At 32.6% G+C, this 104,064-nt stretch overlaps 8 protein-coding genes across 14 annotated transcripts; 5 read left to right on the top strand and 3 right to left on the bottom strand.

Annotated features, from left to right (window-relative positions):
• Positions 1–2,696: 2,696 nt before the first annotated feature.
• LOC148622261 (DNA repair protein complementing XP-A cells-like) lies at positions 2,697–14,328 on the top strand. Of its 3 annotated transcripts, none has more exons than XM_088571976.1 (7): positions 2,697–2,834; positions 6,140–6,260; positions 6,552–6,664; positions 9,201–9,306; positions 9,773–9,851; positions 11,390–11,507; positions 13,224–14,328. In XM_088571976.1, the coding sequence occupies exons 1-7, from the start codon at positions 2,807–2,809 to the stop codon at positions 13,373–13,375; spliced, it is 717 nt and encodes a 238-aa protein (XP_088428102.1). In that variant the 5' UTR covers positions 2,697–2,806; the 3' UTR covers positions 13,376–14,328. The 3 variants fall into 3 exon arrangements, with proteins under 3 accessions (XP_088428102.1, XP_088428101.1, XP_088428103.1); XM_088571975.1 differs by having other exon boundaries at positions 9,773–9,938; XM_088571977.1 differs by lacking the exon at positions 2,697–2,834 and adding an exon at positions 3,347–3,769 and having other exon boundaries at positions 9,773–9,938.
• Positions 14,329–14,943: 615 nt separating this feature from the next.
• LOC148622260 (uncharacterized) lies at positions 14,944–15,758 on the bottom strand. The gene is made up of 2 exons (XM_088571978.1): positions 15,542–15,758; positions 14,944–15,125 (listed from the first exon to the last, which is right to left on the bottom strand). The coding sequence occupies exons 1-2, from the start codon at positions 15,695–15,697 to the stop codon at positions 14,961–14,963; spliced, it is 321 nt and encodes a 106-aa protein (XP_088428104.1). The 5' UTR covers positions 15,698–15,758; the 3' UTR covers positions 14,944–14,960.
• A 1,271-nt stretch (positions 15,759–17,029) lies between these two features.
• LOC148622259 (uncharacterized) lies at positions 17,030–35,283 on the bottom strand. Of its 2 annotated transcripts, none has more exons than XM_088571967.1 (15): positions 35,152–35,283; positions 29,464–29,675; positions 28,901–29,064; positions 26,297–27,514; positions 25,844–25,880; positions 25,348–25,433; positions 24,878–25,001; positions 22,863–22,939; positions 21,899–21,997; positions 21,100–21,209; positions 19,704–19,878; positions 18,847–18,944; positions 18,279–18,433; positions 17,939–18,068; positions 17,030–17,366 (listed from the first exon to the last, which is right to left on the bottom strand). In XM_088571967.1, exons 2-15 carry the CDS (start codon positions 29,661–29,663, stop codon positions 17,340–17,342), a joined length of 2,700 nt encoding a protein of 899 aa, XP_088428093.1. In that variant the 5' UTR covers positions 29,664–29,675; positions 35,152–35,283; the 3' UTR covers positions 17,030–17,339. The 2 variants fall into 2 exon arrangements, with proteins under 2 accessions (XP_088428093.1, XP_088428094.1); XM_088571968.1 differs by lacking the exon at positions 35,152–35,283 and adding an exon at positions 34,921–35,008.
• On the top strand, positions 35,223–56,622 carry LOC148622258 (survival motor neuron protein-like). 2 transcript variants are annotated; one of them, XM_088571969.1, is made up of 8 exons: positions 35,223–35,348; positions 47,855–47,932; positions 48,821–48,934; positions 49,969–50,172; positions 51,110–51,241; positions 53,297–53,344; positions 55,174–55,299; positions 56,085–56,622. In XM_088571969.1, exons 1-8 carry the CDS (start codon positions 35,307–35,309, stop codon positions 56,142–56,144), a joined length of 804 nt encoding a protein of 267 aa, XP_088428095.1. In that variant the 5' UTR covers positions 35,223–35,306; the 3' UTR covers positions 56,145–56,622. The 2 variants fall into 2 exon arrangements, with proteins under 2 accessions (XP_088428095.1, XP_088428096.1); XM_088571970.1 differs by lacking the exon at positions 53,297–53,344.
• Positions 56,623–56,853: 231 nt separating this feature from the next.
• On the bottom strand, positions 56,854–80,424 carry LOC148622255 (sugar transporter SWEET1-like). Of its 2 annotated transcripts, none has more exons than XM_088571972.1 (6): positions 80,176–80,424; positions 64,072–64,149; positions 61,699–61,822; positions 59,444–59,605; positions 57,902–58,021; positions 56,854–57,325 (listed from the first exon to the last, which is right to left on the bottom strand). In XM_088571972.1, exons 2-6 carry the CDS (start codon positions 64,131–64,133, stop codon positions 57,239–57,241), a joined length of 555 nt encoding a protein of 184 aa, XP_088428098.1. In that variant the 5' UTR covers positions 64,134–64,149; positions 80,176–80,424; the 3' UTR covers positions 56,854–57,238. The 2 variants fall into 2 exon arrangements, with proteins under 2 accessions (XP_088428098.1, XP_088428097.1); XM_088571971.1 differs by lacking the exon at positions 80,176–80,424 and adding an exon at positions 64,666–64,803.
• LOC148622257 (transmembrane 6 superfamily member 1-like) lies at positions 65,123–73,511 on the top strand. The gene is made up of 8 exons (XM_088571966.1): positions 65,123–65,394; positions 67,155–67,356; positions 67,671–67,753; positions 68,678–68,769; positions 69,042–69,158; positions 70,448–70,540; positions 70,903–71,025; positions 71,460–73,511. The coding sequence occupies exons 1-8, from the start codon at positions 65,196–65,198 to the stop codon at positions 71,724–71,726; spliced, it is 1,176 nt and encodes a 391-aa protein (XP_088428092.1). The 5' UTR covers positions 65,123–65,195; the 3' UTR covers positions 71,727–73,511.
• LOC148622256 (uncharacterized) lies at positions 78,269–80,004 on the top strand. Its single transcript, XM_088571973.1, has 4 exons — positions 78,269–78,481; positions 78,637–78,684; positions 78,942–78,992; positions 79,491–80,004. Exons 1-4 carry the CDS (start codon positions 78,431–78,433, stop codon positions 79,968–79,970), a joined length of 630 nt encoding a protein of 209 aa, XP_088428099.1. The 5' UTR covers positions 78,269–78,430; the 3' UTR covers positions 79,971–80,004.
• A 5,425-nt stretch (positions 80,425–85,849) lies between the features above and the next one.
• Positions 85,850–88,552, top strand: LOC148622254 (ninjurin-2-like). 2 transcript variants are annotated; one of them, XM_088571963.1, is made up of 4 exons: positions 85,850–85,956; positions 86,085–86,132; positions 86,385–86,435; positions 86,830–88,552. In XM_088571963.1, the coding sequence occupies exons 1-4, from the start codon at positions 85,918–85,920 to the stop codon at positions 87,289–87,291; spliced, it is 600 nt and encodes a 199-aa protein (XP_088428089.1). In that variant the 5' UTR covers positions 85,850–85,917; the 3' UTR covers positions 87,292–88,552. The 2 variants fall into 2 exon arrangements, with proteins under 2 accessions (XP_088428089.1, XP_088428090.1); XM_088571964.1 differs by having other exon boundaries at positions 85,863–85,956; positions 86,403–86,435.
• The last annotated feature ends 15,512 nt before the right edge of the window (positions 88,553–104,064 follow it).

Genomic DNA, 104,064 nt, shown 5'->3' with positions numbered 1-104,064 from the left:
GTACAGTCTCAAGTATGTGGTTATGCAGTTTATATTGAAATGAATTTGGTTTAGCTTTTTCAGAAATATTTATGATATAGCATTTTTCTGGATAAAATTTCATTTGCCATTCTGATCCCCACAGTTCAAGATTTATGAGATCCGTTTGTAATTCATTAGATTCACTTATTTTATTTGTTATCCTGTGTAATAAACAGTCGTCAGCAAAAATACGAGCTCTACTGGATATATGCTCTGGCAGATGATCGTTAATAAATAATAAAAATAGGGTAGAGCCCTATACGGTACCCTGTGGGACACCTGAATCTACAGACAATTTAGAAGATTGCATGTCATTTAAGGTGGCCTGTTGTTGTCTGTTTGATAAAAAATCTTTTATCCAATTAACATTATTATTTCTAATTCCATAATAGTTTAGTTTGTTTATCAATCTTTCATGTGGCACTTTATCGAAAGGCCTTTGAGAAATCTAAAAGAACTGCATCCACTTGGCTGCCTTCTGATAATGATTTGGCTATGTCCTGAACACAAGTTATTAGTTGCGTTTCGCACGAGCGTTTACTTCTAAAGCCATGTTGACAATCACTTAAAATATTATTTATGTCTAAATGTTTCCTGGTATTACTTGTTAATACATGTTCAAGGGTCTTACAACAAATAGCTGTTGAGGATACAGGCCTGTAGTTTATAGCGTTATGTTTATCACTCTTTTTGAAAATTTGTACTACACTAGCCTGTTTCCAGTCTTCTGGAATTTTTACATCATTTATAGATTTTTGAAAGAAGAATTGAAGAAATGGGGATAACTCTTCTGAAAATTTATTAAAACACATGGCTGGAATATTATCCGGGCCTGTAGCTTTATGGGGATTTATGTTTTCTAAGAGTTTGGTTTTGCCATTAGTATTAATACATATATTAGGCATGGTAGTGTATGGGCTATTGCCTTTAGATGGAATTGAAGTTTTATCTTCTTAGTAAAACACTCTTAAATTGTTTATTCAGGATATTTGCCTGAGTCAGTGGGTCACTGTAGAGAAGGCCATCATTGCCTCTCGATGGGGATATACCAATAGTCTTTCGGTCTTTTTACCTTTAATATATTGCCAAAAGGATTTATCATCCAATTTGGGGCTGATTACTTCATCCAAATAATTACGCAGAGCTCTTCTGATTTCTCTCTGGGCTGTGGCTTTTAGTTTTTATATTTATTTTTATGCTCTTTCTTTCCTGCTTTTTTTTTGCTTTGTTAAATGCTCTCCTTTGTTTTTTACATAATTTATCAATTTTACTATTAGCCCAAGGATTAGTATATTTATTCTTTGATTCTTTGACATTTTACTAGGGATATTATCATTGATGATTTTACAAATACCACTTCTAAATTTACTCCACCGTTGATCAATAGTAAGCTCTGTTGTTTGACTAAAAAGGTCTGAAATATATGACTTAATAATTTCTTTAATTTTATTTAAGTCTATATTTTTCCATAAATATATTTTGTGTAGACATTGTTTTGCCCTTATGGGTTTACATATTGCATTTGCTAAGAATATGTTATGGTCTGAGATACCAGGGATGGATTTAATTTTACTTACCAAAGATGGTTCATTGGTACAAAATAAATCTAAAGTATTACCTTTCCTGGTTGGAAAATCGACCATCTGGTCTAAGTCAAGATCGTTTCCAGATACATTTCATTGAATTCTTTTGCATTTGTTTTAAATAATTTATGTCAGAACTTGGTGGGCGATAAGCTGAGACAATAATCAGTGATTAATCCTCTGATACGCTTATTTTTGCCGCTATTAGTTCTATACTTTTGCTGCCGTATACTTGTTGACATATGATACCTTTTTTAATTGCTATGACAACACCTCCGCCTTCTTTATCCAGGGGGTCCCGACGGAATACGTCCTCGAACAAGGAAGTAGGAAATATCTCAGAGGATAGGACATCATTCTTTAACCATGTCTCATTACCAATTATTATATCTGGGTTTGATAATGATATTAAGTTTTCAATCTGTGCCACATTATTTTTACAACTTCTAAAGTTTATGTTTATGTTTGCCTATTTATTCTCTTATTTGTTTTATTGACAGTTGTTTAAGGTTTAGGTGATGATGTTAATGCCTGTTTTGGATTTGGAGATGATGTGCTACTGGATCACCAATACTCTCTGAAGTTTCATGTAGGCTAATTGAATAAGCTGAGCTATCAGAATCGGATAGACCGCAAAATGAATTATTTGCCAAAATGGAATTCCCTGATGAATAACAGGATTGAAAAATAGTTTTTGAATGGTTTGGCGTGTCACATACGGGACATATCCATAATACTGAAGAACCTCCATACCTCTCGTACGTAGAATGGGACATATAGACACAACCTACATGACACCAATTGCCACGGTTATCGCACACAATGGCATCAGATTCCCAAGTGCACTCATTGGAGCAGATTGTGCAAGGATAGCTAGATTCATCTAAATTTGTTGTCCCGAGTTGGTTTCTACTTGGTTACTAAGCAAGAAATTTATTGATAAGTGTACATGCATTTCTGGATTGTACATTGTTTTAAGGAAATTTAATGACAGGTCTATGCTTACATCCTGTTTACGAAATAATGTACAGCCATTTTACTTCCATCCGAATTTCTATTCGGTTGAATTTTTAGGGACGAATTGACTGTGGAAACTATTTAGACTCTCACCGTACACGTAGTTCCACTCCCCCGCCCAATAACCCCCTTCTGTGATTGCCTAACTTTTTATAAAATTCTTAAAAGTGAGAAGAGGAATTTCAATGGCAGAGAATTCGAAGCTTGATGAAGGTATCTTATTATATGAATGTCAATTACAGTTTAGATGAAAAAAATCAATATGAATAATGCCGTAATTCCTTTTGTGATTCGGCGCTGGAGATATTTCAAAACAAAAAATATCTCCAGCGCCGAATCCCAAAAGGGAATAAATAAGGCCTTTGATAAGTTTGATGTTCCCTGGTTATAAAGAATTAGTTGTGAACGGTTATATAATTTCAATTTTCTTGTCAATCATGATTAATATGAGGCAGGTGTAACCTGTAACTGTAAGAGGATGAAGTTAAATAGTATGTATATAAAAAAACTTCTTGTTGCTTTTTGCCCCTCTTGTCATTTTATCTAGACATCTTGATGGCTTTGGTCACTTCTCGACATATCTTACTGCTAATTAGTTAGACCATAGCTTAGTGTTTGTACTTTCCGTCTTTTTGGCCAGAGCCTGCAAGGCCTATTCTTATGGCATGTCTGGGTGCAAAAAAAAATATCTGAATTAAATAATAATTGAAGACTATAATAAACGTTTTTTTATGTTGTCTTTTTTTTTTTAAAGTGCGGTAGTATTTGCATCCGACATAAGATATTTTAGAATCATCTGTTATTTTCAGCACTGTGTAAAGACATGAAATAAAACTTAAATGTACATTGCATATGAATAAAGGAAATAATTGAATCCAAATAGCATGCCTGAGATTTAATTAAAAAAGAAACTCCCCAGCTTTTAAGAATTATCAAAAATAAAAATCCCTTTAGACTCTTAATCTTATACATTTATCAGGAGCATACGTTCCTGGCATAATTATAAATGTATTTCATTTATTAAAAAATGCTGTTTTCTCCATTGCCACCCTTGTAGAAACAGAAATACATCTAGCACAGTGTAGAATATAGAACTGCCTTAACATGCATCAGTGCTACAGTGGACAGATGTGAATATTTTCAAATAGGTATTTCCCTATTGTTACCTCATGAGATTCTATTTTTAGCAAAATTTTCAACTGTACATTTGGGATCCAGACCAAGTTAATGATAAATTGATGTCATTATTTTTCAGTAAATAAATTTACTATTGGTCTCTCAGAATTTCATTGGTGACACGGTGACAAAATTGCCCACAATTTGTTTAAACTCATGTCTGGTGTACAAAAATAAATGATAAATAACTTTTTATGTCGTAATCGTTACTGGCATTTGAACTTTCATGCTTGAGTGGTCAAGAGATCGACATTTATTCCACGTGCATGATTAGTGTAATTAGTGATTGTTTACACAAAATTTTGACACCTGTTGAGAGTTATAATTAGGTTGGGAGTAATAGAATTGTCACTTTTGCCATTTGAATAAATGTTGGGCTTACAACTCTTAATATTTTTTTTGTGCTTTCAAAGATTTCAAGTGACGAAATGAGACTGGATTATTTTTGTCATTTTGAAAAGTCTTTCATCATTTACGAAAATGATGAGCGCTAGAAAAATCACAGGATGCTCCGAAAGACATGACTTCCTGTCTGACTGAGTCAGGCTCTCAGTGCTCCCAAGCTATGAATTTTTTTTTCACCTTCAATACCATTTTGAGGACTTAGTCCTCTATCATGGTCTATATCAAATTCTTATATGACCACAATTTTTTTGTGTTCATATAATTTGTATGGCACTGTCATTTTAGTTGTCATGTTGTCTGTAGACACTTAGGTTTTGTATAATAGTATGAATATTATTTTGTTGATCCTACAACATTATGAATATTATTTGGTTAATCCATAGATCTGTAATTGAAGAGATTAGCAACACATTGAAATCATGCTTTATCACGTGGCTGGAGATGAAACTTGATTACGTACGAGATTCATGTATGTAATAAAAGTTACTTCCAAGTACTTTTAACAGGGACTTTAATATACACCCCTGCATTCAAGGATCACTAAAACTGTCTGTTACATGTCAATGTCCCATTTTAAAACTGTCTTAATGCCATTTCAAACATTAATTCTGAAGTTTCTTTAATAGTTGAAAAAGTTTTATTGGACACAAGATATGGTGTTAAAATATCAATCATTATATCTCAATATTTAAGGATCATAGACCATGTAATAAGAGTATAATTTATTTTGATATGAAATACTTCAATTCCTATTTTTTCCTTTCTGTCAGCAAGTTGAAACATAAAAATTTCTTTTGGAGCAATTCTTTGACCACTTATGACAAACATAAGATTAAATGTGGAGTTCAAACCCATTATTTCCTGTTTTCAAGCTTGTCTATAACATTTTAAAACCTCAAAAAGTTAATTTTGACCCCCGAGACTAAATAATGATACTGGAAGAAACTACATTCTGCTGAACTTGAGTATCATAGCCAAAGCTCAAAAACCTTAACATGTTTGGTTAGCTCAAAATCTGAATTGCTTTTGACAAAATTCATGCCAAATAGTACCAATCTGAATATCAATACCTAAAACACCTGACAAATTTCACACCCGAGCAAACATGAACTGCCTGATTGAATCTACTCCAAGTACAAATATACCTTGAATAAATAAAATAAGACACTACAATACAAGTATAATCTATACTGAAATATGAAATAATTAATACAAAGAAAATGTACAAGTGAACCTATAAATATATATACATATCAAAATACCACCTTACCACAGTAACAACAATTTCTTGTCAAGTATGTGAGATGTGAAATGAAAACTCTATGCTTTAGAGCATCTGGAGTGTTACCACATAGAAATAAATACTTAACTATTGGAAAATCGAAGTTGTCAAGTTTCTGGTAGAGTTCTTAAATTTCTTCCATTGTCTTTTTTGAGATGAAGGTCAAGATATGAGGATATCTGTAGTGTCTTTAGTTTCAAACTTCTTGCGATAGATGAGTTGAAGATAATCAGCAAATGGAAAATTGGTCAGTTAAAAAATGTAATCTTTATTGTGAAAACTAAAATTAGAATGCTGGGCTAACTTGCATTTGTTTTTTTTGCAGTAAACTCTGGATGCAGTTGGTCATGTAGGAATGTGGAAATGAATTAGCCAAATGATTTGCTTGTTTTTTATTCATTGGTTGTCTGAACAAATATATCTCTAGTCTTTGATATCAGTTGTATTTGGTTAAACTGCATGGTTACAAAAGTATTAAGTCTCCATTTTCTTTTTACATATTTGTTACCTTTGATTATTAAAGTGAGCTTAACTCATCCAGCAAGTTGTTTCCTTTGTGTCATGCAGTCAATAAAAATATGCCAGGAAGCATTATCAGGTTCAACTGAAATGGCCACATATTGAAAAATAAAATGATTTATTTCATCCTTCCTAGTTGAAGAAAAGCTCAAGCCTGTCCAGCTGGCCAGAATAGAAAGAAACAGACAGAAAGCTTTGCTGCTACGCCAATCAAGACTAATGAATAAACCTTATTCTAAAGACAAATGTGACGTTGGGTAAAGTTGACACATGTTTCAGGGCATACATTGTCATTGCAATATGATGCAGGCATTAGCTATGTAAACACTTTATCTGTTTAATTTAACATTTCATGATATGATATGGTGAAAAGTTATTACATATGCATATACAGTTTTAATTTTTTTTTATGTTTTAAAACATAACATCATTTTTTAGACTCAACAGTACATGTAGCATGCAGAATGTAACACAAAAACTTGAAGCAGTTCGATATTTAGTAGAACATATGAATTACAAGATTTGACCCAAGTTTTTGATCTTTTTAGACATAAAGTGAAAGGACCATCCCAGGTTATTGACACAGGTGCAGGATTCTTTTTAGAGGATGAGGATGAAGATGATGCTCTTTTGGCAAATGTACCTATAAAGCATGCACCTGGTGAGATATATATACACGTGCACTTGGTTATTCTTGATAAACATATGGTATGGCTTAGCATGAATTTGATCTTCAAAAAGTAGGATAATATGAACTTAGGCTTTGTAATACCTGGACTGACCCACTTTTCATATTGGAAATGTATGTACCAATTCAGGACCATTGCGGTTGTTTCCAATGTTGTGGTTTTTATACAATAGCGAAAAAAGATTGGGGTTGTATTTTGGTATGATGCTGTCATTGTCTGTATACACTTGGTTTCTTGTGATGACTTTAGTTGTAGTTGACCAGTTGTTATTAATTTTGACATGATTTTACTAACCATTAAAGGAAGGTTCCTATTTAATTTGGAGTTTGTGGCCCCTACCAAATTACTTTAAGAAACCAAAAAGGGTAAAAATAGTTGTTTTATGAAAACCCATGTAGAATGTTTGTTTTTCTTCAGATTTTTATAATTCCTTTTTATTGTGTTCCTTATTTAATTTTGATATCTGTAATTGTATCTAGCAGATTTGATGCTTTTTGCATTGTTTTCAAGTTATAAGGAGTCAAAAGGGGCCACACCTAAAAAAAAATCTTTATTTTTAGTCCAATTTCAAAATTTGTTTTTATTGGATTCTTTATGAAAATCCCTGCATTTTTCAGTTAGATTTCAGTTATCTCTTCAGGCTTTCGAGTTATAAGGGTCAAATGGCTCACACCTCCAAAAAACAGCTTTTTAGCTCACCTGGCTGAAGGCTATGTGAGCTGTTGCCATCACTAGGCATCCGTCGTTGTTGTCGTCGTACGTTAACAATTTCTCCTCTAAAACTACTGTGAGGAATTATATGAAACTTTGCTCAGATGTTCCTTAGGGTATCTTGCACGAAAGTTGTGTTTAGATTTTTAATCCCACAAAAAACATGGCAGCCGTTTCTAAAAATAGAACATAGGGGTCAGACTGTAGATTTTTGCTTATATCTCCAAAACCGTTAAGTTAAGCCAAATCCTGACGTGGGTGAAAGTGTTTATCATGATGAGATCTATCTGTGGTCAAATTTTCATTTTAATCTGTCTAGCAGTTTAGGAGTTATTGTCCTTTTTCAAGGTTTTTTGGCTATTTTTAATGTTATTTCTTTCAAAAATCTTCTCTGACACTATTTTACCAACTGGAACCAAACATTGTATGAATGTCCTTGGGGTATTTTGCACAAAAGTTATGTTTAGATTTTTGATCCGTCAAAAAACATGGCCATCATTACTAAAAATAGAACAGGGGTCAGACTAGTTTTTCACATATATCTCCAAAACCGTTAGTTTTAGCCAAATTCTGACTCAGGTAAAAGTGTTCAGCATGATTAGATCTATCTGTGGTCAAATTTTCATTTTTATCTGTTAAGCCATGTATTGGTCCTTATAAGTCCTACCAAAGTCTTCTTGGGTCAAAATAATTAGTAAACTTCTTGTTAAATTTATTGCTATTGAAAGACAAAATTCAACCAGGTGAGCGATTCAGGCTCCTGGGAGCCTCTAGTTTATTTTTTTGTCTGATTTATAAAAAAGAATGTTCATTGGAACCCTTAAGAAAATCCCTGCTTGCTTTTTTCAGTCAGATTTCAGATATCTCTAATGGTTTTCGAGTTATAAGGGGTCAAAGGGGTCATACCTCAAAATAATCGACTTGTTTATTTGTAGTCTGATTTCAAAACAATTTTTTTTATTGGATTCCTTATGTACATTTGTGCTTGCATTTTACAATCAGATTTCAGATATCTTGTATGGTTTCCGAGTTAACGGGTCAAAGGGGCCACATCCTAAAAAATTGACTTTTTTATTTTTGGTTTGATTTTGAAAATTTTTATTTGAATTTCAAATTTTGTGCAATTTAGTGTCCAAACCAGTTGCTGTGTCCATAATGAATTGTAAGTCCCTTTGCTTAAGTGTGTCAAAAACTGATATTGTGTCCTCACTTGCCCAAACTGTTCAGGTTTCGACCACAGCTATCATATCATGCTGCACTCTGCAAAGCTTTTTATTACCCATTATTGCCATTTGTTATAAAGACTTTCCTTTTGACTATTGGTTTGATTTTATCAGTGCAGTATTTGTTATCATCCTTTATTGGCTATATGGAGCAGAGCTATTTGTAATTAATTAACAACTTATTTGAGAATACACCCCCCGTGTCCTTATAAAAGATGTCTTGACCAATAGAGATGTGCAAGACTTCCAAGAACTACTGCTCTGCATTTGCCTTAAAAGTTAAAAACAATCACTTTCTGTTTTATTTACAGTATATGAATGATCAATTAAATCATTACCTGAAGAGTTATATCCAAAACCTGTCACAATATCAAATATGTGCTATTGAATTTTTTTTAAAAAGTAACCCCTGCCCCCACCCCACCCCCCAAAAAAAGCATATCAGTGTGTGTCATTTTATTGCCTTTTCATCAATAATATAACCCTTATCATTGATTTATGGCTGCTCTGTAGTTGTTCTGTGGGGTCAAACTAGAATATGATATTTGACATTGAATGTGCTTTCACTTTGTAGGTCCTGTTTTGACAGATGATAAAGTTTTTTGTGAAGACTGTGGTAAAGAAATGGTAGAATCATATTTGAAGACTCATTTCAATATTGATGTTTGTGATGTATGTAGGTAAGATATTCTAAAGAGAAATTTATTTAAGAAGATTTACTTTCTTCATATCGAAAATTAATTCTCTCGCTCTCTAGAAATTAGCTCACAAGATAAATTTGAAAATTTTGTTTGATACAAAGGTAGTATTTCATTAACATATGAGCAGTAATGATTGTTTAGCGAGGAAACATGTATACTTTTGATACTGGTTGACTGTCAGATTGATAAACAATACAACAACTTGTAGTGAGTAGACTGTCAAGGTTCATTCCCAACTACCTTTTGTAGGTTGACTTTGAGATGGTTGGCATATAGTAACATTACATGAACTCTCTGTAACCAATACTTTTTAATGAGTTTTAACCCCACTTGGCAAGGGACTACCATGATTTGCATTATCTTAAAAAGCTTGTTAATTATATGTATCTGTGAGTAAATAGCTTTAAATCATATTGGCATATAACTTTTTTCTTTATCTTTTTAGGCAAAATGAAGAGAAGCATAATTTAATAACCAAAACAGATGCAAAGACAAAGTATTTATTACGTGATGCAGATTTTGATGTAAGAGAACCCCCATTAAAATTTATCTCCAGAAAAAATCCACATCACAAGTCATGGGGAGAAATGAAACTCTTTTATGAACCTCAGGTCAGTCTTTGTACCAATTTATAGCAGTTGTTATAGACCCTTGGTTTACAAGTAGTTAATATTGATCCTAGTGTACACCTGTCCGTTCGTCAGTCCATAAATATTTTGTTATAGTTTTCTCTGAAACTACTTATCACAATCACTTGATATTGTACAGGTATGCCATATTGTGGTATTCCATTTCGGACTAAGGTGACATCAACTTCCTGTTTGATGACTTTGTTTATATTTTGACCATATGGTTACAGGGTGGGGAGAAGGGATATCTTTTAGTGAGCTTTGCTTATTTTATATTGGTATGCCATATGGTGGAATTCCATTTCAGACGGAAGCAACATCAACTTCCTGTTTGACGACTTTGTTTATATTTTGACCATATTGTCTTTGGGGTGGGAAGCATTGGGTATAACTTTTAAAAGAGTTTTGTTAACTTTTCTAGTTCAACTAAAAATATGGCATACTGATGCCTTTGCCATTGGACAATTTTGAGCCTATAAGGTAAATAATTTCTAGTCTGTAGAATTTCCTACATTTCCTCAGAATGTATTTTGATGAACATACTTCAAAATATAACAAAGACAAAAGTAGGTCAAAAAACTTAATTTCTAGATAATTGGGCCTTAATGTTATAAAAAATAATAAGATTTTTATAGATTTTATGGAGAATTATCTATATTTTCAAACAATTGAAAAACTGGTCTATGAAAGTATGTATTGAATAGAACATTTATCTGATATGTTTTAGATTCTTAAAGGAAAGCTTGTGATCACTAAACTTTTTTTGTTATCGATACATTATTTCAAATATCAAAATATCATTTAATTTCCATAGAACTTCCTGCTAATTATTCCCCCTGGAAAAGTGTTTTTTTAAATAAATGAATGTTGTTCTGTCACATATAGCTAAATTTTTATTAAAGTCATTTAAAAGCAAAGTGTTTATATCACATCAAGCACTACATGTATATGCTACCTGAAAATAGATATTTCTTTACAATTGTATTCACAGTGAACCACATTTTTTGCCAGTAGTTTATTTTGCAAATTTTGCAAGCAAATAAAATGTGAAAATAAATTACCACAAATAAGTCTCTCTGTAAAAGAAAACTTCTTTGAGAGAGTGTTAGATGTGAAATTAAACAGCTGTGTAATTAGATTGACAAAACAAAAATAAGAATCTGCAAAAATATATTGGTTACAGTAATAGGTATGATTGACCAAAAACCCAGACAGAAGATGTTATGTTCTTAAAAGGAGGCACACTTTAATAATTTTTAAAATTTTGACACAGTAGAAAATTACATTTGAATATATATTATATCAATTTACAAATCAAAATCATCTGTAATTTATCTACCAGTTATAGAGAGTAACACAAGACATGTTTGTCATCATTTATCTACAAAGAGAAGCAGTGATATATGAAATGAAAATTACATCTTTTCTTACAGGTTTACAAAAGAGCTATGGAAGTCTGGAAATCTGAAGAAAAGATTGAAGAAGCAAGGGAAAAGAGAGAAGAAAATAAAGAAAGAACCAAGAGAAAAAAATTTGACAAGAAGGTCAAAGGTGAAATAACATTGTTTATAGAATTCAGCATGAGTGAAAGTTGAATATCACAAAATATTAACTCCTTCATTTTAACTTCATAGCAAACAAGCCTTATGGAGTTCATTAACATTAAAAAAATTAAAGGGCTAGTTGATATTTCGTTTTATTCAAGTTTCACGAGTTGTAAAACTTTTATTTCTATGATTTTTTTAGAATTTTTGGCTGTTTGACATTCGGCAATTGTCATGGTGGGAATCCAAGAGATTGCATGGCACCAGTTGTTAAGGAGAACATTGCAAGAAATGTTAAATGTAGCTTTGGATCAGCAGTGTGACACAATCACACAAAAACCCATTGCAGAGGCTTAGTTTTTATATCTGTTGTTCATATCACATAGTCAATGATGCAGTATTGCAAATATATAACCATTTAAAAAGTAAATAAAACAACCAAACCATAGAGAGATTAAATTCCTAAGCATCTTATCATGGTGAACATGCCATACACTTTGTCATTGAAAATATAGATACACTTTCTTATCTAGATTCTAATACAATTTGCTACAGTTTTTGGTTAAAATTCTTTTCTAATATCATGATCAATATCATAAGCAATCAACATTATAACTAGCTCATCATAGATCAATGGTTGCTTCATTATGTGATTACCATATTTTCCGGACTATAAGTTGATATTTTTTTTCAAGAAATGGCCAGCCTCAACTTATCGTCCACTTCGACTTATATACGGATTTTTCAAGAGAAAATGTTCATTTTCAATACATTCCACTTGATTTGTTTAGTTCACTTTTGATTGCTTTAATTCAAAATTTTGGGTAAACTGCAATCAATGAAAGCTGTCACTCAAACAGTCAAACCGGTGATCGAACTCGAAGATTATTGATCAGTGCCGATATCCTTTATGAATGAATACGAAGAAGTTGATAAAAACGTTAAAATTTATAAACAAACTCCAGAAGATATGTTAACAAAACTAATATGTACACTGGTAAAGTTAAGACATTATTGAGTGTTCTGGAGTTATCAGTTCTTTCATATGGAAATTTATACCCATTTACGGTATGTTGTTACACATTTGCAAGTGGCTCAAATTATAATCAGTTAAAGTGTTATCTAAATGGCTAATTGCAACCAAATTTAAAGGTAACAATTTTCTTTATTGTATTTTAAAATACCAGGTAATACTGTTAATTGATTACGGCTCGTAATTAAGACCTATTTATCAAACTAATTTCCCACCAATTTCACTCCTGGGTGCCCAGGCTTGACATGTTAATGGTTTTGAACATCTGATGATCTAAGGCTTCAGAGCAATTCTATAAAAATTATTGACATGCGGACAAAGTACACTTTAACAAAAATACAAATATTAATTTGATTCAGAAATACTATACAAAGTAACATTGCTGGATAAAAAACAAATCTTTTTCTGCTGACACCTATGATAAAAATGCACACATCTGACCCTCGACTTGTGTATGTTTTTTTTCGTCGATTTTGGTCAAAATTAGGCGATTCGACTTATACTCCACATTGACTTGTAGCTTGGAAAATACGATAATCATGTTGAACATTTCAGTCTGCATTTATTAAAAGTACGAATAGTATCCTTTTAGAATGGAAACAATTCAATATAATACGTTACTTTCAGCTGAAATGTCTGATAAATTCCATTTTATGTTTCATTTGGAGGTATATCAATGATATTTTTCAGAACTGAGATTAGCAGTGAGAGGGAGCTTGATGAGAAAGGACAGGGGACCACATCAACATGAGTATGGTGCTGAAAGTTATGATGAGGATGAAGACGAATACAGCAGAACATGTCAAACTTGTGGCCATATGGATACTTATGAGAAAATGTGATTGAATGGTTCAACCCCATGCATACATTGGATAAAATAAAATGTTTACTGTATAATACCATATGGCAGGTTATTTTAGCAGTTGTAATATTTGATTATAAGGCAAAAATGTATTCGAAAAATTTTGGCATTTCCAAGTTCGGCTGACGCCAAGCAGTAAATTAAGTACTTTAACCTAGAGTTAATATTTTGCATTAATAATTTTGTGTTTTTAGACAGACCACTTAGAAAATGTCAAAATTAGCACCCTGTGAAAATTACCTGCTGCATGGTATGTATGAAGATAAATTACATGTGCTAAAATATTTATATATAACTTAAGAAGTACCTTTATTTTTAGTTGAATTGTTTTTCCTTAGTTATTTATACAATGATGTATTACAATGAGGGGCCTGATGGGTTATTTTCGTTTTTCGTGATCGGCGCATTTCACTATCATGATCCGTTTTTTCTACAAATTTATTTTTCATGAATGGTGACTAAAGCATTGTTCGTGAATTGTTTTCATTGGAGTTTTATGTTTGTTCTTCGTGATCCATTGAGTTGTCTTTCTTGGCTTAAAAAGTTGAAGTGGCACGATTTAATTTAAAATCTGGGAGAATTCAACATGTAAACAAGTAATGAGCCAGTAATGTATTTCATTGTAGCTTAATTGAACCAATCTACAACACAAACAACCAGGTTCTGAATCTCTATTATCGAGATTGATTGGGGATACTCTTTTTATATTTTTGTGATCCGTGATCATGGAAATTTACTTTCTGTAAATTGTGATTGACAAAAAAAATCAACTGGTGAATCATAATGAGACTGCCCCCTCCAAATCAGGCCCCTCTACTATGGATCAGGGATTATACAAGAGTTTTTTTTTTCAAATACAATGTTGAATTACTCTTTTACAAAGTAGTTGTCATATTATGGATCAATTCTTGCAATTAAAATAATAGAAAATATCGTTTTATACAGAATGTGTTATCCTGGAAATATGGAAAATTTATTCAATGCAATCGAGGCAATAAACAGACCAAATGTTATTTTTTTACACCAGTCTTTCTAGATAGGACATGTTGTGCCAACCTGACTATCAGCTGTTTACTCTAGAGAGCCTTAATTGCTTACCTGAAGAATTTGAAATCATGGGAATTTTCTATACTCACTCATTCCTGCCAACCACTAAGCCATACAAAAAGTGGACAGTTTGAAGAGGCTTTGAGGTCATTAATCCTATCAAGGTTCAAAATATATGCATCTGTAGTTTATTTTTGAAATTCAAAAGCTTAAATAGCCACAGGCAGCTATCTAATTTAATCAAGCAGAACATTAAAATGCATTGTAACATGAATCTTCTTTTTTCCTTTGATCTTTTTATAGAATAACATAGAGACGACAAGCATGTACCAAAATGTATGCTCTAAATTGAAGCAACCAAATAATATTGCATGAAAGGTCACATGGGCCTATATAATGCAATGAGGAAACAGCCATGAAATAACCAAAACACTAAAACCAATATTGCATGGGTAAGCTCCGCCTCTTTGGGAAAAGATTACGCCTACAAAAAAGCACACATACAAATGTCAATTTTATTAGGTTTCATATAATAAAATACAAATCTTTAAATCCACAGCTTGCGAAACACTCATGTCATAAAATGGTTCAATATTTTGATGAATTTGCGACAATCTAATATTCTCCTCTATTGTTGCCGACGCATCTGCTAATGATATATCTTCCTCGACATCTTGAAGAACCTGCAAAACAGTAAACAATCGTTTTAAAAAAATGAAATATCTATATTTCCAAAAATTAAGGGCCAATATAGGGCATATAAATGACATCACATCGGAGAAAAATTTTACCGATTTCCGATCAAAAGCACAGGTATTTCGGGCATGGACCCCCCCCCCTTTTTGGGTCCCAAGGTAAAACAATAAAATCTTTTCACTTGCGGATTGTGTGGATAGTAGAAAAGGTATTGTAATCGACTGGTTATGGAGTTTTGAGACTTGTTATATGCCTACATATTGTAGAAAATTGTAAATATGGAAAAATAAATTTTACATTTGGGCCAAAAAAGGGGGTCCATGCCCCGAATAGTTGAAGTGTTTAAAAGCCTTCAAAAAGACAATTAGCGTAAATCAGTCTAATTCAATTAAAAAATACACACCTGAGAGAGAACCAAATCATCGCTTTCTACATTTTCAATGTCAAGCCAATCTGGTAGAGAGAATGTGTCTGCCATACTGCCTACTGTGCGGGTTATTAGATTTTCCCGCCAAACGTTATTTTTTTCTGCACGGACTGTCATGGGCGTGTCATTCATGTTACAAATCTTTTACAGCAACGCCTTCCTCGTTAGCCAAATAAACTTCTCACGCTGCACGTTCGAAAGTTTATTTGTCTAACTCGGAATACTATGCTATAAATATAACAAAAATTGTTGAAAAAGGGCAATAACTTAAGTTTGGTTAACATAGTATTTGAGATGTTTGAAAAAGTATACAGCTATGATGGATGTAAAGTGATGACAATAGCTCACAAGGCCTTAAGGCCAGATGAGCTAAAACTTGATTTTCACAAAACATCAGTGATTTGTCTGTTTCTATTGATATGAGCTCTTTTCTGATTTGTTATTTGTTACGGGATTAATTTTGTGATTATTCGAGCTTGAGAGAAGTCAACACCCTTGCCTCAACTGATTAGGGTGTAACCTGTGGTTGTGTTGAGCACCACACAACAGCACTTTATTTTGATCTATGGTCAATTTTCCGGCAACTCTTTATTTTATTATCTTTTTCAATGTAACCATTCAAGTACATTTGCCTTCCAAGTTCAGGCTTAATAAACATTCATTAAAAGCAGAATTCCACTTTTCCAAATGTGTGTTTTACGTTTACAATTCTATTTTGATAGCCCCACTTATTTGAGTGGGGCTATACATGTATTGCAATCACCTTCTCTGTCTGTTACATTTTTTGAAACAAATTCTCAGCTTCTATTGGAGGAATGCTTAAATATTTGGTATATTGCTTTCAAATGACAACTTGTACTGTGTCTCCCATCTCATCTACTTTCTGTTTACTGATCAACTTAGTAATTTTTCAGGTGGTACATAATGGAAATTATTGTAACAGATTTCTCAGCTTCAGTTGGGGGGAATGCTTAGATATTTGGTATATTACTTTTGCATATGGACTGTATCACCCTTTTCAGGTTCCTCACTTATCCACTTCCTGTTTACTGATCAACTATGTATTTTTTCAGGTGGTACATAATGGAAATTTTTGTAACAGATTTCTCAGCTTCAATTACAGGAAATGCTATTATATTTGGTATATTGCTTTTGCATGATGACTTGTACTGTGTCTCCCTTTTCCAGCTTCGACTGAGTAGGGGTATTCCTAACAAGATGTAGCATGCAACATCTTATTTATTTTTACTGTATATCAACTTCTGATTTTGTCCGTTTTCATTTTGTTAGTAGACCCAATAACATCTGCTTTTTACTTTGAACTATCATGAAAAAAGAGAAATAAATAAAAATAGCTCTTTAAATTATCTTGAGAATTTTTTTCTGGATAGGTTGCCGCAAATTAGACAATATATTTTCTCGATAAGTGCTGCATTGGTAGACAAAAATGTAAATACAAAGATATGTAAATCATAAATGATTTATTAAGTATATCCACACCTTAATCAGTACCATGATTCAATCCAAAATACATAAAAAAATCAATATCTCAGTAATGCCACACAATTTGAATATCTGTCTGTCTAGATCTTTAGTACTACAGAACGTAACTCACATCAGTTAGAGAGCTTCAGTTACTGCAAGTTATTCACACAGTGACCAAGACTGTTAACAAGAAATATAATCGTCCATTCCAAGGAAAGAATAGTAACAGAGTTATGTCTAAATTACAAAATGCTGATTTCACATGATGGTCAGTTTTTCTGTATTAGCACTAGTAGTATGGTCTTCTTGGATTATTCTGAAACAAAAACAATATCGTACAATTTGCTATACAATATTTTTTTTCACAAAATAGATATCATAGTGAAACTTGAAACTAAAATGACACTGTATTTAATTTTTTCACTTTTCTTGGTTCTATGTCTATAACTTTTCACAACATTTAAAATATTAAAGTTTTTTTGTATTCACCTTGATCCATTTAAATGATCTGCTTCCAAAAAAAGAGGATCCTCAACCTCATGTTGATTTGAAATTGACTTGATACTTGTACAGTAAATCTGTGACGTAAGAATAAAAAAAAACAACCAAAAAACAAAAAGCAAACAAAAAACAAAAAAACAAAAAAAAAACCCAAAAACACATACATAAAAAATGCAAACATAAATGGAATTAATTCTTTCTTTAACTCATGTTTGTAAATTCATGTTTTTGACACTACATCCCAATAATTGCTCAGGACAAGTACAAGTTTAAAATGACTTGAATGCTGTACCATCTAAAATGAACATAGTACTGAGAAAATATTAACACATACCAGAGGATTAGGTCTAAATCTAAATATAGTACTGAGAAAATATTAATACATACCAGAGGATTTGGTCTAAATCTGTAAGCTAACATCATTCTTTTCCTGTAGGCATCAAACTCATCATCTTCAGCATCAAGCTGGGATGGTCTCTCAATACCTAAACCTCGGCCTTCGACTGACACATTTCCTCTACAATGTATAAGCAAAGTTCATTATATTAATGGCTTGAACTAATGTCATTTTTATCAAACTAACAAACTGAACACTGAGCTATAATATGTACACATATGTATATATGTATTACACAGGAAAATTCACAAAATTGCTCTTTTTTAGGACATCCCTACAATACACTTATATTTGCAAACTTATAAGTTTCCCTGCTAATACATAACTTACTTATTTACAGGGGCTGTGATACCCTGTCCTTCCTGTCCAAGGCCTTCTCCTTCTTTCCAGCCCAACTTTTCTAACATTTTGTATCCTACATTCTCACATGTCAATTTAAATTCTTTGTAGTCTGAAAAATCTGGTTGTCTGCCTTCCTTTAATGCCTGAAATTTTAGAGCTTAAAATGAATCAGTTGATGAGCCAGGACAATTATTTGCATATTTAGGATGATATATTTAAACAAAAATTAAAACGAAATAAAATAATGCATAACAGCTAAGAATATTACAATGGCAGCTATAAATAAATAGAAACTGGAAGTAACAAGCTAATTCCTGTAAAAATTACAACCTAAGATTCGAAATAATTAAAAATTATTTTGGAAGGAAATATTGTAATGTGAAACAGATGTGACACTTGAATGTCCAGACAAATGTAGACACAGATTGAAAATGAAAAAACTACCCCCCCCCCCAAAAAAAAAAAAATTGTGGCATAAACATAACCTATAATTTCATTTTATTTTCTTTCAGGAAAGTAGATACTGATAACCTAAGTCAATTTAATAGTATTATACCTTGTAAGTTTCCATGAATCTTTCAAGTTCATCAGGTGGTAGGAAGTCGCCTATGAAATGTTTGCCTTTATTTGACTCTGTCAATTTATCTGCCCATTCTGTAAATAAAAACCAGTATATGGTATAGTAAGACATTCAGTTATCAAATGTAACATTTCCATGATTGTGTTAATGTTACTTGTTAAGGAATTTCTTTTGGTAAAGCAGATGTCCACTTTTACTTTTGGTAAAGCTGATTACCACTTTTACTTTTGGTAAAGCAGATTTCCACTTTTACTTTTGGTAAAGCAGATTACCTCTTTTACTTATAAAGTTCAATGAGTTTTGGTAAAGCAGATTACCACTTTAACATTTAAAGTTCAATGATACAATGAAAAGTAAAAACTCAACTGAATTTATTGTATTTCTAAATCAGCCACAAAAAAAACAAAAAAACAAAACACAAAAAAAAAGCAAACATACCAAAATGAAGCACTCTTAATGTGAACCTATTGTAACAGATGCCTTCATGAGGGTAGATGTAAAAACTACTCCAATAGCTGTGCTAGTTAAGTTTTTCTTTAGCTTAGTAAAGAGAGCATCAGCTTACAGTGCCAGATATCATTGGTGTAAAGTCAAGCTAGGCTGGTACTGTTGTGAATTTAGTTTTATGGGTACTTTTTTTTAATATTTGTTATATTCAGGCAAACTATAAATTACATCTTCTCTATCACTGATTAATAGGTCATAATACAAACTTCATCAAATTATAAAATTCACCAACAAAAATAGAAACAAAATAACAAAAACAAGGAAAAAAGCAATAAATATTCATAGAATCCCCACAAAGTTTCCATGACAATAATAATTTCACATACCTTTAGTAGCTGTCATTTCATTGGTTCTTTGTTTATGTTCCCATGTTCCGCCATCGACATCTTCATCAGAATCATACTCATATTTCTGTGAAGCTTTTAACCCTGGTAAAGACTGCATCATTGCAGCCTCTTGGGCTTTCTTCTGTGCCATGATCAATTGGTACATCATGTTCATCTACAATAAGTGGACATTAGACCTAAACTAATTGGCTTAGGAATTAAAAGATTCTCTTTAAATTGTGCATTATTTAATCTAATGCAAAAAATCAGCATAAAAAAAAAGTAAATATTTCAAATATATAGAAATCCAAAGAACAGTGAAACTTCTCCAAACAGGACCCTAAAAAACCGGTCTTCCCTTCAACTAACTATTTTCAGAAGTCCCTGCCAATATACCTTACAGCCTGTGTGTTTAGTCTTCAGTAGACCGGACACCCCACAAAACCGTTCATCGGCCGTTTTTTTCATAGTTTTAGTTACATAATTCAAGTAAAAGTAACCTCTCAATTCCAGCCAACCGGTTATGGTTCACCTGTCATAAATATGTCGGCAAAACAATTTATGATTAAGTAATTGTTAATTTTTTCACTGGCCGATTTGCATTTCTTCAGTGGAAACAAGCTAACTGAAGTAAAATTATTACTTTGTTGAAAAGTAGTTTACCAAATCAGAATGAATAATGAATTACCATCAATAACCCTTTGATCTTTAATACACATTCTTTCTAAACAGTGAACATTATTTTTTGGCCGTTTGATTTCAATCAAACCATTAACATATGATGCAAGCTTTAAAATGTAATAAAAAGGCCCAAAGTTTTGAATTGGCATCAAACATGTATCCACCAGCAAACTGATGACCTGAAGGGTTATAAATCACATAAATGGAGACATCTCTTTGTATGCATTGCCATTTTTCACGAAACCGGCCATTTCCTCTTGTCCCAGCAATGTCCAGTTTGGAGAAGTTTCACTGTATTAAAAAGTAATAAAAAAAAGAAAAATGTTTTTTTTAAAAAAAAAAACAAACTTTTTTTTAAATTGAAATTGGTCAGTATTTCTGCTAGGTTAGATTTCTCACATCACACTAACCTTACCTTTCTATAGTATTTCTATACATAATTATATTTATAACTGATTTCTTGGTGTATAAAACAGTATGTAATTAACTTATGACCTATTTTTATTTGTGAGAGAAAGCATTTGAGGTTTGCAAAGTGCCTGTTCCTTCTGATACGTGAGTTATGTATATGTATATAAGCAGGTCATTTGCAAACCTTGTCCAATACAATAAGAATACTTTATATAAAGCAAAAAGAAGTCCTATTACTCCACTTCCTTGACATATGTGACTTCTAATTGCAGCACTTAAAGAATATGTAATGTTCAAATTTTACCTCTTGTTGCTGTCTGATTTGCTTAAGCTGTTCTTCTGAAAGTTCAGAGCTTCCAACCATCTTCATGGCAAAGTCTTCCAAAGTTACCTTAGGTGCATGTTGGGTAGGAACTAAAACAATTATCAGTACATTTAATAAAGTAATTAAAAATCACCTAATGTTTTCAAAGTCCAGGATCTATTACACCATGAACACTACACATTACAAATATCATTTTACAAGAAATAACTGTTTTAGTAAGAGTGAAGCATCAGTGATGTCCTACATATGTAGATCCTCTGACAAAACATGAAGAACTCAAATTCTTACTGTCAGAAGTGACGTATGCAGTTAGCATGTGATTGTTTGAACTTATAATACAGACACACATCATATGTTATCGGAAGTCTTGCATATTTCTGTTGGTCAAGACATCAGCGACATACATGTAACAAGCTACAGCTAGTTGAAATAGATCAGTTCCAATTTAAATACAAATCAAGCTAGACTAGTGAGTAATTTAGCTTTCTAGGTAGAAATCAGCCCTACATTAAACTAATGTGTTTCTACCACTGAACACTGGTGTGATCTTTTGGACACTGTCTTTTAATTTTGAATAGCTGTCAATTATGATGACCATAACCTTTCAATTTGTCATCCATCATCATCAATTGTACTATAGATAGACTCACAATCTGCAGAGTGTAATTTGCTGTCAAAATTTGTAGAAAATATTGAGAATCCATAAAAGTAAACATACTGGTATATTGATGAGCAAAAAGGAGAAACTGGTTTGGTTAAATTGTTCAGAAACACTGACCTCCTGTTAAAACTGGAGGAAGTTTTTCATCTTCAGGGCCCCATCTGCTCTTTCTTTTCTTGCCTCTTGCTTCCTGTTGACTATCTTCCAGTTGGTCGCCTAAAATACAAAGTACATCTATGTGTCAAGATCAAGTTGTAAATCTGCAGTAAATTTATACCAACATTGCCAAAAGATGATAAATATTCTCAACAAGAAGCATCAACAAAACAAACATTTAGTAGCACTCCAGCTAAGAATCATGCAAAATGTAATTCATGGGTAAAAAGCCTATATATTTTTTTTTGATATTTTGTTTGAAATGTCATAGTAAACAGAAATTAACATGTGGTTTTTCATATAACCCGTGCTCTTAGGAGATAAAAATTGTATAGAATGCACTGTAGATTTCAAAATTAAGGGAGATAACTCTGTAAAATGACGCTCAAATACAATAGAATCTATTGAATTTTCAATGTTGATTATCTCCTAAGAAAAGGTAGATTTGAATGAATAATTTCACATTTCATAGTACAGACCCATAAAACAACTTAATTGCAAAAATAAAAATATGTAGCCTTTTCTGGGGTGTATCACATTTTTCAGATTTTGCATGATTCTTACAAAGACAGTTACTTGATTTGTAATTCTATCTCATGAAAAGGGAACTTGAAATTTGACAGCATTTGAAATTCACTACATGTGTCATATACCAAATTTGAAATCCAGCCATCCATAGTAAGTAGAGATAACTGCCATGAAGTTTGGACAAAATGAGGGAATGATGATTTCTATATACATGTACCACCGACTCTTTGAAATGCAGTAAAAATAGTCCAATAAATTGAAATACAAGTACAAAAGTACCAAAGAATACCAGCAATAAATTAAAGAATAAATTAAGCATAGAAAGGTTAACCTTTATAGCTGCGGACAACTTAAGAAAAAAAGATTGATTTATTTCTAAAGAATACCATGTTCTTACCACTATATTGTCCTGATAGCTGCATGACTCTGTATCTGTAATATTTGTATGCATCACTTTTTTGTTCATACAAGAACCTGAAATGTAAGAATATATATAGCATTACAATAAACCAAAATCAATTTTATAACCAACTATTATGGTTAACTGCTAACACTTATAATTTCCAATTTTTCTACACAGTAGAGCGGTTATTACTCACTTATAAAAATAATTGAAGTTTTGAGAAAAAAAAATACCCTAGCATTTTCTCCCTATATCCTTGGTTCCTAGAATTTTCTCCCAATACCCTATGTTTCTAGCATTTTCTCCCTTTACCCTAAGTTCCTAATATTTTCTCCCTATACCCTAGGTTCCTGGCATTTTCACCCTATACCCTGGGTTCCTGGCATTTTCTCCCTGCACCCTTGGTTTCTAACATTTTCTCTCTGTACCCTAGGTTCCTAGCATTCTCCCTATACCCTAGGTTCCTGGAATTTTCTCCCTATACCCTAGGTTCCAAGCATTTTCTCCCTATAATTGTGTAACAAACAATACATTAATTTGGTCTTTGAAATCAAAATGAATTGTGTATGCTAATGCAAAAATGCAAAATATATACAAATAATTGGTGTGGCTGTCTAAAGATGATACATAATAAAATCTTTTGTTAAAAGATATTCTAACAACAAACAGATAGAGCTAGTAATTGTATTTGTGGAATATAAGTGTTAGGAGGACGCCTCATTTCTTGTTTTTTCATCTCCTATTCAGCTTAAATACTAATACATATTGAGCCACATACTGATTGTGGGAGCAAGTCCTTTAACCTTTTAATAAATTTGTTTCCTATACAATATCTGCAGTGTGTCTTTTTCTGTGCTGTATAGGAAATATATTTCAAAGCAAGTAGTGATTAACTCAATCTACAGGGCATACTTAATATATTTAAGGTGAAATAATGGTGATGATATTGCATTTTCTTGGCTTCTAAAACAACCAATATAAATTATTGATTGATTGAATATGGTTTAGCATTCTATGGCAGATATTTCATGTATTTCAGGACAAGAACAACTCACTAACTGAACAGAAGCAACAGCCAACAGGACACATTATTCTAACTTAGAGTCAACCAGTTGTTACTCAGTGTCTTTAATAACTGCATGCTTAGGAAAGAAGTGATTACCAACTTCATGATTGTTGGTGTCACTTAGCTCAGGATCCAACCCATGACCTTGCACACTCAAGGCAAGCACATACCATGAGAGGGAGGATGGGTGATGCAGTTCTCCATTTGAGGAATCTGGACACTGTTCAGTATTGTTTGATTGTAGAATTATCCAGTTCTTTTTTAACATTGTACAATAGTATGTCTTTCCACCCACTTTTTCAATTGAACAAAACCATATTTTTGGGATATCTCTCTGAGATTCCTTTTCTTAATTATATTATCATTATTGTAAAAAAATATATTTACCAATGTAAGCTACTGGAGAAACTTCCTAACATTATTGAATTGAAGTCAAAGCTCAAATATTCACATGATATTATTGCACTGAGGAATAATCAGATGTTAATTTTTGAGAGAAGATGGACACCTTTCGGACACATATTTCCATAAATTGTATCCCTTTGTATTTATGTGTTGCTGTAAAAATAACTTCCATAGGCAGAAAACTAATTCCTGAATTATTTAACCTTAAAAGAATGTTAGAGATCTGTAAGAGTGTTTATGAAAGTAGTTTTTTTCCCTTTTCTATGTTATATTGAAAAATTACTATACTAATTAAAAAGAGTCTTCAATAGTCTTCATTTATCTCTACTTTGTGTGAATCTTTAAGGATACCCCATACATTGTGATCAAATGATGATGGCAGGTTTTCTTTTTTTTAAATTCTCACAGAAAAAATAAATAAAATATAAACTATCCAATCTTCAAAATTTTCCAGTACACCTTTTCATGGACTTTATTTCACTTGTCATGGGAAACAGACACTACCAGCCCATACCAACCATGCCTAACTAACACCTACCAGTAGTCTGGATTCTTGCGGCTAGTACAAAAGACTCTAGCCTCTACCTCAGCACCTCCAACTGCAACATCAGCTGCTAACTTCTCTATGTTGGCAGTGGTCACTGGATCCTGTGGTGGAAAAACTAGAAGCAGCCTATCAGAATTGATTGTTCTTGGGGTCTAACTAGCATTTAAATATAAACAATTGTAAATTGTTCTTTTTGCTAAATGATCTTTAGTTTTAGGTTATGATCTTGGCAGGAATTTTTGGAGGTGTTCATCCAATTTAAGATATTTTTTTGTATTATTGTACACTGCAATCAACTAACTCAATGAAGATGATGAGCATTTCGTACAGGTACTACACATCTATCCTTCCTTTGTGCAGTATTACACATTATACATTAGAAATCAGTATTAAAGCAACATGTTCTGAGATTTCACCACTAATCTTAGGGGTAATGTAAATACCAAACTTTAGATACATACCTTCTACAGATGGTTGTCTTTCTCCTTCCATTGAATCAAAAACATTAGACATCACTGGTTTATATCCATCTTTCTCTTCTTTAACACTGTTAGAAATAATAAACCATGAACTGTTTATTTCTCAATAAAAAATGACAAATAACACACTTTGAACTTTGAACATTGTAATTCATTTTATACACAACCAGCTTTCTAAATCAGGCAAAAATAAAAGCATTACATGTATTACATCTCTGTGAAAACAAGACCCAGAAAAAGTAACTTGATGGTAAACCATAATAAACTAAATTGTTCATTTCACCACTTCAACAGAAATGATGCAAGAATTTAAATACTTCAAGTAATAAGTGACTTTTTATTATCTTATGGTCACATGAAGGTCATCACTAATTTTAATGTTGCTTTTTGAAATAAATTACAACAAAATTGAATTAAAATTTTATAATAGTAATTTTATTTTAATAAAAGTTGCAACTAATATCCTGCATGATCTTACCCCATCTCTTTTTTCACATGGAAAGACAGTGTCTTATCTGTAAAATAATATACAGACAAATGAAACCTAATATACATCAATTCTCACAATGTTTTAAAAGCTTAGCACAAGACTGTTTCTGAAGATCTATAAACCTCTAATGGACATAGCTTCCTTTCATGATGACATCACTGGATTAAAAAATAATTTTATATAACACCACAATATTTTCCCATGAAACTTCAGAGATTTACTATACAGCATTTCGATCAACAACTCTACAAAGATAAATTTATTCTTAATTGATAGAAAAAGGAAAATGGGACAGTTATTTCATTTCCAGGCATTTATGAAAAAAATATGAAAAATGAAAACTGAAGGCTATCATTGATGGAGTAAAGTATTGTGACATAGTCAACTAAGAGAAAATATAGAAAGAGATATTTGTTAAATAAATATGGGCACATAGCTAACCTGGAGAATCTGCTTCAGTAGGTACTGACGGATCATATTCATCAGCATCAGCCTTTACATTCATAAGGTTGCCATAATCATGAAAAGCCTGCTTCTTTATTGGATTACCATAATCATCAAAGTCTATGGGCTCACTTTTTATTGGGTTTCCATAATCGTCAAATAACTGATCTGATTCACTATCAATAGGATTTCCATATTCATTAAAGTTTCCACGTCTCTCCTCTTTAAACACAGCACCATTAGAGTTTCTTTTAGAATGAGAAAACCGTGAATTTCTTTCAAGAGTGGGTGATGTGGGTTCAGAGGGATCATACTCTTCAGGTCTATTCTTTTGCTGCTCAATGACATGAGGAGGAATGAAACGTGTTGGTGGCATGTTTTGCATCATTGGCGGTGCTCCAGGAGGTGGAGGAGGTGATGTAAACATTGGACGAGGAGGAAATCCAGGAGGCTGTGTTCCAGGAGGAAAAGAGTCTGGTGTAAACTGTGACTGTCCATGAAATGCTGAAGGGGGAGGTGGAGGGGGTCTTGTCTGCAACCCTAAGAGAGTCGGTGGTCCTTCCTGGGCTGGAGGAGGTGCACCTGGTACTATTGTAGAGTGTGGCTGAAGACCTGGTGGCAATAAATGAGGTGGTACTTGCACTACACTAGGTGATATTTGAGGAGGTCCATCTGAGCTAGGAGGAAGTATCTGTGGCATGCCTGGAGGTTGTGGTATCACATGTCCAGGTGGAATCACAGTTCCAGCTGGTTGAGGGGGAGGAAACCTATGCCCTGGAGGAAGAGCAATTAATGGTACAGGCTGTGAGTTGGATGTTGGTTGTTGCTGGAAAGCTTCAGAAAGTGGTAATTGTTGCACAATTTGTGGCTCAGGGCTTGAAACCGGTGGTTCAACAGTCTGTTGCATTAAAGGTCTAGGTGGCAGGCTCATTCTTTGCTGCTGACCTGGTGGGTGTATGTTTTGTGCCATGAGAGGGGGTGGCTGACTTGGAATTTGTCCTGGGGGCCTTGGTGGTGGAGGCCGTGGCATTGGTGTTAGTTGATGCTGATTTTGTGGTAGCATAGGTCTTGGTGACTGGCTTTGAGATGAGAACTGATTTATATGTTGTTCCTCAATGATCACATTTTTATCATCAGCCAGTTTTGGCTGTTCTATTTCTTGTTGTTTTTTAGGTTCTTTTTTCTCTTCTTTGTCAGATGGCTGTGTCTTATTAGCTAAAAATGTAATTCATAAACTTAATTGACATTTTGTGAAAAAAATGTAAATTTTGTTTCTATTTTCCTAGCATTCAGGATACTATATGACTACTTGGTAATTCAGTCATACCATGATTTTAATAAATAAAATTAAATGGAACAGTTACATGTCTGGACTTCTGTCACCATTAAATATTTTTCATGACAAAGTATTAGTCAATTTAAAAAAAAAGCGTAGGTAAAAATTTTCAATATTACAATAAGAAAATTTTGTCAAGTATTGGTTCACTTTGTTCGGAGTTCCAGATTAAATAAAGTATGCACAACTAAAAATAAATCTGTTAAACATGCAAAAATCCAAAATTATACATCAGAAAAAAAAAAGCTTTAACAAGCTAATCATCACCAAAAAAACTTTAGAATATTATGATTTAATACAGTATGGGTTACAGACCTCTCAGACTAACTGACAGATGGACAGACCTCTTGTGGTTACAAAATATGATTTGTTATTATATAGATAGCAGTGTTTTATTGAATGTTCCCAGCGTAATAAATTTTGATAATTCACACTGTCAACTAAATTTGGTAATTTCACTCCCGCACTTTCTCCCGCCAAAACGTCACAACTTTGATATCAATCTGCCATTCATAGAATTTAAAATTCATATTGAAAATATTGATAAATCATGAAGAAAATCTATACAATAAATGGGATAATCAATTAGTTATTGTGAATTACCAAAATATTATTACTTGTGCCAAGAATGCTTGAGGGTTTAACTCGTGCGCGGAACAAGTTCCCCATATTTGTTAAATCTTGGTGTTCTTCGGCACTTGTGATAATATTTTGGTTATTCACTGTTTCCAATTAATTATCCTATTAATCTCTGGTGATGCAGGTCAAATTTGAAAAAAAATCTGAAGCCTGCAATGTCTCAGTGATGGAAAGAACCAAAGGCAGAAATAATCAAATCAAACTAGAATAAAAACCAACAGATATACAGGTACTGTATGGTGTAAAACAAATAAAAACCAACAGATATACATGTACTGTATGGTGTAAAATGAATAAAAACCAACAGATATACATGTATGGTATGGTAGGTTATTTTAGCAGGTGTAAAATTTGGTGACTATAAAGGAAAAAGTAAACAAAATTTTTTAGCATTTCTAATTTTAGCTGATGATAAGTGGTGTACTAAGTACTTATCTAAATATTTAGCGAAATATATTTTTATGTATTACAGAAAGATCACTAAAATATGCCAAAATTACCTTCTATATGGTAACTTAAAAAAGATAAATCTGAAAAATATTTGATTCTAAATTGAAAATGATCTTGCATTGAACTGAAAGTTCTGGAATTTCTATAAAAAACAGTAAACCTGGACTGATGCAAACCTAAAGCTAAACCTTGCATCTGTTTAAACCTCTCCATAAAATTTCCATCATTGACAAAAAATGTAGATGGGCCTGAAGATGCTGGCTTGGAAGCTTCTTTCTTTGGTTCTGTTACTGCCACTCCAAACTTAGTCTTCTTTGCAGGAAACCCAGGTTTCCTCCCACTGCAAATAAAACAAAAGTTCATTTCAACAGCAAAAATGTTAAGGCAATTGAAGCAAGGTACATGAATGATTTTGAAAATAAAAAATAGGCTATGACAGAGGCAAGGAAGAAAAACAATGTACATGTTTGCATTTTATAATCAAAAGGTGTCAATAGATACCTGTATTACAGTAATATCAATGGGAATATAATAAGTCAAAAGTGTTGCATCCCTTCAGTATTCAAAACAATTTTCAGAACCCTTAAGACTAAGTACATGTACATGTACCAAGTTTGATCAAAATCCATTGAAAGATACTGATTCTAAAATGTTTATTTGAGTATGATGAAAAAAGGGATGAATAATAGTTTTGCTATATCTTTTGTTAGAGGATGTAAAATGTACTACAGTGTCTTACACTGTTGGAGTGCTTGAGTGTGCTGCTGAATGTTGTGTGACTGCGGCTAGTTCATCTGCTTTCATCTTTTCAAGAATTTTCCTTTTCTTTTCTTCTATAATCTTTTCTTGTTCACTCATCTGAGACATCTTTTCTTTATAGCTAGTATTTGTGTAACCCAGAGTATTGGGTGTTTGTGGTTGTTTCTGTTTATTAGCCATCTTGAATTACACCTACAATTGTAACAATATACTATACAAGATAGTATGGGTTGAAATTTCTTTTGGGAAGACCCGAGCCCTGGACTTTTTATCTTTTGTACACTAAGCCCGAACAATGTTTTGTCAAGTCTCAATCGTAAGATATATAAAAGCAATTTTGTTATCTGATATTCTTATTTCTAATATTTCAAACAGTATAAGTTGGTACAACCCCACCTTTAGCACCTACGCACTGTCTCTTTTCTTCGCTGTCACTTCGAGACAATATACTCATTAACAAAAGTTTACCCAATGATTTAACGGCTGAGATGTTATCTAATTGAAATCAATTATATAAATAATAAAGACACACATTTAACACATACGATGACATCAATATACAAATTTAATCCAACTTCCATACGGGGGAGGTTAAACAAAACAGCCTTTATTTTGGCGACGCATAGGGAAATTCTTGCCACATATTAGAAAAGAAATAATTCCTTCCAGAGGTAGATTTGTACACATTTTAAAATGGGTTTGGCATGTGTATTTTCATTTAACATCTCACTGTCGCTCGGTGTTAAATAATCAAATATAAATGCCGTACCCATGTTAAAATGAGTACAAATCTACTACCTCCATGAATTATTTCTAAAGTACATTTCTATGTTTGCAGGGAAGAAGACACAGTGTCAATAGATTCCGTCTCCCGGTCTGATGCCTTGTCATCAGCTTTCTGTTTCTGTGCTTTTTTAACCAAGAAATTGTAATTGAGCAACAATATTTTCCTCAAAAATTTATCAACGAAATTTGATCTTTATCATTCCAGTGCTTGATTAATAAAATTTGTAGTATATCAAACAAGTACTATCTTTAAAAAAAAAAATAGCCGACGCAGTAAAATTTTGTTCTTTTTTACTTCTAAGTTTCTACATTTCTTTCAATAAAATAACACATGGCACGCAATTTTTAAGGTTCCGATTAAGTTTTTTTCGATCGCAATTCCAAATTTTCGATACAGATTTTTCGAAGCCACTAAATTGTCAGTATTTGGCCAATCCGGAAAAAGAACTGCGATCAGGTGACTTGCATTTTCATAGAAGAAAGTCCTTAAGATCAAAAGGTAAAAAGCAAAGCTATACTGACTGCGTCGGGAAAATGCATATGATCAAGCGCAGGTGCAATTCAGACTTGAGAATGACTAATCAATAGATCAATCTAGTGAATACTTATTATAAAAATAAAATTATAACTATAGATCAGGGAATAGATCGAGAAACGTGGTCCAAATAATGACAACAAAATCTTTTATATTTTTTTAGATTTGCCATGCACAACAGACTTCTTTCATTTAAAAACGGCAAGTCTAAAGTTCAATTTTTTTAGTCCCTGGCATCGGGCTTAGGAAATTTTCAACCCCTGGATAGATATTAGGTGTTAGTGGCTAAAATCCCAACTATTCAAAACAATTTTATGAGTAAACATGTCTATAATAAAGGTGAGCTCTTCTTTTTTTTATTTTGACATGGTGGTGGTCAAAATAAGGACAAAATACTTTACATATATGTTTCAAGTGATCATAACTGTCAAAATGAGTATCTAAATTTTAGGGCTTTGTTTACCTTCAAATGTCATATTCTAATCTCCAGTTTTGAAAAAAAAATACACTGCAAAAGTCAGTTAATTTCCATTTTTAAAATTCAATTCATATATTTATATCACATATTAGTATGCAACACTTAACCACTAGATGCAGATTTCTGTGTAGTCTCAATGAATTTTATGGCAAAATTTAGCCCAAAATGGTCAAAAGGTAAGATGACCCTTAAAATCTGTTAAAATGTTTGTAAACATTGGCCTAAATGTATTTTCAATTTTCAGCATCTACTTAAAAAAAAAGGCACTTCCTCTCCATTAACATTAATTAATTCATTTGAAGCAGTAGAGCATGATGCACTTAACATAATTCACTAGCACAGCAAATGGAACATGGTATTTAAATCTATCTGTGAAAAGAAACCACTACTTCATTTCCCCCTTACAACACATCGACAACATCCAACAGAGAAGTTACAATCCATCACAATCTTTTCTGTTTTAGGTCATAAAAAATAATACTGAACATATGTTTACTGTTACATTCTAAAAAAAAAAAACAAAAAAAAACAGGCTTGGTAGGTCAGCTTTTTTATTTATTTTTTCTTACTCAGGTTTCACTTTTAGGCCAAATGAAATTATACCTCTGTTTCTTGTTACACGTCAGAGTTTTTGATTTTTGCAAAAATTGTAGAATGAACAAAATTTCAAAGATTACATGATGAAAAATAAAATTGAGATCATACATAAATTTGCATTTTTCATATTTATACACACAAATATAAATTCGTTCCATTTCACTTTCTTCCTAAATTTTTAAAACTGTCCAAAAGTTAATTTGCATTAACATTAAAAAAAACTATAGCACAGATTATTTATTATACTCAACTAAAATCAATTTCAGCTTATTTTCCTTGATGAAAAAGATTTAAAAAGACTTGACACTTTTATCAATTTGAATTTTCCCACCAATTTTACTTTTATTTGTGGAATATGAAAACAAAATTGTCAACCATTTGTAGAAACCGAAAAGTGACTGCCATCTGTAAAATATTGAGTTGTCTGGTGGTACTTTTTGTTGTTTGTTAACTTCAAAATAAGTCAGTCGGGTAACAGGAAACAGAGGTATAATTTTATTTGGCCTTACTTCAAGTAAATCATTGGTCTTGAAGTAAAATTTAATGTTCCACTACCCTGTTTCTAAATAAATTCTAGTTTATTATAAGTCTGTTAGAAACTGCTGTAATAACAGAAGTTCTGTCCATAAGACAACATTTATTATTTCAGCACTGTAATGCTTAACAACATGGCCTGTGTCATGCTGACTTTTATGATTGGGTGGCCAATACACTTTGACCTACATGAAATGCCCAGTTAACTCAAATGCTAGGGTTCACAATGAGCTGTTTTACCATGACGAACCGCCATGGTTAAAGAATCAGCACCACGGTTAACTGTCTTTGGCCATGATTAACTTTTACCACATAAATCAACCTTAATTATTTAATGTTTGAATCCTGTGAATAACTGACTCCAAATATATAAATCAATTATTTGGGGCAAATTTATGACTGAAGCAAGGGTCCGGCAAGGGTAAAAAATGTGGTCGTTGACCGACAAATTTTGCAAATGACCGATGACCATTTTCCAATATCGGACATTAAAATTGCCAATCCTTATAAATTACAATCTGCGTGGTTTTATTAGTGTATAAATATCCTGTCCACCAGTCTCCTAATTGTTTAATGGAAATTAATTGACAGGTGTGTGTCAATTTTAGCCAATGTGCAGTCACCTGTGACTCTGATTTACCTGTAACTGATTAGTTGATTGCAGAATTGATTTAATGGTACGTGTGCAGCCCCATTGCGTATACGAATTAATTGAAGTAACTCGACGAATTTTCATACATTTAATAGCGGATTAATTAAGAAAGAAGATCGACATGTTCACCATTTTACCATCTTTCAGAGGTAACGAAATCACATGGAACTGAAACAACGAATCAGTCGTAGTTTGTAATTATTAATTCATTGATTGAATCATTTTAACACAGAAGTCATCAGATCACTAAAATCAATATACAAAATGTGTTTGCGATTTTCTTTTATATATAATCAACATTTTTTTTCATCACTCGTAAGTTTTCAGCTGTTTGCCTATGTGATGAACAAGTCCGAGAGATACAGTGTTTTGTTTACATGTTGGAACATCCATGCGTGGTTGAAACTGAACTCGTTCACACGCTCTGATATTTTGCAAGACAGAGCATGTGATGAAATATCACAATTTCCAATATTTATCTTAAAATAACTACATAAAAATGTTTTTTTCAAGTTTATTTTTGATCTGAGCATGTAAAAGACAGACACAAATGTCTGCTGAAGTTTGATAAAAATGTCCGGCATGGGCTGTCAAAATTTCCTGACCCTTGGACTGAAGCCAATCTAAAGTTAATTATGTACATGCTGATAATAAGTTATACCACAAATTAATTCTAAAAGATATGTCAATCAATCATAAATTAATTCTGAAAGAAATGTAAATCAGATGAAAATATCCACAGTGAGCCAATCAAAACTAACAAGTGGCTATTTTTATAGTTACGTTAAGTCGAAAGAAGGTGGAATATTATAACACTTTCAAAAAACAAAATTCATTAAATGAAAACTAAGTTACAATGTACAAAATATATGTTTTTACAGAAGTCACATTCTTTACACTTACATGGGGAATTTTGGAATTTAGGTATGAAATAACCGAGAAATAAACTATACATTTTATGTATAAATTTATGCTGATAAATTGGTATACACAAAAACAGCTGAACTCGATTTTGGAAAGAACTTGTGCTGAACATGGCAGAATTGTTGAAAAGTACACACACACTAGAGAGAACCCAGTAATCAATAATTCAAATAAATTTACACAGTTTTCTTAATTTGATCTTTGCTTAAAGTTTTTTACAAAAGAAAATGTGTTGCAGTTTATCAATACAGTTTTTTTTCTGACATCCTTGAATGCAGGACAGTTAACTCCTGATTTAAAGAAATTCTTCTGCAATTTTACTGCAACAGAGGGGGCAATTTCCTTTTTTTATCCCTTGGAGGTATTACTAACTTCTGCTCTAGATGGGTGATTTATGGTTGATCCTTAGGACTTTTGCTATGCGGCCATTTTTCACAGTCGACCTGTAGCACATGTTATCTATGTTTAGACATGCTGTTCACATGTAACACAATTTAACCAAACAACATGGTGAATAATGGATTAGCAATTTGGGATCCTTTTTATGTTATTAGAAAGAAAATTCAAAAAGTTACTTCTAAGGCAGCTTATAAAGAAAAATACTTTATTTTTATTGCATCAGCATACAATATTTCAATATTTTCAATATTTTTATTTGTTCTAACACAGTAAACGGTCACAACACAAATAATAGAAACAAAGTATGTAAATTCTGACAGTTTGAGTAACATAGGAACTTGCGGCGGTGGTGACTCAATGGTGTCAAAGAAAAAAAATCCAGTAACTATTATATGGCTGAAGACAGTGAAGTTGTAGTGTGGCTGAAGCCTGAATGATCTGCATCAATTTATCATTTAAGGGATTGTTGAGCACTAAATAGTGATATATTTGATTTTGTTTGAAAAAAATATGAAGCGAAGCACTCCAAAACCTGAGATCACCCTTTCCGTGGTTAAATACTAGTGGGGCTGCAGATTTGTGGAGAGAAGTCCCACTCCCAGTGTATAGATTGACTGTTATATGCAGCACTATGGTCATGGCCATGTCATACGTCAATCTAGTAAATGTTCTGATAATCGATAATGCTAATATGACAAGAGCATGTACGTTGTGCACGAAGGGAAGTTATGTGTGTGTGTATACAACTAAAAAAAAAGTATACCTTGATCCGTGTTTTACATATAGTACTTTTTGTCCCTCAAAGCCAGAAGAGCTTGCACATGTTGCAATTGACCAAAATCGTATTTGATTGGATAGAAACTTTACGAAACCCAATCAGAGTTCCTGTAACACAACGAATTAGGCTAATTGTCAAATATGGCCTCTGCTCCTGGGACTGTACTTTTTCAGCGTGGTCAGGTACAAACGGTTGTATAAACGTAAACCAAAGACCTGTAAATAATTACGGGTCTAGTTGTATATTAAGTATTATAATGAAGGTCACTTATGGCTAACATCTAGCTTTCATATAAATTTGAAAATAAGTCATTTGTTTAAATGGAAACGTAAGGAGTGCGTCGACAAAAGTTGTATCAGTCAACGCAAATGTAAAATATTTCACAGGGCATTAGGTCGATGAAGCCGGAATTCACCAGACTACAGGCTAAAAACCACTAATTCCACTTTCCATAGGCTTCTATGCTAATTTCACAATATTCAATGGCTTCTCTGGACTTTACCTTAACTTTAACCTGCAGAGGACTATATATCAGCATGATTCTACATATGTCAGCTCACAATCCTCAGAATGGCATGTGGGGTTAGCAGACTTGCAGTGCAGTACTGGTCACCGGAAGTGAAGGGTCTATAAATAGCATGGGAAATCCTAGTGTTTTCACAAGATAGGGGTATATTTAAAAATCATTATGGAGATTAGGCTTCACATCACAAGAAGCAAAATGCACCTATAAAATGTACAGAAATGTTTTTCCTTTCAGAAACTGTTTAAATTTTTAAAATAAGATGAGAACTTTTTTCACAGCACTATGAGGAACAGGGGTAATTTCTGCGTAGGACTATTTTTGCGTACGTTCCAAATGCTCATTGGATGAATTGGTGGTCTGTAACCTAAAGAGTCACTTTTTGTCTTAGAAAAAATAAATCACTATACAGGTATCTTCCTACACACATACTAAATGCATTTGCAAAGTTTCAGTGAAATGTGACAAGCACTTTTTTAAATATTTGATTTTTAAATATAGGGTAACCAAGTTGTGCGAGCAAAAAAGTGACAATATTCTACCATACTTAAATGCATTAAATATTTGCAAAGAACTTTTTCTGACTTTTCAAATAAAAAATATCAATCACAACTTGTTTTTTAACAATATTTAATGAAGAAATAGTTTTAAAAGTAATCATTTTCTGAGAAATTGGTCTATTTTTAAAAATTTATTTCTTACATGCCTCCCCCTTTTTCTTGATCACATGTCAAAAATCCTAAATCTTTAAATTTTCACAAAAGGTGATATATTTGGCTTTAAATTTGTAAATACAGTGTTTTCACATTAAAACATGACCAGTAAAGGGCACCTAAAGCAAAAAAAGTACTCAATAATGGATTTTCCATGTTGCCATAGGGGAATGCTGATATGGCCTTAACTGCAGTAATGAAAGTGAGTTTTTCCTCATTTCTAACCTAATTGTTGCTCAAATCTACACAAAACCTGATTTCAAGTGCTTATTACCACCATATTTAGGTAAATATAGCCCTCAAAGTTTAATATTTGATATTTTTACTAAATTTTCTACACTTTTTACAAGATAGGACATAAAAATCAGCCAAAAAGACCAATTTTCCATAATTTGGACCTATAACTTAAAAAAATGCATATTTTGAAGGATTTTTGTAGTGTATTCCTCTCATGGCAAAGTTAACAAGATCTTCAAGTAGTTTAAAGCTATTTCAAGAAACTTTTCATTTTGCCATGGCTTCTTTTTAAGGCTAAAAACCACTAATTCCACTTTCCATAGGCTTCTATGCTAATTTCACAATATTCAATGGCTTCTCTGGACTTTACCTTAACTTTAACCTGCAGAGGACTATATATCAGCATGATTCTACATATGTCAGCTCACAATCCTCAGAATGGCATGTGGGGTTAGCAGACTTGCAGTGCAGTACTGGTCACCGGAAGTGAAGGGTCTATAAATAGCATGGGAAATCCTAGTGTTTTCACAAGATAGGGGTATATTTAAAAATCATTATGGAGATTAGGCTTCACATCACAAGAAGCAAAATGCACCTATAAAATGTACAGAAATGTTTTTCCTTTCAGAAACTGTTTAAATTTTTAAAATAAGATGAGAACTTTTTTCACAGCACTATGAGGAACAGGGGTAATTTCTGCGTAGGACTATTTTTGCGTACGTTCCAAATGCTCATTGGATGAATTGGTGGTCTGTAACCTACAGCAATTTATACCAGACAGAACATAAAAGTCATGATTATTTTTTTTAGTTGTGTGACAGGAGGGGTTTCGAACGATTGGATAGCATGCTGTCAAGGCATATATTTTCATCTGTATAATTTTAATCTCTTCAAAGTGTCTTCTTCAATGGCTACAGTAATGTGTAGCCCCCCTGTACATAATAGACATATTTATACTTTTGAATGAAAATAATACATTTTTCTATTGTTTTCATAGGAGAGTTCTTCGTGATGTCATCACTTACCTGTGATTTGGTTTTGGTTGGCAAAAAATCCATTGAGTTGGATGGGGCATCAAATTTAAATCAACATAACTTTTTCATTTTTTAAGATAATTGAAAAATTCTTTTGGTTCCCAAAATTGCAAATAAATTTCTTTTTATCCATTTTAATTTTTAAATACAAATACAAATATTTTATTGGCTCAAACTCAGATATAAGAAATGGTTAAGGCCCATTATATGCAAAGATATATATATGACATTATCAATATACATATATAATGTTTAGACTATAACAATAATTTGGCAATTACACTGGAATATGAAATAATTATAATAAAGTTTTCCTTAGATCAAGGCATTTAGATATGAAGGAGGAAGACATTTTAAGAACAGGAACAGAGTTGCTATTTAAAATTAGGTTTACTTTTACGGTTACATCTTTGTTATTAAAATTTTTGTAGTAGTTGCAAATTTTATTTTGAAATATACTTCTTTGTGTATTATATGCACTACAACTAAATAAAAGTGTATTTCATCTTCAATCTACCGCTTTCCGAACTTTATACTGTAAACAAACTTTGGATGCCATTTTTTTTTATTTACTGAAGGAAAAACCCAAGGGGATCGAATAACGACATTTCCGGTTGATCTCAGGTAGACAGGTGATCATGTTAATTAGGGTCATAAACAGTAATTTAGAGCTTTAGTGGTTATCAACGAGACGTAATTTAAAAGGTGTGATGATTATATAACAGCAGGAGATGATTGACAATTATGCTAAGTTTAAGTTGCACACGCTTAAATGATTAAATGATTTATTACCGATAATTGGGACCCATTGTGTGAATATTGATGCAGGTCATTTGATCTTTTGATGGTTATGGAAACATTGACCATGCATCCACTGAAACTTACATTGACTCAAAGTATGGCTTGTTTTTTTTTTTTATCCAAGTCAATGGAGGAACTATGTGAATTTTTCAATTTGGAGCACTCTCATCAACCGTCAAAATGCCAAAATGTAATATTTCAACTTCAGCACCTCCTGCCAAGAAAGCAAAGTACTATTCCAAATTCAATGCTGCATGGAAGTCAAAGTTAAAGTGGTGCCAAGCCAGTAATGACTATTTTAAATGAAATCATTTTGATGCATTTTATGCAATAGTAGCAATTGTATTGACAATTTTAAATGAAAATTATTTAATTAATAGTAGCTATAAAGTAATGATGACACTTTTAAATTGAAAATTATTTATGTTTATGCTGTTCTTGTTATGTAAATATTGTCATTAGTAAATAAAATCGTTAGAATGTTCAAGTGTTAATCCATCAAAAGGGTCATTCCAACTATTCAAATTGAGTATTCAGCATTTTTTTCTCATGGAAACGGACTTAATGCAAGATTTTTCTTAGGTTTCACACATATTTAACTTGTTACACCATGAAAAAAACGCTGATAAAAAACCTCCAGTTTTGAAGGAATGACTTTATCACATGTATGGAGAAGACTATATTATTGTGCAGTTCATAAATAGTGAAACTCATCTGTTAAATGTACATGAAAATTAAATAGAAGCAAGACAATTTCCTTTTTTTTTTAACTAATTAATCACGTCTTATAATTAGGGAATTTGTATTTCCTGCAATATTGGCGCCACCATGATTTGCTGAACTGTGATGTCCCTAGGTCGGTTTGTAAAGTGAAAGTGAATAGGTAATTAATTACTATGTCTGAAGAAAGGGCAAATTTGGGAATTTTCCCCTACAACTTAAACTCAAAATAAACAGAAGAGGCACAACGTGTAAACAAATTTCAGACAACATTTATGAACAATGGGATTTGCAGCCAGAAGACTAGTATGTCTGAGGAAAATCTATTGGCTACTTCCAAAGAATGTTTTTGTTGCCTAAAAAAAAAACTTGATTATTTCCATTTGTCATTTGTGCAAAGACAGCATGTTTCGGTGATTAGATAAACAGGATTGTAGAAATAGTTACGAAATATTGTTTACAAATTGATATGCTGTACTTGTATCAGTACCAAACTGATGTCACGAGCCAATTAGAAGCCATCAGTAAAAATCAATAAATTCTACTTATGATCTTCCTTCAGAAAGGAGAGTTCTGCTAGTTTGCTATCCACATATATTTCAAAGATCTCGAATTTTGCATAGCCTTGAGCATTTTGCAGGAAAGCACATTTTGCTTTAAAGGTTATTTATTTTTGTTTACGTGGGTATAATTTTCCATAAGAGTATAACTTAATGCAAAGGTGGTCTTCACCTTTAAAGATTAATGACATCACTATTTAATATTACATTGTTTCATTGATGTCAAGAAGTTATTTGGAGACAAATCTAGGGTCATTCAGAGCAGAATGACAAGTGTGAATTCAAGTATTACAAATTTTGCATTGAAATATTTTCATTAAAATTATTGAAGCTCATCAACGTCAACTTCGGGGTGAAATTCAAGATGGACCAATGCAAAAAAAAATCCCTCTGTGTTTGTTCAGGTCCTGTATATTTCATATTTTTTATGATTGGCTTGAACCACATGTGGTGACCATGGTGTTTTGGGTGGACACAATTTCGAACGAACCGTAAAACTGTCAATATGATCACAATTACTTATTTGATACTAAGAACAGATACATCTGTAACTATAATTCTCCTCTGACAACTTTTTCAGTAAAAAGGTACCAGCCTACTGTTAAAATGCTTTAAAAAAAACACATTTTCCAATGTAAACAAATCCACAGTAGCGGTAAAAATTTAAGGTGGTGAAGAAAGGAATGATTTCATTTTTTCTATAAATTCCTCCCATAAAAGGAGCACCACATCTCCCAAGAGTAATATTTTGTGTCATGTACTTTGAGCAAGTTTTTAGCTCACCTGGCCTAAAGGCTGACAAATGCTTTTTTGCAATTATTTTTTCCTCAAGTAAAGAAGAATAATGAAGATGAAAGATACTCTGAAAGGATATTCTGAGTTGACTGGCACATTAATTTTTTTTTAGATGGCCGTTTTCACCAGTTGTTAGATTCCAATGATTTTTGTTTGTTTCTGTAGGTATCATGGCATTCTAAGTAGAATGGTGATGATAAAAGTTTGTTCTGGATGGCAATTTTCTAAATGGCTGTCTTTATCCCGTTAATTTGTATACAATGTACATGTACTTGTTTTGAATTAAACGATATTACATGAGGTTTATATAGTAACTATGGTCTCCTGAGTTGAATGGTGATGGTAAAAATTTTGTATAGCCATGATATAACTTCATTTTATGTTCTTTCGCAGCAAATGAATAGCGATCTAATGTCCCCCCTTGACCTAATGGGATAACAGGGCATAGGGTAACCTAATTTTTTTACAGAGATTTTAAAAACACTTTGAAGGTACATTTTACAGTGCCTTAGGTACTCAGTTGAACTTACAGCATTCATCAAAATATGCTCTTTTTCAGCATTTTTTTTGGTCAAACATGGTAACCAGCATGATAACTTTACTTTGTTAATAAGGCATGGTTTGCCAGGTGAACGATTCAGGTTCTTCAAGAGCCTCTTGATTTTACTTTCTAAGTTTTCAGGAATTTTCTATAAAATCAATATTTTTTTCACTGATTGGAATTGGGTAACCAGAGTAAAGTTTCAACATTTATTAAAATTTAAAAAGTAGCTTTGAAAATAGCAGTGCAAAATGAAACAATTTCAAAGGTGTCTGTAAAAGACATGTATGGAATTAGTATGTTTGAAGAGGCATATCATATGTAAAGTGAAAGAGTAATCAAGGGAACCAAGATTATAGCGGTAATCAAAAGAATGTAATCCAGGGACAAAAACCAGACATGGAAAACAGACATGCACAACAAAGAACATAAAGTAACTAAAATCATACATACAAAGTAACAAAAGTAAATGATCAACTCGGACTCCACTAAAAACTGGGAGCATGGACCAGGTGCACCGGTAGGGTAAGCGTCCTCTGCTTTCCTAGAAACACCCGCCGAGTTGCTCATAAAATAGGCAAGGTCTGTAAGGAAAATAAGCTGGAAAGACTGTGTTATGTATTTGATTGATTATGGGTCAGTAAATGGTAATTAGCTAGATCAGGATTAAGATTAATGTTATGTGCACAGAATTTCTCATGACTATTAATCACAGGATAAAGACCTAGAGTTTTATTGTGATAATGTTATATGACACTATTCCCTGTTGAACATTACACTGATTTAATTAATTGCTTTTTACAAGTAAATATTTTGGTTCGATTGAACTTTAGAAAGTTAGCCAGTGGTTAGAGTTGGAATTTTTAATGTTTTATTTATAATTTGAGGGAGGAGTTTTTGGTGTGTTATATTTGGTACACGTTTCCTATCTATAAATAGCTTACCGTCATGCTCCATTCTTGTAACATTGATCTTTACTTATGTTAATTGTAAAATGTTGTACCATCTATATAACATCATGATAAACAGTATATTAAGAAAATAGATTAAATATTTAAAATAGTGGAATGCTCAGCTCCTATTAGTTATCTGGTTGAAGTTAGTTGGCTTTTGTAGTAAAAGCACTGCATCTGTGTCTGTCCAGACTGATAGCTGATAAGAGTGGCTCTTGATAAAAGGCACTGTATCACAAACGAATTTTACTCTTCCGTAGATGTACTTCCAAGGAAGAGTGGGGAAACCGTAGATGTACTTCAAAGACCGTGAGGAAACGGTTCCAGACCCACCTTGGGTCTAGGGGCAGGCCAGAGCTTCTACACAGCAGCCCAGCAGCTAGTAGGACATACTCTGACTGAATTCTTTTGTCAGGTATCCTGAAGGCTGGGCTGTGCTACTAGACACCAAATGTTTTTACTAACCCACTAACATCGACTGTGAGAGACCTGTATTGGTACTCAAAGTCATTAAAAACCCCCAATCATCAAATGAATTTTCAGCTGCAAATACTTTTATTTGTTAATCAAATCGCCCATTGGTGAGCATTATAATTGCAGTGAACATTGAGCATATTTTGTGAATATAAATGATGGTTGTAATTTTTAAGAGTTTAAATCCATTCCAACTCAAGTTAACAGCATTTCTAAAACTTTGTGTTTGTGGTATATATGAATTTGACATAACTTCAGATCAGTGTGAATATATCAAATGGTATCCTGCCATATTTTAAATCGCAAAATTATCATAAATACAACATAAAATAGTATTAAAAACATCAAAACATATTAAAATACTGTATATATATAAATCTATATCACAACTGATATGTCCATAATTTTCACATATATTGCTCATATGAATAGTTCACAACCACAAAGGCAGGCAACTCTGTCTAGCTGTAGGCCTTCATTATCAGCAGTTATAAGATACAGGTTGGGAACAACACCAGAAAGAAGGTACACTTTGCTGTGGCCTTGAAATATAGTATTATTTTACTTAGGTCTGTAAACTTTTGAAATAATGAAAATGCTTCTTTTGCTCTCAATTACACAAATATTTCCACTTTAATTTTTTACAATATTTCATATAAATAATTCTTGACACAACTTCTTATATGTTCGGATGTTATGTAATGATATTGCAGCAGGGTGTTCATTAAGTTTTTGAATAGAATGAAAATTTTTAGGAATAGGTAGAAAATAAACTGTAGGCATGAGAAAATCAGAATTAGAATAGCCAGAAGTATTACGCCAATAACTGGTGATTTTTGCCAGCTTCAACTCTTAATGAAAACATTGTATTGTCAAAGCCAGAATCCCTGAAGCAGCAATCTTGCAGGATTTCTTTGGGGCCAGTTGATATGTTGTATCAGGTCCTTAAATTTCATTTTAATATTTGGGACTTCACCAGAATGAAATTCCCTTCGGGCATTGTTGGGAGGAGGAATTTATTATTCTAATACATGTACCTTCTAATAGGGTTTAAGTTGTTCTTATATACACTTTTAATTTTCATAATACACTGTTGGAATTCTCATAGTCTGAAATGCCATTGAGCCAAAATTATCAGGTGTTTGTCAAGAATTATGAGTAACATTAAAATAACAATTTTGAAAATTATTTTGGCAATATATTTTTTTAATGTTATCCCTCTTTTTAGCTCACCTGGCCAAAAGGCCATGTTAGCTATTGCCGTCATTATGTATCTGTCGTCGTTGTCTATAAACTTTTTCAAACATCTTGTTCTCTGAAACTACTGTATAGATTGTAACCAAATTTGCATGAATGTTCATTAGGATATTTTTGACAATTCAGTTTTGGGATTTTTGATATGGCAAAAAAAGAATGACTGCTGTTACTAAAAATAGACTATAGGGGTCAAATTGTAGAATTATGCAAATAACTAAAAAAACAGTTGGGTTTAGCTAAAATCTGGTGAGGTAAAATTGTTCAGCATGAAGGGATGGAGCTATGCCAAAATTTTCAGAAAGATCCGTTGACGAATAAATGAGTTATGGATCCTGAAATGGATTTTTTTCCTGAATTTTACATTTCCAATATTTAAAATCTTCTCCTCTAAAACTACTGGATGGATTGAAACAAAACCTTGTATGAATATTATGTAGAATATGTTTAACAATGCGTTTGTGGGGATATCTGATCTTGTGAAAAATTACTAAAAATAGACCATATGGGTCAAATTGAAGAATTATATAGCTAAAATCTAGTAGTGGGTAAAATTGTTCAGCATGATGGGATGGACCTATGACAACATTTTCAGAAATATCCATTGACGAATGAATGAGTTATGGGTCTTGAAATGGATTTTTTCTCAGAAATTTACATTTCCAACTTTGAAAATCTTCTCCTCTGAAACTTCTGGATGGATTAAAACAAAACTTTGCATGAATATTATGTAGAATATGTTCAGCAATTTATGCATGTGCATATTTAATCTTGTGAAAAACATGACCACTGTTTCTAAAAATAGACCATAGGGGTCAAATTGAAGAATTCTACATATAACTCAAAAACAGTTGGATTTACCTAAAATCTATCAGGGATTAAAATTGTTCAGCATGATGGGATTACCTCTATGTACATGAATGCTAAAATATTCTTAAAGATGTGTTGACAAATGAATGAGTTATGGGTCCTGAAATGGACTTTGTTTTAAATCTTCTCTTAGACAACTTCTGGAATGGATTGTAACCAAACATTGTAAGGTCAAGAGTCCAGCTTAAAAAGCTATAAAGACTATTTTGGACCAGGTGAGCGATTCAGGATCTCTAGAGCCTCTAGTTGAATTTCTCTACCATTAAGCTCCATACAGGAGCATGTAAGGGCATCTGCAGATATGGTACTATTACCATTAATCCATGTGAGTAAAAGTGTTTGGATCTCTATAAAGTTTCACTATTTTCTATACCATAGAATTCTGGTTTGCAATATTTTTTAATCTGACCTTTGCTCTTTTTGAATTAGGAGTCCAAAACAAACGTAATTTGCTTCCATGTTTTAGTAGAAATATGGATCTTTATGAAATTATACCAAAAAGTTCCATACTACAGAAACAAGGTTATCATTGATTTTTGGGTAATGACCATAACATTTGGAAATTGGTGGCCAATAACTTAGTAAACTTGTACGAATCTATGAAATATTACATGTACACCATAAGGTTCCTTACTGTTGGATTCATTTTTCAGATGTCTAACAAGATATTGACTTGATATTTGGTATTAAGTTACATCTTAATGAGACCAATTACATGTACAGTGTTCTAGGATTCCTATTTCCCGTTAACCGGGGCAAGTGAAATTTGGGTCAGGGAAAGTTAGGTACTTAGTTACACTTTCCCGTGGCAAGTTGTAAACTTCATATGCTGTAATGATTTGTTTTGTTAGTCATTGACTGTTGGAAAGTTGATATGGATATTTTCCGAGGAAACCTCAATTTCTGAAAAATCCTAAAAACTGCATGCAGCAAAATATACTGGTAATTACAGCTTTTTAAGTTCTTTGACCACTTTCTTTTTGTGTCAAAAACCTACACCATAGAACATTTTTATTGTTTTGGGGATTTTGATGTATCAAAATACCTTATGGCACCAGTTCATGCCTTGAACTTCCCTACTGTTTCCGAACGTTGTCATAACACAAAAATATAGTCCCATTGTAAAATCTTTTATATCCTGTAAATATGTTTCTGGCAATTATTCATCTCAATAATATTATATAACATTATATTATTTCTGCAAATAAGATAAAGAACTAGTCTTCAAATGAATTGAAGATTTGATGGACTGCTTTTTGGGTGTTTAGTAATAAATTAGCATTTAGGGAATGAAGTTTTTGCTGTAATGTGCCAAGAAGTATCTAATGTGCTAAGCAGGTTCCATTTAATACAATTATTAGTCCATCCTTTCATCAGTATTTTATGAATAATAAACAGGAAGTGAAAAGCAGTGATTTTAAGCAAGTAAAATTTATAAAAAGTGTCTGATTTAGAAAAAATTAATGCAGATGTATATTGATCAAGGAAATTATTGCCTTAAGGTAAAATTAGTTTCATTTGAGTATGATTACAGTGTAGGTCAATGCTTTGTTGAAATACTTTTGAATGTGATTGCAAATTAACTTTTGAACAGGTTAAAAAAATTGAAAAAAGGTGAAACAAAACAAAATTTGTGTGTGAAGTTGGATACTGTTTAACTATTGATTACAGTTTTTACTTTAGAAATTGGTAATTGGTTGATATTCAGTTTTTACATATATAGAAAACAGTTCTAAACATAATGCTAAATGATATGGGAACTGCAAATGTATGATTATAGTTTTATTTTACATCATGTAATCTTTTAAATTTTGTCCATGCTACAGTTTTCACAAGAATAAAAATAAACCCCAGTGCTAACAGCACTTTGATTAAATCCATCACAATGTCCACCAATTTCAGAGTAGTTTGTGATTTCATACATGTTAAATATTATTTATCAGTCATATTTTTTGTCCCTCATCATAAGGTGACATTGGGACTTACAAATGCTCTAGTTATCAGTGTGTGTGTCTGTCTGTCTCAACTTGTAAGCTCACCTGGCTGAAGGCCATTTGAGTTATTGCCATCATTTGGTATCTGTTGTTGTAAACAATTTTTCAAACCTCATCTCCTGTAACACTACATGGCCTATTGGAACCAAACTTGGTATAATGTTCCTTGGTACATGTATATCCTGCATAGAACTGATGTGGGGATTTTTGATCTGTCAAAAAACATGGCTGCTTTTACTAAAAATAGAACATAGGAGTCAGACAGTAGTTTTTTGCATTTATCTTAAAAAAAACCTTCAGGTTTAGCCAAATTCTGACGGGGTTAAAGTGTTCAGCATGATGAGATCTATCTGTTATCATATTTTTGTTTTATCTATTAAGCTACAAATTTATGTTGCCCTTTTCAATATTATTTCTTCCAAAAATCTCCTCTTCAAACACTACTTGACCAATTGAAACCAAACTGGGTATGAATGTTCCTTGGGGTATCCTGTATAGAATTGATGTGGGGATTTTTGATCCGCCAAAAAACATGGCAGCTGTAACTGAAAATAGAACATAGGGGTCAGACAGTAGTTTTTTGCATATATCTCCAAAACCATTATGTTTAGCCAATTTTTTTCTTGTGCTGAAATGATTCTTATTATAAGCCTACAAAAGTCTCTAGGGATCAAATTTATTAGACGACTCCTTGAAAGAATTTATGCACTTGAAAGGTGAAAAATGAAATTTGTTGGTTTTTTTTTCACAGTTTTCAGCCAATATCTTGAAAACTATGATAAATAGAAACTTTCAATTGCTGAAATGATCCTTATGATAAGTCCTACCAAAGTCTTTTTGAGTTAAAAGTGTTGGACAACTCCTTGAAAGAATTTATGCACTTGAAAGGTGAAAAATGAAATTTGTTGGGTTTTTTTTCACAGTTTTCAGCCAATATCTTGAAAACTATGATAAATAGAAACTTTCAATTGCTGAAATGATCCTTATGATAAGTCCTACCAAAGTCTTTTTGAGTTAAAAGTGTTGGACAATTCCTTGTTAAATTCATTGTCCTTGAATGGCAAAATTTAAGCAGATGAGTGGTTTAGGTTCCTGGGAGCCTCTTGTTCTTTGTGTGTTAACACATAGATGAACTTCCCTCAAAAAACTCATTAGCTTATCTATACAATGAGGCAAATTTTTGTGCACTAGCTTATGTTGATTCAATTATGTTTTTCAGAATGCAGAAAGTGATAGTGATTTATGGGATGACACAGCTCTTATAAAAGCCTATGATAATGCCATACATTTAATGAAGGTACATGTAGAATAGATATTAAAACTTTTCTTTTTAATATACGGGAAGGCTTAATTTTATCCAATTAGTTTATTTACTTAAGTTATCTCAGTACTAAGTCTTTAAATTTTTCAACATATATTAAGGTATTAGCTTAAAATATATATAGGTAAATGGAGTCAATATTTGCACAATAACCCTAAAATGCTTGCCCTAATTCATATAAAGCTTTGAGGAAGTGTATACATGTATATCCTTAGTGGACAGCTGTAAAATTCCAAATTTTTGTTTTGGAGTTTGGGGAATATATTCATAATAAAGGAGGAGGGGTCCAGTTTTTGAACAAAAATTTAAAAATGCTTGCACCAATTCAAGTGAAACTTTGGGAAATTGTATATTTGATATCCACAGTGGGTAGCTTCCTTTAATATATTCTTTTATTCCATTTTTTTCGTTTGAAAATACTTGCAGCAACTTGTGTAATATGTTGGAATTTTGGTGATGATTGATACAAATCAAAATGGTGAAACCAATCCTATATTTAAAGTATAAGACTTTAAAAAATATTTTCATCTACATGTGTTCTTCTTCATGTTTGTGGAGGATTGATAAAAAATCTACTTAGCATATCTGTGAAAAGTTGCTTATTTATTGTGTTGCCTAAGTGTCATTAGACGAATCATTCATGTACAGGGACACTACTTGTGTGTCCCAAACACAAATATGTTTTTAGGGTAGTCTAACTTTGAGTATTTTAGCTGAACAGTTGTGTTCATGTGGCATGTGGGGATATCTTTTTGTTTTGTTAGGATTTTGATTTTTTGAGGTATCTAACATGCTAAGGTATCATTTAATATACTATTTAGATGACAATTAGATTCATGGTATTAATGATATTTTTTTTTGCAGGCCAAAGTGAATGGCACAACAGAGAATGCAAATGATAATGAATCTCAGTGTTCTAACAAACCTGACAAGAAAAGGAAAAGAAAAAGAAAGAGAAAGCATAAAATTAAAAAGAAGGTAAAACATATAGTAACTTCTTTCAAGTTTTATTGAAGTAATTGTGAATATCCCAGTCCTAACGTTGTCATTGTATGTTTGAATAATGTCCCCTTCTGGCCCCAGCACTACAAAACTTGGAAATAACTTAATTAAGAGAATATTTTAAATTTTTTTGTGACATCATGGACTCAACACATTTGAGGTACCATGGAAGATAAAATAATCTCCAAATTTAAATATTTTAAGTTCTGTGGCACTCAGGTCTGTTCTTTTAAAACTTATTATCGATATATGTATTGTCCCATTTGTTAACTTAGGTTTGATCTTTCTGGGTGATTATCCCATATTCTGTACATCACAAAGAAACAACACCTCATATAGTTATAATTTCAAATGTTGTGATTTCCCAAACATTTCTGCTTTGTATTAAGTAGTAGTCTTTGTAAGAATCATGCAATTTCTATAAAATGTGATACACCTAAAAAAAGGCTACATATTTTTATATTTGTTATGAAGTTACATCATGGGTCTATTTTATGAAATGTGTAATTATTCATAGGAGATAATCAACATTGAAAATCTAATAGATTCTATTGTATTTGAGTGTCATTTACAGAGTTATCTCCCTTAATTTTGAAATAGACAGTGCATTTTATATAATTTTTATCTTCTAAGAACATGAAAAACTGAATGTTAATATCTGTTTACTATGGCAATTCAAACAAAATATCAAAAATAGAAATATGTAGGCTTTTCATTCATGAAATACATTTTGCGTGATTCTTAACTGGAGTACTACTTAAAAACATTATTTTTATTTCACTAGCTATGTAATTGTTATGAAAAAGTATGAATTCAGGATGAAGAAGGAAAATAGATTGACTTTCATCCTTAATAATTAAGTACTATATGTTTAAGATCATTATGTTATATTTACTAAATGAAAGTAAAGCTTTGTACTTATATGATTTTTTAATGGATTGGTAATACATGTTACTGTTTTTACAGTTGTTTACACTAGTCAAAGAATTTCTTATTTTATGTTATGACAGTGTCCATGGAAAATAGGTGACCAATGTCGGGCAGTATATTCAGAAGACAATCTAAGGTATGATGCTGAGATAGTTGAATTAGATGAAGAGACAGAAACATGTGTGATAAGATACAGAGGTTATGGCAATGAGGAGGAAAAAAATATTTCTGAATTAATGAGACCAACAAAGAATCAAAAGCCACGGATTAAATCTGATGTAGAGGTATGGTTTGACTCTTACCTGTATGTATGCATTACTGCAATTATTTATTCCATGGACCAAAAGGTCAGTGAACTATACTGGTTGAGGAGTATTTCTTACCAACTAGTTTTTTGTCCTCTCCTGTGATACAAGTTTATGCCAGAAATTTAAGACAAAACGTCTGAAAGATTGCAATTTTGGTGAGCAGATTGGTGAGAATTGCTTCTGTCATGAACATGGAGGGATCTACTCTGTGACTAGTAGAGTTGTAATTGTAGTTGTAAGTGACAGTATAAGTGAAAAGATCAATTGCCTCTAAGTCAGTAAAAAATGACAGGTTTGATTACATCCTTTAATTACAGTTCTATTCCAACTTCAAAGATTTGTATTTATAGATATAAGTTTCAAGGCTACTTTAGTATGAAAAAAGATAATGTAAATTCAGGTTTTAAGGCTATTTAATCTTCTTGTATAGTTTTCTCCAAACGTATTTAATAATTAATCTCAAGCCACGGATCTCAACCATTTTGAGTCATTTGAAGCTCTTGTTTTTATTTTCAGGGTTTTAGTAAACAAGAAGATATTCATGGATAACACATAAATTTATGTACACTTCTCATTCTATACAAATCTAAGGGTTTTGACGATTTTTTATTGGAATATTGGGCATCATATGAAGATGTGCATTAAGGAATATTGTAACTGTTGGAAGGATTGCAAAAGGAGAAAGTTGAATGTACTGGTTATACATTCAACTGCATTTGAAGGGGGGGGTATACTCTTTGTGAGCTTGCTCACAGTATTTCTAGTTTAAAAAGTTTATTCTTTTCTTTTCTTCCACACAAATATTCCAGAGTAAACTACATTTGAAAAGTATAATAAAGCAAATAGTTCATGATCCTTTGGTCAGACTGCAATATATGGTTTTGTTTAACACATATCATTTTGTTCTTTGTAGTCAGACAGTATGGACTGGAGTGCCAGACAGAGCCCAGCACCAGAACGGGGCAATAAGAAGCATTCTCAAAGCAGTTATCCTCCATTCATGCAAGGAATGCCATTTATGCCCCCTTTTCCTGGAATTTCGATGGTAAATAGTTTGTATGAAAAATAGAGAGTAATGATAAATGAAATGGTTTTGATAAATCATTTAACTTTCATTTATTTGACTTGGTTTAATTTATTGACTTTGGTTAGAGTAGGTATTATTTTTACAGGGTCTGTGTAACTAATTGAGGTTATAACTTTTAGTGTTTCTCTTGAACTTTTCACAAGTTTTATTAGGCTCCTCAGTATTACTTTGTTAGCAAAAAATGTTCTAAATTTTGTAGTGAAAATATGTATGTATATAGACAGAACATAATGCATGATAGCCTAAAAATAATTCATAACAGACCCAAATAATTTAGGTCAGGTGATTGACATATGAATGCATGTATTACATATATAGGTAAAGAAATGTTGTGTTGATCTTTACAATGTGGTTGTATAATTGTATGGTGCTGTCATTAGTATTGTCATCATCTATGTCGTTGTTGTTGGTTTCCATGCAATAACTTAGTTATTAGTTGGTCGATCTTTTTTGAAATTTTATAACAAGGTTCCAAACCACAAAAGAATAGTTGCTATTGATTAAGGGGACTATGGCTCCAACCATCAGAATTAGATACTAAAAAGGGGCCTAATAGAAGGATTGTAAAAGCATAGGAATGTCTATGATATTGTTCCACAATATTCTATACCACAATGGTCAGATTGGTTTTGATTTTGGGGTTATGACTTGAACATTTTAAAAATTAGGGTCCAAAAAGGAGGGTCAGAAACAAGTATTTCCCTTATGTCTAGACAATAACTTTACATTAGTGATTCTAATATGACGTCCTTAACAGGCTTTGAGACCACAACTGTGGTTGATTTTCGATTGTTATATGAGCAGCACACGACTTATTGGGCGTGGCTTGTGTGTGTGTAAATTACTGTTCACAATCATCTGTACAAACACACATAACGATCTGATATATATCAGCTGTTTTCATTCATTTCAGTAGCGTGAATGAACATCAAATTCATATTTAATAAAAATATTATATGTTATGTTTTAGAAAAGTTATATTATATTCCGTAAAAGTCACTTACACACATACTTGGTAGCATTTGCCACGTGCCACATGCGCCATCATGTATGAAACCAAACAACAACAATTGTCAGTGAAAGAAACATTGGACCTGTCCATGTATAAACAATGTGACCTATAATGCAAATGACTATTGTCATATCTAACATCGTTCTACTTAATTCACCCTTTCCTTCAGTATAAAAAATACAAAGAAAAGTTTCAGTAGCGACCATTTCAACTGACATAGCATAAAGTGTACAGCCAAGTATGGACAAATATGGTAGGTCTAAAGTTACCGTAATAGGTCAAGAAAATGTAAGAAAGTACCTTTCTTGTCTTATTAGAATCGAAATGGATTTCTTTGAAATTGTATCATAAGGTGTCATCTCACAAAAGGAGAACTGAGATGGATTTAAGGAGTTGTGACTTCAGCCAAGTAGGGATAAGGGCCACAAAGTATTTTTTTCTGATTTCTTAAAGTAAAAGTGAATTGATCACTTTGAAATTGTACCACAAGGTGCCATACCCCCAAAGGAAGGTGGGGATTCATTTTTTATATTACGACAAGAAACATTTAGGAATAATGGGTAAAAATTTTTACTACTTCAATTCTGGTCAAATTCTTATAGTGTGTCAAATATCTAATCAAAATAAAAATTCAAAGCTGTATCATGTTTGAATGATGCCCATATTTGCCCCAACTGATCATGGTTTGACCTTTTCATATTTATCAAGCTGCTCCCTGTGAAGCATTTTATTCTATCACATAGAATGTAAAGTAACACCCTAGAAACCCATATTTAGCCTTGAGCACACTTTTGGGCTAATTAGTGCTCTTATGACATGTGATGGGAAAAAATCTCTGAAGATCTGCCAAATAACAGTTTAATAAGATACTTCATGACAAGTATACATGTACATGTATGTTTAAAATAGCTATAGAACTAAATTTTATTGTTTATTTTATCCATGGGTATCGATTTAAATGTACAATTTTCTATTTGGTGAAAGTTATTATTTATTTCCAGCCACAGTATCCATCCTTTCCACAGGGATCTATGGGATCGCCTGCTATGGTAATATATAACCAATGTAACACACTGTGTTATAATATATTTGTATTACCGATAATCCATAAACTGTCAATGATCCTTTTATTTTTTTTTTAAATCACTGTGTTAAACCCTACATTGCAAATTGATTTTTATATTATTATACCCCTGTCGTAGTAAAAAGATTGCTGCACTGCAATCACTGTCTGTAAGCCCATTGATCAGGAAAAAAGACATGCTGTTTTTTTGTGACTTCTATTGAGCAGAAACATTTCAGCTTTGGATAACGTTTGGATATCTCAGTTTGAATAGCTGTCAATTATAATTATGATGGTGGATGGAAAATTTAAAGGTTAAGGTCATCATAATTGACAGCTATTCAAAATTAAAAGACAGTGTCCAAAAGATCATACAGGTGTTCAGTGGTAGTGATGTAGGACACATTGGTATAGTGTAGGGCAGATTTCTACCTAGAGAGCTATTTAAATTACTCACTAGACTAGCTAGATTTGTATTGAAATTGGAACTGGTCTATTTCAACTAGCTGTAAATATATGGATATATTAAGTAGGTAGTAATTAAACAAAATCAGAGGAATTTTTGCCTTATATATTTTGAACTGACTTAAATGTTTAAAAATTGATTGCAGAAAATTGCAGCAAAAAATTGCTAATGTTATAATATTTTGTGATGATTTTTGTTATTAATTTGCTTTATAGCCCTATATGATAAAATGAATAATAATTCATTCCAATCTGTCTGCTCTTAGCAGATAATCCACATTGAAAATCCAACAGTTCCTATTGGAATTTGGTGTATTCACAGAGTTATCTCCCTTAATTTTGAATTCTACTATGCATTCTATATAATATTATCTCCTAAGAACAACGGTTATATGAAAAGCCACATGTGAATTTCTGTTTACTATAACATTTTAAACAAATTATCAAAAATAAAAATATGTATGCTTTCAAACCATGAACCACATTTTGCATGATTCTTAGCTGGGGTACTACTTAAAACACACATTATCCTTCAAGATAACATGTGGGGGCTGTAGTTGTCATCTGGTGACAGTGATCTTTTAAAGCATAATTTTCACTAAGGTTCTTGAGACATGAACACTTCTTTTGAGTGCCACAGTTCTATTACTATGAATATATTATTTTGTCCTAAGTTAAAATTATCATAAGCTTGACCTCTGTGTCTCATTCTTCTTCAAATATCTGTTCCCATATGTTTTTTTAAACACAGTAGTAGACTTTTTCAACATTTCATGTACTAGAGCAAAGTTTTTTTCATGGTATTACAAACATTGGAAGTGGTAGTAGAACCATAGTACATACAAAAATGATGTTCAGGGAAAAGAGAGTTTGCTTTCCCTAGATTAAATGACAATCACCAAATGGGATGAACTGGACAAATAACAACTTTCTACAAAACATAGGTTTAAATACAAATATAAAGTTTAAATCTCCATGTTCAGTTAACTACCAGGGAAGTTTATCAGCTGATAATCATTTTATCAAGGAAAGACCATCTTGAAAATCATCAATGAATGTGCTGTGATAATACTTGTGAAAACTGAAAACTAGCACTGTCATTCATAGAATGAAAGCTAATTGTTTTAAATGCAGGTACTTGCATTACATTCAATGATATTACACATGTGTTTGCTATAATTACTAAGATAGAACTCATATAAGTATTGCTTTTTCAATTCCTTGTTGTAGTATGTAACTTTAGTCATACATTACATTTCAATGGTGTAGTTACTTTGCTGTCAGAAGTAAAATATCACCTATTACTGTTTTCTTTAATACATAACACTTACATTGTTTTATATATTTTAGGGTCTACCATTTGTACCTCCCCCACCTCCACCTCTGAATGAGGAATTATTCAGTAGTGATAATGAGGCTCTATGTAGTATGTTAATGTCATGGTACATGAGTGGATACCACACAGGGTTATATCAAGTAAGGATAGATTTAGTCCAGTCAGACCTGTCTCAGTGACATGTTTACAGCAATAATCTGATGTAAAAGATTATGATTTAAATAACCCTTTGTAGTGCATTCTTAGTAAACATAACCTGAACTTAAAGTCCACATGTGCGTGCTGTAAAACAATGATTTAGCCCAATATTTTCTTTGACATGCCTGTACCAAGTTGGGACCATTGCATTACCAGCTGCTTTGGTTGTGTACTATGTATTTTGTCAGAATTGATTTGGACTTGACTTGATTATGTCAGAGTTAGAAATAGTACCCTGCCCGCCACCCCGTGACTGGCTATTTTTGGGCAGTACTGGCCAATTTTAGCAAAAATTTATACAGCCATATAGTAAATTTATTGAAAAATTGTATTCAGGACTGGCTAGAATTTGAGTGAGTTTCCTACCCTGATTATGTATCAGATTAGTGTTCAGTAATTTTGTTGTTACCCTTATTTCTTATGTGACCATGATTTTGCTGTGGAAAGTCACTGAAGACAGGCTTAACTATATACAGTTCTCAATGCCATGTTCTTGATTTGTTAAATTATACATGCTGTTGCTTCACGTACATGTAGTACAATCACTCTTAAGTGCACTGAAGGATTTGAATACACTGAAACACTCTTCTTAATTTTTTCTCTGTTACTAATGGTAAATATTGGCATAAAAACAAATGCAGTGTTATTATACTTGATGATAAGATAGTTTGATAGTACTTTGATTGATCTTGTGTAGTTTAGATAATACTGATTTTTTATATTTCAGGGAATGAATCAAAGAAAAAGACAAAGGTACACATCTACAGAGCAAGATTCGGTTCGGTGACAAAACAGATATATAGAACTCATTCATAATTCTGTTTGGTGACAAAACAGACATATAGAACTCATTTATTATTCTGTTCGATGACAAAACAGAGGTATAGAATTCAATGTTATTCTATTTATGGTGAAAAGTAACTGTCAAGTTTGCAATTGAGAAACCATTCTTTCAGTTGCATTTGTGCGCTGCAGTACATGATTAATCTAACAGGGAATTATCATATTTGTGGAGAATGTATTTCCAGGAACTATTTTGAGAATTCTATGAGATAGTTATTTATGAAAGTGCAAGATTTTTCAGTGTAATTGTATGTGTAAGCTAAGTTGAGAGTCCTCAGAAATATATTACTGTGTTCGTTCAAATTGCATCGTAGGATAAAGTACTATCACAGCTGATCATTAATTGTATAAATGTTATATTTTATAATTTTACCACAGATATGTTTATTTGGATGGAATAAAATCAATTTAACATGTTACAATTTGCTTTTTTTGTTTTGATAATGATTACTGTAAATCAGTAATTATTATGTGCATCAATAATTGTGATTTTGTTGAAAGTGTAAATTTAATTTTTGTGATGTGGAGTTCATGAAACTGTATAAGCAGGTTTTTTTCATATTTTCTCTCTTTTTAAAATACAAAAACTGCATAATATCATACCTGCTTATTACTTGAATAGCTATTTCATAGGGCAAATCAATAATATTCACTAGGTCATACATCATTTTAATACAAGTAGTAATTAGTTTTTATGCCTAGATTTAACTGCAGTTAAGTACATGTATTATCTGATAAAATCTGTATCATGTTACAATGAACCTGCCTGGTATTATATGGCAATGATATGGTTGCGACACAAAAACTATTAATAATTAAAATATAATTAACATTTTGAATCTTAAATACTGTTTAATGTATGCAGTTTAACAATACATGTATAAATTTAATTGAGAATAATATATAACAGCACCATAATTCTTGAATAATTGTAACTCTTCAATAGGTACATACATTATCAATAATAAAAAATATGTATGTACTGTATATACATACATTAAGGACTTTTGAAATAAGAACATTCGGCCTGTTATAACTTCACTTCTGTTTTTGTTTTCCTTCACCATACACAGCCTTGGCTACAGCTTTTCCTAGATTTGTCATTACACCAACAAAATTTGGCCCCTGGAAATTATTTTTAAAAATTGTTGCATGATTTATTATTATATAACTATCAAGTAGATCAATCATTCAGGTTTCATAGGATTAATTATTCGACATGTATGTACTATGGTAATTTTTTTTATATTTGACGTGCAATTTGTCTACTTTGGATGATTTTCCACCATTGCCACATTATTTACGTCATGAAACTTGCTTCAATTAAATGATATCAAGCAGTTTCATAGTGAGTGATCAAGCATAGCACCCCCCTTCCACCACCAGCCTAAAACAGTGAAAAATATTTTTTTTTGCATGAAATCTTGATTTGTCACAAATTCAACCTCCAAAAATCTTATTGCCATACTTACCAGTGCATTTTATTCTATTTACGTTCCTACTAACCTGAAATCACAGAGTTTCTTTGTGGTTTTTAAGGGGACTGCCCTTTGACTCTGCCTTGGCAGTGTGTCAGAGGACTTGATTATAGTTGAAATGAGTATGAGATTTTTACTTATATGACTAAAAAGTTGACTTTTCACAAATAATGATTTATCTCTAGTATAATAATGAGTAGTGGATTTTATCATTTATACTTACATAGATAAAGAAGTCATTGAGTAAAATACCATAAAACATCCATGCTAAACTACAGCTAAGATTGCTTACTAACATGATGACGGACATTCCGGCTGCATTCCTTTCCTTCATACAATCAATCTAAAAATAAGCTATAAACAATCACTGTCCTCTGTGTTAAGACATATTAACTGCTGTATTTATATGACTTTGTATATAAACATTACTTTTCCATCATTCTTAGCATTAAATAAAACTCTTTACATAAAGAGTAATCAAGGGACCAAGATTCTAGTGGAAATCAAATGACTGTAATCCAGGGACAAAGACCAGACATGGAAAACTGACACACACACAACAAAGAACATAAAGTAACTAAACTAATACATACAAAGTAACAAAAGCAAATGAGCAACATTTCTTTGATGGGTTATTCTTGACCATGAATCACTTTACCATTGGTAGTGTCTGAATTTTATGTGGACTGGTACTTAAATATTTAAGGGGTACACATTTTAAATCTTACATGTACATTTTATAAAAGCTTTTTCTAAGTGTTTTAATTCTTTTCTTTTTCCTAAGCAGAAAAACTAAACTTTCTATGTTCCAAATCTTACCTTTACTTCAAATTGCACATTAATGGCTGCATTTACATCATCTTTTTTTTTAATGAGCATAGACAGACATATTTTGGAGTGAAGAAAGTTCAGTCCAAGTAGCATATTCCAGAGGATGGAGGGGACGTTCACACCCCCTAAAATTGGGAAATCATTTTTTTAGCTTGAAACCTCGATTTTTCACAAATTCTTCCCTTCTAAGTTACATCATGAAATTTTGTTCAATCAAATGATGATAGGCACAGATTCATAGGGGTGGAACCAGCATGTGCCCCTAAAATTGGGGAAAAAATAATGCATTTTCTTTTTGCATTAAACCTTGATTTTCACAAATTATACCTCCAAAAATGTCCTGCCCCTCCCCTTCACTTAGCATTTTATTCTATTTACACCCCACAGCCACTGAATCCTGCTGTATCATATTAAATGTTAGCTCTGTTCTTCTAATCAGATTATTAATTTTGTAATGAGTGTAAGGCATATTTTTGCACTGAGCATTTGTTTTGCAATTTAATCACAAACAGCAGCAGATTATTAAAATGAAGAGTAAATTAAGAGCTGTAATTTTATTTTCATATAAATTCAACTTACAATCCATAAAATGTAAACAAGTTGTTGCCCTTTAAAGTTGTATTTAAGGACTTTTGTGCTGTATTAAATATTGAATTGCAATCCATATTGTCAGTCAGCATCCATACTTGTCCCAGCTGATCAGGATTCAGCATTTGCAGTCATGCCAGACTGCACCTCCCAGAGGTGAAAACTATCTTATTAAATTAGAATCTAATATGCTTCAAGCTCTTAGAATATTAAGATTGGATGGAAAAGAAAAGAAAAGTTGAACAAACGAATAATAGGAAATACCTAAAAAAATCAAAAACAAAATTGTAATTTCATTTTTATCATTCTATACTGTATAATTACACTATTTATCATGAATACTTACTACTTCTAAAGCAGGTGATGCTAGGAGAAATAAACTAAGAATGAACACCCATAATCCATATATTTCTGTGACTGTATCCGAATTATCTACTATACGGGAACAATAGAAATGATTGCCCAGGAGAAAGGTAATACCACCAATGAGTTGTAGAAGAGGACTGCTCTGAAAAGGTAGGAGATACAAGACTTACTTGTTTGCTTGTTTTATTTTGTTGTGATTATATAATAATAAAAACTTGAGAAAAAGGTCATTGAAAAAGTAACAAACTCCATCATAAGGTATGATGGTCATTCTAACTTTAATATAGTATCAGAAGGATATAACTTCCACTAACTTGGTTATCTATGCATGTGTGTAAGGATAATTATCTTTTAAACTGTCAATAAATATTTTATATCGCCGCTTGCAAAGTGGGAAATATAGTGATAGGGGTGTCCGTACTTCTGTCTGTAATTTCATTTTCCGTTACCCAGATGGTTATCCTATGCATCGTACACTTCTGAATAGAATGTAATAAAACTTTCATACAATCTTTATTAAATGCTGAATATATGCAAAAATAATTGTAATTTCTGCAACATTTGGATAAACAGCCGGAAAAAGTGTATGTCAGACTGGTTGCAAATCTATCCTCTAATGTATATTTACATCAATCGGAAGAGGGTTTATTAGCTATTTCAAAGCTTTACAATTCTGTCACACTCGGTGTCAAGCCTCTCTCTTTATGCAAACTAGTACAGTACACCGGAAAGAGATTCGTGGATTTGGAGTGAGTAGTGCACATGCCCTGTGATTGTTTTCAAATCGTGTATAACAGTGGCGGATCCAGGGGAGGATGCAAGGGGTTGGCACCCCTCCTTTTTATTGAAAAATTTGTCCATTTCATGTGTAAAATTGACAAAGAGTGACAAATAACGTCCTAGCATCCTCCCTTTTCTGATGAACCCCGGCTGGCATCCCTCCTTTACAAAGTGTCTGGATCCACCCCTGCATAGCTGAGACTATTAGCTAGCGGGGTCACTCCGTCACACTGTCAAGGGAGAGAAATGAACATAAACTGATCAATTATAGAAGTAATTTACTACAGCCAGCTTGATCGTGAATGGAGGACGTGAAGGATCGTCAAGCCCTAATTATGAACTTTCCAGTTCATTTTTGTTAGTTTTTTTCAAGTTTAAAGTACAACAAACTGCAGCTTGTAAAATCAAAGCAAAAGGTGTACGTCAAAATGATCACCATTTCCAAATGCTATGAAGTAATGTTTCATTGATTTTGATAAACAGTGTCTGAAAATGCAAAAGGCAATACTTCGCCCCTATGCAATTTATCATGGAAGTAAACCCATTTTGGAGATTTCTACAGTTTTCCTCAATTTTGGAGGCAATTAAAGATTGACAATATATTTCTGATTGAGAATAACATTCGAGATGTTGTATCTAATATCATATTTTTTTTCGATTGACCGGATAAGATTTTTTTTAAATAGTTTGCAACTACAAAAGACACATTTCTGTTTAATTTAGTTCAAACATATTTTATTGTCAGTACAACAACGGCAGTTGGATCAAGCAAAAGTAATAATACTTAAAACTGAAAATTGAAAATAAGTTAAGTTCGCCTACAAATATAGTTCGGCGAATGTCAAATCGTTAGTATAGATTGTAAAGTTAAACGAATGCAAACGCGTCAGCAGTCCTTTTCACAAAAGTCGTATTGTAAAATGAGTCGTAACTTCTGACGATCCTAAACTTTGACATGAGCCGGGAAAACCGTATGATATACTTAAAGAAAACTTCACTAATTAAAAAAATCTGAAACCACCAGTCTACTTTCTAAATTATAAATGAGAATTAGATAAAACGTCAGATCGTACAATAGTAGATGAGTTCCTTACCGGTATTTTTTTTAATTCTAAATAAAATTCTAAAGACACGCCAAGATTCCAACACATAATTATAGCTATATTGCTAAGACACGCCAAGATTCCAACACATAATTACAGCTATATTGCTAAGACACGCCAAGATTTCAACACATAATTACAGCTATATTGCTAAAACACACCAAGATTCAAACACATAATTGCAGCTATATTGCTAAGACACACCAAGATTCAAACACATAATTGCAGCTATACTGCTAAGACACACCAAGATTCCAACACATAATTACAACTATATTGCTAAGACACGCCAAGATTCCAACACATAATTACAGCTATATTGCTAAGAGTGGTACAACATATTACCATTTACCTTAGACTTTACAACAACTATATAGGAGATAACAAACACAGCACCAAGTATAACAGCTAGTAGATTTATGTAGAATATGGTATTATTGGAGACCAGCACTCCATAGACTGTTCCAGCAGCACCACTGTAACATAAAGCAAGGACTTATAACTATACTGATGATGGCGATGACTAATTTAAAAGAATTTTCTAAAAGATGACTAGTTCAAAGACAGACTGTTTGATGTTTTGTCAACTGTCACCTGATATGAGCGTCTAGAGCTAGTCATTTTAGTTTCAATCGCTCGTCCAAGACTTATAAAGATCAGGCATATGTCACAATCAAATGGATAAAAGTTGACTGTTCAAAGTATCAAAAAAAGTTATAAAAATACAAGTACATATGAATTTGTCTAATATGCTCCCCTGTGAAGTAGATGATGCAAAATATTTTCTGCTTTCCACTGCAACATCCCCAACTATTCATGAAGAATAGACCGAAAATAGTCATATGTTTATTGCCTTACAACCTTTTTTTATCTTGAATCGAAGCAAAACGTCAATATGGATTCTTCACCACGGCTTTTGACAATCAACAAAATAGTATACCTAGTGCATCGATCGTTCCTTGGTATTTTTTGTACGTTCACTTAACTTCACTGATCATCCTTCTTAAGATCTTAATAAATGTATCATTGACTTCTGATGGTCATTTTGCTTAGATACAAGAAGACATTCATCTTTTTTTAATAATTCAAACATGTCAATCGGCATACCTTTATGTATTTCTTGTATCATTCTAATGCCTGTGTTATATATATTAATGAGTGATGTTGTATATGGAAAGTTGGTAGGATTATATTGATATTATATGAACATGTTTTGAAAAAAAAAACTGCATTTCCTTGCAGGCTCCTTGTGGAAATAATAGCATAGTTATACCAGGTTGTATACTGTACGTGGCCTCGTGGCAAAGGTCCATGTGCATTTCTAGTTGAGATGGTCCTTATCGTCACATACAATATGTTATAATACAGTGGCGGATCCAGTGGGGATTTTGGAGGTTGGCGCCCCTCTTTTTTATTTGAAAAGTTGTCATTTTCATGTGTAAAATTGACAAAAATGGTAAAAAATGTCCTAGCACCCCCTTTTTAGGAACACCGGCTAGCACCCCTCCTTTTCCAAGTGTCTGGATCCGCCTCTGCAATAGAAGCTGACTCAACAATAATTATTCTTGTCAATAAACGTCCTGTTTCTCTTGAATAAATTGGATTGTTTACTAACGTTTAATAATTCGTGTTTTTAAGTCGCTAATAGTGTTAGCGACTTCTTGCACTCGTAATTTCTGTATTTAATATTCGCATATGATTTGCATTAATGTGTGGTAATACGCTACATAATCCAGCAGATCTTCGCCGTGTTCACCACCACAGTGTCATATTTCTAGCTTCATACGAGAAAAAATGTACCTCTTAAATATCATACACGTGTGTTCTACGTGTGTTTCTTGTTTGTTTGAGAACGGGAAGTTTACATGAAATGATCTGTTAGCTTTGAACATTATCCGGTTTCCGATTCAGGCACTGAGGCTAGTTACAAGACTATATAGGTCATATACATTAGCACGCCCCGATATATATGAATATTCATTGCCAGCTGCTAAATCTGGTTCATAACTTGGTTCCCTATCAATCTCCTATCGCTAGAACGTACCTGTTTTAAAACTTATACAACACGATTTTAGAGCATATCGCATTTGTACCATTTCGGATGTTTAAAGTATGTCAAAATCAGTGACAGTGAATATTTGACGATTAGCGACTTTGAAGACTTCAGTCTTTGATTTTGTATTGTGTTGAAATCGAAGATGTAGGTAACATTTCATTATTTTCCTTTTTGTCATTTAATTAATTACTGTTTATATATTATTCAAAGAATATCAACCAATTTTCGACCCTTTTATATGATATTTTGAAAATATTGTCATAGGTTGAATAACTAGTATAACGAGAAGAGGTATGGTGAATATGTCAAAGAGACAACAACTCCACCTGGATGAAAATATCAGCCCAAGGCCACCCATTGGTCTTCAATGAACGACGAGGAAACCCTCACACCACAGGGAAGGCTGAAGCTGGTCCCAAAACATCATTATACACAGATACTGCGAAAGAGTTGTCCCTATACACTCAAGTAACATAAAAAATAAACTAAATGTAAAAACAAAACAAGACATACAGAGGTAAGAAATTCCTGACTTGGGACAGGCGCAAAAAAAATCTGGCTACTAAACACACCTAAAATCAGTTCAAAAAGTCTGAGTCCCTTGTTACAATGAAAATAAAGAAACTGAATATAAATTACGCAAATGTACAAACTCGGGAGTATACTTACTTCATAAAACCAAAGAAAAAGAAAATGTATGGAACATTCTTAGTAATACCAGTTCTTATCATATGAAGGCATGGTGGTCTGAAAAAAAAGATTAAAATTACTTAAGGTTTAACATGCATGGTATCTATAAATACTTTATTTCATTTTCGTGTACTTGCCATTTTGAGTTACTCCTATTACTAAGTAAGATACCTGGGTTCAACACACCCACAAGTTAGCGTTCAGTGCTTCTGTGTCCATATACATACTTCATGAACCGACAGTATAACAAAATAACTCTGTTAAAGGCGTATTAGAAAATATATACTCCGACACGTGAATATCAACTGTTAGTTTTTGACATATTTAAGTTGTTTTTGACAAAACTAGTTGAAATGTTGAAATGAAACTTTTATCCCATCCGTGACACCTTGAATATTAACGACTGAGAAGGAAAAAAATAAACAATGAAAAGGAATTGCAAACAGATCAAGTGTGAGATAATAACAAACTGCATCTCTTAACCTATAACTTCAACATAGACATCGATGGTGAATAATTTTGACACGTTTGCTAGTATGTATTTAAATCACTGTAGATGCAAAGTTTACTTACATTCCACTCGCCAAAGCAACCACAGTTAGAATCTGTGTAAACTTTTCTACTATCACAAACGTGTCCATGATTACATACAAAACGTGTTACCTCACTGAACACAACAGAAGTAAGCTTATTTGTACCTATATGTAAATGTATTGGTATCTACCGTAATTGTTTCAAAATATAGTTTAAAACTTTTTCTGCATGGTATAGTAAAAGTTCTTTTTATTTGATTGTTATACACTTTGCGTCGTAGAAGCTCTATAAAACTACATTTCTGTTGATTATCAACACTCATTTTTCATTTTTTTTTAAATTTGAATAAATTAATTAAATAATACTAGGTGACGAATATTTTTAGAACATTTACGTGTTTAAATAATCCGGAATTTAATCGCCCAACCGTAATTGTTTAGATCTTTTCAGCGCTTGAAAAACGAATAGAACTCTAATATTTGACAAGCGCTTAAATGATTGATCGGGTTCAAATTTCAAAAACTAGCACGCTTCAGTGATCTGTCACTTGTTAAAACGCGTTTCCAGCTATGGCCCTTACAAGATTTCAGATATCTTGCCTTTCAGCATGTTTAGCTCTTCCGATTTTATTACTAATGAAGGTTATTGGCGGAATTGACACTGCCATTGGAACGTTTGCAACTGGGGTTGTGTCGCTTCTTGTTGTTTTTCTGATACCCAAGTTGTACTTTAGAGGAATACCACCCAAACACGACCCTTTTTATAATGGTAATACTGAAGTACTATATGCATTCCAAAGAAAAAAATACCGTCTGGTCAGAGACTGTCTGCAGGCATGGATCCAAGGACGGACGTGCCGGCCGTACATACGCCCCCTAAACATTTTTTTTGCAGGATATCTTCTTTTTTCGCAAATCCCATTCCCAATTTTTTTTGGGTGGCTCCACTCGCCATTACCCCCTAATCCAAAATCCTGGATTTGCCTCTGGTCTGGTTAATGGAACTTTTTAAGTTCCCCAGGGAAAAAAAGCTGTTGCATTTGCAGCATTAGATGACTTTCACATTTGCCATTTACATTGAATCTGGTTTATAGTTTTATACTAGACAAAGAAAAGATATATGTTAGGTTTGAAGGTGACAAGAACATTAATAGTTATGTGGAAATATATCTTTGAACATAAAAATATCTGAAATGTTCTACGACATGTGTATCATTTACAAATTCTTTATAGTATTTGAATCAAGTTTCTGTTCTCTTGGCTCCCATTGAAATGTCTCCAGATCTTATGCTTGTTGACCCTTGCCTGGGTTCCTAGCACCTGCACTAATGCAATGAGGTATGATGTTCTGGGACAGGACACCAGGCTATGTTGACCCGAGTTCATGTCCATATACATGTAATTGAAGAACTTTTTCGGAACAGAAGTGAATGTGAAAGTCATCTATGCTAGAGGTTGTCTGGCAGGCTCTTTTCTTTCTTTGTGCCATTCATTGGGGTATGAAGGAACAGAATTCCAACTTCTTACGTTGGAGTAAATATTGTAAATGTATAGCTGACAGTGACTGAGCTTGTTTCTATCAATATTGTTTGAAAGGTAATAACAAAATTACTGAATTGGAGTATACATGCATGCTGTATTTTGGAACAACATTGATAAAAACAAGTGTCTGCGATGTATGTACATGTACATTGTATATGCACATTCCCAGCTTATTGTCTTTTTTGTTGGGGCAGAAAAATATCACTAGACTTGCATGTAATCTGCATTTCAACATCAAAATTAATTTTGTTTGTTTGTTGGGGTTTAATGTCCGAGCAGCAATATTTCAGCTATATTCAGACAATGAACATGAAATGAAAAAAAAAAGGATGGGTCACAAGGATAATAGGGTCGACAAATTTTGATTGCCACTGGAAAAAGGGGGGTGGGTAAGGTCGGGCAATTTAGCCTCCTGTGAGCGCAAAGGTTCCTACTCCTATCGAATACCCCAGCAGGGTTCTTTAACGTGCGAGGAACGTGGCATCTTTCCCAACACGGTGCACCACTATGGTTTGCGGTCAGGTTTTCCTTATTATAGCCTGACAACCCCAGCATGTAACACGCCAGGGGTACCCCATTCCACCACCTGGGGCACACATCCCAGTTGCTCTGTGGGCAGAGCGCCTAGCCCCCGGCTAGGTTTCTGAGCACTATTTAGTCGCCTTTTACGACAAGCTTAGCGCTGCTGCAGGCCTATTCTTTTAACACCCGGACCTGCACGGGGCAACATCAAAATTAATGTTGAATCTCTGATATCAGGGAATATACATGTGTATTAGAAAGACTTGGATGTATAAAGTACAGAACCAAGTTAAAAATGACAGATTGAAAAGTAACAAAATATTTTTTAAATCAGTGAAAATTAGAGGAACATTCATACATGTATATGAACATGTATTTAACTCTCTTTCTTTAAAATTATAAAGGTACTACCTGATTTTTTTGTATTGGTATGTGTACAAATGTATGGTTTTATCCACTTTTCAGTATGGAGTATATTCCTGTTTGCCTCGTTAGTTGACATTGTCATTGCTTTGGAAAATGATGGATATGTCGACAAGTACTTGCATTTTTACCTACTCCAAGGGGAACCATATCTTAAAACTGCTTTTGGAACAATGATCAACTACTGGGATGGGACAGTACATCTAGCACTTGTTCTTTTTATATTGTCAAGAACAGCATACAAGTGAGTACTGGGAAAAAGGTTTCTAGAATAAAATGAATTGAACTTACATTTTTTAATTGTATTACATGTACATGTATTTTGTACAAATTCATGTGGAAAAAAACCTCCAAAAATTGTCACATGTCCTTGGCAGACATGTATGATTAGTTCTTCCAACTGGTATTGAAGAACATTGTAACTGAAAATTAATTCCATATAGTGTATACTCGAATTTTCTAAATCAAGCGGAGAGATGGATACAGAGTAAAAGACTGTCTACTGATTTTGGTCAGCAATTGTTCATTCTGTGTTAATACTGTAGTTTTGTATTTCAGTGAAGACTACAGACTAGCTTGTATGTATTGGTGTGGCTCTATTCTTAACAGTGTTGCTGTTCTTGTGCCGGGGGGAGCTATTGGTTAGTATTTGTTTATAAACAAATGTAAATTTTTCCAACTTAATTAGATTGCAACATTTCGAAGTAATAAAATGAATCTGCAAAGCTCATACATGTAAATATAATATTTACATGTATGAGCTAAGCAGATATTATCACTTGCTTAAATGTAGACTATTAATGAGGTAAAAACATATACCGGTATACTACAATCACCATAATATATCAACCTTACACTATAATTATTGATTGTGTGGCACTGAAAAAAATCTGAAATGGACTTTACTCCTTCATGAGAAAAGGGCAGTGAAAGCTGAAATTTTAATAGAAAATGCTGATTAAAAGTATAATATGGGGTTGTACATGTATGTGGCATTCTAAACATTCTATCCAAAACCTGACATATCCATGTGAAATGATCTGATCAGTTGATCATAGGAAACAATAATGTGTTGACTTAAGTTTAAATTCATGACAGTAGATTGTAGTGCAGTTAAATTCTCATGAAACTCATAGAAATTTGTATGTGATATGTGTCCAGTCGATAATTATAGATTTTCCTGCAGTAGTGGTTTAAACTATTTCTCCAAGTGAGGTGATAAAATTTTGATTTTCAGCATGTGAGCTTTAGTGAGGCGGAGCATGTAAAAAGTTCGAAATTGTACCAAAGAGAGTGGGGAAATAGGTTAAATCAAGACTAGGCTTAAGGGGAATCAAATTCTTTTATGAAATCTTTCGAAAACTCAGAAAATATAAAATATGCAGAATTGCTCACAAAAATTGAATCACCACCCAGTGGTCACATGCATTTTAATTACTAGCTTGGAATGGGATGATATATACCCAGCTGATAAAGTTTTGAACATCAGGGCCCAATTTAATTTAAATGTTTTAATTAAATGAAAGAAAGCAGCATGAGTTGTATAATGTCTTCATTTTTTACAGGAAAGTTTGGTCCTAAGTGGTCTATTCTACTGAATATCCCTTATATTTTTATACCACTATACATCTTCTTCAGTGTTCTCAGTTCAAGATCTGTAAGTATCAGCTATATGTAACGGTACTATGAGTACATGTATATTATTGGCTGCTTATGCTATCAGTAAAATGAAATCCTTTTAAAAGTAGTTTACGTTCTGTAAGTCATTAAGTTGAAAATACTACTGAAGTGTAGCCCCATCTAAGAATCATGCAAGAGTAGATAAATAGTGAACATGTATCTTTTGCACAAAATGGATTTTTGTTATAATTAATATAACACTTATATTGTGTAAATATGGTATTTAAATTGTACATCATTACATTTCAGGCTAGTAGAAGGAATGTGTTGACATCAATAGGGTTACGAGCACCACAGAGTCCTGTTGATTTCTTGTTCATTTTGTTTTTTATCGCATCCATAGTAGTCAATGGATTCAGAGCAGCTGTAAGTTTACTACCAAGACATGTGATTGGTACAGTGAAACCTGTGTTAACTGAACCCTGAATAATCCAAAAACCTGTCGGACTTTTTCTAAAGTCCCTATCTATCCATTTAAATGTATTTTTAACCTTTGAAAAGTGGACAACTGTCCAAATCAAACCAATTTTGAAGTCCAAAAGGGGTTTGGTTTAGATAGGTTTTACTGTATATACAAGTACATGTTTTAAAAAAGGTACAGAGGGTTCAGGGCATATGGAATACATGTACATGGATAGAAAAAATACTTACACAGAAATTTATTTAACAAAATGATGAGGATTGGAGTGCAGTGTGAAGGGAGCAAATTATATTTGCTTTGAAACAATATATGAAAGCATGCTTTTTCAAATAAGGTCTGAAGAGCTGTTGAAGCTACAATATCTTAAATTGTAAATTCTTAATAGATTTTGAAATGCTATTTGAGAAAAACTGTGATGAATAACTAAGGCAAACCAGATCTAACAACATCAGAACACAAGCATTTGTTCAAATATATCTTGAATCATACATGTATTTCCTTGTCTGAATTGCTCCTCTTTGTTAAAAACTTTTTAACATTAAGATTTAGATTGTCTTCAAACAGCATAGTTATGTATTAAAATATGAAACTTCCTTTGTATATTTAATTCCTTTTTTTTATATATTACACAACCAAATGTGCCACACACATGAGAATCACATAGTTTGTAGCATATTATTATCATATGAATTGAGTGTGATATGATAATCATATGTTTTAGTTTACATGTAATTATCATAGGATTATTATGTTTTTTTTCACAAACCTTGGATTATTATATATTTCCAAGCCAAAATAAATATGGAATCATATGATAGTCATATGAATTGAGCACCATATGATTATCATATGTGGCACATTTGCCTGTGTAAGGGTAATATAGAGATGATGTGTACTAGGTACATTTATTGACCTTATCTAAAGGAGTTTTTTTTTTTTATAAATTGTTTACATTGTACTCCTCATAGCAAGTATAAAAATATGTATTCTACATTTTATACTATTTGAATAATGCAAAAAAAATTATAACAATTATTGCAGATTTAAGCTTGTCAAGAAAAACATTATCCTCACTCATTCAGAGTTTAATAAATTGCCCCACTAACTTATTATATAAAACCTACTGTGTATAACATTAAATTTGAAATGATCTTGGTTATGGCATGTTTGTACAGAAAAGTTTCATATGGTTTATTTCAGTAGCACTGAAATGGTACATATTATTCTTTTAAAGGTGGCACTGGATTGCAAAGCTGGTATGACAAAGAATTATCTGAAGAATTTTGAGCCTTTTATAGGGGATGACACTGCATTTCCAAAGATGCAGGTATATGATAAATGACAATTGAACCATGATTCCAAATTCCATTAGTTTGGCACAGGACATGTACAGGGACTTTACCTTACACATAGACCATTTTTCTGGACATTTTGTAATTTCTTGTGACTTTTAAAATAGTATTCACCAGTTTTAATCAATAAATTAACAAGCAATATGCTAAGTCTATTTGACCTTTCGTGTGACTGTTTTAAAAGTAAACAAGTGTTCAAAAGCACACATTTTTTTTTTATAATAGATATGTTAGTGTAATTCACTTTTGATCTGATGTCCAATTGAAGTGAGTATTTTCAGTTCACATACTTGGTTAAGATTCATTCATTTTGATAATAATCTTTTATCATTTACAGATGCTAGTTTACTTGTTTTACTTCATCCCATTCTATGTATATGCTGCATATAGAATCCTCTATCCAGTTAACAATGGTATGTTGACAGATCTAGCTGTATTTCATGCTGGTGCTGCTGCTCAGGTATTTATTATCATAAGCTTTTTTCCTCTTAATAGAAGATTTTATGATATGCTTGGTTTCTTCCTCAATATTTATAAATGTAGAGTTAAGTTTTGTACACTATAAATAGTCCTTAAATGAAGTAATGGAAAGCAAGAACTTCTTGTATGATTAGAACATACAGATGGAGATCATCATCAATTTTTCAAAATGGAAAACAAGTCAACATATACAGTCTAGTATAAAATGTAGAATACATATTCTTATACATGCTATGAGGAGTATAATGTAAACAATTGATGAAAAAAAACTCCTTTAGATAAGGTCAATAAATGTACCTAGTACACATCATCAATTCCTTATTGTCTGTTATCATGTAAGATTGACTTTCTGTCAGACACTTTAATGCTATATGAAAACGTTGTGAATAATACAAAGGTGCTAATTTTTTTCAGGCCCAGTTTGTGTACATAACAACAGCTGTTCACGTCCGAACCAGTCCAGATTTGAGGGTGCCCAGTGACCCTACTGCTCAGTATTGCTTCTGGGCCATCAATTTGTCTCTGTTTCTAATACCACATCTTTTTGCCTACAGATGTGTAGGTGGTCCTGCCTCAAGTAAACTCAGATCCAGTAGCCCTACCAAGAAACAAGAATCTGTTTCCGAAAGTGAAAATTCTCCCTATAACCTAAGAAGGCGTAAACTGCGATCAGCAGATTAAACTATAAATAACTATTAGAATTTTAACAAAAAAAAAACTACTTAATTTAAGAAATCTCTTACACCTTTTCACAGTGCTAATTTTTTATAACATTTAAGCCTGTGTTTTTTTTTTGTTAAAAATATTTTTGTGGCATGCTGGAGCTGGTCGACTTTGTAATGTAAAATGTAATTTATGTTAATTATCATGTAAGTGGTAATTTTTTCAATTTGGTGTAAAAAATGGTGTATTTGATTTTGGTGAATCTAGTTTTTGCAGTCTGCAGCTACTTAAAGTAAAAATAAATTGAAATTATATTTTAGGATTTATATTTTTGTGAACTTCTGTTAATCAAGAAGTACTGCAAAAATTAAATTGCCACAAAAATGTCCTTTAATAGATGAAGTTTTTTTTTCATAAAAAAACTTGTTTTTTGTTTGTTTTTTTTTTTTTTACAAATTATACCCATAATTTTTTTTATCCTGTTCTTTTTGGCAATTGATTTTCTTACCAAATCACGAAATTCTAGATCTCACCCAAACTTAAATAATAGGGAGTTGTTATGTGCTGATAACATGTTTGCTCTGGGTTGTTTCACCCTTGTCAGCTGTTCTCCTGAAGTACATTTTTGTAACTTTCATTAAAAAGAAGAAGAATATCCTAAAAATGTAGGATATATTAGTAAATTTTCACAAATCTAATTCATTTTAATGAGGTCATTGAAAATAAATATAAATCCCCTGGTTTAGTTCATCATTCAAAAGTAAACAATAAATTATGATATTGATTCTAAGAAACACCATCTTCATTGTGTTCTCTGACTTTTCATCCATTGAGGGCAAAGTTGAAATAGAGTACATTGAGGTAAAACTACCCTGGATGACAAGGCTTGTGTGGTGAATGAGATTCAATACAAATGATAAATAGAATAAAATTAAAATCATACAGTAGAAATTTTGAATTATTTAATTAACTGTGCCAAAGATTTATTTTCTATTCAGGGCTACATTATACATCTGTTTATAGTATATACTTTTTACATGACTCCTTGTGCTGGGATATATTGTGAATATTTAATGATATATTCTCCACACTGTGGGGTGGTTTAAAATTTCATTGTTACAATCACGTATGATTTATTTTTTCTTTGTTGTAAATTTTAATTTACATGTAGATAATAGTTAAAAGTATTAGAGTTGAGGCTTAAGTACTTATATACTTTTTGTGCCTTAGAAAATGACCAAGGTTCTTATAAATTTTAAGAATTGTTCACTCATGTACAGAATTGATATGTTTTTAAATACAATAGTGTTTAAAACTTGTGCAAAGAGAGAAGATGAGTTGAACTTAAAATTATTTCTATTCAAATATTGTTGACAATATTTTATTGGAAGTTTAAAGTCTTAAATATAACTTTTTAAAATTTTATTTACATGCATGTTAAGTATATTTACTCAGAAAGCATGATAGTTTAATGATGTGTTCAAATAATAAAAATCAAATTAATTTTATAATCGAAGTGATAATTTCCATGCCAGTCATTGCATTCAGTGAAGTACGAGTTTGATATATAATTATTGAAGCCATTCAGTATGGATTATCATGTTACCATGATGATGTTAAACTCAGGACATAACCATCTATATTGTCATTGTTATCATGTCTGGTTTCAAGTTTGCTTCACCTGTAGTTGTCCTATGATGTAATAACATTTTTTATGTTGATTTTTTGTAATTTTTTAACAACCCCTATTTTTAGTCTTTTGAAAAGATTTTATTACTTAAAAATAAAACTTTTAATTATATAGATAGCAGTGTTTTATTGAATATTCCCAGTGTAATGAATTTCAATGATTCACACTGAAATAAATTTGGTAATTTCGCTCTCAGACTTTCTCTCCCAAAATGTCACAACTTTGATATCAATCTGCCAATCACTGAATTAGAAATTGATGCTGAAAATATTGATAAATTATGAATACAATATATATAATAAATAGGATAATTAATTGGTCATTGTGAATAACCAAAATAGGATCACTTGTGCCAAGAACACTTGAAGATTTAACTTGTGCATGGAACAAGTTCTGCGCACTCATTAAATCTAGGCGTTCTTCGGCACTCGTGATAATATTTTGGTTATTCACTCTTTCCAATTAATTATCCGCTTATTATTCTTCAATATTTTTTATGTTGGTTCATGGTACAGTGCATTTGTACATCTATTTTCTGCAATCAAAACTCGATTATGCATTTGAACAAATTCAACCAATTAAAAACAGTATATTATTGTATTGAAATGGTCTTTGCTATTTTACACTATCTTATGTTGAACAAAAGGGGAAATGCCTTGCTATTCAAACTTTGTATATATATCATTAGTCAACCAATTGTAGAAAACTCACTAGTAAACCATTCAATTGAAATTATAACCCTCTGAAGTATATGGACTTTTTGTGTGTTTTATTAAAGGATATGTGGCCTACACCACCAAAAAAAGAATAATATATAAACAGTGTACGTGGTCTTCTAGTGGTTGAATTAGTTTGTTTCAATGTATGATTGTAGTTACTTTATTATCTTTATTGTGTATGTCTGTTTTCGGTGTCTGGTCTTTGTCCCTGGATTACATTCTTTTGATTACCGCTATAACCTTGGTTCCCTTGATTACTCTTGAAATACATGGGCAGTCCTACTCTTACCCCATGCTGCTGTGTTAACTTATCTTTCAGTCCGTTTGTGGCATGATAGCATTATAAGGTGTTTTTTCTAACTTGACAGAAAGTTTTAAGTCAATGCTAAATGTAGAGAACAAACTCTGTTGTGATTATATATTTCTGTCAAGGTTTGTGACCCTCAGACAACCACAGAGATTTAGAAATGCCGTTTTCAGACTATACTATGTACCGTTATGACAGAAAAAGGAGTTTGTTTCTATCATTTGATGTAAAAACGTAGTTACTTAAAAATAAGTAAATGGAAAATTTCAAAGTGTCTAATGAGGATAAAGGGGAAAATAAGATGGTAAACCCATGGAAGTGTTCCAGAAGATATGAATTGACAAGGACATACAATAAAAAAGACCAAATTAAGAAATCACAGAAAGAACGGCATGAACCACACCAAAATACCAGGGTGGTGGGGTGAGTAAAGGGATGGAGAGTGGGGGGGGGGGGGGTTCGAACTGGTGGTCAGGAAAGATAAGCAGTTCCTGCTTCTTTCAAGATGCCCACCACAATGTCTGATGAAGGTCATGTGCGGTAGGAAAGGAAGGAAATATGTGACAAATGTAGTTCATCAATCATTCTGGATGACCATGATGACTGTTGTAGCGCTTACGAAACAATGACAGTATAGCCTCGTTACCATACTTCCTATGCAAGCTGCTTAGCCCTTACAAAAAATTATAGGAACAACTATTCTGACAAAAAAGGATGAGCACTCCATACACTGGGGCAGCTGGAATAGAACTACACAGAAATGGTGTTGACATTGGGTAAATCAAGTCGTCATTTTAGAAGAGTTTTGTTAATTTTCATTCGTAGTCAATTTTCGAGACAAATGTCAAGATATGAGGCAGACTTCGATTGTGTTTTTAGTGCCTTTAATTTCAAACTCTTCGGAAAAATTGAGATGTAGATTATCACTGAACTGAAGATTGTTCAGTGAAAATATAGAGAAAACTGAAATTTTGTTGTAGTAACGTTTTGATGAAGTCGGCCTCGCAGGAATGTTAAAACGAATCTACTGGTTTTACCGATTGATATTCCGAATGTCTATGAAAAAAAAAACAGCGAAGTGAATATATGTCTTAAAAATTCAACATAGTTACATAGAACATAGTCACTGAACCAAAATCTTTAACATGCCTTTCAGTTGTTGACGGAGAATAGTATAGAGGGTAGAGAAATCAAAATGTTTGAGAGTTCTCGCATTATAAAAGTATACAGGTATAAAGATTCTCTCGAAGTTCTTTCTGGTTTTTTTTCAGTCCACATTTGATTAACACCGTTTCTAGCGAAGCAATTGTAACAATAACTTAGAAGACCAGGTTACACAGCTGCCAGGATCCGAATGAGCAGCTTAAAAGGAGCTTTTGGAGTGCACCTGACAGATACTGCAATGACACGCTTTTTGAATGGGCATTTTAATAAGTTTTAAGTATATAGAAGAAAATGCACTGTGGTTTTGAATAATTTCGTTCTCCTAATGTGTATTTAGTGTTATTAATTGCAGGTATTTTGCTTCTTTTTTTTTGAAGAAACAAATATTTTTGTTATAGGGTATGTAAGTCTCGTTCTATTTTCATTTTCTTTACCGGAATGTACACCGTAGAACGTATTGAAAACCGAAGACCGATCTGCATTTGATTGTTTACTTCCGGGTACTCGAAACGCTGTATAACAATGCATAATCTTCTATTTTATTTTTTATCTTAATACCTTTATCATGTAGAAATAGATATTTGATATTTTTTATCGGTATTTTTTAACAAAAAGATGTTTTGCCCTCAACAATGAACTCAATGTTCTCTAAATGACAAGTCTCCATGCTTTTGAATGGCAGACTAGGACCCAATCTCGTGAAATCACGGGGTCACATGACGAGACTTACATACCCTATTACAATCATATGTACAGATTAGATTTCTTGTAATAATTCTAGTTTTTGTGGAGTTGAATATGTTTATAACTGCATATATTGACAGCCCCGTGCAGGTCCGGGTGTCAAAAGAATAGGCCTGCAGCAGCGCCAAGCTTGTCGTAAAAGGCGACTAAATAGTGCTCAGAACCCTAGCCGGGGGCTAGGACGCTCTGCCCACAGAGCAACTGGGTTGTGTGCCCCAGGAGGTGGAATGGGGTACCCCTGGCGTGTTACATGCTGGGGTTGTCAGGCTATAATACGGAAAACCTGACCGCAAACCATAGTGGTGCACCGTGTTGGGAAAGATGCAACGTTCCTCGCACGTTAAAAAACCCTACTGTGGTATTCTTCCGGAGTAGGAACCATAGGGCTCCGCCACAGGAGGCTAAATTGTCCGACCCTACCCACCACTCCCAATTTCTAGTGGCAATCAAAATTTCTCGACCCCATTATCCTTGTGTCCCATCCCCTGTTTCTTTCATCATCATTTCATGTTCATTTTATCATCCACTTCATGTTCATTGCCTGAATATAGCTGAAATATTGCTGCTCGGGCGTTAAACACCAACAAACAAAACAAACAAGCATATATTGACTTATTAACTTATCTACAAGTTGGTCATTCTGGATATCAGGATGTTTTATCTGAAATTATGTACATACGATACAAAAGGAACTAACTTCATATTTAAGGCAAAACAGAACTGATTAATTTGCAGACTTAATCTCACATCGATTCACAACTGGTGAAAATATATTTATATAAACTAGAAAATAGTATAAACCACACTAAGTTATAGTTACATGATATATGATGTTTTAAATGTTAACACGAAAAGATATAAACCCAAACAAATTTGCTATTTATTATTCAATTTTAACGAATCGGTTGTTTCGGTCAAACATAACCACAAATTACAAATTTTCACGTAACAAAAAAAATCCTAGTTGTATTTTCCTTATTCAATTTTTATATTTAAGATGTAAGTACTTATTTCCGACGATGATGTTCTTTTAATGATGTGATACCGATTAGAAAAAACAGCCAATGATTACTGATCATTATCATTATCTCTGAAAGTTAAGGTTTTTATTTATTCTGAAATTATAAGCTACTAAAGAATTAGAGGTTCTTTAAAACGATCCCTTTTCATATCTCTCTAAACAAAACTTCTACTAATAAGGTAATAAAGAATCACCATTATAATACTTTATTGGGCTTTATCAAAAATAAACTTTTGACTTTGACCAACGCAATGACTTTTCATCCCGTATTGTCAACTTTGCTTTCATCTGTTGCAACATCCCTTCAGCACCTGTGTATTGAGTTTTCATATCATAACTCATACGTTATGCCAGAATTTGTCATAACTACACATGCTTTTTGTATGGCGTTATACTTCTTACAATTAAGCTTCTGGAACAGGGTTATGTTACTACGTAAGTTTTATACTTGTAATCATGAACGCATGGATCGTAAGGGTGTATCTATCTGCACCATGAAAACTGATTTGTTTAACGTGTCATAGTTTTCCTTCCTATTTCGTCTACCTGGACTTGTTACTAGAAAAGCAGAGAACACTTAATCTACCAGTGCACCTGGTCCACGCTCCCAATTTTTAGTGGAGTCCAGGATGCTCATTTACTTACTTTGTATTATTTTGGTTATTTTATGTTTTTTTGTTGTGTGTGTCTGTTTCCTACGTCTTGTCTTTGCCCATGGGTTAAGTTCTTTTGATTTCAGCTTAAATCTTGGTTCCCTTGATTACTCTTTTGTCATCTTGTTACCACAAGAAGTATAAAAAGTTCCCCTTATACAATTTCAATGCAATGAAGAAAAAAATGAAATGATTTATTCACTGAGTAAACGATTAATCTTTTCACAAAACACTTGTCAATACTTGAAATGAGTTGCTATATTAAGTTACTTTAACGCTTAATTGTTTAACTAAAGAGTGAAACATTTCCCGTTGCAATTAATACGCGGAAAAATGAGGTAAAAACACCAATGAACACGTTAGGGGTAGGTGTTATTTGAGTACTGATATACGGAAGAGATGTGGGATAAAAATTCAGTTTGAAATGACGACAACAAGGAATTCGACAGCAGGTGAATTAAAGATTATGATGCCGGTAATTAGAACTTTACTTTTTTTTCTTTATTTTCTGTTCAACGCATTTCGACGATAGAAAAATAAACCTTTCAAATTCATTGAACTTAAAAGTATCAAATTGTTATTTCATTTGCTTAAACATTTCAAAGTTTTTATTTTTCTTTAATAAAACAGAACGACGGCAATGAAAGTGGGATCTCCAGCGAACAAGGAAATCCTGAAGTAAGTTCTTATTCCTCTGAGATATATAGTATGTGCAAAAGAATGGCACTATTCAATTATTTGGAGATTGTATAAAATTTTTGAATATAAAATCGAATATAAAGTATTGAGTACTCTTTTAATTCAAAACTGTTCCTGCATTTTTAATTACTGGTAATATGAAACTGTCCGCAATGTTTGTAGAAAGTCAAAGCAGGAAAGATCTATTCATCACTGATTTATCATTTTGATAACTATTTTATTCTTTATACTTATAGACGTTAAGTCTTGTCGGCGAGGATGTAGAAGAATCGGCACTAACAAAAAATGTGAGTAGCATACAGATTAAAATGGACAACAATAGAGCGAACATACTACATATATCTTGATTATTTGATCAGTTTTCAATTTGTTTTGCATTTCTCTCTCTCTCTCTCTCTCTCTCTCTCTGCCCCTTTCCAAATGATCTTTGTACTGTATAATTTATTATGATTTATATATTTTGTCTTTACTGATGTTCCTTTAATTTGTCCTTTCATTTCTTCAGACAAATTTAGGGTACAACGGTTCAGGCGAAACACGCTTTCATTGAGATATTTTACTGTAGCTTTTCCATGATAAACCTGTAAGCATTGCGTCAGTGACTTTGTATCAGAATATAAAAGTTTACATTAGTTTTGTTGTTTGCAAAGATATGGTTACGTGGACAGAAAACCTATTTTCACGAAGTAATAACATAACTGAAATAATATTAAAAGATTATGAAATGAAGGAATTATTTAGAAGACAGCAGTTACTTTTAATTAAAACAAATATATATGTTACAGAATGATGATCAGTTTGATGGGATATTGCAGAGAGGGGAAGATGTCAGAGATGGACCGACAGCGAACAACAATCGAAATGGATTTCAAATTCGTCGAAATATATCTATGGGAATGTACGATGTCGCTTTGTTAATGGCAAACGTTTCCCAATTAAAAACTCTCTTAGATTCGGATTCAACTAAACACGTCACGACAGTACTGGTTTTATTAACAGCAAGTATCTCACTCCACATTTTAAGCGCCATTCTTTTGTACATTCTGTTTGTCTTAGAGAAAGTGGATGAAAATATAAAGATTCCAAAGCCGAATGAAAAAAAGTGTAACGAAGAAATCCAAACGACCATGTGTTCTTTTTGTTCTAGAAATCAATCTGTCTGCTATTGTTGGCATATGATCAAAATAGATTGTGTTGCTACATTTTTTGTCTTTGTTGTGACTGTTCTGAATGTTTTTATAACTGCATTTATGACAAGTAAATAAGATATACAGGTATACACCAATATTATCACCTAATTGTGTACTGCCTTTTTTTTATATTTTTAGCCAGCAAATGTCCTAAGTAACCCACAAAAATGTACTTTGAATTTACATTGTGTTATAAAGTTACTTTCTGTAAAAGTTCACGACATGCAAATATCAGATGTTTTTACAGAAATTAATCTTCTGTACTGTTTTGACTACTTACTGTACCCACTTTGACAGGTGTCCATTTTATGATGTCCATTTGTGTTAAAATATACCGGCAATAATAAACTGAACTGTAATGGAAATGTTTAGTGCTATAAAACCTGGTTTAAACCACCTTTCACTTTGGAAATGCTTATACCAAGTCAGGATCATTGTGATGATTGCAAACTTCCCGGTTTTTACCATGATATTGCCATTTGTTATACGGTCTTTCTTTTTGACTATTCCTTTTGACTATTGCCTAGATTATCAGTTCTGCAATTTTGCTATTACCTTACATTGTTAACAATTGTTATGAGAGCTGTTATAAACACTTAAAATAATTTCCTGTGAAAATAAGAATGAATATGAATTTGAGTATTTACTTCCGTCAATATCCCAAAAAGCTGTTTATACCACGTAATCCCTTTCCCGTTTGCAAGGTCATCTCACTAATATATTTGCGTATTTCAATATTTATTTAACTTGAATGGTAGTTAATTACCGGTGTGAATCCAAAAGTGTTTTCTACAAAAGATGCAAAAACGATGGGAACAAACTTATTTGATCCACAAATACCCTTTTTCTATCTGTGTGTCGCTTTGTCTTGACGAAAGAGTAATCAAGGGAACCATGTTTCAAGCAGAAATCAAACGAATCTAACACAGGGACAACATAGAAAACAGACACACACAACAAAGAACAAAAATTACCAAAATAATACATACAAAGTAAGAATAGTAAATGAGCATCCTGGACCCCACTAAAACTGGGCCATGGACCAGGTGCACAGTTAGGGTAAGCGTCCTCTTCTTATCAAGAAACACCTGCAGGGTTGCGCAAGTTCAGGGTAGACGAAATAAGAAAGGAAAACTATGACACGTTGAACAAATCAGTTTCCATGGTACAGATAGATATACCCTGACGATCCACGAGTTTATGATAACAAGCATAAAACTTATGTAGGGATGACTTCAATCTTGTAGCAACAGAACCCTGTTCCAGAAGCCTATTTGTTAGAATTCTAGCGCGATACAAAGTCTGCATAGTTACAGCAAGCTCTGACATAACGTATGAGTTATGATATGAATTCTACATACGCAGGTGCTGAAGGGATGTTGCAACAAATGAAAGCAGAGTTGACAATATTGAATGAAAAATTATCACGTTTGTCGTATAGTTTGATCAATAGTTTTCCTTTACTATCTCTAAGTAAATGTCAAGATATGAGGCTGACTTCCAAGTGTCTGTAGTATCCATCATCTCAAATTTCATGGGGTAGATGCGATGTATCAAATTCCCGAATCTATTTTTTCAACTCTTTTTACTTCTATTCCCATACTCAGTTAAAATCCTGACTCAAAAACATTATACATCGTTGCTACTCTAAACAAAAGACACCTAGTAACAAATACATAAATCTTGATAGAGTTTCCTCATAATTTGTAAAAAATGATTCTGAATCATCTTCCAAACATACCGAAGATGTTTTCAAAATTCTGGAATTTTTTATCGACAACATATCTGTCCAGTGAGGTGGACGCGTTTTTCAACAAATGGGCTCAGCATTCCAATGAGAACAAATTGTGCTACTCTGATTGCTGACATATTCCTTCACTCGCATAAGGCTGACTTTATGACTGATCTAATCAAAAAAGAAGGAGCATCGTTTAGCTTGATCTTAATCTCAATTTTCGCTGTACTAGTAGTGTTATCGTTAAACAATCCTAGTTTCGGGGATTTTATTCATTGCTTCTTTTCCAATGCATACTACATACACTGTGAGGTCGGCCTCAAATCTTGACCTAAATTTAGAGATAGATATTAAAGGAAAACTATTGACCAAACTATACGACAAACATGATGACTTTTCATTCAGTATTGTCATCTTTTTTTTTTCATCTGTGGTAATATCCCTTCAGGACCTGCGCCAGTAGTTTTCATATCACAACTCATACAATATGCCATAGCTACACAGACTTTGTAACGCGCTAGACCTTAGAGCTTCTGGAACAGGGTTATGTTGCTGCACGATTGAAGTCATCACTACAGACATTTTATGGTTGAAATCATGGACTCGTGGATCGTTATGGTGTATCTATATGCACCATGGGAACTGATTTTTTCAACGTGTCACAGTTTTCCTTTCTGTCCGTCTATCCTGGACTTTTTATGAGCATCTCACAGGGTGTTTCTAGAAAAGCAGAAGACATTTACCCTACTGGTAAACCTGGTCAATGCTCCCAGTTTTTAGTGAAGTCAGAGTTGTTCATTTACTTTTGATTCATTGTATGTGTTATTTTTGTTGTTTTATGTTCTATGTTGTTTGTGTCTGTTTTCCTTATCAGGTCTTTGTCCCTGGAATGCATTCTTTTGATTTCTTCCAGAATCGTGGTTTTCTTAATTACAATTTGTTAATATCGTATTAAAGTGATCCTGATAAAAAGTGTGAGAAATTTAATTTAAATTGATATGGAAGAGATAAAAAAAAACCCTTAGTATATATGCACTCTTTAGAACCATTTTTTTTCATTAATAAAAAGCCTTAAAATTCAAGTATTGCATGGTAACTTCCGTTTTGTTTAAATTGTAAAAACTTATTAAAAATCGCTTACTAAAATTCAAGTTTTCAGCAATTGGGGGAAATGACGCACTTCTATTTTAAATATATCTTTTAAACTTACTGGTGTGTCCACGTGCTTGACTAATACCTTGAACAGTAAACGGAAGGCCTTTGATACAAGTATGTTTTTTTGTGATATAACAGTGTAAGTTTTGGAGTATGTGAGGTTGACCCAATCAGACAGGTTCTCTCACCGCTGTTAGAAAGTTGTGAAATTTTATTTGAAGCTGTACTATATGTTGCTCAAACTTTTATGTTTAAAGTAGTCTACAGTATTTACGTGATATAAAAGTTTGTAAAGGACAAAAATGTTTTATTTTCTTTAACGCCATATTTTAAAGCACTTGCTCTGTTATTGAGCTACGCTTGCAACAAAAGTAAGCAACAGTTAAAGCACTTTCCCGTACATAGGTATCTTCTTCAATCACGTGGGTCAAATTGTATAAGGTTGTCAATGGATCTGTTTCTGATATTTTCAAAAGAAAGCGTTTTACCATGTCGATAGGTTTTTATCCTCTTTTGGTCTCTCTACCAAGGACGATAATTGTGATTTACCGTCTATGTACTGGATTCCTAAACTCCACAAGAATCCATACAAACAATGTTTCATAGCTGGATCTGCAAAATGTACCACCAAACCTCTTTCAAAACTTTTAACTTCTATACTCAAAACTGTCAAAGAGGGTCTGCAGTTCTACCACAACAATTGTTACTCCGCAAACGGTCCCTTTCAAATGGGAACAAATTGTGCTCCTTTACTTGCTGATCTATTCCTTCACTCTTATGAGGCTGACCTTACAGGTGATTTGATCCAAAAGAAAGGATATTTTTGGCTAGATCCTTTAATTTCAGTTTCCGCTATATAGATGATGTATTATCTTTAAATAATCATTTCGGGGATTTGATACATCGCATCTACCCAAAAGAACTTGAGATAAAGGACACTACAGACTCTGTAAGGTCAGCCTCATATCTTGACCTACACATAGAAATCGATGGTAAAGGAATATTATTGACGAAACTTTACGACAAACGTGATGACTTTCATTCAGAATTGTCAACTTCCCTTTCATCTGTGGCAACATCCCTTCAGCACCAGCGTATGGAGTGTTCATATCACAACTCATACGTTATGCCAGAGCTTGTCGAAACTACGCTACGGAGACTTTTTGTATCGCGCTAGAACTCTAACAAATAGGCTTCTGGAACAGGGTTATGTTGCTACAAGATTGAAGTCATCACTACTGAAGTTTTAAGGTCGTCATCATGAACTCGTGGATCGTTATGGTGTATCCATCTGCACCATGAAAACTGATTTATTCAACGTGTCATAGTTTTCCTTTCCTCGTTTGTCTACCCCGGACTTGAATTTTATGAGCAACTCGGCGGGTGTTTCTCGAAAAGCAAAGGACGCCTACCCTACCGGTGCACCTGGTCCATGCTCCCAGTTTTTAGTGGAGTCCGAATTTCTCATTGGCTTTTGCTACTTTGTATGTATAATTTTAGTTACTTTATGTTCTTTGTTGTGTATGTCATTGGATAAATGTAGTTTTAGTCCCGATAGATCTTTACGATACAAAAGGAATATTATGTACAACTTTATAGGCCCCCAAGTCATGCTGATAGGAAAATCGTCGGTATTTGTATTAATTTTATTTGGCTTTTTAAGAAAACTAAAAAGTTAAAATGCGAAACCATTGACGTAAAAGAATACATGATAAAACTCTGTATTTGTTTGTTTTTATTCTTGGCTATATATATTTTTCACTTTTAAGATATCAAAAACAAGATGATAGTTATGAAAGAAAATCCCCGAAAATTCACGATTGAAGTGTAAGTTTGATTTAATTCAACAAAGGTGTTGTAATGAACACTATTATTCTGGCCGACTTCATTAATGTGCTACCAACATTTTTGGTATTCTGTCAATTTTGAAACCTATCGGTATTTAGTTTATAGAATATCTGTACTTGTTTACCAACAAAGAGTAAATCCGATATTCTGCTGGAGTGGATTATGCCAGTTGATCCTTCAATTCGACTGTCTTTAAAACTAGAATATATAATAACCATTACAATCGGTAATAAAATGTTTAATACTACAGTAACAATTAACCATTACTTCATGCACAACAATAACACAAGAACTAAACTTGTTGAAGCAGTGAAACTTTTGGATTTCGAGGTAAAATAAAACAGCTCATTTCAAGTGTAATACTTTAAACCCTAATTTTGTGATAAATTATTCAGTTATGTTCACAAATATTCAACGCACCCATTTACAAGCATTAAAGTGTGCGCATTAAATTAAAAAAAAAATTAAAAAAATTAATTCTCGTGTGAATTATTTAAGGTAAAACAACACCCTACATTTAATGTTCTTTTCGGCTTGAATATTTTTATTATTGATTGTTAAGCTCAGCAAAATAATGTTGGGAGGCAAAAGTAAAAAAACCTGATAGATTAAAAACTGTCAAATAATCGAGAATAGGTAGTTAGTGTTTTCAATAGCCTGCGTAATCAATGTTACTCTAAATTACAATGTATTACGTTTTAAGTGCCCCTACATGATAAATGCAACTTTTGGATTTCTCCCCAGGCTAAGCCTATCGACCCAATGCTCAATTATTTTGTGTATAAAGTTTTATTATTTTTTTTTCTCTCAAAGTAATCTGTTTTCCATTTAATTTTAATTTCCCAGTTCTTGTTGCTCATTAAGACTTTATAGATGAAAATCATGTTAAGTTTTATTTGAAGTCTTAATTATGCGTGATAACTTCAAAATATGTGAATAAAACTCGGACCATAAAATTGGCCTAATGAAATAACCATTCAATAACATAAATGATAACTACATGCAGGTTATTATTTTAATGCATTTGTTATGATGATTATTAATAATTGCATAAATAATGTATTGTAACAATGTACAATATATTGACTAAACTAACAAGAATTGAAAGGGTAATGTTCTGTTATAAATCTGGTAATCTGGCCAAAAATTAAAAAATAATGATATAGCATTTCCCGTAACCATTAAAAACGGGGAAAAAATTAAAAATAAATGAAAACCGTAGAGGTAGGCGTAGTTTGAATATACATATAAGGAAGAGATGCAGGACAAAAGTTTCAGCTTGAAATGAAGAGAGAGGAGTCCACCGTCGAGGTTATGATATCGGTAATTAGAATTTTTGGTTTATTTCTGTTTTTTCCCTTCCAAAAATAAAATTTGCTGTTCATTTTTTGTAACCCAAACGTTTTCAACTGGCATTGTTCTGTTTTACTCTATTTTCTTCTATAAAACAGAAAGATGGCAATGAAAGTGGATTCTCATGCGATTCGGAAGTTTTAGAAGTAAGTTGAATATAACATAATTATTTGATTATTTTTTTTTTTGTATAAAACTTTGGTGTGAAACATCATAAAAGTTTTAATAGTTGAAGAGATTTTTAAATATTAATTACTGTAATACTGAAATACTGTACAAATCTGTAATACTTGTGCAAATTTATACATCTCATTTTATTCGAATGGATCGTTCAATTCATGAATCATCATTGATTGATTTATATTTTTTACAGAATTGTTCTGTACATTTTTTTTTAGACATTTTGTTTTGTTAAGGAAGAAGAAGTAGAAGCCTTACCAACAAACGATGTGAGTAGTAAACTGATTAAAATTAACGACATTGGACGAAATGATCGTGACTAATTTAGATTTATGTTTTTATTTCTTTCAGCCCTTTTCCCAATGTGTCTTCGTACCATAGATAATGATCTATGGATTTCGCTTTAACCAATGCGTTCAGCTATATTTTTTGCCATATGCATGTACATGTCCAACTTATATTATTTGCCAGCTCTTAGTACTGGTACTAATAAAGGGTCATGAAATAGAAATATTTCTTTTATTTCTTTATACTAAACATAACTAATTGGTGATTGTATCGAATGAAATATTTAAAGTTTATGAAAGTATTTATTCAGGAGATGAAAATTTTAAAAAAGTATTTACCACCAATTTACTAATATTGTGTTATTTTTTGTTACAGATCATTAATAATGATAGGGAAAAGGAAAAAGGGCAAGCAGCGGACAAAAACCGGAACAGATTTCAAATTCGTCGAAATATTTCTATGGGAATGTACGATGTCGCCTTGTTGATGGCAAATGTTTCCCAATTAAGAACTCACTTAGATTCTGACTCGCCTAAACACTACATGTTAGTACTGGTCTTTTTATTAGCGAGTATATTGCTCCATGTTATTTCTGCCGTTCTTTTGTACATATTGTTTGCCATAGAGAAATTGAATGAAAACATAAAGAACCAAGAGCCAAAAGGTAAAAATGATAACGAAGGGATCCAATCACAAATTACCACGTGTTCTTTTTGTTCTAGAAATCAATCTCTTTGCTATTGTTGGCACATGTACAAAATAGACTGCGTTGCTACATTTTTAGTATTCGTTGTGACTGTTTTGAATGTTTTTATAACTGCATTTTTTGACAAGTAAATAAGATTGCAACTTATGTTACACACCAGCAGATATCACCTGGATTGTAGTGCTCTTTACAGTTATTATTCAGTCAACATTTTACTAAAGTAACAAGCAATTTAAATTGCATCCATATTGTTTAATTGAGTTTCTTTCAGTAAAATTCCAGTACATGCAAAATTAGCAAATCATGTTAACAATATAACAACATTTTTTTGTAGAAAGAAATTGAAGGACGCAATAAATATTAAGCACTCCCAATTCAGCATATTATTCATAACTGATTTTCTGATGAGAAAAAAATTAGAACGTTAGCCTATCACTTAAACCGTAGCTGTCATTAAAAATAATTAAAATGAACTTCCTGATACATAGGAGAATGAATCTAATTTTGAATATTTACTTCCGTCAAAATTTTAAAAATTTTCCTGTACCGTGTAATCCTCTCTTCATTTTTATTGAATAAAAGAACATGCCTTTTTCACAATGCTTGTTTTTTAATATATTTAAATCAAAGTACGGATTAAGATAGTTTGTATAGTAAAAAATAAAAAAGTACAGTCTAGGCTTTTTGTCATTTTCTCAAATAGGCACGAAAATAAGAGAATTTTCTTTCAAAAAGGGGAAGTGAGTGGTTCAAATGCTGGACACCAACATCTTTATCTGCAAAAAAATAAGTGATCCAGGTTTTATACATATTTTGTATTTGTGTATTTGGTTCCTTCATTTTTTTATTGTGTTTTGTACACGTACGTTTTAATCCTTAAATCTGATAGTATGTTATTTTACTCGGCTTACACTCTCCTTTTAACTCCTTTGTGAGTTCAATATAGGACGTACTTTTACTGCGTGTCATTGTTGTTCCTTGCTGTAATATTTTCATGATGATGATGTTCTTTGCAGTATGTTTTTTCCTGATGTTGTTCCTTGTTGTATTTATTTTTATGATGTTGTTCCTCGTTGTTATTTTGATGTATAATTCAGTGACAATAATACAAAATAAACATGCAAACTACGTATATAACATACGTAACAATAATGATGAAAAATTAATATCTCAAGAAAGCCTGAATCGTTCACATCGAAACATAAGGAATAATTATTTTCTGATCAAATATAGTATAGTTTTTATGAATACAGACTATATTCAGCATTAGAGAAAAATGGGATCTATATTGAAAAGGAAGGGAAAATACAGAAAAAGGAAAACAGAACTTATTGTGTCTTATTTAGTAGTTTATGTAAAAATCATATAAAAGGAACAGATTGACAAACTTTACCCTAAAAAATATCATATGTTTATTTCATAAAATTAAAGTTTATACCTGTCTATAATGGTTTATATAGAAAAAAAACGCTACATTTAGGAATGGCAAAAGAGTGAAGAATTATTACCAGAGTACTTGTTGGATTTACTTGCCAAACTGGATAACTTTCTCATTAAAACTATTCATATTGACATTTCAAGTGTTTCCAGAACACGTAAATACTCATAATTTTTTAGGGCAAAATTCTATGCCCCATATGTCGGCAAATTAACCAACATAGACAACAGAATAAAACACTTATAATACGAACTACCAACAAAAACGAAAGTGACATTAGGTGCTTTGCAAGCGCAAACGTGTCCTGCTCTACCAGCGGCACCCTTCATTTTGAAAGAGTTATCAAGGGAACCAAGGTTATAGCGGTAATCAAAAGAATGTAATCCAGGGACAAAGACCAGACATAGAAAACAAACATACACAACAAAGAACATAAAGTAAATAAAATCTTACATACAAAGTAACAAAAGCAAATGAGCAACTCGGACTCCACAAAAAACTGGGAGCATGGACCAAGTGCACCGGTAGGGTATGCGTCCTCGGAAAGTGAGTAACATCGTGTAAGCGTCAATATTGTGGGTTGACATCATTTCTAGAACCAGTAATTTTCAAATACAAAACAGGTATTTGAAATAACAGCTAGTCCCAATGTTGATATGTTTCCTATCACCCTAATTTTTTCTCTACCTTTTTTTGTTTAAGATTAATGAGACTAAGAACTTCAAAAAGAGTAGACAGACGTAAAAAATCAGTTGAGAAATTCCGTCTTTTGTATGAGTGTAAGAAATCCCAGAGCTTGAATACAAACGCTGCATTATATAGGCAGTCTGCCTATAGCATGGGAGAATACAGCCATCATTTTCCACAAGAGTAAGAAAACCGGAAGTGCATTTTAGGCCCATAATGTGATCCGCCCTAATCATTGACCTTCTACGACGTCAGGACTATTTCGTGTATTATGACGATCAGAAAAATGACGTAAGAAATGACATTGTCATTTATAAAAAGTTACTGTGTCAATGACCGAATTTAACAAAATTTACAACACGCAATCTTGGAAAAGAAGACACTATTTTGTATCATTGGAAATGTTTAGGAATAAAAATATTTAATTCCGTGAGTTGTTATTTCGGAATAAAAGAATACACGATTTGCCATAAGGGTTCAGAGGGCCGTGTGCAATTTAGGCTGAAAAAGTGTTCCCTCATGGATTACTTTAAAATTTGGCATACCTATACATTAAAATTTTGGCTATTATACTATATTGGTTGCGATTTGACTCACGAGTGATCACAAAAAAAACGTACCTAATCTTAAATGAGTTTTATAATTTTTCCGAAGATTTCTTTGATTTCGATTTCACTAACCCCGTAGATTGACTTTCCCCCGTTTTAGGCTTTAAAACTAACAAATTGTAAAGGAAATATTTAAAATAATTGTAAAATAGCAACTTGTGCCACTTTTCAACAGAAAAAAAAAACGCTCTTTCAATCAAAAATCATTCTCCTTTTTGCAACGAATGAGTCGCATTATGAGCTTCAAATGCTTTACGCGAATTAGGTACAAAAATATTCCCACACGCATTTTATTGAAATATGGCAAAATTAATCTTTAAAACTTGCCTATCATTTCGAATTGGTTTTATGTTATGTCACGAATGAAGAAATTATTGGGTATAGTGATTTTAATGTTAAAATGTTCCGCAATGTCCCACGATTTCTTTATTCCGATTTCACTTACCTAGTAAAAGAATTTATTGTCAGTTTTAAGCTCTGAAATCTACAAACTATTCTCAATTTATAAAAGAGAAGTTCCATGATTTTCTTCTTTAACTACACAACATGCAACACCTGAACTGCCTAAGCGTGATGTATCGACAGTGTAACTTCAAATGTTCATGACAGTTACGAACAGATGCGTACATAGATTGCACTGCACATGTAAATGTAGGCTACATGATATAAGAAAAAATGTCCTTGAATATCTGACACAAGAGTGTAAGCAAAATAATGACCAGGGGCGAATCCGGATATTGTGGAAGGGGTTATAGACTATTATTCGCTATTTTTTCCGGCCAATCTTTCAACACAAAGGAGGTTCGGATCTTTTCGAAACCATCCCTTTGACCAGCTGGTGTTGACACCAACATTCTATGTGCCCCTTTCAACAATTTAGTTTCCACTGAAACGATAACAATATCTTTACATCATCACTGACTGAAATTATTAAAGTTAGGCTAGTTAGATATAAATAGCAATTTTCATGTATCTTAGCTTCTTATTTATTTGCGTATTGTAAAAGGAAATAGAAATAGCAGGAAATTAAAAAAAAATATTAGTATGTATAAACTTTTATGTGATCTTCGAAGTGAAATTCTTTTTTGCCGACTGTGATTTTTTTTTGTCGTGAGTAGTTTCGCCTTTATTTTAATGTTATTTGTTGTAAAAAAAAGTCTGGTTTCATTTCAGTTTTTGTTCAGGATTTGAATGCTTTTTGGTAACTACATATGTTTACAGGTATTTTGCTAGTTAGAGAAATAGAGATTTGACACTGCATATGAGATTTAAATGGATTTAGTTCTATAAAATAGCAAAACGATTTGAGAAGATTCAATTGTAACTTCAAATAAAAGGTAGAATTTGCATCAATAAAGTTATACAAATTATTTTCAAATCGGACAATTTAGATGAGGCTGCAAAAATAATAGAATCATTTCTGCTTATTTACAATAAATAAATGTTTTATCTTGTATATTATTTCTCCTTTTTGTTTTATAGCTTATAACGAGTAAAACAAGGACATAACTCTGTATATCAACTAGGAGAGAAGGAAAAATTAAATATGTTCAGTTCTTCAAAAACTAAGGGGGAGCTGAGAGGAACTCTTCGCACCACTGAAAAGACTAAACACAGTGACTCGCACAGATGTTAAATTAAAGAAAAAACTCTATGTAGGTAAATTTAGGAGCAATTCAATACCAGGAAATTTAATATTAATGCTGGTATTGACCAGTACAATGTAAGCCCCAGACAGCATATTTTGGGGGGATGCAATCCTTACAGAAAGGAAGAAATAAAGCTGTGTTGATGACGGACAGAAAATCCGAAATTTTCGTGAAAATGTTGAGATTTCAAATTAGGTACAAAATGTTCCCTCTCGAATTTCAGCGTATATAGACTTATAAAAATCTCTGAAATCATTGAATTACCTTTTCGCTCGGTAAGTTATGTCATCATTTTTCTTTTCAATTACACATAGTCCTTTCCATGCCGATGTCAGTTTCGAACAGACTCCAACTTTTCTTTCTGGTTCATATATTAAAATATATGTCTGTCCTGCTTTTAATGAGCGTCTCTTTGCTTTAAGGTCATAATGACTGTTTCAGAGCCTTTCTTGCATTTTCGTGATTTTCTTGTAATTTCTTTTTCCGGTTGATAATATATAGATCAGTTACATATAACGGTTGGGTTGAGTCTTCTATGACAGAAAAGCTGATTACGACTTGGAGCGGCAATGCTTCTTCCCTACCAAATAATATAGAGATTGGTGCTCTAGAGGTGCTCTTGTGTACGGACGAACGAAAAGCCATCATCACCTGCTGCAGATTTTGATCCCATACATTTTGTTCTTTTCACAAAAATTGTTAGAAATATTCAGAAAAGTTCTGTTGTACCTTTCAACTGTCCCGTTCGATTGTGGTCATTAACTCGTAGTTCGAGTCTTGTCTATGCCTAGTAGACCACACATCTTCCTGAATATTTCTGATTTTTCCGTTTATCTATATGAACCTGTAATGGGGTTCCGAAACTACAAACAAACTAGTCAATGAGTGCCTTGGAACGACAGTGCTATCCGGTGAAGGGAAGGGTACAGCTTCTGTCCATTTTGTTAACATCACCAATATGTATCTTTTGTTTTGTAATGAGTAGTGGTCCTAAGATGTCCATTGTAACTCTTTCCACGGGCTCTCAGACTATGTGCAGGGCAAGAAGAGTTACCACTCATTTGTTCTTTGGTTTGCGTGCAAAAAAATCGTCACATCTTTTGCAGTACTCTTGAACAGATTCTTTCGTATTTGGCCAATGAAAGTTGTCTTTGATTCTTTCGCCCGTCTCTTTCAATCCCCTAGTGATCTGAAGTTGGTTGTCATGGAAAAGCTTCAGTACTTCTTGGAACGATAAACTGGAGTTTTGAGCTTTTCTTTTCTTCAAGTTCCCATCTCCTATAGAGCATTCCAATCTTTCCCACTGTGCCCATAATGTCATCAATCCGGTACCCTTGTCAGGTCTCAGTTCCCCGCTTTCTTTTGCAACAAGTAGTGGTGATATGCTCTCGTCTGTTAGTTGTTCTTGTCTTATCTGTGATGGTTCCCAACTAAAAGTTGACTATTCCTGATTTGAGATTGTTGACGTCTTGTTATAGCTCTCGGTGTACTTTCGAAAAGGGATATTCTTTGGAAAGCTGCTTGCTTGGGTACGAGCCTCTCAACTTCTGTACTTTGATCTTCATTTTGACCTCCTTTATTCAAGGAACATTGGTTTTCGATACGATGCTGTACCGATTTATTCTACCTAGATCGTCAGTTGACTTTGAGAAAACGTCTTTTGTGAGAAGTTTTGCAACATTTAGTTTCTCTGCGTCAGTGAGGTGTTCTGTGCTCCTATCATATACATCTTGAAGGTACTCACGTACTGTCTCAGTGGAGAGATCGTCGATTTGCCGTATTCTGTAGCAGTGGTATATTGCTGGTTGGTCTTGCTCGTATGTTTCGCAGATACCTAGGTTTCTCTTTGCATTGACTGTGACTGGTGTGCTTCCCAAGTTGATTATCTGTATTTTGACGTCTTAATCATGTGGATCAACAATGCCTCTTGTCAGATAGACCTTGTCGTCTGGTTTCGGAAACTTATCTGCATCAATTAGTCCCCATATACCAAGATGTTAATTGTTTTGGACAGTTACTGGTATGAACATTCTACTTTTCTCTGGGGTAGTTATTGTTTCTTTTGAGACGACCCTACATCTCACATTGGTCTGTCCACCATCCAGCATTATATTACATCTTCTTCAGTGATAAGTGATTGTTTCCTGTAGTCAATTTTGCTAACATTTTCAACGAGAAAGTCTTGACCCAAAGTACTTCATGCATATCACTAATATTTTGATTACGATATTCCTACATATTTGATTTAATGCTGCTGATGAGAGGTTATTCCTTGAAACACGTGTACAGCATATCGAAATACATAAAACTGGTATTTTTTTGAATTCATAATCATTTTGTTCTACCACTTCATGGTCTTCTTGGTTTCGTCAGAAAATTATATCTCTGTCTGGCGATTCTTCCAATTTACTTTTCGGAAAACCGTTACTTCTTTACTATAACTGTAACTACTTGTTAACTCTTAAAACATTTAACTAACGTATATACATGTTTTCCATCACATTAAAGGTTCGATTATATAAAAGTTGCCTCTGTCCAGTATGTGAAATCGTACCATTTGACTTTGGTCAGTGTGGTGGGATATCGCATTGTCATTCAATTACACAAATAGTTTGGACTTTAAGCTATTTAAAAGGTCTGATTGTCTACAAAATTATCTTTAAATAAAACTTGATGTTGTCAGAACGGAAGTAAATATCTACCATTATTTTCTCTGGTGAAAGGGATATTCCATCTTGGAATGCTTCCCGCCTTATACAGGTCCAGGAATTGCTGGCAAAAACTTACCCGGCCGGCAGCCCCTAATTTTGGCTAATAATTTTATCGACTTGCCGGGCGACCAAAATACCACTGATAATAAAAATACAGACTTATAATTCAAATTTCCCGGCACAAAAACTAAAAACAGGAATGAGTCATTGACTATTCCTGAATAGTATAACATCATTTAAATGGAATGTACACGAACACTAACGCATAAAAATAATTCTGTAGATTGAAGTTAAAGCGCGCTTAAATATGAATGAAATGAAAACCTATATAAATTCTAGAAGGCCAACCGGTCTAAGGGAGACTCGATAATAATCTTTTGTACACAAAAATCTGCCAAAACTGAGATATAATGTAAACTTCCGGTATTTCCATGAACGCCAAGAATGTGAAAGTATGAACGGCAAATAGGAGATAACTCCAAATTACCCTAAATAACTGTTCCCGGATATGCGTAAGAATAAACTCTTTGTTTGACCTCATATCACAGCCTACTTTTTAACTTGTTAAGTCTTGAAAGGTTCCGATTGGTTTTGATAGTATTTATATGAATATTCTTGATAATGTATATTATCATTTTCAGGATTTTAATGTAATATTTGAGGTACAAACATGGGTTTGAAAAAGTTAATTCGTTCCAAAAAAAAACAAGGTGACGTTGTTCAGCCACAAAAATGTATTTAAGTTTAATATATTTTTTAAATAATTATATTAAATAAATATAACAAAATGGTTGTATTCATATCCAAATTAATTTTTATAATAACCCTCCTTTTTTGTGTATACAGAGTTATTTCCCTTCCTGAACAAGTTCCGGTTTGGTTTGATCGTGACGGTGACGATTATCTGCTAACAATTTTCTTGGTTCCTGCTAGACAGATTTATCTCAAATTTGGTATCTGCTTTTATATATAAAGGGCATATGTAAGCAATTTGTGTCCCTCTACGATATAAACTCCCTGGGTAGCATGGTCCTAGAACGACAACATTAAACATGTGCATTATTTTTGATACACATATTGTTGTGTGTATGAGGATATTTAATGAGAATTGAAGTCTTATTATGTACTCTAAATACAATGACATTATTAAATACTACACACATTTAATAAGTTAGTATTCTATGAAATTTCACAACAAAGAACATAAAGTAACTAAAATAATTTATACAAAGTAACAAAAGTAAATGAGCAACTCGGACTCCACTAAAAACTGTGAGCATGGACCAGGTGCACTGGTAGGATAAGCATCTTCTGCTTTTCTAGAAACACCTGCCGAGTTGCTCATAAAAAGTCAAGTCCGAGGTAGACAAAAGAGGGAACGAAAACTATGGCACGTCGAACAAATCAGTTTTCATGATGCAGATGCATACACCGTAACGATTCACGAGTTCACGATGACGACCATAAAAAGTTTTGCCACAGGACTTGACGAGAAATCTATTTGTTTTTTCTTATTTTAATTCATATTGTTTTGAGAAAAATAAAAAAAAACTTTCTTTCTTTCTTTCAGAGGAAACAAGTTTAACATTGTTAAAATTTCAACACCTTTTTTATGGGTGAAATCGCTTTTTACAATCGAAATCATGTGATAGACTTTTTGTAAAATGTGCATGGTACAAATAATTTCTTGCAAAAAGCCACGACAATTAAGTTAAAATAGAAAACAAAGATTTAGTGGAAAATCTGAAATATAAGGTACAACAGTAAAAGAATGAAATTAAAATGTTAAGATATAGTTGTAAGAAATTAAAAACTCAAAACAGAAGATTGTCATCCTGTGTAATGAAATATAAATCATGTGCTAAGGAAGTAAATAAGGATTTAACAGACATACAAAATCAATAAAAGTGAAATAGATAACATTTACAAGTTAAACAGTGAACTTGGGAAATTCAGAGTTTGTACAGTGACACATCATAACAGTTTAATGAAGATACAGAATTAGTAAGTAACCTTTAAACAAACCTAAATTACTCTTTGGAAATAAGTCATTATCTCCATTCTTTTAATTCAAGACGATAAAGAAATAAATATACTGGACGAAAAGTTACGTGCAATTACACTGGAATTTAGACAAGTAGTCATGAAAATATCTGGTAAAAATGTAGCAACTGAACATATAACATCTGTTATCAATGAAAGTTTGAAACTAGCTGGTAAAAGTTTGTAGCAAATACCGACATAAAGAACAATTGATAATATAGTGACAGAAAAGATCGTAAGTAAGTTATATTTAGGTTGGACATTGTTTGAAAGAAAGAAAATAAAAAAACTACATTACATTATGATGAAAAACGGAAGTTTGGAAAGACATACAATAGCTACTTTATTAGTGCTGAGCATAAACATACAAAGTTTAAGGGAAATGCACAATAAAGCATTTTTAACAACTTTAGATACTTTAAAGGAGATTTTAATAGATTATCTGAATTATGTAATGGAAGTTTAGAAAACAATGAAATGTCACATGTGTATGATATAATATGCAATATTAGAGACTTCATGTCGGACTGGTCGAATACCAATATTGCCTTTACATAATTATTAATTGATTACCATAAACAAATGATGCCGTAAGTTATTGATGGGTGGAATGATCTGTCGGATGCATAAAAAATGGCTGTTCTACAGTGAATAATGTATTTTGTGGTTTACACCTTCTTGTTAACTTTGCAGAGTGCACAACACCTGTACTTAAATAATTTGAAGTCCTACATAAAAAGGATGATGTTGTAAATGAACATAAAAATGAAACCAGAAAAACACAACAAAGAACATAAAGTAACTAAAATAATTTATACAAAGTAACAAAAGTAAATGAGCAACTCGGACTCAACTAAAAACTGTGAGCATTAACCAAGTGCACTGGTAGGATAAGCATCTTTTGCTTTTCGAGAAACACCTGCCGAGTTGCTCATAAAAAGTCAAGTCCGAGGTAGACAAAAGAGGAAAAGAAAACTATGCACGTCGAACAAATCAGTTTTCACCGTAACGATTCACGAGTTCACGATGACGACCATAAAAAGTTTTGCCACAGGACTTGACGAGAAATCTATTTGTTTTTTCTTATTTTAATTCATATTGTTTTGAGAAAAATAAAAAAAAAACTTTATTTCTTTCAGAGGAAACAAGTTTAACATTGTTAAAATTTCAACACTTTTTATGGGTGAAATCGCTTTTTACAATCGAAATCATGTGATAGACTTCTTGTAAAATGTGCATGGTGCAGATCAAACCCTGTAATGGCCGAATGTAAAGTGCTGGGGTTGATATAAAAAATTATGACTGGGCCATTGTGGTGCCTCATTGAAAAAAAACTGATAAACATGTCTTAGAAATGAATGCTTATTATGAAATGCTTCTAGACTTCTTGGAGGAAAATAACAAAGATGCTAATTCCTTTATAAATTGTGGAGTATTTCCATTTGATGAGAATTTAACTCATAGAAAGTGCAAAATGTTCAGATAGACACTCTTGCTGTGTTTGCTTCTTTTTATAAACTTCTTAAAGTAGCAATGAAGGATCAATTACCCGGAGGTCTGTTTTATGTAGCATCACCACAGCTAACTGCTGAAACTTTATCAGTAATACCACGCAACAAGCTACCAGAACTTCGGATGCTCGATTTCATGGTCGGATTTTGATCTAATACTTCAATATCAACAAATGAATCATTTATAACATTTTCATTCAGCAAACACATGAATGGTTAGATAGTTTACCCTAAGAAAATAGAGATAAATTACTGACAGATGCAAGGAAACAAGGTAGAGAATTAAGGGGGAAATTTAAATGGAGGTGTTCAAGTATGGCAGTTGACATACTAAGGTTCCTAACCAAAATATCCGAGAAAGGAAGGCATTCATTGCACAGTTAAGGTTTAGACAAAATGTGCTGAAGTAATATGTCCAGGACAAGACAATATTTAATGCATCTGTAAAAGAAAGTTGCTTAGTATAGAAGATCTAACAGAAAATGTCAAAATGCTCATTGAAGGGGCTGTTATTAAATATTTCAAAATATTATAAAAAAAAAGGTAATCTAGGATGCCAATTCTTGTTGGGAAAAAATTCCACATACTTTCAACGAAGGAACATTCACTGCCAAAGTAAATTCAACGGTACCAGGATTTCCAGTCTACTATAACTTAATATATGATAGGGACTTTGACGATGAAGGGAACGTCACGGACACTACAGCAATTTACACATACATACTGTTAGAGGATTATCGAACCAAAAAACTAATAAAACCAGATGCGGTAGGTCCAACACTATGTTCAAAGTTCTGTTCGAGTTTCGCTGCATGTAATTGCTTAGGATACAATATTGAATTCGACGATTATTTTCGTACTCCATTTTATTGCACAGGACGTGAACTTATCAAGGTTTCCATTGGAGCTTCCCACATTCTGTATTGATCAGTATTGAAATAATTTCATGGCAAGAAAAACAAACATTAGCAAAAATTATGCGCTTTATGAATAGATATCCTGATATAATATTATATGTGGGAGGCTGCTGACCATACTAACAACTAATGCTCGATACAAGGTAACCTGTCTAAACCGAACTCTCTATAAACTGAAAGCAACATGTCCCTTCACACCAGAGTCAATGCCTTTTGGACTGTACAAGTTCGCTTTAAACAGATTTCGCTGTATTGATAATGCAATTTAATGTTTTAGTGTTTGTACAACTTTCAGTTTTTAACAATATGCTTTCTCACAAGTACTAGTACACCACCAGAAGCTTTATTATAGTTAAAGTTATTACCATTACGAAAACATTCGAAGCACTCAAAATCACAAAAAATATTTACATGCATAAACTCATTTTCTTTTTTTTTTTTTGGAATGTTTCTTGAAAGCTTAAAATATCATGACTGTTGAGTAGCTGCTCAATTCCACTTCTGTCTCTGTACAAGTTGTTGGAGATGAGTCATTATTTATTTGTATGTTTAAACAAAGACTAAGGGATATAAATGGACAGAACTGGTGGGAACATATTTCTAACTCACAAAAATATTCTTTTTATACCAAGTTTAAGGATCAAAATGTATAAATAAAAATACTCAAAAACTGTTTTTAATCTTAGAATTGAAATTTATGTTCCAATCATAAGCTTGCTATTGAACAAGGTAGACATGAAAATATATTACGCAAAGATAGATTATGTCAGTTGTGGATTTTTATTTTATGCTTGTTTATCCAATATTGTCAGACATTAGAAGAAATTGTTTTACCAATATGGTGTCACAGTAATCCAAGTATGGACAAATTGATTAGTCTTTTTAAAACTGAAGATCATGTTATCTTGAAAAATACTGCTATTTACATCCAAAAGGAAACATGTGAGAGAAGAGGTATTGTCATTTTAATTGTTTTGTAATGAAATGAAAGGTGTACTTGTAAATGTGTTCTTGTTCATTAATGTGAACTTTTGATCTAACTATTGTTATTAATGTTTTCAAAATTGTTGATGATGATAATTTATGATGATATCTGCAGTTGGCATGATATTATATTGTGAATTCATATTCGTACCGTGGGCTGGAGGCCTGATTTGTACAATAAACGTATCTTTATCAAATAATGCAATTTATATATATATATATGAGTTTACTTTATTTTCATAGAAACAAGTATTAACAGTGATCTGACGTAATTGCTTTGTTTCTAAAATATGAATAATTCAATATACCTTGTAACAGGTATTTTAACCCATAGTATAATTGTTGGAAGATTGTTGTCTATTTTTACATATAAGCATTCTATACATGAGAATAAGAATATTTCATTAAATAGAAAGTAGATTCTGAAAATAAGATGACTATACAAAAACATGACATCTTTCAAAACTTGTCTCATCTCTCATGTTATACACTCACAAACAGGCATACATTTTGTATATTAAAATGGTACTTTTTCATATTTATGCTTTGCTTCTTTACATTCAAATGTTTATTTGGTTTTATTTTACATTTTCAACTGATGTTCAAGAGAATAAAGGTTACAGACTACCAATTCAACCAATGAGCATTTGGAACGTACGCAAAAATAGTCCTACGCAGAAATTACCCCTGTTCCTCATAGTGCTGTGAAAAAAGTTCTCATCTTATTTAAAAAATTTAAACAGTTTCTGAAAGGAAAACGTTTCTGTACATTTTATAGGTGCATTTTGCTTCTTGTGATGTGAAGCTAATCTCCACAATGGTTTCTAAATATACTCCTATCTTGTGAAAACACTGGGATTTCCCATGTTATTTATAGACCCTTCACTTCCGGTGACCAGTACTGCACTGCAAGTCTGCTAACCCCACATGCCATTCTGAGGATTGTGAGCTGACATATGTAGAATCATGCTGATATATAGTCTTCTGCATGTTAAAGTTAAGGTAAAGTCCAGAGAAGCCATTGAATTTTGTGAAATTAGCATAGAAGCCTATGGGAAGTGGAATTAGTGGTTTCTAGCCTTAAGCAGAAGCCATGGCTAAATGAAAAGTTTCTTGGAATAGCTTTAAACTACTTGAAGATCTTGTAAACTTTGCCATGAGAGGAATACACTACAAAAATCCTTCAAAATATGCATTTTTTAAGTTATAGGTCCAAATTATGGAAAATTGGTCTTCTTGGCTGATTTTTATGTCCTATCTTGTAAAAAGTGTACAAAATTTAGTAAAAATATCAAATATTAAACTTTGAGGGCTATATTTACCTCAATATGGTGGTAATCAGCACTTGAAATCAAGTTTTGTGTAGATTTGAGCAAAAATTTGGTTAGAAATGAGGAAAAACTCACCTTCATTACTGCGGTTAAGGACATATAGGTACCAGTATCGTATTGCATATCCCTGAGCAGGTGTACGTCAAAACATGGACGCTATAAAAATATAGTGCATTTTCTTTTTGACTCTCTACAAACTAATATTTTGTCAAAAGATATGAACAATGACTTATAAAATAGAGCAAACATCACACTGTAAGATGAAGAACTTTTTTAAAAGAATATCTAACATGATATCATAAAAATGTTCCACTGAAAAGGTTGGTTTGGTAACTGCAAAACGAAAGTGAAAGTAGGGAAAATGGCTATTTATAGTTCGAGACTACTTTTCTGTCCGATCTTCGTGGACTCACCCTATTTTCTTTGCGGAAAATTATTTTTTCACATGTCTTTAGAAATGCTACATAAGCGAAAGTTTTATTGAATCAATTTATATATTTTTTAAAAATTCCTAAAAATATGCACTTCACTATAGACGTCTATGGGAAAATTAATACGATACTGAGACCTATAAGCATTTCCTGATGGCAACATGGAAAATCCATTTTTGACTACTTTTTTTTAATTTAGGTGCCCTTTACTGGTCATGTTTTAATGTGAAAACACTGTATTTACAAATTTAAAGCCAAATATATCACCTTTTGTGAAAATTTAAAGATATAGGGATTTTGACATGTGATCAAGAAAATGGGGGAGGCATGTCAGGCATAATTTTTTTTTAAATAGACCAATATTTCAGAAAATGATTACTTTTAAAGGCTATCTCTTTATTAATATTGTTAAAAAGCAAGTCATGATTGATTTATTTTATTTGAAAAGTCAGAAGAAGTTCTTTGCAAATATTTAATGCATTTAATTTAGTGGTCTCTAGCCTAAGGTATCGTCATAATTAATGTTATGTGACTTTATGCAATAGAATTTCATGGGAGTAGTTGATAATTTCATACGTTTATCATTCTGTTTTGACCCATTAATGAGAGGAGGAGGATTGAAATAGACTTATAGGATGTAAATGAAGCTATATAAACAAAACTATAGCCCAAATTATTAAAAAAAATATATAATTTTTAGAGGGAGGTAACAGTTTTTAAGAATAGTAAAAAATGTCATTTTCAAAATTTGTTGTTATTATATGTATTGATAAAAGTGAAGCTGTTTGAAAATGTCTTCACAATGTCTTTAAAACGAAGTTTTCTTGAATCAGTAATTTAATAAAAATACTTACCGTACCTAGTAAACGCAACAGATTCCAAATATCAATCGTACATGTTTTCTCTGAAACTAAAGTGCGTGTGGCAGTTCCACAAGGTCTATGGGCATCCTGAAACTTCTGTTAAGTATGCCTAACCCCTAAATGCATGAAAATGCCGTACGAACTGAGAAACCCCTAACTGTTAAATGTCCAAGTCCCAATGTTTACAAAAGAGGTGGGGGCTGACAAAGATGGATGCTTAAAATATAATTAAATACTTTTCAAATTCCACGGGGAAAGAGTAAGTTTCACAAAAATGGCAGAGAATTCTAGCGCTTTGGTAACTTGGACTCACAAAATGTACTAAAAATAAAAGTAATTCCTGGCTACCCTAGGGTATATTATGACATGTGTCACAAACGTGATATTACATTTTCATAGACAACATCTAACTTAAGTCTCTCTATTTAGTATTTTTGATATGTAGCTTAATTTTGTATAAAAAATAATCAAGGTAACCAAGGTTATAGCGGTAATCAAAAGAATGTAATCCAGGGACAAAGACCAGACATGGAAAGCAGGCATACACAACAAAGAACATAAAGTAACTAAATCATACATACAAAGTAACAAACCATGAATGAGCAACTCGGACTCCACTAAAAACTGGGAGCATGGACCAGGTGCACCGGTAGGGTTATAATTCCAATTAATGGAATTTAGAAAGGATATTACACAGAGATCCGTGTTCGATGATGAACAAATCTCCCGTAACGATATGACCGGAAGGACCATATTTGAATGGAGAGTTTTTGCAAGAACGAATGAGCATTTTGACGTAAATATAGCAACGCCACTGACCGGGTCTTAAAATGGTACATAAAAATAAGTATATGATGGAAACTGGTACTTAAAGAATAATAAGTAGCGACTTTTCCAAATGAGATTTTTCATATGAATAACATATGCAACAGCAAATATAAAACTTTCCCAAATGTCTGTAAAGAAATTGAAAGTAAAACCGTTCCTTTGGGAAACTTTGAGAGATTTAATGTGAATCTTAAAATAAAAACATATATAATTTACTTTCTGCAAATTAAAATAAAAGATAAATTATTAATCCCTGCAATATTTACTCTTCAAAATCGTTTCATTGGTAGGTTAACCATCAAATATTTGCAAAGATATAGCACAATAAGCGGTTACCATTGAAACAAATGTCACCAACAATTAAAACCGGTTTCATGTACTTGAGTATCTTTTTGCCAAAGAAAACTATATTTTTCCTCTTTCGGATACTATGTATGTCTAGACAAATAGACAAACAAATAAATCTGCCAAATTAAACGAGAACTTGACAGTGTCAAACTTTTAGACTATATATAGTCATGCAAATAATGATAACCCTATTTACAATGTGTTTAATTGTTGCTTGATGTGTTAGAAACTCACAACTTTTTATATAAATACTCGAGTATATTTTGCCCGGTTCAGACTTTCTTACCTTAGATAATGAAAAGATTATTAATAAAAGATGCACCAGTCAGAATATAACATACGTAAAATTATAATGAATTAGTAAAAATTAATGTTTTCCTTACAATACCAGCAAAGACAATGGGAAAATTCATATACGTCAAAATCCAAATATAAAGCCGAACGATCTACAGACCGAATAGAATAGATCACATTTTAAAAAAAACTGAAGATACGAAAAACAAAACATACACAAAAAAACCTGAAGCGCTATCAATATGACAAATAAAACAAAAA

The sequence above is a fragment of the Perna viridis genome, chromosome 3, assembly GCF_037379345.1.
Source record: "Perna viridis isolate PV_CMFRI_1.1 ecotype Kerala chromosome 3, ASM3737934v1, whole genome shotgun sequence".
Classification (NCBI taxonomy): Eukaryota; Metazoa; Mollusca; class Bivalvia; order Mytilida; family Mytilidae; genus Perna; species Perna viridis.
The sequence above is the reverse complement of the archived record's forward strand: the minus strand, read 5'-3'. Positions and strand labels throughout refer to the sequence as shown.

Coding starts and splice junctions, on each gene's coding strand:
- LOC148622258 (XM_088571969.1), top strand. CDS start 35,307: ATGGCCTCTGCTCCTGGGACTGTACTTTTTCAGCGTGGTCAG. Junction 50,173..51,109: donor GGATTAAATCTGATGTAGAG/GTATGGTTTGAC, acceptor TGTTCTTTGTAG/TCAGACAGTATGGACTGGAG. Junction 55,300..56,084: donor ACCACACAGGGTTATATCAA/GTAAGGATAGAT, acceptor TTTATATTTCAG/GGAATGAATCAAAGAAAAAG.
- LOC148622261 (XM_088571975.1), top strand. CDS start 2,807: ATGGCAGAGAATTCGAAGCTTGATGAAG. Junction 6,261..6,551: donor AAAGACAAATGTGACGTTGG/GTAAAGTTGACA, acceptor TGATCTTTTTAG/ACATAAAGTGAAAGGACCAT. Junction 9,307..9,772: donor GATGTTTGTGATGTATGTAG/GTAAGATATTCT, acceptor TTATCTTTTTAG/GCAAAATGAAGAGAAGCATA.
- LOC148622260 (XM_088571978.1), bottom strand. CDS start 15,697: ATGAATGACACGCCCATGACAGTCCGTGCAGAAAAAAATAACGTTTGG. Junction 15,126..15,541: donor ATGATTTGGTTCTCTCTCAG/GTGTGTATTTTT, acceptor ACTGTTTTGCAG/GTTCTTCAAGATGTCGAGGA.
- LOC148622255 (XM_088571971.1), bottom strand. CDS start 64,733: ATGGACACGTTTGTGATAGTAGAAAAGTTTACACAGATTCTAACTGTG. Junction 61,823..64,071: donor TTTTTCTTTGGTTTTATGAA/GTAAGTATACTC, acceptor TTTATGTTACAG/TGGTGCTGCTGGAACAGTCT. Junction 59,606..61,698: donor TAGTTGTTGTAAAGTCTAAG/GTAAATGGTAAT, acceptor CTACCTTTTCAG/AGCAGTCCTCTTCTACAACT.
- LOC148622254 (XM_088571963.1), top strand. CDS start 85,918: ATGAAGAGAGAGGAGTCCACCGTCGAGGTTATGATATCG. Junction 85,957..86,084: donor CCGTCGAGGTTATGATATCG/GTAATTAGAATT, acceptor TCTATAAAACAG/AAAGATGGCAATGAAAGTGG. Junction 86,133..86,384: donor GCGATTCGGAAGTTTTAGAA/GTAAGTTGAATA, acceptor ATTTTTTTTTAG/ACATTTTGTTTTGTTAAGGA.
- LOC148622259 (XM_088571967.1), bottom strand. CDS start 29,663: ATGGCTAATAAACAGAAACAACCACAAACACCCAATACTCTGGGTTAC. Junction 25,881..26,296: donor TACTGAAGCAGATTCTCCAG/GTTAGCTATGTG, acceptor ATTATTTTACAG/ATAAGACACTGTCTTTCCAT. Junction 21,998..22,862: donor GCTATCAGGACAATATAGTG/GTAAGAACATGG, acceptor TTTGTATTTTAG/GCGACCAACTGGAAGATAGT.
- LOC148622257 (XM_088571966.1), top strand. CDS start 65,196: ATGGCCCTTACAAGATTTCAGATATCTTGCCTTTCAGCATGTTTAGCT. Junction 68,770..69,041: donor GTGTTCTCAGTTCAAGATCT/GTAAGTATCAGC, acceptor ATTACATTTCAG/GCTAGTAGAAGGAATGTGTT. Junction 70,541..70,902: donor CTGCATTTCCAAAGATGCAG/GTATATGATAAA, acceptor TATCATTTACAG/ATGCTAGTTTACTTGTTTTA.
- LOC148622256 (XM_088571973.1), top strand. CDS start 78,431: ATGACGACAACAAGGAATTCGACAGCAGGTGAATTAAAGATTATGATG. Junction 78,482..78,636: donor AATTAAAGATTATGATGCCG/GTAATTAGAACT, acceptor TTAATAAAACAG/AACGACGGCAATGAAAGTGG. Junction 78,685..78,941: donor GCGAACAAGGAAATCCTGAA/GTAAGTTCTTAT, acceptor TTATACTTATAG/ACGTTAAGTCTTGTCGGCGA.